This window comes from Lynx rufus, unplaced genomic scaffold, assembly GCF_022079265.1.
Source record: "Lynx rufus isolate CCGP_SWC_20201006 ecotype Redwood Valley unplaced genomic scaffold, mLynRuf1.p SCAF_1, whole genome shotgun sequence".
NCBI lineage: Eukaryota > Metazoa > Chordata > Mammalia > Carnivora > Felidae > Lynx > Lynx rufus.
Genome location: NW_025814823.1, coordinates 53,513,531 through 53,657,709, shown reverse-complemented (window position 1 = coordinate 53,657,709; position 144,179 = coordinate 53,513,531). Strand labels below are relative to the sequence as shown.

The following is a 144,179-nucleotide window of genomic DNA, read 5'->3' as shown; positions in this document are numbered from 1 at the left end:
CAAATATTCCAAAAACATATTTGAGAATAAAACTTTCCAACAAATACAGGAAGTCCTTATTAAATCACTCTTGTAACCCCAGTTTTCCAGAGAACATATCTTGGAGATAAAAATACAGTCATGGCAACAGTACCCTCCAAATCCATCCCAGTTGAGAGAATGCAACCCATTTCAAATTTCTCAACAAGAGAAAGTCCCCAAAAAGGGCCTTCTTGGCTGTAATTTGATATTTGCCATTTTCTTTCTCTTCTATTCTGTAGTGACAGCTCCTATCACTGCTGAAGCCAAAAATGGCAGCTACATCAGTGGGGTTCACAGAAGTGGTCATCACCAATGGCTGACAAGGACACTGACACACTGGTAAGACTCATCAACATCCAAGTCAAGGCTTCCTCATATTATCAGTGTTGATGTCTGTGCTCAGTCCGCCATCTCCCATTTCTGCAGAACTGTTGGCACGAGAGGTGATAAATGAAGCAATGGAGATTTATGGAAAGTGTTTATTTTAATGTTTATTGAGGCTGCTGTTGTATTCCCTTTACCCTAGAACATGTGGACTAAGTCAGAGGATAAGATGCTATATACAGAATCACCAACTGTCTCTAACTCTGGCCTGTTTTCTTTCAACCAAATGAAAGCATCTCGACTTCTCTTAGGATATTTCTTTCTCAAGAGGATTCAGAGAACTCATATACTAGATCCCCCCAAGGAACGTCCCCACCTATCCTCCAGACATGGGTGGACACATCTGAACCCCTGGCATTTCCCCATTTACATCTCCACATAGACTTATTATCTTCAACATAAATATTTCCATCTCTACCCCAAAATTACTCTTCCCCTAATCTTCCTCATCTCAGCAACTGGTACCTCTATCTACCCAGTTAATCAAGCCAAAAAATGTACAATTCATCTGTAATTCCTATTTCCCTTATCTCCTCTATAAAATCCCCAGCAAGACATATGAGCATTATCGTGCACAAATGTATCTTAAATCTGACCGTTTCGCATTTATCCTTCGCTGAGAGCTTCCTAGTTGGTCTTCCTGCTTCTGCTCTTGTCCCTGTGCTGCCCATCCCCCACATAGCCGTCACAGTGATCTTTTTAAAAGTGGTCATACCCTTCCCTGCACTGCATGAAAGAGAATCCAAATTCCTCACCATGGCCTATAAATCTTTATGTGATCTGGCCCTACCCACCTGTATTATTTATCTATTGCTGCATGACACATTACCCAAAAACTCACTGCCTTGAAACAATATTTACTACCTTTCTGTACGCCACGAATCCAAGTGTAGCTTAGCGGGGTTCTCTGCTTTGGGCTCTTACGAGCTGCGTTCAAGGTGTTAAACAAGGCTGCAGGCCATCTCAGTGCTCCACTGGGGAGGATCCTCTTCCAAGAGCATCCACATGGTTGTTCACAGAATTCCGTTTATTGTGGGCTGTTGGTTGAGGACCTCAGTTCTCTACTGATTAGAAGCCAAAGGCCACCCCTTATACCTTATCACATGGGTCTCTCTAGGGGACAGCTCAAAATTTTGCACTTTGCTTCACCAGAAGGAGTGAGTCAAAAACAGGCAGAGGAAAGGGGAGAGAAAAGAGGTCCCAGTTTTTCACAACCTAGTCCCAGAAGTGATATTCCATCACTTTTGCCATACGCTATGTGTTAGAAGTGAGTCACTAAGTCCAGCCTATACACAAGGGAAGGGGACTGCACAAGGGTGTGAATACTAGGAGGTGAGTATCCTTGGGAGCTGTCAGAAGCTGTACACCATACCTGCTCTAACCTCAACTCCCAGCCCTCTCACCTTTGTTCCTCAGACCCCAGATACACTGGCCTTCATCCTTACCTTTGAATATACGGAGCTTGACTTTACCTTAGGGCCTGGCCCTAGCTATTATCACCCTCTACCTGGGAAATGTTTTCCTTAGATCTACATGGGACTAGTTACCACAAGAGTCCATGTCTCTGCTCAGATATTCTGCCTTTTCCTGAACACACTAGCTAAAGGTATCACCATCACCACCCTCCGGTCCCTCTCTATCCCATAATCCTGTTTCATTTTGGGCTTGGGACTGAGTCACTAAAACAGTCACTCCTTTCTGACTCTTTCTAGACAACTAGAAACAAAACCAATCAAATCAAAACAAACAAACAACAACAAGCAAAAAACTTAGAGCTGGCCAAATGAATGAGCATATAGTAGAATGAGTTTCCAAAATTATAAAATATTAAATAAATTAAGAGCAGTCAGCCTTTATCTAGTCATGAAATTCATGTTGACTTCTGACGCTATCATGGGAACTTTTTGGGCCCCATGCAGCCACACAGCAAGAAGTAAGAACGTAGCAAATACATTTCAAGATGTTTTTCCCAATTAAATATCTGCACAAACTAATAAAGTTAATTTACCACTAAACTTGAATTTACCATTCATCCCCAACATACAATCAATTAAACATATATTAAAGAAAGAAAGAAAGAAAGAAAGAAAGAAAGAAAGAAAGAAAGAAAGAAAAGAAAAGAAAAGAAAGAAAATGCTTGATCCCTAGAATGCAGGTGTTGGTATATGTGTTGCAAACAGGAATAATTTCAAGTAAAACAAGTACATCTCTGAGAAACGGGCACTTTTCAAATTCAAAGCAGTGAGGAATCCAGAAAGTTTGGTTAACTGTGAGACGTTCTTTACTTCATGGCAAGTCAGAGCATGCAGAAAAGTCAGAATTATTTCATAAGATTTGCACAGTGGCTCCTTACAAATTGAAAGGACTATTTGGCCATAATCTATGTACTTCCCAAAACAACGACACAAGTGATTATAGCACATGCCCAACATTGATAAGCATGTTTTTATTACTCAGGGAGTTGGCTTCAAAAAGCTGCAGGTTTCATTTGTAGAATTTAAGACAAGATTGAAACCAGTAAATAAATATTTGTTTAGTTTGTTCTTTTTGAATATTGGCATGAGAGTGAGGCTGGTTAAGAAATGTTAATATGCTGACTGCTATGGTGTTACCTGCACTGGGTGACCCGGCATTGCTGTTGGAGTTCCAAGGCCACAACAAAGCATACTAACCCTTGGAAATACGGCCACACAATTCATTAGCAGGACTTTCCAAACAGTGTTGTGAAATGGTAAGGACTGCTTCAGTTTATGTTTCGCGGCCAGGTCTCTTGGGACAAAAAAACAGACTTGGCATTGCTAGGATTCATTTACCTGCTCAAACTTTCAGGACCAGAAACTTTATGAGAGCAAACAAACTGTCTTCCACCCCACCCCCACCCCCCACACCATATACTGGCAGTCACAAAATTGATGAGTGACTTCAGGGAACATTTGACCAAATCTAAAGACCAAAAACGAAAAAGAGAAAATTCAAATTATACTTTTTCCTATTGTCTGACGATAAATTTATTCTGAAAAAGAGAATCAAACATCTTGAGTTTAAAAACAAAAACTCGACCCCAAAAAAAAGGTGGAAGAATACACCATTTCCTTTGATAGAAAGGTAAAATATCAACTAGGATTTTTCTAAATTAGTTTATAAATGTAGTTTAATTATAATAATCATACACATGGAGCATTTTAATTAGATAAATTAAACAAAAAAATAAAAATTTAAAAATAAAACAAAAAGAACTACAAAATTTCTGAAATAATAACAGTCAATGAAGATTAGGCCTCCTTGATATCAAGTCAATTATAAAGCTACAGTTATTATAAACAATATGATCCTGTTATACGAACAGACAAATAGAGCAATGGAACGGAATCAAAATTGCAGAAATAAATGTAAAAGTGCTTAATACTTGATAAAATAATTCAAAGCAAATTCAAATTCTTCTCCATTCAAATCAATGGAAAAGAAGTGTTCAATAAAAGATGTCAGATACGACCAGGTAACAATCTAGGGAAAAGATTTTTGGGCTCCTTACTTCATAACTTCCATTAAAAAAAAAAAAATGCCAGTTCACAGTTAAACATAAAAATAAAACATTAAGGGCATTAGGAAAAAAATACTTAAAAATTTAAGTAATCTTTGAGCAGGAAAATCTTTCTAATGTTGATAAGAAGTCCAGAATTAAATTTGAAGCCATAACAATAGAACATTTCTACATGGTAGGTAGATAGATAGACAGATAGATAGACAGATATCATAAATCAAGTCAAAATGCCAAACACAAACTGAGAATAATGTTTGCAATACATGTTTACAATAGGGAATACTCTCCGATAAATGGTGTTGGGGAAACTGTGGATAGCCACATGCAAAAGAATGAAACTGGACCACTATCTTATACCGTATACAAAAATTAACTCAAAATGAATTAAAGACTTGAATATAAAATCTGAAACCATAAAATTTCTGGAAGAAAACATAGGCAGTAAGCTCCTTTGCATAGGTTTTGGCGATGGTATTCTGAATCTGACACCAAAAGCAAAACAACAAAAGCAAAAATAAACAAATGGACCAACATCAAACTAAAGAGCTTCTGCACAGCAATAGAAAGCATCAACAAAATGAAAGAGAAGATATTTGCAAATCACATATCAGATAAGAGGTTAATATCCAAAATATATAAAGAATTTATATAACTTAATAGGGAAAAAAACAATCTGATTTAAAAAATTTGGCAGATGATCTGAACAGTCTTTTTCTGAAGAAGACCCAGAGATGGCCAACAGGTACATGAAAAGATGTTTATCATCATTAAACATCAGGGAAATGCAAATCAAAACCACAGTGAGATATCACTTCACACCTGTTAGAATGACTATCATCAAAAAGATAAGAAATAACAAGTGTTGGCAAGGATGTGAAGGAAAGGGAACACTTGTGTGCTTTGGGTGGGAATGTAAATTGGTGCAGCCACTAGGAAAACTGTATAGAGAGGTCCATTAAAAAACTAAAAATAGATATACCATATGATCCAGAAATTACGCTTCTGGGCATTTATGCAAATAAACCAAAAACATTAATTCAAAAAGATATATGCATCCACATCTATTGCAGCATTATTTATAACACCCAAGATATGGAAACAACCTAAGCGTACATCAATGGATGAATGGATAACAAAATTGTGGTATATATATATATAATAAACATAATGGAATATTATTCAGCTACAAAAAAGAATGAAATCTTGCCATTTGTGACAATATGGATAGACCTTGAGAGTATCATGCTAAGTAAATTGGCCAATCAGAGAAAAACAAATACCATGCAATTTCTCTTATATGTGGAATCTAAAACAAATAAACAAAAACAAAAACAAAAAAAACAAATTCAAAGATACACAAAGCAGACTGGTGGTTGCAGGGGTAGTGTGAGAAATCAGTTAAGAGGGTATTAAAATATTTAGAAAGAAAAGAAGGAAAGAAAGAAGGAAGGAAGGAAGGAAGGAAGGAAGGAAGGAAGGAAGGAAGGAAGAAAGAAAAAGAAAGAAAGAAAGAAAGAAAGAAAGAAAGAAAGAAAGAAAGAAAGAAAGAAAAAGAAAGAAAAAGAAAAAGAGAAAGAAAAGTGGCATTCTTGGGATAGGCTGAATATTCATAACAGGTAGGGAAATAAAAACACTAAGTATGCTAATTTATTATGTGTTGTGATATAAAATGGTTTGTAGAAAATGCTTTTGAGACACCGTATCTACAGTGGTAAGGAACTCATTTTGGATCTAATCATCATTTAAATGTAATAAAGAAAAAGGAATTTGAGTCAAAGGTAAGTTATATAAAAGTAAATAAAAATTACTAAAATTGAAACAAAATTTTTAAAAACAGTATGAAACTTTACCTTATAGTAACACATCTAGAGATCTTATGGTTGTAGATGGTTAAACACAAATGTGGTTTGCTGAAATTTTATAGCTATTCTGAAAATATTGCCTTCTAAATGTAAAGAGTAAGAATTAAGATTTTAATCTGTAGTCTATTTAATAATCAGAGAGGTAATGTGTAAGCAAATTTTTTAAAAAGCCAAAACCAAACTGGGAATAATACTTGCAATTCACACTCAAAAACATCTGATTTCTTTAACACCAGGAGCTTCTAGATATCAATAAGAAAAGACCAATAAAAAGTAAGCAAAATTTAGAAACAGACAAGAGTAAATACAAATGTCTCTTAAAAATATGAAAAGGTCTTCAAATGAAGAATAATTCTAAAATGATAATTAAAACTATATTGAAATTCCATTTGTCACCCATCAGACTGGCAAAGTTCAACAAGTTTGGTGAAGTACCATAATGGCGGGTATATAATAAACCAGGAGTTATGTTGCTGCTAGTGGGTGTGCAAATGAATCCAACCTTCATGAAGCACAACTGGCAGTGTCTATCAAAAATTAAATTTGTGTGTGTGTGTGTGTGTCTGTGTGAGTTTATTTATTTATTTTTTGAGAGAGAGAGAGAGAGAGAGAGAGAGAGAGAGACAGCAAGCCAGGGAGTAGCAAAGGGAGAGAGGGAGACAGAAATCCCAAGAAGGCTCTGCACTGTGGAACTCGAACTCACCAACTGTGAGATTAGGACCTGAGCCGAAACCAGAGTTGGACGCTCAACCAACTGAGCCACCCAGGCGCCCCAGTATCTATCAAATTTAAGTGCACATACTTATGATCCAGAAATTCTACCTCTAGGAATTTATCCTATGGAAATACTTAGGCATGTGCAAAATGACATTCACATAAAGCTCTTCACTGGAGCACCGCCTATATTAGCAGGAGTTTGGAAAGTGCCATCAATTGGGCCTAAATAAGTGGCAAGTCATCTAACCATGGCAGACAACACTCTTGCTTGTCTATCCTATGATCATTCCCCAATTTTTTTTTTTTTTTTTTTTGCTATTGGGCCATATTTTCTAATCCTCTCCACAACCCGAGGAGATTAATCTTGAAGATCCTAAATCAATCGCAGTCTTTTCATTCATACAATAAAATCTCCAGACTACTCTCTCTGGAGGAAACCAAAGGCTAGAGGCTGAAAGATTTACTTTTCTTGAAATACCCCTTTGAACATGTCCTTTGTAACAAGGACATGTATGTATGGGGGAAAAAAATCATAAAATTTTTAAATAATTTATCCTCCTTTATTTATTTATTTATTTATTTATTTATTTATTTATTTTTATATGTTTATTTGAGAGAGAGAGAGAGAGAGAGAGAGAGAGAGAGAGAGAGAGAGAGAGAATCCCAAGCAGGCTCTGTGCTGTCAATGCAGAGCCTGACCGGGGCTTGACCCCATGAATCATGAGATCATGACCTAAACCGAAATCAAGAGTTGGACACTTAACTGACTGAACCACTCTAGCACCCCCATCCTCCATTTTTTAATTTAAAAACCTGAAGCCTAAAAAAAAAACTCACAGATTTTTAAAACAGTAGTAGAAATACAACCTAAGTTTACTGTACTCTAGCTGTAAAGTGAGGTGCAGCAAGGCTCAGCCTTTCTGGAAGTGAGGTTTGCTGCTATTTGTTTTAATAGCATCTCTTTTCCCCAGTGGATATACAGAATGGTTTAGAGGCTGATGACTACAAAATTCGGCAAGAAAAGCTCAAATTCTGTCTCTACTACTCCCCCTACCAGCTACATGACTTCAGGCAGATAATATACTTATTGGAACCTCAGTTGATTCATCTTCAAACAGGCTAATAATGAAACCTTAGAATTGTGAGAATTCAATTAGTTTATTTGTTTTATTTTTATTTTTTCAATTTTATTTAAATCCAAGTTAGTTAACATTTAGTGTAATAATGGTTTCAGGAGTAGAATTTAGTGATTCATCACTTACATATAACACCCAGTGCTCTCCTTAATGCCCATTCCCCACCAGCACCCCTCCAGCAATCCTGTTTGTCCTCTGCATTTAGGAGTCTCTTATGGTTTGCCTCCCTCTCTGTTTTTATCTTCTTTCTCCTTCCCTTCCCCTATGTTCATCTGTTTTGTTTCTTAAATTCCACACATGAGTGCAATCATATAATATTTATCTCCCTTAGCTCTATGCTGAGCTTTACTGAGTGCTCTAGTGGATGTTGATTATTGTAATGTGTTCACTGAAGTAAGGAGATTTCTTTTTTAATGTTTATTTTTGAGAGAGAGAGAAAGAGAGAGCACAAGCAGGGCAGAGGCAGACAGAAGGGGAGACACAGAATCCAAAGCAGGCTCCAGGCTGTGAAGCTGTCAGCAAAGAACCCGACATGGGGTTGGAACTCATGACCTGAGCCAAAGTTGGATGCTTAACCAACTGAACCACCCCAACGTTTAACCAGCTGAGCCACCCAGGCACTCCTGAATTTTTTTTAATGTATATTTATTTTTGAGAGAGACAGACAGGGTGCAAGTGGGGGAGGGACAGAGAGAGGGAGACACAGAATCCAAGCAGGTTCCAGGCTCTGAGGTGTCAGCACAGAGCCCGATGTGGGGCTCAAACCCACAAGTGGTGAGATCATGACCTGAGCTGAAGTTGGACACTTAACGGACTAAGCCACCCAGGTGCCCCCACCAGGCACCTCTGAATTAAAGAAGACTCACTGAACTTTTGGTTCCAATCAGGAATTTTTCAGCATTTCTCAAAATAATCAAAACCACCACACCAGCGGTCATGAATCTGAGGTTGGCATAACTCCTATCAAATTAGTAAAAGGTTTTTCTCCTACTTTAGCTTTGCCAGAACATTAGAATGACCTAGCAAGCTTTGGAAAGTACTGTTGCCTGGGTTCCATCTTCAGAGATTCTGGTTTCATTGTTTTGGGCTGCAGTCTGGGCAGCAAAACCTTAGAGGCATTTTTGAGGTTCTCAAGATTGAGAACCCCTGGCCTAGGCTCTTCATTAAATCATCTGCTATTAACTTAGTTGTAGCTCTTCTCATCATATTGGCAGAGGTTTTGAAGGTCTATGCATTTCCCCCATAGATCAGAAGTTTCATCAGGGCAAGAGTGATCTCTTTTTTTTCTTCTTTTTTCTATTCTTTCTTTCTTTCCTTTTTTTCTTTTTTTTTTAATGTTTTAACCTCTGCCTTCTATCTTCCCTTTAGACTTAAGAAATACCTAGCTGAATCTCAGTATTCTCTGGTGATTGATCAGCTATTAAAAATGGAAAAGTCTTACAGCAGCTGGAGGCCTCCCTCCACCAGGGTCTCCCTCCTCGGGTGGTAAACTGTGAAGAGAATCACAGTCAAGTGGGGCACGTCTGCCACACTGCTCTTGCTCCTTCTATGAGCAAATATTTTGGAGAGGGGTTCCATTCTCAGCCAAAACAGTCATGTTCCCTGTTGTTTTTCTTGTCCTCCCAATCATTTGCAACTCTGACCGGATAAAATAATGCACACAAAACCATGCCCAGAAGTAACCAACAATTTTGGTTTTGCTTGCAGACATTTAGGGAAGGAATGTGATATATTAGAAGAGCACTGGATTTGAGGTGAGGACAGGGGTTCAAGTCCTGCACTACCACTTACCACTGGGGAGTCACTTTGCACCACAGGTAGGCCTTCATTTCCTATTTCATAAGATAGGTAATGATGATATAGTATTGTTAGGATAATGAGATCATGTGGGTGAAATTCACTTTATAAAATATAAAGCATTTTTCAAATATTAATTATGGTTGTGAAAGGAATCAGGGACAACACTAAGCAACTGATTATATTGATTGTATTCAACAATTATTTAGCATCTCCCATTTACAATAAAAATATTTCCCTTAGGTCTTTCCTTGTTTGCCTAATATCAGATTCTATATCCCTGTCTAAAATTTAACTTGGTTGTTTTTATTCCTAACATTGTAACAGGACTCCAATTTGTCATCTAAACCCAAAGCAGGTGTGTCATTATTGAGTTAGTCCTTTTTCCAACAAGCTCTTCAGAAAGAGGACATGATATAAAAGGCAAAGTGAAGGAAGCTGATAGGTACCACTCATTCATCCATTCTGTAGGAGTGTGTTATTGAGAACCTTCCAGGCATCTTGAGAGCCCACCAGGGGCAAGTGCTATCTACGGTTGAAGGAATGACCAGGTCAGACACTGGTGGAGCTTCAGTCTGGCAGGGTAACGTGTGATAAATGTCTCAACTGGGAAAGATGGCAGTCATTAGCAGGGTACTCCACATAGTCAAAGGCTGTAAGAATTCACCAGCCCAAACAGAGCTGGGCAGGACTGGTGCCCAGGCATGGAGAACAGGAAGGTCTGGGCAAGAGACAGCATGGTTCGTTAGAATAACTGAAAGATGTTCAGTGTACCTGGAATGTCTGAGGGAAAGTGGTTGAGAGAAGAGCCTGGGAAGGTAAATATTAGTCATAAGCCATGGAACCCCTGTCAAGGAATTTGGAATTTATCCTAAGGGCATTGGGAAACCATTAAAAGACTTGAAAGAGGAAAATGATACAATCAGATTCCTAGGGGTTTTGTCTGTGGGTTTTGCTTGGTTGAAATGTGGAGCACGCATTTAAGAGGAGAAGGAAGGGGGAAGGGGACTGGATGTAATGCTCCTGAGGAGAGATGTTTGTGACCTGGTCTTATGTTAGGACAAAAGGAGTTGGAGAGATGGAAGGGAGCAATGTTCGTAAAACTCAAATCTGATCATGCCACTCCCATGTTTGAAACTCTTCAAACTTTCCCCATTGTTCTTAGAATAAAATTTCAAAAACTTTTAATGTGACTTATAAGGGTACTTCATGTTTTGGCCTCCTTCCCCTTGCATGCTGACCTCTCTGTTCTTTTTATGCGTTAAGTTCTTTGGACCTGAGGGCCATCCACACAACCTGCCCAGAAACTTCACACAGGCCATGACTGGTGCACTGAGCAATGAATGAAGTGGCTGATTTAAGAGATATGGAGGAAGTCAAATCAATAAGACTCAGAGGCTTATATTGAGTCCGAGGTGGTTGCAAGCTATCTGAGAGGAGATGCTAACTAGGCAATTGGAACTAAGTACTTAGCACATGCCAGATTCCATGCCAGACATTTTCACATGTATTATCTCATGTAATTAACTAAAGCCAAAGGTAAATCAAAACCATTAACTATATGACCTAATTTTAAAGTAGGCTCCACACTAATTATGGTAATCTGGACTATGAGAAGCCTATACCTATTCATCCAGGGAAATGAGCATTTTATCCTGAAGGAGTAAAAAACTGTGTAATGATTGAGTCACTTCATTTCCAAAGTATCCTTATGGCATGATTATGGGAACACTTAAAAAACAAAAACAAGTATAGATGGGCTGGTGAGTAATTTTATTCCCACAGAAGAGTTTTAGGTGCCCCTGGTCTTTTGCATGAATAATCACAGGGCCCAGTTCATTTTAAATAAACCAAGTAGAGGTACAGAAGAAATGTCCTAACACCTTCACCTCCAACAACACCCCTCAAGCCACATGACCTTCTACACCAATTTCTGTAAGGGCTTCCCCTTCCTACTTTTGGCAAGGTATTAAAGGCCAGATCTGTCAAGTATTTCTTGCACCTAGCTTATACTCACTGTGTATCTAGGTGCACCGTTAGCGTTCCAGAATACATTTCCACTGCGCCCTTCAACCCTCAGTTTCTAGGTTCCCCAGCAAAAGGACTAAGCTCTTTGTTCCATAATCGTTCAGAAACATGTTCCTCAAGGTATAATCTGTACCTAAGCACACTGGAATCAACAGAGCCGCTTTCTTAAAACATAGGCTTGGGCCCGTGCCCCCCATCTACTAAGTCAGCATTTCTCAAAATGGGGCCCCGGAGTCTGCATTTAAAAAAGAAAAATGCTGTCCAGGCACTATTAAGCAAACTAAAGTTTGAGAATGTTGAAAAACATTTTAAGTATGGTAAATAATTCTCATTACACATTTTGCTACCACAAATAGTTGCGGAATATCTCCTCACAGAAAAGTAATATACCAGAACAATACATACATTAAATAAATAAATAAATATTTGAATCCTCAAGTAAAAACAAGAGACGATTTGAACACTCCGAATTGGACTCCATGAAAGAAGGCTTTAAAAGATTTTCCCCACCTACTAGAGTAATTGATGGAGAACAGAGTTGTAAATGTTTTACACAGAAGTACTTAATACCAGATCAGTATTCACTGATTACAAAAAATAAGCTAACTGAAGGGGGTACTTTATAAATAAGATGTTTTATTGAGAGGTGAGATTTACGTTACAGAGTAATTCCTAAGAAATGAGGTTTTTGTTATTAGATTTTGTTTTCTGTTTTGTTCATTTGTTTGTTGTGTTTTGGTAAGTGCTTTTCCAAGAAGTTTCCCAAAAGGAATGGCAGAATTGACTCTGTGAATTAAACCCTCAATTATTACCAACAAACTTTTATCCAATGCCTGTATCATTACTCACAGAAAGACTGTGTGTGTGGGTTTACATATATATATATATATACACACACACACACACACACACACACACACATACACACACACACACATACACACACACACATACATACATATGTTTAATATATACACATATATACAAAATACATAGAGAAATAATAAACTCTCAACCCAAACAGGGATATTTCAGTGTGACTAAAACTCTTTTGTTTTCCAAGACAAATACTATTATTTGAAAGATACTGGATAAACGGAGGTATATGAGACTAAATCCCCACTTAATCTGTATTTTTTAAATTGGAAAAACAGAAGAAAAATCATTTCTGTGAACTTTTTCATTCACAAAGCTGCAGTCTTTTTGTTGTTGTTCAGATACCAAAAACTTAATTTTTAAATACTTTTCTTTCGCAAACTAAATAGAAAATTATATTATCCATCAATTAAACATAGGTAAGAAGTAACAGACATTGAACAGAAGAGAGATACATACTATGCATGCCAGGAAAATTAAAACTTGGATGTTGGGGAAGGGGGGTATGTGCTTGTACAAAAGAACCATTGTTTATGTGGGACAAAATCTCCCCAGTATGGAACAGAGATAAAAAGGAAGGAGTTTCTAGCAGATCAAGGTCAACTGAGATCTATGAATAACATAAATGCTATTAACCTAGTACCGAGTGAATCACGGGAGTTGAGCAGGGGACAGTTATGTGGCAGAGTGTTTTATGTCACTTTGTGTTATATAATGAGCATATGCAGCAAGATTCCTAAATACTATCCAAACTGCCATAGAAGAAGCTTTAGGGAGCTTGAGAGAACAAATCAAAGAACCAGATCTGAGGCACAGCAAGGTAATAGGGATGTTCAAACAGTGCAGCAAGTTTACATATTTGCAGGCATCCGCACAATCTCACTCTGCAGGCAGCGTGAGAAAGGATTCCTTAGTCGGACAACTAGAGGCTTATTATGTACAATATCGCCTCCCTCATTATGTTCCTAGTTTATTAGTTAGAAGAGATGCAGACGCAATACCTTCCTCTTATGACTAATTTAAAATACTGGAAGCCTCGGTGGCTCAGTCAGTTGAGTGTCTGACTTCGGCTCAGGTCATGATCTCGCAGTTCGTGAGTTCAAGCCCCGCACTGGACTCTGTGCTGACAGCTCAGAGACTGGAGCCTGCTTCGGATTCTGTGTCTCCCTCTCTCTGCCCCTTCCCTGCTCATGTTCTGTCTGTCTCTGTCTCTCAAAAATGAATAAACGTTAAAAAAAATTTTTTTAAATAAATAAAATAAAATACAAAATAAGCTGTGTCTCCTTTCTTCAGGGAACAGTAAAAAAATCACTAAGTATCATTCTTTTTTCAGCTTAATCTACCTGAAGGCTTGTGATCTCTTTCATCTAAATCTTACTGAAATATATATTTACTGAATATATTGAAATATATAGTCATAGAAAAAATACATTTTTTCTTTTTTTACATCGCAGACCCATACGTTTTGAAAGCACAATATGAGGAGTTGAAAAAAGGAAAAAACACAAAAAAGGAAAGAAAATGAGAAGGAAACAGAGGACCTGTAACTGGTAACAGTAAACTAATCCAACAGAAAATAGGAATAAAACAAAAGAAAGAGGGAAAAAAGAAAGTAAAAGTAAAGAATATAAAGGTAATTTGGAGGTGGCAGGGGGCTGGGTGGCTCGGTCGGTTAAGTGTCTGACTCTTGGTTTCAGCTCAGGTCATGATCTCACAGTCTGTGAGTTCAAGCCCCACGTTGGGCTCTGTGCTGACAGCTCAGAGCCTGGAGCCTGCTTCGGATTCTGTGTCTCCCTCTCTCTCTGTCCCTCCTCCCACCTCAAAAATAAATAAACATTTTTTTTTAAATTCAAATATAAAGAAAGGTAATATTGAGGGGGAGCGTGGGTGGCTCAGTTGGTTAAGCATCCAACTCTTGATTTTGGCTCAGATCACAATCTCATGGTTGGTGAGGCTGAGACCCATGTCAGGCTCCATGCTATCTCCTGCCTGGGATTCTTTCTCTCTCCCTCCCTCTCTGCCCCTCCCTTGCTCTTTCTCTCTCAAAATAAATTTTTTTTTTTAAAAAGGTTAATTTTTTTTAAAGTAGACTACACAGTAACATGCTTTTCACTAATGGATTGCATATCCATCAACCCACTTGAGGTATAAAACCTTACATAAAAACACTGAAAACTCATAAAAAGCAAGCACTCTACAAGATTAGCCCGTGAATGACATCTTAATTTGAATGCAGCTGGCCATATATATTGGGTTTCTACCACTTAGACCCAATTTCAACCTTATCCATCCATTTATTTAACAAGTGTTAAATGCCTTCAATTAGGCACAGAGAATACTGCAGTGAACAAGACACAGAATTACTGCCCTCACAAAGTTTCTTATTTTAAGACTGATTTGGGTGGTTATAGTGAGTTGAATAGGGTTCTCCCAAACGCCAAGCCTACTCAGGGATGCCTAGGTAGCTCAGTCAGTTAAGGCTCCAACTCTTGATTTCGGCTCAGGTCATGATCTCACAGTTTGTGGGATTGAGCCCCACATTGGGCTCTGGGCTGACAGCATGGAGACTGCTTGAGATTCTCTCTTGCCTTCTCTCTCTGCCCCTCCCCAGCTCGTGCATGCTCTCTCAAAATAAATAAACTTAAAAAAAAAAAAAATTCAAGCCTATCCAGAACCGCAGAATGTGGCAATATGGCCTTTACAGCTGTAACTAAGGATTTTGAGATTTAGGGTGGGCCCTAAATCCAGTGTTTGTTGTCCTCATAGGAGGAGTAGACACAGAGAGAAGGCAGTCATGGGAAGATGGAGGTGAGACTGCAGTGATGGAGCCACAAGCCAGGGAAGGCCAAGAACCACCAGCAGCCACCAGAAGCCAAGAGAGAGGCATGGGACGGTTCTCCCACAGAGCCTCCAGAAGGAACCAACCCGGCTGAAACCTTGATTTCAGACTTTCTGGCCTCCAAAACTATGACACAATACAGTTTTTTGTTTTATTTTTTTAATTTTTTAATATTTATTTATTTTTGAGAGAGAGACAGAGTACAAGTGGGGCAGGGGCACAGAGAGGGACACACAGAAACTGAAGCAGGCTCTGGGCTCTGCGCGGTCAGCACAGAGCCCAACGCGGGGCTCGAACTCACAAAGCGTGAGATCATGACCTGAGCCGAAGTCGAACATTTAACTGACTGAGCCACCCAGGCGCCCCAAAATTTCTTTGTTTTAAACCACCAAGTCCATGGCCATTCATTATGACGGCCCTAGGACACTAATACAGTGGTGTTAATGCAAAAATCAGCATGCAGATTACAGTCTCTCATCGCAGAGTGCCACTGAGCATGTGAGTGGCCAGGGGAAATAAAGGTACAGATGGGCGCTGGCCTTAACAATGTCCTCAATAAAAGGACCAAAGAACAGAGGTGAGTTTGCTAAAAGGTTCACAAACTATTAAGGCCTGCAGAAATTTTGATGATGTCAAGATTCATCCAATTCATTTTACAGCTGAAGAAATTGATGTGGTCTGTCTTTTCGCTTCCCTTTCTCCTCTGCCTCAAGTGAGGTGCAGATGGTCTGTCCTATCTCAGGCAGGAAGTCTCTGTCTGGCTGACACCTGGAATGATTCAGCTGGATGCCCAGAGGTGTGGAGGGGATATTTCTTGCCAGTAAGATGGTAACTATAAAATCCATTTACTTTCCAGGTATTACTACTTACTACTTACTACTTTCCAGTTATTATTACTTACTACTCTGTAAGTAACAATGGGAGAAGCAAGAAATGTGAACTTCTGTCCTATAGAAACACATTCACAATCACAAATATGAGACATGTCATATTTAAACTGTAAGTAAAGTCAAACAAGTACCTTTTTGGTCCCTGGGTTAAAACTAAAGACTCAAAACAAGGCAGAAGAAAAGGAAACTTTAGAACATTTCTATCAGTGGCATTTAAAACAAGAGCAGTCCCTGATGAACATGGGTGCAAAAATCCTCAACAAGATATTAGCCAACTGGATCCAGCGATACATTAAAAAAATTATTCACCACGACTAACTGGGATTTATACCTGGGATGCAGGACTGGTTCAATATCTGCAAAACAATTAATGTGATTCATCACATTAATGAAAGAAAGGACAAGAACCATATGATCCTCTCAATAGATGCAGAGAAAGCATTTGACAAAATACAGCATCCTTTCTTCATAAAAACCCTCAAGAAAGTAGGGATAGAAGGATCATACCTCAAGATCATAAAAGCCATATACGAAAGACCCAACGCTAATATCATCCTCAATGGGGAAAAACTGAGAGCTTTCCCCCTAAGGTCAGGAACAAGACGGGGATGTCCACTCTCAGCACTGTTATTCAACACAGTATTGGAAGTCTTAGCCTCTGCAATCAGATAACACAAAGAAATAAAAGACATCAGCCAGGAAGAGGCCAAACTTTCGCTCTTCACGGATGACATGATACTCTATATGGAAAACCCTAAAGATTCCACCAAAAAACTGTTAGAACTGATCCATGAATTAACTTGCAGGATATAAAATCAATGCACAGAAATCAGTTGCATTCTTTTACACCAGCAATGAAGCGACAGAAAGAGAAATCAAGGAATCGATCCCATTTACAGTTGCACCAAAAACCATAAAATACCTAGGAATAAATCTAACAAAAGAGGTAAAAAATCTATACACTGAAAACTATAGAAAGCTTATGAAAGAAATTGAAGAAGACACAAAAAAAATGGAAAAAGATTCCATGCTCCCAGACAGAAAGAACAAATATTGTTAAAATGTTGATACTACCCAAAGCAATCTACATATTCAATGCAATCCCTATCAAAATAACACCAGCATTCTTCACAGAGCTAGAATAAATAATCCTAAAATTTGTATGGAACCAGAAAAGACCCCAAATAGCCAAAGCAATCCTGAAAAAGAAAACCAAAGCAGTAGGCATCACAATCACAGACTTCAAGATGTATTACAAAGCTGTAATCATCAAGACAGTATGGTATTGGCACAAAAACAGACACTCAGATCAATGGAACAGAAGAGAGAACCCAGAAATGGACTCACAAATGTATGGCCAACTAATCTTTGACAAAGCAGGAAAGAATATCCAATCGAATAAAGACAGTCTCTTCAAGTCATGCTGGGAAAACTGGACAGCGACATGCAGAAGAATGAACCTGGACCACTTTCTTACACCATACACAAAAAACAACTCAAAATGGACGAAAGACCTAAAGGTAAGACGGGAAGCCATCCAAATCCTCGAGGAGAAAGCAGGCAAAAACTTCTTTGACCTTGGCCGCAGCAACTTCTTAACACATCTCCAGAGGCAAGGGAAGCAAAAGCAAAAATGAACTATTGGTACCTCATCAAAATAAAAAGCTTCTGCACAGTGAAGGAAACAATCAGCAAAACTAAAAGGCAACTGACAGAATGGGAGAAGATATTTGAAACGACATATCAGATAAAGGGTTAGTATCCAAAATCTATAAAGAACTTACCAAACTTAACACCCAAAAACCAAATAATCCAGTGAAGAAATGGGCAAAAGACATGAATAGACGCTTCTCCAAAGAAGACATCCAGATGGCCAACCGACACATGAAAAATGCTCAACATCTCTCATCACCAGGGAAATACAAATCAAAACCACAATGAGATACCACCTCACACCTGTCAGAATGAGTAACATTAACTCAGGCAACAACAGATGTTGGCAAGGAGGCAGAGAAAGGATCTCTTCTGCACTGTTGGTAGGAATGCAAGCTGGTGCAGCCACTCTGGAAAACAGTATGGAGGTTCCTCAAAAAACTAAAAATAGAACTATCCTATGACCCAGCAATTGCACTAAATACTTAACAAGGTATTTATCCAAGAGACAAAGGTGTGCTGTTTCGAAGGGACACATGCAACCCCACGTTTATAGCAGCACTATCAACAACAGCCAAAGTATGGAAAGGCCCAAATGTCCATCAATGGGTGAATGGATAAAGAAGATGTGGTATATATATACAATGCAGTATTACTTGGCAATCAAAAAGAATGAAATCTTGCTATTTGCAACTACGTGGATGGAACTAGAGGGTATTATGCCAAGCGAAATTAGTCAGCCAGAGAAAGACAAATATCATATGACTTCACTCATATGAGGGCTTTAAGACACAGAAGAGATGAACATAAGGGAAGGGAAGCAAAAATAATATAAAAACAGGGAGGGGTGCAAAACATAAGAGACTCTTAAATATGGAGAACAAACTGAGGGTTACCGGAGGGGTTGTGGGAGGGGGGATGGGCTAAATGGATAAGGGGCACTACGGAATCTACTCCTGAAATCACTGTTGCACAATATGCTAACTAATTTGGATGTTAATTTAAAAAAGAAAAATTAATTAATTAATTAATTAAAAAAACAAGGGCAGAACTTTGCTATCTGGCTTTGAGCAGACTAATTCTACTTAGAAAAACCAGACAAGGGGCAGCTGAGTGGCTCAGTCGGTTAAGCGTCTGACTTCAGCTCAGGTCATGATCTCATGGTTTGTGAATTCTAGCCCCACATTGGGTTCTATGCTGACAGCTTAGAACCCAGAGCTTGAGATTCTGTGTCTCAATCTCTCTCTGCCACTCCCCCGCTCACACTATTCTTTGTCTCTCTCTCTCTCAAAAATAAATAAAACATTAAAAAATTTTAAAACCAGACAAGCAGGACCATACACACATCCCCCACCCCCCCCACACACACACACCCACACCTATTTAATGTGTTGAAAACTATCAAAGTAGCTCCTTGAAGAGATCAAGATCCTTGAAAGAAGAAAAGTAAATCAAGAGGGTGGGCAGAAAGTGGCTGCTGAGATGCAGAGAAACTGAGCAAAACTTTTAGCAGTCTGATGGAACAGGAGAGTCAAAAATGGGAGGTCAGGACTAGCAAGAAACCCAAGATATAAGAAATCAAGATCCTGGACAGAAGGGATCCATAGGAAAATCAGCCTGATAGTCTGACCCATGTTTCCTCTGGGTAGTCATCCATTTGTCTGTGGTGCTGGCCAAGAGATAGAGAAGCTGATCCAGAAAGTGCTTGCTAAGCGGCTGAAACACTAAGCAGAGCTATTAAGAGTCTCACTGTGCTAGGAAAAATATTAATAATAATAAGAGTTCAGGGTCGCCAAAGTGGAAGTGCCCAGGCAAACTGTCCAGTTTGAGCCCTGCACAGGGCTCGGCACTGACAGTAAGGGGCCTGCTTGGGATTCTCTCTCTCTCTCTCTCTCTCTCTCTGCCCCTCCCTTTCTCTCTCTCTCAAAATAAATAAATAAACATTAAAAAACAGGGGGGGCAAACCTTAAATAGTCAAAGCCTATAAGAGGGAGACTCAGGCTCAAATTGGCTTCCCTCTAATGGATTAAGGTGATCTCCACTAACTGCCTTCCAGAAACCAAACAACAACCTCTCCAAAGAGAGTATCATCTAGACCCTCTACAATGTTTCATAAAATTTCCCTGGAAGATTATCAGGCACACCCAGATGAAGAACTACAATTAAAAAATCAAAATAGAAACAGACGCAGTTGTGATTCAGGTATCGAAATTATCAAACCAATGTTAAAACAAGGGCAGATTCCCCTCCCCCCTCCACCTCTACCACAGATCATTCACAAAGTACCACAAACTTGTAGTGCTTGAAACTAGAATGGGGCCCTGCCCAGCTAGGAATCTTGGTAACTCAGAAATGGGCTTCTCCTTGGAAGACATGTGTGTGGACAGACCTTGAATAATAGCAGGGAAATCTGACTGCCGTCCCAGAGGCTCATTCATTACCCTTAGTGATTACTCACATGAACCCAGTACCTCCCCAAATCTCCTAGAGTCTTGAATTGTTGCACAGCCTTTAAATTTCTTTTAATGATTATTTATTTTTGAGAGAGAGAGAGAGAGCACAAGCAGGAGAGGGGAAGAGAGAGAAGGAGACACAGATTCCCAAGCAGGCTCCAGGCTCTGAGCTGTCAGTGCAGAGCCTGACGCGGGGCTCAAACTCACAAACTGTGAGATCATGACCTGAGCTGACGTCAGATGCTAAACCGACTGAGTCAACCAGGCGCCCCTGAATTTTTTAAGTAAAGCTGAACTCTGTGCGAGGACAGGCGTTAGGGTAGACGGGCTTTGTGGTCAGGAGAAGAGCAGGGGGCTCAGAACATCAGCAGAGAGTTTGCTAGGAGTTGCAGTGCAGGCTGGCTGCTGACCAGGACTGTAGGACGGAAGAAAATGGAGATCCCACAAAGATTTAATTAATATTCCTTTACTTTTATTCATAAGAGGCTAGGGGTGAACATGGAAGAGGGGCTGTGAGAATTTCAGCCCCCTGCCCCTGTCTTCTCTTGTCCCCATGTTCAGTCAGTCACAAATCAAAGAATTAATAAAACTAAGACAAGCCTGGGGCAGCCGGGTGGCTCAGTTGGTTAAGCGGCCGACTTTGGCTCAGGTCACCATCTCACAGTTCATGGGTTTGAGCCCCGCGTCAGGCTCTGGGCTAACAGCTCATAGCCTGGAGCCTGCTTTGGATTCTGTGTCTCCCTCTCTCTCTGCCCCTCCCCCACTTGTGCTCTGTCTCTCTCCTCTGTCTCTCAAAAATAAACATTTAAAAAAATTAATAAAACAATTAGAAAAAAAACAAGATAAGCCTCCCCATTACCTAATTCAATTTATTTTCTTTGGTCTTTTCCCTCTCGTTTCTTCTTCCCAGATTCCCTCCATGGATACTGCATTTTATCCTCTTCTCTTAAGGTGCCCTTAAAGCTATGCACACTCCCCCCACCCTCCCCCTAAGCCCCAGCACAGGCCTGTCCCTGTGGTAACAGCTTCTGGAACCAAGACAACCAAGCAGAAAGGAAACTAAGGGGGTGCCCGGCTTTCTCCACCGGCAGCATCAAGTGTGCTCAGAAGGCAGGCAGGGGCTCTGACCCTGATCAGTGCACACACAGGAGTGAACCATTCTCTCCACTGGGCCAAGACACACGGCAGGCTTTGCTCTGGTCACATCTGTGCTCTGTCCTTGCAAGCTAAAAACAAAGGAGAGGGTTTTACCCCATCTCTCCCTTCCCATAATTACTTTTAGTGGTGAAGCAGTTAATGCGGTATTCCTCCTCTTGGCTCAGAGCTTTCATTCTTTATTGGCACCGTTTCATCCCAGGAGACAATAGCAGATTGTTTCTGGTGTTCGGAGAAGGATCTTGTTCTGGCAGGCAGGCTTCCAGTCAACAAGCTTGACATCTTCTGCAAAGAACGTGCATGTGCTGTGTTTGAACCTGACTTTCAAGTGTCTTGTATAAAGACAATCATCCTAATCACAACCTGCAACTGTGTTAGGAACTTGCACAAAACTGAAACCAAAAATGCTCCTGAGAGAGACTGAGAGAGAAGCAAAGAGAGGAAAGAGTAGGCAAGGGGTACTGAAATCCTTGGACCAAAATGCTCTGGGCTCTCTTCGTGTCACCTGATTAGAAAAAGCCCTTCTCTTCCTCATCCCTCTGACCTGGTTAGCAGCCTTAAAACAGCGATATTGGGTAATCTTAACCCACAGCAATCACCCCAGATGAGGAACTTTCCTGGCAGGAAGAGAAGAAATGGAAAGCAATGCAGGACTCCCTACCGGGATCTGTGGGTCCCTCCAGAGCCAGCAACTGCCCCCTGAGGCCTCAGATCCCCCTCCACCAGTGGCCATTCCACTGACAGCTAGGCAGAAAGCACACGTAGATAACCTTCAGGAAAGGCTGTCCCTGGGGGACAAGAAAGCTGAACTAAGAGAAACAATCATCAAGTCCTTCCTATAGTCACAGTTCATAAAGCACAAAGCATTTTGGCCTACCATGTCTCAAAACTCTATGTGAAGAAGACAGATTTTTAAGATAAGGAAACAAACTCATCGAGGCAAAGCAACTTGCCAGAGGTCACGTGGCTAACCAACAACAAAGCTAGCTATTATAAAATAAACTTTCTGGAGGAGGAATGACAAATCTGTCATGCAGAAAAATTCCAAATAATCCACTGAGACGCTCTGCTCTCAAGGAGGTGGAGCACAACTCCCCACTCCTTGAGTGTGGGCTGTGCATAGCGACTTCTTTCCAAAGAAGCTGCCATGGAACGGTGAGCATAACTTCACAATGAAGAACCTAATAAACACAACCACAGACAAGCGGTCAAGGTCAATATCAACTTATAAGTCATGTTGATAGCACGTACCCTAGATCTGATGTGATGAGAATGGAACTTAACCTCCATAGTCTTCCTCCCCAAAACCCATAACCCCAGTCTAATCATGAGAAAGACACTGGACAAATCCCACCTGAGGGGCACTCTACAAACACCTGACCAGTGTCCCTCAAAATTTTCCAGGTCATCAAAGACAAGGAAAATCTGAAAAACTATCACAGCCTATGGAAGCCTAAGGAGACACGGTTACTAAACATAATGTGGTACACCAAACGGGATGCTGGAACAGAAAAGGGACAGTAGGTGAAAACTAAGGAAACCTGAATAAATCATGGACTTGAATGAAAATGTACCAATGCTGGTGCATTAATTGTAACAGATCATACTAATGTAAAATGTTAATAATAGGGAAACCGCACTGGGTATACGGGACTGCTCTGTAGTATCTTCTCAGTTTTTCTATAGATCTAAAACTGTTCAAAAATTAAAAGTTTATTTAACTAAAATATCAGGCTCTGAGCTCCAACTCACAACTTTCTATAAGAGCACACAGTTCTACCTCTTGTTAAGCAGGCATCTTCTGGGTCTGCAATTCAATCAACATCTAGTTCCCTTGGCAAGCACTAGATTCTGAGAACGCAAGTGCCATGTCAGCTTTTGCTGGGCATTTGACCCCCTAGCACATTGCACACCACCTGGCACATAGTAGGTACTCAATAAATATTTGCGGAATGAAAGAAACCAGGTTCAAGGGTGTTTAGAACTGGTTTGTCTAAACGTATTAGATTCAAACATTCAACCCTAGGTCAGAGAAAAAGCTAAACTATTTAAGCTATCAAAATAAGAAAATAAAATCCCAGACCCTATTTCAGTTGGTAAAGTGTTAATTCCAATGGTGGTGGTAAACATGGTCATTTAAGAACAAAGCAGAAACTACAGCAAGGCTACAAATGTGATTTGGAACTCACATTGCAAAGAAGAGGAAAAGAAGAGTCCGTGAACTCTAAGCTACAAGCTGGTGTCGCATTAAAAGTCAGTGTTATCAGTGTGTACTCACAGAAATGCATTTGGAGCCCACACGTTATTCTTTCACTCCCGTGGCTTCTTGGCTTTACTCAAAATACAGTTTGAAATTCCCTACAGAAACAAGACAAAATAATAAAATGATTACAGAATAAACAATGGCCCCATGAGGAAAAGTTTAAAAATTGAGGAAGTTTAGCTAGAAAAGGGAAGAGGTGTTAAGTGACTTGATAATAATTACTTAATATATAACAAGTTTTTATAAGGAGAGAACTAACCACTTCTGTGGCTTGACAGAAAACCAGACAAGAGAGAATTGAGCTTGAATTGCCATCAGGTTTTATCATCAGAAATTTCCTCTTTTATATCCTGGATAGCTTTAAAATTAGAATGGTCAGCTATCTGGTCAACATGGCCTACTAAGAATGGTGGCCCTGATGATACCCTTGTCGATCTATGAGTCTATTATCTGACTCAGTCTTCATTCTGCACATGGATAAAATGATGATACAAGGCTTTCTTCCATCACCAACCAGACCACAGTCTTTACGTGGGCAGAAACCACTTCTGTGTTGTGCACCTCTCCCCTTATCACCAAACATTATTTCCTGGCAGTGAGTGCTCAATAAATACTCGCCAAAAAAACAAGTTAATAAGTAAATCAACCTTGAATAATGAAAACGATGACCAATTATATTCTGCATTTTTAGACTTAAGAGAACATGAAGTAGAAGAACGAGAGCAAAAGAATGTTGCTTTCATTGATCACTATTTAATCATCTAAAGAACTTAAATAGATATTCTAAAGAAAAGCCTAGGGGCGCCTGGGTGGCGCAGTCGGTTAAGCGTCCGACTTCAGCCAGGTCACGATCTCACGGTCCGTGAGTTCGAGCCCCGCGTCAGGCTCTGGGCTGATGGCTCAGAGCCTGGAGCCTGTTTCCGATTCTGTGTCTCCCTCTCTCTCTGCCCCTCCCCCGTTAATGCTCTGTCTCTCTCTGTCCCAAAAATAAATAAACGTTGAAAAAAAAAAAAATTTAAAGAAAAGCCTAGAGGGGTGCCTGAGTGGCTCAGTCAGTTAAGCGTCTGACTTCGGCTCAGGTCCTGCTCTTGCAGTTCGTGAGTTCAAGGCCCACGTCCAGCTCTGTGCTGACAATTCGGAGCCTGGAGCCTGCTTCGGATTCTTCGTGTGTGTTTGTGTGTCTCTCTCTCTTTGCCCCTCCCCCACTAGCACTCTGTCTCTCTGTCTCTCTCTCTCAAAAATAAACATTAAAAAAAAAAAAGCCTAGAGAAAGGCATTGACACAGTCCCTGACACATTACAAGCTCTGTGGCAAATGTATTTTCTAAAGATGGCCACAGTTAACATGACCCCTCCCACATGTTCTTACCAAGTGAGACTGACACACCTCCACTAGGGTCTGTTTCCTTTTCTTGAATCTAGGCATACCTTGCAACTGTTCCAAAAGTTGCAAAAATGATGCTGTGTAACTTCTGAGTCAGACAAGGCAACATATGGCTTCAGCTTCTCTCTTTTTCTCTCTTTTAGGATGCTTACCCTTGATTCTCAGCCCCCATATTGGGAAGCAGCCCAGGCCACGTGGAGAAGCCAGACATGCTCACACCAACATCAAGCACTAGACATGGGAGTGAATGCGACTTCAGATGATTCCAGTCCCCAGACTTCAAGTCATCTGCCTGTGGACCTAGTCCTCATGGAGCCCTCTTTCCTGTGCTAACCCTGAATTTCTGATTCAGCAAAACTGTAAATAGTAGCATATGATTATTAGCGTTTTAAACCACTAAATCTGGGGTTATTTATTACACAGCAATAGATGACTAATACAGGTACTTACTAAATGTTAGTTTAACTGGTTTAATTGACTTGAAGATCCCTAATTTAACTGCACAAATTTCCTGAATACCTACTCCTATGTGTCTGGCACAGAGTTAGGCCCTAGGAACATACACAGTTAAGACATGGCCCCTCTCTTCCACCAGCTTCCTGTAAGGGGATTAAACACAAAGTAAAAAGTTCATTTCAGAATAATATGATCTATCTTATACTATAATATATAATAATATATCTTACACTAGTAGATACTTCCGGGCTGAAACTGGTATCCTAAATCAGGAAGCAATTCCCCTGTCCCTGTGGGCCCCTATTTACTTGAACTGATGGGCATGCGGTCTCCAGGCTTATCCATTGAGGGTACCGACCGGAACTGTAGCTAAAGAAGGAGTCAGAAGTTATGTTTTCAGTGCACCGAAGCTCCGGAGAAGGGAAGAGATACAGAATGAGGGTTGGTATGTGTTACACAGCGCAGGCCTGATTCTGAGTCTCTCTGAGAGAGGGGTAAATTGAGAAGTATAAAGAGTTAAGTTCCTGAAAGATCTTGCAGGACCTTCAGCTCTGGCAAGACTGTGTCAGAGGCCCAGTGGTAAAGGTGCAGTCTGTAAGACTGCAAGTATGATGTGACCGCCTTAGTGATTTTTCACTCAATTAATACAAAGTCTATATTTTGTTTTGTTTTTAATGTTTGAGAGACAGCGCGCGCACAAACAGGGGAGGGGCAGAGACAGAAGGGAGAGAGAATTCCAAGCAGGCTCCACACTGTTAGCACAGAGCCCCACGCGGGGCTCCAACCCATGAACCGGGAGACCATGACCTGAGCCAAAACCAAGAGTCTGGCGCTTAACCGACCGAACCACCCAGGCGCCCTTAGGGGTTTTTTCTTTTATTGCGGCAAAAGAGACCTAACATAAAATTTACCATTTTAGCCATATTTAACTGTACAGCTCAATGGCATTGAGTACGTTCACCATAATGTGCAGTGATCAGCACCATCCATCTCCAGGGCTTTTTCATCACCCCAAACCGAAACCGTGCACCCATTAAGCAGTAACGGCCCATTCCCTCTCCCCCTGCCCCTGGTCACTCCTATTCTACTTCCTGCCTCCACCTACGACTCTTCTAGGGTGGGGGCTTCCGCGCTGAAATTTGAAACTGGCCTGGTGGAGGGAGGGGTAGGAGAGATGGAAGAAAGAGGCAGACCCCCTTCCAGGCTGCTAGGCGGCAGTTTTTAAAAAAGCAAGGGGGGCAGTTTTAAAATAAGCCTACTTACGAGGCTTGTCTTCAGCAGCCGTAAGACCAGACCGTTTATAGAGGCCTTAACGGGGTTCAGCCACGTATACCATCTAGACGGTCTAAACAACACGTTGTGCCCTCAAGGCTGTGCCCTCGAAAAGCGACCCCGCCGTGGAACTGGTGGGCGGAAGGTACATTCCACGGAGAGCGGAAGGGTGGGGAACTTCTGATTACCAATCCAGCTCTGGGTCAACCAGCGGTCACGTCCTCTGGATGACCTCCTCCTCCAACACTGCCGCCCCCGGGCCTGCACTTCCACTCTTACACGCCCCTCCCACCCCGGAAGTGTGTCCTGAGCGGTCCGCAGGGGGCGTTCTTGGCACGGGGGTGCCTCCTTTGGTAGCTAACTGGCTGCGCTGGAGGCAGACGCCACAGTAACAATTTAGTATCTGCGAGAGAAAACACAGATTAAGACCATGATTCACAAAGTGAGTACTAATTTTGTCCATTAAGAGCCTCGTGATCTGAACTCTGATTTATTAAGTCCCCTAGGCTGGGAATTGGATCCCTCAGGACATTTACTTGTGTCCTCATGTGATTTAATAAAGATGATACATTAGTATGTAGGAACACAAAATATTCTGTTTGGATAATGGCATAGGTTCCCCCTTGCCAGACATAATGTAATACTGTCCAAGTCCACCTTATTTTGGAGGACAGTTTTTCTCATTAGGAACGTTTCAGTGTTCAGGGCCACCAGGGTTGTTCAGTCCGTTAAGCATGGGACTCTTGGTTTTTGCTCAGGTCATAATCTCAGGGTTAGTGGGTTGACAGTGTGGAGCCTGCTTGCAATTTTCTCTCCTTCTCTCTTTGCCCCTCCCCTGCTCAGTCTTTCTCTCTCTCAAAATAAATAAATAAATGAAACATTTAAAAAATAATAATAAATTAAAACACGAATCGTTTTATTTAAAATGTTTAATTTATGTATGAGCAATAACATTCAGAAGGTCCCAATTGTACTATGGAGATACTTTTTTGTAGAACACAATGATTAAAAATGTTCATGCACACACCACTTAAGATGATTACCCTATGTAAGTGTCCTATAATTTGGAAAACTGTGCTCTGTAAATGAGAAGATTAAAGGCACCTGCTCAGCCTCTGCAAGCTGGCCTGCAGCTACAGCCCAGAGATGCCACCACCTGGAATCTTAACTCTGTCACCCATTGTCCCCCGAGGAAATGATCCAGCAGGAATCTCCCCTCTCCCCTCTCCTGGGGAGCTATTCTGGCTCCCTCGTCTCCCACTAGGACTTCATCATCGGCCCCTGCTTGAGTCTCTAGGCTCTTCTCCCATTACACACTACCCTTGACTTTGTGCTCACCACACAAAATTCCTTGAGTTTTGACATTTATTGTTTTCTCTTCCCTTCGTAATTACCATTGCTCAGGATCTTTTCTCTGTAATTCTTTTTCTCTACCTCCTCTCTTCACTTGAAAGAAAGAAAGAGAAAGAAAGAAAAAGGAAGGGAGGGAGGAAGGAAGGAAGGGAAAGGAAGGAAGGAAAACAGGGGCGCCTGGGTGGCTCAGTTGGTTGAGCGTATGACTTCAGCTCAGGTCATGAGCTTGCGGCTCTTGGGTTCAAGCCCCACATCAGGCTTTGTGCCGACTTTGAGCTCAGAGCAGGCTTTGAGCTCAGAGCCTGGAGCCTGCTTTGGACTCTGTGTCTCCCTCTCACTCTACCTCTCCCCCATTTGCACTCCGTCTCTCTCTCAAAAAGAAATAAACATTCGAAAAAAATTTTTAATTAAAAAAGTTAAATAAAAAAGCAAAACAACGACTTATGGACCTAACAGAAGAAAAGATTTACTCTCTTTATGATCTCCAATTTTAAATGGACACAGCATGTGGACAAGGTGTGTAATTTTGCTCAGTTTTACAACAATGCCTCATTCCCAGCTACCGCTTTTATAAAACTCTATTATAAATTTATTTATATTATTTCCATTCTTTACTCTTGCATCAAAATGCCTTGTAGATTTATAAAACTGGCCATAATGCTCTCAAGCCCAAAAGCTCAGATCTAAGTAAACTGTAAAAGAAATGTGTCAAAAATGTCTTTTTCTACAATATAAAGTCACTTTCAGTAGACATAACTTCTATCTTTATATGTAACACAAATCAAATATTTAAACCATATCTTGCTACCAAAGTTCTAACTTAAGAGATAGAAGACAATATAAATATTTAGAAAGCTTATTATACTTAATATAATGATCTTTTGGTTATCAATTAATAATTATAGAATTACTATATCTAATATAAAGCCTTTAATTTCTCCAAATTATTTAGCCAATGTAATCTCTCCTAGAAAACTTCAAATGGATGAGTCTCATTCAAGACAATATTAGACAAAAAAAAAAAAGTTAAAATCTAAATTCAAAGATGATTTTTAAAATAATGTGGCAATGTTTATAGGAAAGATACTCCTTTATAAAAACCTAAGCCTCAAGTATCTTATTAAATTCCTTCTTAAGTTTTATTTTTCCTAAGTCACAAAGAAGAACAGGAAATTTATTTTTTTTAATTTTAATGTTTGTTTCTTTTTGAGAGAGAGAGAGACATAGCATAAGCATGGGAGGGGCAGATAGAGAGAGAGGGAGACAGAATCCGAAGCAGGCTCCAGGCTCTGAGCTATCAGCACAGAGCCCGACACGGGGCTCGAACTCACAAACTGTGAGATCGTGACCTGAGCTGAAGTTGGACGCTTAACTAATTGAGCCACGCAGGCGTCCCAAGAAGAACGGGAAATTTAGTCTACCACCTCAGTTTACAAATCTAACAGAATGCCAGCAACCCTCTATTACAAGAGTAAGACCCCAGAACTTAGAGGGTCTTTCATCTCATAGACCCTGGATTCCACTGTGTCCTGGATGGTAGTTGTTGAAATAAGGCACATCTCAAATACTGGTTTTTCAGAACACACCTATAAAAATACTATTTTTTATTTTGTTCATAGTTATTCTTGAAAACTGCGAAGATAGTATTTTCTTAGGAAATAACATATTTTATGCTTTAAGTTTCTCAATCTAATGGCATCTTATATTTTTTGGTTTTTCTTACATCATTTGTTCATCTTTTGCTTGTCTCCCATCATTTCATCTCCACTGTCACCCTGTGAGGCAGCAGGGTTGTGTGGCAAGTGCTCTCTTTCCCCTTGTTCACTTCTGTCTGAGAGAGTGTTACCTCAGTCTGCATTTGGGGAGGCGGTACGCTTCAAGGAAGCTGGCTGTTCCTCCATCTTGTTAGCCTCGGCCATCATAATTATATTGCTCTTGCCAGTGAACGGGTTAGGAATGGCAAAAAGATGTGAGGGAAGGCTCTGAGGGGCTTCTGGAGAGGTTTTAAAACACACCTGGGGGGAGCCTCTCTCTTTTCCTGCCTCTGAATGTTGTAGTCACAGAGGAAGAAAGGGAGCCCATGAGAGACTATTGGGCCCAAGCCCCATGTGTTAATGGGAGTGAATTGGAGGGAGTTAAAAGGGAAAATACTTATGACCAGTGGACAATATACATAAAATAAATATATATAAAACATACATGAAAGTGTACAATAATAACAGGCTGACATAGGTCCTTAATGACTCAACCCAAACTACAGAACAATAATACACCTTAACAAAAGAGAAACTAGTGCCAAGAAAATCAAGAGATGAACTACAACCACATGTATTGTTATGGATGAATCTCAGCATTGATAAAACATCTGCAGAAGAATCCACCTAGGACGGTTGCATTTATATAATGTTCAAAACTGTGCAAAACTAAAAAACATCTCTTGGTTATAAAGTTGTAGAAAAGTTGGGGCCCCTGGGTGACTCAGTCAGTTAAGTGTCCGACTTCGGCTCAGGTCATGATCTCGTGGTTCATGGGTTCAAGCCTCAGGTTGGGCTCTGTGCTGACAGGTCGGAGCCTGGAGCCTGCTTCAGATTCTGTGTCTCCCTCTCTCTCTGCCCCTCTGCCACAAATTCTCTGTCTCTGTCTCTCTCTCTCTCTCTCTCTCTCTCTCAAAAAATGAATAAAAGTTTAAAGTTACAGAAAAGCTATAAAGAAAAGCAAGAGGATGACAAATACAAAGTTCAGGAGAATTTCCCTTGTGGTACAGGTAGAAGGCTAGGGTCCAGGAATATCCACTAGGACTTGAAGAGCCCTAGGATTATCCTATTCACAGGCCTGGTGGCAGGAGACAGGTGTTCACGTGTTCTAGTTACTATTGTTCTTTATGCATTGCAGGTTATAAATATCCCTGCATAGTATTCAATATGTAAATTCTAAAAAAAAAAAAACTATTTGCAAAATAAAGAGAATATTGCCAAGTGGCCAGTTAGGAACTTGCAAATACTGCAATATTTTTATTTAGAGAACAGAGTTCCTTTGACTCTCTGAGAAGGGTAAGGCCTCCTACTTTCATCTGAGGTTGCGTGATCAGATACTGGGTCAAGGCAACTCACAGTTAAGTGGGCTGTCAGTGCGAGGTTTCATGTTTGTCTGTATAGAAGTCAGATTGTGTTTACTCTTGTGGCTGCAGGTGTCAGAGGCTAAAATTCCTTCTACCTTCATTGTTTTTTGTCTCCCCTGTTGTCTGTGGGTTTCCCTAGACACTCCTTCTTACATAGGATCTGAGGCAGACAGTCCCTTCTGTTGCAATCCCTAGTTATTATACAGAGGCACAGGCCATTGGTAGTAACAGGTGGGGGGAGGGGAAGTATTCTATTAGTCCTGTGACCAGGTCTCAACCTTTTAGTGAGCCTGTGCCCCTGGGATGTGATCTTCAAACATGCTCCTCAACTTCAGATGAAACAGGAAGGCTAGAGGGGGCAGTAGTTGGGTGTTTTCTTCTCCCACATGGAAGGCTAGAGGGAGGTATAGTTGGGTGTTTCCCTGCTCCTAAGTCAGGGAGCCTCTGATAAATAATGTCTCCAGCAGGCAGGATTTTGTTCAAAAGAACAGAACGCTCTGGGCAGATTTCAAAGAGACCTTATCCCTTCCTGCCACCAGACGCACCAGATTTTTCTCTGATTTTCACCTTGAGAACTTGGTGGGGCACTGGGAGGTAAATCTAACAAAAGCATGGCAGACTCCTAAACTGAGCCTCCTAGAGATTTTAACTCTCTAGCTCATCTGCACTAAGCCTCCAGAAATTCATCAGTGTAAGTTTTTCTACCCTGGGACTGCCTTCTGCTCCCATTAAACTGTAATTCTCTGTGTTCACCTATCTCTTCAATACTTGAGGCAATGTCTGGCCTTGTGACCTGCATCCTCTGAGAAATCTAAGTGCAGGTCTTGATTTTCAGTTTGTTCAGCTTTTTCTTGTTATAAGGACAAGAGGGACACGCAAGCCCTTTACATGTCTGATGGGAAATGGGCAGCTCACAGTTCACTCTGCGGACTTTTAAATTTTATAAGTAAAACTGTGAGTAAGACATTCATAGTTTCTTCCCTTCGACCTAAAGAGTACACTTACAGGTCTCCAAGGGAAAAGGGAAGGGAGGCAAAATGAAAAGTCATGGTGCTGGCCGGGATGAGAGGTTTCCTCCAGTGGGCAGACTCCCTGGGACAGAGCAGGACTCCAAAGAGCAGACCTGTGCAAAAGGGTGTGTGGGCCACTTAGGGCTCTCTAAAATTCGGTGTGAATTATTTTAAATAACATTTACAGAAGCAACAGGAATAAGCCAGAAAAGAGTACTCCGGAATCTTAATTTCACTTTCAAGCAGCCCTAATATTTTCTCATCAGGAAGCACATATAAATATTCTCTAGAACAGGTTTCAAATGCTGTCAAGAACAGTTTCGCTGAAACAGAAAGACACGTTTTCGGAAATCCTCTTATCAAACAATGTAGGCAAGAAGCATTTTGAGAGACAGATTTTCCTGAATTATAAAAGCATCCAACCCACTATGAGAAGCTTAACAATTATAATACTAGATGCCCAGTGACCTAGCTTCAAAATGTATACAAACAAAAAATTGACAGAATTACAGCAGCCAAGTCACAATGGGAGCCCCCAGGCTGTTAACATTTTTGAGAGAAATACAGCACCATTTATCGGACAATGGACAAACAGCTCATTCAAATTAGTTTCACAACGTTAACATGAGATCACACTATATTTGTTTCCATAACACCATACCTTGTGAAGCTGAGTTGTCAGCGATTGCTGTGATAAAAAATAAGCAAGCATGACTTGGAAACATCAATTTAGAACAGGAAACAAGGGTGGTGGTGTCTAATCTGATTCCAAGGTTTGAGAAGTTCTGTAGTACCCAACAGGTGCATACATGCCATTGGTAAGTAATTGTGATGATCTAAGAATAAATTAGATGAACACAGAAAATTATTTTTCTCTTTAAAAAAAGACTCCAGGAACAAGGGCTAAGTTTTACAGGGTTGCCTCAACAACCTTTGTGAGCTGATTTCAGGAAGAACACTTGTTAACGTGAGATGTGTATTCAGTCAGGAAAATAGAGGCCAGCATCCCAAGCAAGACCTGATTTCACCCAGGTCATTGGAGTAGGGCCTTGTTGCCTAAATTGTTTCTAGTAAATTTATAAGTAAGTAGGATTTTAGACCCCTTTGTTTTTAAGGACTAGAAACCAATCTAGTTAAGCAAAACTGATGGAAAGATGTTTTTAGAAAAGCTGATGAAATTCAAGGATTGATGAAAAACAAGCTTTCAGGATCCACATAGGGCTGCTCTGGGAACCTCACCACATGAGTTTCCAGTGTCTCAGTTACCAAAAACTCCTAGTCTCTGTTTTTAAGTTCTGAATTTCTGGAACAGAATCTGATTGGCCCGGCCTAGGTCAGTTGTATACCTTTGGACAAATTAGCTGTGTCCATGGGACTGCAGAAACACCATAGCTGGGGGACGCGTGGGTGACTTAGTCACTGAGCCTCCAACTCTTGATTTCGGCTCAGGTCATGATCTCACGGTTTCATGGGTTCGAGCCCCAGGATGGGCTCCGTGCTGACAGGGTAGAGCCTGATTGGGATTCTCCCTGTCCCTCTGCCCCTTCTCTGCTCGTGCTCTATCTCAAAATTAATAAACTTAAAAAAAAAAAAAAGAACCATGATAGCTGGAAGAGCACCTCCATGTTCAAAGCAGAAAGCTCTTCTCAAAGAACCAGATACAGATTCAGGTTAATAGTGAAAAGGCAAAGTTCTAACCTATTGACTCCCCTGAATCAAAGTCCTCATTTAAACTTAGTTTAAATGTTACAATATTTTTTTTCCACAAAGGAAACTACTGTAACAGCGCTGACATTTATGTCATAAGAACACTGTGGAAACTGAGCAAGATCCCCTTCCAAATTCATTACATTTTGATATTTAACCTTTTACATGTGATTATTTTAAGATGCTTAATTTTATTTGGATATGTCATGTTCTGATATAAATTTTTGATGAGGTCTTTGTACTAATAACTATGTAGAGACATTGAATCTCATAGCCTGCGAGTTCAGATAGGCAAAAACATATCTATTTTTCTATAACTAAACTTATTTTCTTTCTCGAGCCCTCGTTTCACTGATGACATAAAATTAATGCTAGTCCGGCAGAATTTCCTTGGCCAATTCACAATGCCCTTCCCATCCCCTTTCTATTTCTCCAACATTGCATCAAAGATACAGAAAGATCTACAACATCCAGGCATAGGCAGCAGGTGTGCCTCGGGGCCCAGCTGTCATCTGCTCATCCTGGCATTTCCTGCTGGTCCTCATTCTCACTGGTCTCTAATGTGGGACATCTATAGTCCATAGTCCCATGGCCATAGTCCCACCTGGCCCGCAGTCTAAACTCCTTGGCAGGTCTTCTGCATCACTCATGTCCTAACTGTGGGGTTTCATATGTTCAACAGCCCTCTCTGCCTGTTTCTGTGTCCATCTTAGGGAGAAGGTAAGGCTTTTGATGCTCTCCTTGCCACTTTGCCTAGACATCATGACCCATGCTGTAATGTAGGAGAAATCTGGAACCTTGCCTGTCACCCAGTTCCCACCAAGGAAACAAGAGTTGCAGTGCACTCCTGCATGGAGTCCTTCATTCCCTCCTTTCATCCCCTAATCGTGGCTTTCCTTGCTTACTCTCTTCTTCCCCTAGAGAGATATAACTTTGTCTAGTCTTGGTAGGTGGGCTACCTGGATCTGTGTAATAGCCCTCTCTACCTTGTTTTTGTGGCATAATATTTTATATACTTCAGTTCTCCAGAGTTCTGAGTTTTGACACTGATTTTCCTACAACTCAAAAAACTTTTCCTTTCCAACTGCTATTCCTGCAATGAATGTGTTATTTGAGAACATGAAACCTAACATTCACTTTTTTTTAGTCGAGCCCCTTACTTATTAGTCCTCGCCTTGCTGTTCTAATAACCATACACCGAGAAATGTTAATATTAACCTTCCCTGCTGCCTGACTGAGGGGCACATGGTAGGGGTCACAGAGGAGACCAAAAAAAACCTGCATAGATTAATACTGTAGGCTACTATCTCATTGCACTAAAATACTTTGCAATCAGTTTTGATATTCATTTCAAAATAAGTATGACATTTAAAATGTAAGATATTTTCCTTTAACTTCCGATGAATAAGTGAAATAGAACACTTATTTTATTTTTTTTAACTTTTTTTTCAACATTTATTTATTTTTAAGAGACAGAGAAAGACAGAGCATGAGCAGGGGAGGGGCAGAGAGAGAGGGAGACCCAGAATCCGAAGCAGGCTCCAGGCTCTGAGCTGTCAGCACGGAGCCCAATGCGGGGCTCAAACTCACAAACCTCGAGATCATGACCTGAGCCAAAGTCAGACGCTCAACCTACTGAGCCACCCAGGCACCCCTGAAATAGAACATTTATTAATGAAGTATCAATGAACAATGAACCTATTCATGAAAACCCTAATGCACTTCTATTTTTAGTTTAATTTTTACATATATTGAAGGACCTTTGTTAAAGATAATGACATGAGGGGCTCATGGGTGGCTCGGTCGGTTAAGCGTCCAACTTCGGCTCAGGTCATGATCTCGCATTTCATGAGTTCAAGCCCCATATTAAGCTCTGTGCTGACAGTTCAGAGGCTGGAGCCCGCTTAGGATTCTGTGTCTCTCCCTCTCTCTGCCCCTCCCCTGCTTGTGCTGTCTCTCTGTCTGTCAAAAAAATGAATAGGGGTGCCTGGGTGGCGCAGTCGGTTAAGCGTCCGACTTCAGCCAGGTCACGATCTCGCGGTCCGTGAGTTCGAGCCCCGCGTCAGGCTCTGGGCTGATGGCTCAGAGCCTGGAGCCTGTTTCCGATTCTGTGTCTCCCTCTCTCTCTGCCCCTCCCCCGTTCATGCTCTGTCTCTCTCTGTCCCAAAAATAAACGTTGAAAAAAAAAATGAATAAATATTTTTAAAAAATTTAAAGATAATGACATGAAATTAAGACATTTCTTAGGGGCACCTGGGTGGCTCGGTTAGTTAAGCATCCAACTCGATTTTGGCTCAAGTCATGATCCCAGGGTCATGGGATCAAGCGCTAACAGCATGGAACCTACTTGGGATTCTCTCTCTCTCCCTCTGTCTCTCTGCCCCTCCCTCACTGGTGCTCCCACTCTCTCTCAAAATAAATAAACTTTAAGACATTTTTTAAATATATTACCAGTGGAATAAGTATATCCAGTGAAAACACAAAGTCCAAATTTGACCTGGCCAATCTGCCCTGCCTGTGGATATAGGTCAGAACAGCAAGGATACTGTGGGCATCAACCATGGCCTTGGCTCTTTCCACTGAAGGAGCATTTGCAGTTTGCGTTGGGAGCTGGACATTCTGATTTGTGTGGGACCTGCCCCACCCAGGCTGCCTGCAGCCAGCATCTCAATTCAGCACCTCAGTGAAGTGTAATCAGTCCCTCCACATGGTATCTTTGCCATTCTGACCTATATCCAGATTCCCTTATTCTGGTTTCCAGAGCCAGGTGACCTAAGTCAGCCCAGCATTTTAGTCCCTCGTTATAGAAAATCCTGAGGGGAAAGAAAAACGTCTACAATTTGTCAACTCGTCTCTGCTTGTGGCACTGCCACATTTTAGGGTGTATTTCACTTTTGTTCTAACTGCCATCCCTGGGCCTCTCTTACTCATTTCTTCTCACATTCTGACTGTCAAATAAGACGTTTTGTTGGAAACATAACACAGAAGGCAGCACAGAAATATTACTCAACCAACCCTGACACTCGACCATTAAGAGTCCCTGGAGCCGACCAAAGAGTGAATCAGAGTGTTCAGCCTTTCGGCCACTACTGAAAACACTAATGTCATATTCCATGCAGTTTATAGGCCATGATTTACCGTTGCTGGACAGTGACTGTATTCATTATTTTACTTTTATATTATTCAGTAATATATTACTATTATGTGATCATTACTTTATGTATTATTATATGTAAGGGTGTCATGAACATCTTTATATAAAGTATGTTTTCTTTGCTGAATACTTTCTATATGATAAGTTCCCATAAATGAGATTATTACAACTATCACAAACAGTAATTATGATAATTGTATAAAAAATAGATTTTAGGGTAAAACATTGTTAAGGAAAAAAGAGAACACAATTTGTTTGAAAAATAGTAACAACTGCATGGGGTCAAAATCAGGAAAAAAATGAGCCAAAATGAAAATTTTGTCAAGATAATGAGATTAGAAATGATTTCTGGGTGTGTAGGTGGCTCAGTCGGTTAAGCGTCTGACTCTTGATTTCGGCTCAGGTCATGATCTCACAATTGTGACATTGAGCCCCGCCACCCCGCCGTCAGGCTTGACCCTGGGTGTGGAGCCTCCTTGAGATTCTTTCTCTCCCTCTCCCTCTCTCTCTCTCTCTCTCAAAAAAAAAAAAAAAAAAAAGGAAGTGATTTCTTTTTTCTTTCAAAACTTGACAATGTTTAAATTTTGTTGAAATTTTTTTATGTTATATTTCTTTCTTTTGAGAGTGTGTGCATGTGCACACACACAAGTGGGGAGGGGCAGAAAGAGACAGAATCCCAAGCAGGCTCCGAACTCTCAATGCAGAGCCAAACGGGGGCGGGGGGGTGGGTAGGGGGTGCTCCACCTCGCAAACCATGAGATCATGACCTGAGCCGCTATCAAGAATTGGCTGCTTAACTGACTGAGACACCCAGGAGCCCCTGGAATTTTTTTGAAAAGACCACTGACATCTTCTGATTATAGGGGCACATGAGTTCTCCATTGAAAAAGTATTAATTCTTATTCTTTAAAGAATATGTGAAAAAAGAATGGCTTTTCTTTAGAGCATTATAGTCCTTCGATGACATAATCAAATTTGTACTGGTTGCATGATCTACTGGCATTTCAGTGTTTGAAAAGCAGCTGACAAACAGTAACAGCACAGAGTCTCAAAGTACCCTGTTTTAATTGTACTGCTCTTACAAACATGCACATTTGAGGGGGTGTGATTATGGCTGATCTACTAATTCAACATAACTGAATAATTTTTTCGGAATTTATTCCTCATTCAAATTCTAAATTTAATTCACATTTTGTATGTACATCCCAGAGGAAAGACAGAATACACAATAAGAAGGGAATAATACTGAGAGTTAAGTGGCTTTGCTTTGTTTGAACAGTAAATCAAATCTTTTCTCTGTTTGTAAAATTATCTTACAAGATAGCTAATAGCACTAATGCATTCTAGTTGCTTACTTTAAATCAAAATATAACAGATCTCAACCCTTTCTTCCTTTTGTTTCCAGGTATCATTATATGTCACTTTATCCTTCAACAATTAGGTAGGTTCTAGCATTTACTAAGAAGCGTTTGTTTTATGTCTAAAAACTTCCACATAGGCTAAAACAGATACCATTTTTATTCATTTATTTATTTTTTAAATTTAAATTTCAGGTAGTTCATTTTTTTCTAAATCAAAGTGCCTAACGCATTTCACCCTTTTCTAAAACCCTTTTTTTCTTTTCCAGCTTTAGCGAGACATAATTGACAAATACTGTCATACTAGCTTTAGCTGTACAACATGATTTCACATCATTTCACTCTGAAATAACAGTGCAAAAATGCTGTAAACTACCACTGTAAATGTTGGCTTTTTGTTTTCCTTTGGCCGCTAAGTGTACTCTCTGTGGTGTGTGTGTGATTCCTGCCTTGGTAAGTAAGGTTAAGTGGGGGAAATACAAGGAAAGGGAAATTATAAGAAAAAAGGCATAGACGTTCCCTATCAACTTGTGTTTGCCAATCCGGAAGGGAGGTTTGCAAATAGGGCCCTCATTAAAAGTTTATATGGTAAATTCAGGAAGGCTGAACCTGAGGAGAGCAAGACTAAAGGTTTTATAGAGAGCATTCTGGGTGGGCATCAGCAGCGGGCAGAAACCAAAGTTTACATAAACCATTTCTCTGATACTCATCTAGCCCCTCAAAAAGCATTCAGTTATTACTTACCCTTAAGTCAACACATCTGATCTTTCTCTTCCCCTTCTTCTCAGACATTAAAAGAAGGCAAACTTGGTTACACAATTAAACAGCTCATTCATCCCTCATACCCCCATTACAGATATGTGAGAGCTAAGCGTGCCAGACCTGGGGGATGGGAGTGGTACAAAATAAATTATTTAAAGAATTGGCAGTATTTTTCTTCACTTAAGAATGATGTCTTTTTCGCTTTTTGAAAAATGTTCAAAATTCATCCAGAAATCTGTGGACTGATCAGCAATGACAATATACAGGAGCAATGGAAATTTTTAAGATTTTTTAAAGCATTTTTAACTTTTACTGACATGGGCAACTAAATAGGCCATCTACTTACTTAGAAAAATATAAAATACCTCTCCAGTAAAAGCAAAACCATACTCCGCCCTCCAAGAATTTTACTAGCTTTATTTTCCAGATATTTCCAGAAAAATTCCCTAGTGTATAGATCCCATCGTACATCTTGATGCTTTGATCTTGTAACTCAAGATCCTCATGGTTCTCTGGATAATCTTGTTCCTTCCATTCTATTCTCCTTTCAAACTCTCCTCCCAAGGGCTCTATCTTTCATATATGCAGCACAGCATAAGCTCAGGGCCTAAACTCAGTTAAAAGTCTTTATCTGCTTCTACCTGTTAGCATTCTTGAAATATGTTGAAATAAACAACTGAGGACTGAAATTACTTGGATTTCTCTCCAGTCTAAGTTGTAAGATTAGGGCGCCTGGGTGGCTCAGTTGGTTGGGCATCCGACTTCAGTTCTGGTCATGATCTCACAGTCTGTGGGTTCAAGCCCCACGTCAGGCTCTGTGCTGACAGCTCAGGGCCTGGAGACTGCTTCCGATTCCGTGTCTCCCTCTCTCTCTGCCCCTCCCCTGCTCATGCTCTGTCTCACTCTGTCTCAAAAATAAATAAAAACATTAAAAAAAAATTTAAGTTACTTGTCAGATTAAATACTTTAGGGACACCTGGGTGGCTCAGTGGGTTAAGCAACTGACTTCAGCTTAGGTCATGATCTCATGGTTGGCGAGTTCAAGCCCTGCATGGGCTCTCTGCTGTCAGCACTGAGCCTACTTCAGATCCAGTCTCCCTCTCTTTCTGCCCTTCCCCTGCTCACTATCTCTCTCTCTCAAAATAAATAAACATTTCTTAAAAAAAGATTAAATACTTTAACAGTCACATGAGCATTTCTTGGCCTTTATTTCCTTGTTTAGATTTTAGTAACTGTACCATTGAAACCCTTTTTGTGATGCATGATTTTCTAATGAAACCTGGACATTTCATATTGTGTTATGAGACTCTGGATCTTCTTGAAACCTGTTTTAGCTGGCTTTCTCTGGCAGGAAGGGTGTTCCAGCTCCCCACATGGTGACACTGGGGTGGTCCTATGACCACTGGAAGACCAAAGTCCTGACTCCCGGTGGAGGGTGGAATGCCTCGTAACCACCTGGTGAGCGTTGAAGTCTGGACGCCACGCTTTGTTGGTCAAGGTTGGGGGAGACACAATTTGTTTCTGTGGTGTTGGTTGCTGTAGAGTAGCTGTGGTCCAAAAGTTTTCTGTCCTGTTAGGTTGCCCCTTCTCTGGTCCTGTGGGTAGAGAGACCACGGTTTTGCTGGGCACTTTTTGTGTCTGTGGCCTTTGGTGTTTCCAGTTGCTGGCTTCTTTGGCTCCATGTCTGGGATATACAAGACAAAGGAAAGCTCAAGGAATTCACCCCAGTGTTGTTTTCGAATCCGAAGGTCCCTAGCTGGTCTGCCTTCCTCTCTCCACCTTTTTTGGTAGATCTGTTTTATATAATGTTCAAGGTTTTTAGTTATACTCAGTGGGTGGAATAGAAAAGCATGTCCGCTCCATCTTTCTAGAAGCAGAGGTCCTCAGAAAAAATCCTTTAGCAATCTTATTTTGCCTAGAACAAAATCTGGAAAACTGTACCATTTTGACAGGAAGACAACTTTCACTCAAACTCCATTAAGTTTAAGCCCAAATCAGTTCTGACCTAAGATGAAATTTCATCCTAGGTTGGGGGATCCTCCACCTTGATCATATTTCTAGAGGTACGCAGTATACTAAAGATGCAATAATTGCCTTCTCATTTCTATGCAAGAATCCGCCCCTGCCACGGCTTCAGATGAAAGCAGCTGTGACCCTGTCCTTCCCTCCTGCCGGGTGACGCTGTGGGTGAGTACCACAGACTGACAGAATCCAGGGCGCCTGGGAGAGAGGCACATGAAAGTCCATCTCCAGAGTTTGAGGTTGGGACACAGAGAGACTTCATAAGCTAACTTCTGTTAAGTTCAAGGTCAGGTCAAGTAAAGGGCTGAGACAGGCACTTGGAGATGACTGTTACGAGTTAGGCCCAAGAAGGAAAAACTGAAGAAATCAGTCTGTAGGAAGAAAAAAATAATAACAAAGCAGACACACAGGGAGAAGAGACAAGAAACCATGGGGTTCCAGAGAAGACTTGTGTGAATGTGTTTCTGACTTGGCCCCTGCTCACTGTCCAGTGACCAGTTTCAGGTCTTTTTGCATATAAGCCACATTTCATGCCCTTAGGTTTCCTGAGTCCCAATATCCCTACATCCCTCTAATAACTTTCTCACATAGATTTCTGAGCTTTGCAACAGGAGTGTCTACTTGTGGAGTTTGGATGAGCACGGACCTCTGGTCCTGCTGCTGCAGCTCTCCGTATGGACCATGACAGGAAACATCTACCATGGCTGCTAGAGTCACTGCACAGCCTGAATTATTGGCACAACATACGTTCCCTTCCTATGTAGTTGCCTTCTTGTCTATGGCCACGCGACCCTAATGCCCTCGCTCTCATCTACATATTTACCTTCTTTCCTTCCACTCTCCCTCCTAGCTTTCCTTCTGTGTTCTTTGCCCACTTTCTCTTCTGTTCTTCAACATAATTATTGAAATTTGAGAAATATTACACAGTTTGGGAATACAAAGGACATACAACTGGCCAAGAGTTGCCAAAAGAAGTTGCCATCAAAGACGACAAGTTAAAACCAGAAATGACCATATCATGTGGTTAAAAAAACAAACAAACAAACAAAAACAAAAAGAAAACACAGCATCTTATAAAAGAAGGTCCAACAGCTATGGAAGCTCAAAGGAGATAGATACCAACTCAAATTTCCTTTTGCTAAGTCACGTTACTGCTCACACCAAGGACTGTTAGGGCATGTCTGGCATAAACAACAGACTGAAAACGGGCACTGTGTAATTTACTGACTACTGGGATTCCTAAATCCAGATGATGGTGCAGAAATCATACAACCAGGAAAATGGTTAAATTATTGGAGGGGACAATAGCTTATTTTTAAGAGGATAATTCTAATGTTTTCTGAGCTTTCTGTATACAATCCCAGTGACGTCTGTTCAATCTTACAAAAAGCAAAACCCTCTTTTTAGCACTGAATATTCCATTGTCTGATACTACAGTTTATTTATTCATTCACCTACTGAAGTACATTTTCATTACTTCCAAGTTTTAGCAATTATGAATAAAGCTTCTAGAAACATCCATGCACTGGTTTTTGTGTGTTCATAAGTTTCCAACTCCTTTAGGTAAATACCAAGGAGTGCAACTGCTGGATCCTGGAGTATGTTTAGCTTTGTGAGAAACTGCCAAACTGTCTTCCAAAGTGACTGTGTCACTTTGCATAATAACCAGCAATGAATGAGAATTTCTGTTGGTCTGCATCCTCTCCAGAATTTGGTGTTGTCCGTGTTCCAGATTTTGGCCATGTTAATAGGTTTGTAGTGGTGTTTCATAGTTATTTTCATTTGAATTTCCCTGATAACATGGGATGTGGAATACCTTTTCATATGCTTAGCTGCTATCTACGTGTATCTTCTTTGGTGAGATGTCAAGGTCTTTCGCCCTTTATTAATTTATGTATTTTTAAGCAGGCTCCACACCCAACATGAGATCAAGAGTCACACACTCTACCAACCAAGACAGCCAAGGGCCCTCTTTGGCACATTTTTTAATCAGGTTGTTTGTTTTCTTATTGTTGGATTTTAAGAGTTGTTTGTATATTTTGGATCATAGTCCTTTATCAGATGTCTCTTGCAAATATTGTATTCCACTCTGTGACTTGTCTTCTCATTCTCTTCACACTGTCTTTCACAGAGATTGAGTTTTTGGTTTTCGTGAAGTCCAGCTTATCAATTATTTCATTCATGGATTGTGCCTTTAGTGTTGCATCTGAAGAGTCATCACCATACCCAAGGCCATCTAGGTTTTCTCCTGTATTATTTTCTAAGATTTTTATAGATTTGCATTTTCCACGTAGGTCTGTCATCTATTTTGAGTTCATTTTTGTGAAAGGTGTAAGGTCTGTGTCTAGATTCATCTTTTGCATGTGGATGGCCAGTTGTTCCAGCACCATGTGTCCAAAAGACTACTTTTGCTTCATGGTATGGCCAGTGCTCCTTTGTAAGAGATCAGTTGACAGTATTTATTTAGGTCTATTTCTGGGCTATTTTGTTCCATTGATCTATTTGTCCCTTCTTTCACCAAGAAAAGACAATACTTTCTTGATTTCTGTAGCTTTGTAGTAAGTGATGAAGTCAGGTCAGGTCAGTTCTTCAACTTTGTTCTTCAATAATGTGTTGGCTATTCTGGCTCTTTTGCCTCTCCATATAAACTTTAGAATCAGGTGCTTGATATCCACCAAATAACTTGCTGGGATTTTGATTGGGATTGCATTAAATCTATAGGTCAAACTGGGAAGAACTGACATCTTGACAATACTGAGTCTTTCTATCCATGAATATAGACTATCTCTCCTTTTACTTCTTTAATTTTATTTATCACTTCTATAATTTTCTTCATATAGATCTTATACATATTTTGTTAGATTTATACCTAAGTATTTCATTTTGGGGGGGTGCTAATGTAAGTGGTACTATGTTTTTAATTTCAAATTCCACCTGTTCATTGCTGATATAAAGGAAAGCAACTGATTTTTTTTTTTAATATTAACCTTGTATCCTTTAACCTTGCTATAATTGCCTGTTGGTTCCAGGAATTTGTCTATTCATCTCAAATGTGAAGAACGACAGTTTTATTTCTTCTTTCCCAATCTGTATAGCTTTAATTTCCTTTCCTTGCATTATTACATTAGCATGGACTTTCTGTACAATTTTGAAAAGTGGTGGTGAAATGGGAAATTCTTGCTTTGTACCTGATCTTAGTGGGAAAATTTGGAGTTTCTCACCATTAAGGATGATGTTAGCGCTAGGGTTTTGGAGACAGTCTTGATCAAGTTGAGGAAGTTCCCCTCTATTCCTAGTTTACTGAGTGCTTTTATCATGAATAGATGATGAATTTTGTCTGATGTTTTTTCTGCATCTATTGATATATTTATGTGATTTTTCATTTTTAGTTTGTTGATGTAATGAATTACATTGATTTTTAAATGTTGAACCAACCTTGCATATCTGGTGATAAATCTTACTTTTTATGCACTGTCAGATTTGATTTACTAATCCGGATTTGTAATGAGGATTTTTGTGTCTATGGTCATGGGAACAACTGGTCTAGTTTACTTTTCTTGTAATGGCTTTGGTTTTGGTATTAGGGTATTGCCAGCCCCATAGAATGAGTTAGGAAGCATTCCTTCTGCTTCTGTCTTCTGAAAGAAATTGTAGAAAATTGGTATAATTTCTTAAATGTTTGGTAGAACTCACCAGTGAACCCACCTGGCTTGGTGCTTTGTATTTTAGAAGGTTATTAATTACTGATTTGATTTATTTAATAGAGATAGGCCTATTCAGATCATCTGTTTCTTCTTGGTGAATTTTGGCAAATTGTGTTTTCCAAGGAGTTGGTCCATTTCATCTAGGTTATTAAATTTGGGGGTATAGAGCTATTACTCATATTCCTTTATTATCCTTTGGGGTTTGTAATGATGATGTCCCTTTTTCATTTCTGATATTTCATTTCTAATTTGTGTCCTCTCTTTTTTTAGCCTGGCTTTATATAGGTTTATTAATTTTCTTTATCTTTTCAAAGACCTAGCTTTTGGTTTCCTTGACTCTGTCTATTGAAATTCTGTTTTCAATATCACTGATTTCTGCTCTAATTCTTTCTTCTGCTTACTTTGGATTTAATTCACTCTTTTTCTAGTTTCATAAGGTAGAAACTTGAATTATTGATTTTAGCTTTCTTCTTTTCTAATGTATGCACTGTTATAAAGTTCCCTCTATGCACTGCTTTCACCACCAATTTTGCTAAGTTGTCTTTTTTTTTTTTTTTAAGTTTATTTATCTTGAGAGAGACAGAGACAGCACGAGCTGGGGAGGGGCAGAGAGGGAAAGAGGGAGAATCCCAAGCAAGCTCCACACTGCCAGCTGTGGAGCCCAATGCATGACTCAAACTCATGAACCATGAATTCGTGACCCAAGCTGAAATAAAGTCAGTCACTTAACAAACTGAGCCACCCAGGCACCCCAATAAGTTATGTTTTCATTTTCATTTAGTTCTAAATATTTTTAAATTTCTCTTGAGATTTCTTATTTGACCCATGTGTTATTTAGAAGTGTGTTGTTTAAAATTTTCACAAATTTGGGGATTTTCCAGTTATCTTTCTGTTATTGATACTTAATTCCATTGTGATTTGAGAGCAGACATAGTGTCATTTCTATTCTTTTAAATTTATTAAGCTCTACCTTGTGGCCAAGAACGTAGTCTACTTTGGTGAATGAATAATGTGTCTTGTTAGATGTAGTCTGTAGATATCAATTATATCCAGTTCATTGATGGTGATGAGTTCAGCATATCCTTACTGATTTTGTCTGTTGGATCTGTCCAAAAATCCTCCTCTGAAAGATTTCAAATTTAAGAATTCAGATAGTCTTGCATTTGACTCATGTATATTGAAGATGGCTAATGAGACATCTAGTCAACAGCAGTCTAATGGGATGTGTATTGTGAGTTTCTGACAGTCCCAGTAAAGCACTTCTCTTTCCCACGTGGGTTATATATATGTAAGCAATACAACAAAAGAGTGGAACATGGAGAATTAAAATACTAACTTTATTGCTGATAAAACTAGATTGGAGGGTATAGTTTAGTTAAATGAATTCCAGAATTAGGCAGATGTACCCTACCCAGGTCATGTGAGACTTCCCTGAGCAGGAGCAGAACAGAGCTTGCCCTGAAGAACAGAGCACAACTGCAACCCCTGTGAGCTGCTAGCTCCCCAGAGGAAGAAGAGAAGCTGAGCAGAACATTCCTAGGTGTTTACATTTCAAATTTATCCATCAAATAAATTACTCCCCAGGGGAAGACCTAATAAAAAGGGAGGTCAGAAGTTATACTAATTACATTTCATCCACAAGGAAGAAACATCAAAAGTGGTGGAGGAACATCCCCCCATCTTCCAACAGTACATTAAATCTTAAAAACAAACAAACAAACACACACCTCTAGTTCACAAATTGTAAAATATTAGCATTATTAGAAACATTTCCCTAGAATTTGAGGTCCCAGAGATTTGCCAAATGTAGACAAATGGCTGAAGTTAATACACAGGATGGGGTTCACATTACAAGTAATTTCTCATTCAGAATTTTTAATATTTGGCCTTTACTCTTGACTTCAGACAATGACAAACTAGGTTTATGTTAGCAAAAAAATGGTAATTGAAGGAAAAGGCAGAAAAGGGAGGAAAGGCAGGAAGTAAGGGAAGTAGAAACAAAAGAGGGGAAGGGCAACCGCTGTTAACAAGTAGGTATAAACAGTACCAGACTTCTTTCTCTACATCTCCTCTGCACTGTGCTACACAGAGTTGAGAGGGAAATCAATTTCAGAATCTGGAACGTTAACAAGCAAGAGGTATGTATTTCTATAGGGCTTCATTACATATTCTTTCTTTAACTCTTTGAGAAAATAGTTTTTTTTCTGGGGAATAGTTTGGAGTGAGAAAATATGGATTTCCAGCTAACATTGAGGGGGAAGGCAAAGCAAAGCTCCAAACTGTACATAATCATTGCAAATACACTATGAGGGAAGTGTCTGCACAGACTTCCCTGGTGGGGACAGCCAATGAGTCTCAGAGTCATATCTCCTGTACTGGTCAGAGGGCAGAACTCAAGGCAGGTGAGAGTGGAGACGTTGTTTTGGGGGGCCTATTGGGGCAGCAGGGTCTCTATCTAGAAAGCTACTTGGCTCCAAAGGATCAGACTTAATTTCATTTCTGAAAATACAAACCAAAATCATAATTTGGGAGCTAGATCACTGTAAAAAGAGATTGCCTAATTCACCTGAGCCATTCTCATTGGTTGTTTTACCAAGCAATAATTTAAAAATGGCACCTGCTTCCCCTAGCAAAGTTTTGTTGACAGGAAGTGTGGATAGCACTGAATGGTCTCTGCGACAGGGGCTGAATTATGGCTACTGATATTTTCACTAAGCCTATCTGTTAGCAGTTGTTGGGAAGTTAGTTGCTCCATGGGACTCCCAGTTAGAGGAAAAAAAAGAGAATGAAGGGGTGAGCAAAGCAGATGTAAACCCGCTCCTTACACTGCCACTGTATTGAGTTGACTGACAATCAATAAACCAAGTGCAAGGAGACTGGATGGTCAGTGATCCCGTGGGCAGGCTCATGTTGGTGGCTTCTGATGACCTTGAGCTGCTCTTCTGGGAAAATGAGTGGCTTTGGGGAAATGGATGGTTACACCTATATCAGTCTGAATTGTTCTTAAATATCTGTAACAAAAACCTGAGTAACAATACCTAAGCAATTATTTTTCTTTGAGCAGAAAGTTGGAAGGTAGGCAGGTCCAGGGCTCATGCAGTGCCCCGTGATGTCAGCAAAATCAAGGCTCCTCCTTTCTTACTGCTGTCATACTTAAGTCTATCAACTGTTGCTTCAATGGCACAATAGTTGCTTCAGCTCAAGATGTCACACTTGAGCTCAAGAAAGGAAAAATTGGGAAAAAGAGAATGAGGGGTTGCCAACGTCTGTTGGTTTAGCCAGAGAATAGTGACTGCCACATCCTGGAACACAATTTTGGTCCTGAAACAAGGGGAATTAGTTTGAAACCCAGAATCATTTTGGTCTTCCCTAAACCTTCCCAGCCTGGGTATTTTGTCGACTCCGACCCCTTTCCTCCTTATAATAAACTAGTTCCAGAGAACTTCTCACCAAAAATAGACCTATCAAAAGATCACAAAGCAGGACATCTAAATGCTGCAGATATCAGATCCTGGAATAGCCCAGCTCCCAAAGGCCCTGAAGTCACATGTCATGCCTCATCTAGAGACTAAAGAACCAAGAAAATAAACCTTGGTTTCTCAGGAGAAACAAAGTACACTTGCAGGAATAAACAGTAATCTCCCCCTGAGAGTGGTCTCCTGGGATACAGAGAAAAAGGCACATTGTCTCAGACGTTGTACCTCGGATCAGCTCACCTTCATATGAAACCAGTTCTGCTGACATCATAGAAGACAGGGCCATCCTAGTTAAAAAAAAAAAAAAAAAAAAAAAAAAGTATGTGGAAAAAGTCTGTAGGATTCTGTAATAGTTAACAGTGATTGCTTCTGGAAAGGGAGAGAACATTGGAAGGTACGTGAAAAGGAGAGATCACAGTTTATTCTAATACGTCTTGTACCAGTGTAATTAGAGAAGAGGGTGCCTGTACCATCATTAACTTCTGAGGCCAGTAGTAGCTGCAGTGGCAAAGCGAGTGGTTCACAGGGTCATGTGGAGAACCTCAGGCTTGGTTTTGCAAGCGCTTCCTCTGTGCCGGGCACATCGGAGGCTAGGAAGCTACAGCAGGCATGGGCCCAGCCTCCAGAAGGAGAGATGAGGCATGAATGCAAATGACTGCCACACAGCAGAAAGCAGATTGATAATAACGGGGCTCAGATGAAGTGTCCTGAGGATTGGAAGAACGCTTATTTCCTTCTGAGGAGGACCAAGGAAGGCAGAGCATCATGGAAGACATGGCAAACTATGAAATGTTTGTAATACACGTAAACATACTTGCACATCTGTTTTCTCTAGATCTAGTTCCAGTGTCACCTCCGTAGTGAGGGGAGCCCTGGTTCTCCCAGAGGTCAGTTGTTCAGATCCATGATTTCTGTCCCTACCTCATATTAGCACATTTTTCTGTTTATAAATCTTCCTCCACTGGACCCTGAGTTAAAGGGCAGAAAGTATTTCCCGTATCCTGATGCACACACAGCTTGGCACTAGCAGCCATCCCATCCAGCCATTTTCTGAGCTGTGCTGGGTGTCGGGGAGGCAGGCAAAGTTGAATAAGATTTAGTATCTGCAACTGAGGATAAAAACACGAAAGTCAGTAATGATAATGCGGTGTCCTAAGTGCCTTGATAGAAATAATACACATGGCTATGAAAACCAAGAGGACCAGAATCAGAGTGAGATGGTGAGAGAATGGCCTTCCCAAAAGCTCTTTTTAAAGAAGGTGGAAAAATGAATAGGGTATATGGATTTCATGTGAAGGCAACAGCACCAGCCCTTCAGCATTCAAAAATATTTAGTTGACCCCAATTATGATCAGGGTAGAGTCTAGGGAGGGGACTTAACTCCCATCTAAGTATTTCCCTTCCAACGTAATAGACATTTCTGAAAATAAATTGAAGATTAAGAAACCATAATTATAAGAGAAAGCTGGTGAGTCCTAGAATTCCTAGAATCAGAAGCAACCTGCCCACAAACTATCTTCCGATCGCTTCTCAACCAGGATTTTAGCACACGGGTCCCCTGAGTTAAAGCAATATGTCACCGATTACAGGTTTCCCCCGCTATCCAAAAGTAGAGCATTCCTATGAAACCTTTTGTAAGCCAAAATGTATAAAGCAGCAATTACCACAGATTTATATGAAAGCAATTACCATTAAATTTATTACCATTAATTTTTGAGTATTCCTGGATCCAAAAAATCCTCTCTCTCAGGCTTTTCTGGTACCTTAGGAGACATCTTGCTAACAAATGCACAAAACCAACCATGATAAGTCACAGATGCTCACACACACAGTTCAGAGCTCTGGCAGCCTGATGCTGAGATACTAGGAGCCGGCCATGGGAAGCAGCTTGACGGGGCCACTCTGGCCACCTGGGGTGCGCGCTGCAAAACAAATGCTGAATGCTATTTTTGCTTTTCACCTTTCTTCATTAAAGCTAAAATCTTTGGATTTCTTTCAGTTAGCAAAAACGAGAACATAGGTTTTCACAGAAGTGAAGTGGCATACTGCAGACTTTCAAAAAGCAGGGGATACTTATAAAAAATAACATCACTACCAAAAAAAAAAAAGTAACCTCATTCCAATTCAACAGCAAAGCTTGGAGGGACTGGTTTGGGGGCCTCCACGCTTTGGCCTGGAGAGATCTGTGTGAGCTTCTTCTCTCCCCACCAGCTAGAGTGCTTTATTGCTCATCAAACAGGCAACTTCCTTCCCCTTGGCATGATTGTGTCCTTTAAAGTCAATTGTCACCTAAGAAATTTTGCTTTGATTCCACTTGCTGCAAAGAAGATACAAGGAACAAACATTAGATCAACAGGATATTATAATCACCCTTTTTGGCAGGTGCAATGCTCACACCAGGCAAGGGTCAGGCTTGTTTCAAATCCTTGAGGCATCTGCTGACACTAACAGGCAGTCTTGGTCAGGAAACACTGAGCAAAGACGTAATATTGCCCACCTTGTTCTTTTGCTTAAACCTCCCCTAATCTTCAGGTACATGTTGTGCCCCTTAACAAACGGGTGAGGAAACTGAGGCTTTGGCTAAGCAAATTGCCTCAGCTTACATGGAAGTTGATATTTGAGCTCAGGTTTTGTTAAGCTGGCTCCCAAACCCAGTCTTTGTTACATAAAGCTGCTTCTCTTAATAATCCATAGGCTCCTCAAGGATAGAGAAGGGAAGGTGCTAGTGGAAAAGTAGTTACGTTTTTTGAGGCAAAATCAACTGTCTGAAAATTAATCCAATTCTGCTCACTTTACAGGATTATGGAGAAAACAACTGCCTTCTCAGCACAAACAGTTCTATTCTGCCACAACGCTCCCACACTGCCCTGTTGATACAGCCCTGCAGAGCCTCGCCGTGTGTATAAAGGCACGAAAACCAGAAGGGCTCTCATTCAGAGAGGTCATAAAGCAAGAACTCAAGAAATGCTCATTAACTCTTTAAGATCTGTTTTATGTGCCTTTTCCCTTTCCCTGCAAGAAGTCTTCCACTGATCCTAACATTGTTAACTAATCACCTGTGTACTAGGAGCTAGCTAGAGAGAGCACACAATGGTGAAAAAGGAATCAGCAGTACTATCAGACCCAAATCCCGGAACTTCAAACTATGGGAAGGAAATGTGCTGTCCACTGGGCAGGTATATTGCACTGGACCCTCTGGAAGTTGAAGCTGGAATGTTAATTTACCCAAACTTCCAGGTGATTATAATGCACCATACGCAGCTCTAAAGAGAGGTCCTAAGAATCATTCAATCAAGAATTCACCCCTGGAGATCCCACTCGATTAGGGAAATGTTAAGACTCGTTTATCTTTTAAAAGTTCATACCTCTCAATGAACTGATGTTCTTTTCCATAATCTGCTGGCCATTTTAAAAGCTGGATTTAGGAAGTGATATTTCCCATTTATGCCATCACCAATGCTTGGTAGCAATTAAAGAGTCTTTAGGTCTTATCTCTGAATAAGATGAAAATTAAAATTGTAGAGCCCAAATCCCATACATAGATTTCATAGCCACCAAACCAAATCACCAAGCAGGAATTCAGATAGCTGATAAAGTAAGTTTGATGGGAAAGGAATGATAAATGTATTTCCACACAGGGGATTTATGTACAAGAACTGTTCTTGAATCTCTGAGTAGTTCATACTTTCCAACAAGGTTATCCGCTACTTTTCATATGCTGAGGGCAGAGGCTCTTCCAAATTTCTTTGGAGCTTTGAGTAAACTTATGTTTCTTGACTTTGCTATGCTTCTGACAAAGCTAAAAGAGGAAAGTATGCTGTAAGGATAGCCTATACCCCTTCTTGTGTCACTGAAGGTAAAATGTTGATTTTAAGTAAAACAAACACACAAGGAGTGGGAAAGTAATGAGGTGACTCATTTTGCAAGTGTGAGAGATAGGAAAGCCACCTGTAAGTTTCTGTAAACCAGGAGTGTATGACGTTCGCTTGCCATAACCTCAACTGCTAAAACAGTAATACTCTAACTACTGAATTTTTTTACAGTTTTCATGAAAATCAAGTGGGTTTTTAAAAGCTGGTAGCTCAATCTCTCAAAACCAAAATCAAAGAATGAAAGCTAAGCTGAAAACTTCAAGAAAGAAAAGTTAACGCAAACATGTGGAGTTCAAAATAAACATTTTTAAAAACTTTTATGAAGTATGGAATGAGCTTTTTGGTTTCTTTTTTTCTAAGTAACTTGAAGTTTTTTGCACTTTAGGTCTTATGTCCCAAATGAAAATACAAGCCCATAACACAGGCAGGTCTGGCCCATGGTTACCACTGATATTTTGCAAAGTAGCAATGAACATAAATTATTTCCATAAAGCTGGTTTTTTGCATTTATTAAAATTAAACTACAATCACCTCCCAACAAATTACTGTGACAAGTTAAATGTTGTTCCCCACTCTAACCTAATTCCATGCCAGGTGTTTTCATCTTAAATGACGTCTACCATATAACCATTTTGTGAGGCCAAGGTGGCAATAATATGTTGTCAATCTTAAACTGATTTTCAAAAGGATGCACAGGTTCACATTTCCACATCTATAGAACTTTATTAACAAGTAAAACACATGTCAGCATGTTTTATATATGGGCAAGGATATTCTTACAATAATTGGCACATCATCATCTAACAGTTGAACTTTATCCTGAATGAGATTTTTTAAAAGAATACACTAACATTTCATATGTCGGAGGAATTATATAACTAATAAACAATTAACATAACATTTAACAGCAGTCTTAAAATATAAAAGCTCATTGTTTACTCTTTACTATAAGCTGGAGTCATTCCAATACAATTTCTATTTAAAAAGAAAAAAGAAAGAAAAAAAAAAGATACTGTGCGTATTCTACAGGCCAGACAAATGCACTGGCTAGGAAAGGCTGTGACAACAATTAACTCCTGACCTAATACGCCAGCTCCTTCTCCCAAAGGGCAGTGGGCTTAGGCAGTCACTTCTCAGTGAAAGGTACAGCTATATAGACACTGTGTTCATATAACTTATTCTCCTTTTTAGGACACTTTTCAGAGAAGAGGCACTATTTAAGCTGAGAAAACAAATAATCACAACTGTTTCTGAGCAAGCTCAGGACATGTCACTCCAGTTAAATACAGTATCACATTCACCACTGTTATGTTTGTGCTTTGGGGGACAGAAAGGACCAGTTGAAAAAGAAATGTTAAATTAAGAAACCCTGATTTTTTTTTTCTCCAATTGGACTTTTTGGATTTCACTTTTCCTGTGACGAAAGGTTTTGCTGGGAATTAGTGATTACTGTCCTAACAGGTTAAAATTTATGAACAACCTCAAAGGCAAGGGAGGTATCTCACGGTCTCAAAAGGCTAGACATTAGTATTTTTTTTCTCTGTTAAACGGAGATTTTTATTTTAACTGAGTATAAGATCTTCTAATTTCAAATTTCTAATTCGATCCTGAACACACTGTACAGAAAAATGTATTTTTACCTTAAATTCAGTTGATTTCATAAATACATAAAAATGGATTATCCTGGCCATAACTAGCTTACTCAAATATAATCAATACAATTTAATAAACATTCACATTAACTTCCAAGCCCCGATTCATATTCATTCAAAAATTATTTAGACATCCTAACAAAGATTCCGATTTGTGAACTTCAGGACAGAGTGCAAAGGTGGTTCAGAATCCCCCAAGCACAACAGCAGCTGCTCTACCCCAGCTCACAGCAAATGAAGGGAAGTGTGCAGGATTTCACAGATCCAGAAGAGAATGTTAAGTTTTTAAAACTAATATTCTGATTCCCCTGACTAATGAGATTTAAGGCTACCATTGAATTGTACCACTTAGAAAGCATCCGGCAACATGCACACTTGAACCTTACAGATTTGAAAGGGAAAAAAAAAAAAAATCCAAACAGAAAATGAAGTTTTTGATGTTGGACCAAAAGTGACACATCCATAATCAGAAACCAAGTATAAATACCACAAGAACTAAAATACTACATTTTAATAAAGAGATGTGATAGGTGATCTAGTAATCTAAAATTACCATGTATGAAAGCTTAATTTCATTTAAAAATTACCACAAAAAAACAAGTACAGGTGTATAGGAACTTAATATGAGATAAAGAAGAGATCTAGTATTAGATCATATTTCTTATAAGTACATTCTAACTTTAATTTCCAAATCAGGCAACTAAATTAAATATTTTGTTTTCTTTACCCCATGCTACTGTTTGACCTCAAGGGGGTAACACAGGTACCTCAATCAACAATAAGAAATTCCATGCAGGGAGAATGAATGAGGAAAAACAATAGGCTCAATTAGCAAAACAAAACTGCATGTTTTATTTATCAAAGACAATGAAATAAATCAGAAAATACAGAGAAATACAAAAGAAGTTATAAAGTATAACTTATTTTTTCAGAAATGGAAAAATGTCCCTGAATACTTTTAGATGTATTTTTTAGTAGTCAGCATCAAATAATAAACGAGCAACCAATTGTGTATGTTCTATATATCCGTATTAAATGATTTTTAAGTTGAAAAGAGGATATAATTTCCATCATTTTTAATGTTGGCATTCAAAAGCAAAAATATAACTAAAAAGAAAACAGATGAGACATAAAATGATTTGCAAAATGGCAGTAGCTTATGAATGTAGATTCCAGTTGTAATAATGGTCACAGACACACATATTCTTGCAACACACACACACACACCACACCCCCATATTCCACACGTTTCCATAACTTGAAGACAGATTAGTCTGCATATCTCAATTCAAGATAGGATTTTTATAGGTTAATCCTATAATCAAAGCAAGAAGCTACTAGTACAAGTTCTTATTTGCTTCGTTTAACAAACTAAACCTCTAAAGAAAAAATTATTACAATCATAATTGAAAGATACTTTTATTGGCTTTTTAAAAGACAAATGCAAATGAGAGTATCTTATTCAGAAAATTAACTTTCAAAAACATCTTAAATGAAATAAATAGAACATCTAATACAATCTCTTCCTCCAAGAATCTCTAAGATGGCAATGCTAAAAACCAAGCTTCTCAATTAAGAGTCCCTAAAACTGGCATGTCCCTTAAAAAGAAAAAAAAAAAAAAACAGGAAGATTTTTTTTTTTTATAAAGGACATGTGGAATACCCACATTTGCTTAAAATTTGTCCTAAAACAAACTATCTTTAACACCCAAATTTTCTCTATATATTAAGTTCACTTAATTTTAAATTAAAAGATATCCAGACAGTTTCTAAAATAATGCAGAAAGTAATTTATGCATGGTTATTTACAGAAAGAATATGCTAAATAATAATGTAAATATCATGTTCACAAATCTGACAAAGCTTTTCTATAATCAGCACTGCAGGTTTCAAAAACCTATATATAACAAAGGATGTTCCATGTGTAGAGTTACTAGATGAATCTAGAAGCCAGAAACTATAAAGCATTTGACATGGTTAATAATTTCATTTTATTATACTAAATGTCAGGTCAAAAGTCAATGGCATTTACATGCTGGAAGACTGTTTTTTACTCAGCTCTTTCAATTATACCAAACACCGATTGACCAAATATGACTGGACTTTACTGATACAACTTTACGGTCTCTTTCAAGTATACGCAAATCTTTTAAATGGGCACATATGCAAATGTGCAAAACGAATGAAATATAAATATTTAAGAGAATGAACAGAATTGGCCTTTAAGCATAAACCACCCTGCCATTCAATCTTGAAGATCTATCTTTTCTTCACTAATTTGTCTTCTGCTTTTAGTAGTCTTCTATTCTATTAAAGTTGTAGGTTTACAGATGATCTGGAAATTTCAAGATATAAGAAAAGAATGTCTGGTCGATGTAGTCTAGGGACAAAGAAAGAATTAGTCTTAAAGTATATTAAAATGCAAATATCTAAATGATAGTACAAAAACCCATTTTATAGCAGTAGTACATCAAGTATATAATGCTCTTTTGGTAAAGATGACATAAAACAGCATATATCAGAATATATTTCAACATTTAAGCTTCTATAGAAAACCATCTAGAAAATATGTATATTGTAGACTCTTGAAAATGCAAACAAGATAATCACAATACACTCAATGTTATTTCTTGCAAAGACATTTTAGTGGCTAAAGAGAAAATTGACCTCTTCTAGGTAGAGGTAAAAGAACATTCTTTAAAAATGCTGGTTTATTTTTGAGAGAGAAAGGGAGAGCGCGCGTACGCACAAGCAGGAGAGGGGCAGAAAGAGGAGGAGACACAGAATCTGAAGCAGGCTCCAGGCTCCAAGCTGTCAGCACAGAGCCCGATGCAGGACTTGAACCCACGAACTGTGAGATCATGACCTGAGCCTAAGTCAGACACTTAACCAACTGAGCCACCGAGGCGCCCCGAGGTAAAAGAACATTTAAAAGTATACTTTAATATTATCCAGAAATACAACTACATTCACTCTACTCTTCAGCAGAAATAAATAAATTATATTAGATAATGTAAAACTCATGTTACAAAGTTTAAGCGCTCAAATAAAAAAACCATACAATTTATTTATAAAAAGGATATTTAGTTATAGTAACTTTGGAACATTTTGTACTTGTAGACAGATACAGAAGTTAAGTGTTTTAGCAGACATTTTGCTTATGGAGTTCAAATACTTTAAAAGTTCAAATCAATTATAGACATGAAGTATATGGTGCTTGTTTTAAAAATAGTATAGAGGGAAAAGATATTTGTAAGCCATATATTCAATAAGGAGTTAATATCCAAAATAAAGAACTTGTATAACTTAATAACTGAAAAACCAAACAATCCAATCAAAAAATAGAGGATCTGAATAGACATTTTTCCAAAGACATACAGATGGCCATCAAGCACACGAAAAAGATGCCCGACATCACTATACATCAGGGAAACGCATATGAAAATCACAATGAGATTATCACCTCACGCCTGTCAGCATGGCTATAATCAAAAAGATAAGAAACAAGTGTTAACAAGGACATGAAGAAAAGGGAAACCTTGTGAGCCGTTGGTGGGAAAGTAAATTAAGGCAACCATGCTGGAAAACAGCATGGAGCTTCTTCAAAAAATTAAAAGTAGAACTACCCTATGATCCAGCAATTCCACTTCTGGCTATCTGTGTGAAGAAAATGAAAAGAGTAATTCAAAAAGATATATGGACCCCTCTGTTAACTGTAGCATTATTTACAATAGCCTAGATATGGAAACTAAGTGCCCATCAATAGATGAATGGATAAAGAAGATGTGGGTGTGTGTGTGTGTGTGTGTGTGTGTGTGTGTAAAATGTAATACTACTCAGCCACAAAAAAGATACTACCATTTGTGACAACATGGATGGACCTTGAGGGTATTATGCTAAGTGAAATAAGTCAAAGAAAGACAAATGCTGCATGATTTCACTTATAAATGCAACCAAAAAACAAACAAACAAACAAACACAATAAAACAACATCCAGACTCATAGATACTGAGAACAGAGTGATGGCTATCAAAGGGGAAGGAGTTTTGGAGTGAGGGGGGCAAAATGAGTGAAGCGGATCAAGAGGTACAAACTTCCAGTTACAAAACAAGTAAGTCATGGGGAAGTAATTTACAGCATGGGGAATACAGTCAATACTGTATTAACTTTGTATGGTGGCAGATGATAACTAGACTTACTGTGATGACCAGTTCACAAAATATACAAATGTCAAATCACTGTATTATACACATGAAACTAATACAATACTGTATGTTACCTGTATTTCAATAAAAAAGAATCTATTATAGAAAATAGAGATACAAGGTCCCTTCAGGTGAAGATACTACTGGTTGCACACAGCCTCCCGAAACTCACTGGATAACTAGTAAGAAATCCCTGCTCGTTTCTTTATTCCCGTTTATTCAAGTTGAAGCCTTCATTATTAGTATAAACTGACACACTTCAAGTAAACAATATCAGAGCTCCTATTTTCTTCACACAACTTTTACTCTCCGATCTAGTTTGTTAAGATCAGTGCACAGAAAATTACTTTTCAATCACAAATTTGTTTCTTGTTTTCTTCAACACATGTGTGACTTTCACATTGTTTTATACAAAGTGCCCATCCCTTCTATGTAAGTGCCTTGTCCTATTTTTCCGACCTTTTAAATTTTGTGCTAATGGTTACATCCTGTGGTTAATCTTTAAAAAAGAAGTGTAAAAAGTCTGACTTAAAGTTTGCTTATTCATTATATATTTAAAAAATTGAAATTTCCAAAGAAATTCAATTTTTAAAATCTATTTTAAAAAGTTCACAACGTATTAAATTTTCATTAGTTGATTAACAGTATATCAATATATTAAATATGCTAAATTTAAGCAAACAATATGAGTGCAAACAATATGCATCTGGTGAATATGAATACATGAAGGGAACAGTTAATATGTTAAGATTTCTTACCTCTATAATAAGAAGAAATACCTTGTTCTATGAGCAGCTGCCATACTTTCAGACATGTTTCTGACTTTTAGATAATTAACAAATCCTCTGAAGAAAAGAAGCAGGCCTGAGAGGTTAAAATCACAGATACATTATGTTCTTATACAGAGGGGGTACCACAAATTTAAAATAGACAATTATAAACAAGATCCTCTCGGCTTAAAGAATTTAATCTGTAAAATTCCATTCATTCCATAACCTATTTTACATTATAATGATAATTCCATCTTAGAAAAATTTAATAAAAGTTTACTGCCTCCCAAAAATTCTTTCAATTTGTTAAGTCCAGATGTATCTAAATTAAAGCAAATCCAGCCATGAAAATCCACAATTATAAAAAATATATACATTTATTCCATTTCTTTAAATAGAAAAGCTACCTAATGCATTTAATGTGATTCAACTCACAGAAATCCCATTTTTATATGAAATTTTTTTGTTGTTTTTAAAGAAATTTCTGGGTTTTTAAGTTTATTTATTTATTTTGAGAGAGAGCAAGCAAGAGAGAGGGAGAGAGAGAGAGAGAGAGAGAGAGAGAGAGAGAATCCCAAAAAGGCTGTCATATTCACTACGGAGCCTGATGATATGGGGCTTGAATTCAAGATACATGATGAGATCATGACCTAGCTGAAGCCAGACTGACTGACTGAGCCACTCAGGCACCCCCATATAAAACTTTTCAATTAATACAACTACTAAGCAAACTTAAGACATATTTGCTAATATAAAGTATTCAAGAAGGAATATATGCGTGTAATTTGCTAACAACTGTGGGATAAAACCAAGAAGCCTGTCTAGCAATATCAAGTGCCTGTCATCTGTGAAATCTGTATTTGAAGACATGTGTGTTACATAAATAATTTTAATTATTACTTCTTATTTTCAAGTAATAATAAGACTAATTTATAATACAAATTTACATAAGAAGAATCAGGAAAGACTTATGAAGCAACCACTCTAGTGATTTCTTAAATGATTTGGGATAGATCTTACTATATCTATTTAGTATTCTCTGTAATAGGAATTTTAAATAACAGCCATTTGCTAACAGGTCTCCTTAGTAATTGAGGGAGAGCAAGCATTGCCTGTGAAATGCTTCAAAGTTTCAGATGAAAAATATTAGTTAACCACAAAAAGCATTAGCATTATTAGTAAATTCTCTGATATACTTATTACGCATAGAATTCTAAGGGAAACATTTACTAACTTCAGTAAATATTTAACTAGTAATGGGAGGGGATGCAAAACAAAAACAGAAGATATATATACATATAGCAAATATATACAAATGCAAAGTTCCAAACTAAATTCATACCCCAAATGCAAGACAGTAACCAAAGTACTAAAAAAGAGCATGGTTGTAATAGACGAAAAAGATAGAAGATACACAAATAATGACTTAAACAAGTGGTATAAATTTCAGCTAAATCTGATCACATCTGCTTCCCATATCCTAACTCCTTCCATTTGTGACTCCCACTCTGAATTCCACCTCATGCTCTTGCAGATGCTGTTCAAAGATAATGCTATTGTGATCCAAATGTAAAAGCATTATTGAATAATGTAAACCAAAATTATTTGTGAAATCCCTTCTTTTGTGTATGAAAACTGCTGTTTCTAAGACATATTTTATTCTGCTCAACCATTTTCTAAAACAAGCCAATTCATACCTAGAAACCAATCAATCATTCAGCAGCTATCATTTCTCAGTGTTCTACAATGTACTCAACATTCTTCTGAGTATATGTGAGAGCAACATTTTCATCATGGATTAAATTTTCGTATTTCGTTAAATGCTAGATAGATTATGGTTCTGATGTGGAAATGAGGTCATCCTCTGCATTCCACTCAGGCCTATAGTTGTCTTCCTAAGGTCCAATCATTAATAATATATTCAGAAGCAACTATACTCACCTAATATGCTTAAATATCTAATAGACTATATATTTTTTTCACTGTTAAATAAGTCGCTCAATAACGATCACAGAATTCAGGCAGTCAGAACACAATTAACAATGCAGAATAACTGCCTAAACCCTCGTAAGAGTCTGGCTCCCTAACAAAATCACAACAGCAGAATAATTTCACTATAATTATTAAATAAAGAATACAGGATCTTTAGTGACCTTATCTGATCGCAAGAATTTGTTTCCATAAAGATCCTAAAGATCCAATAGCAGGACTAAACAAAAACTCAATGAGAACACTGCCACCTACTGAAATGCTATTATTTTCTGGTACAATAATGTTCCTAGAGAAATGTGGGCTTTTAAACTTCAGTATATTCTTCACGCCAGTAAATAAATCTGAAATGTGGATTAAAGGCATCATGTGATTTTAAGATTAACTTATCATACATCTAAAGTGAAAATCACCAGGCAACAAAAATTGGAAATCCATAAAATTCATCAATATTAATAAAAAGACATGCCTTGTAAGAAGAAAACTCAACAGAAGTACTGGGGTCTTTAGGCATGAAGTCTTCTGCCTGGCTGATTAATGATTAATGCAGGGTATGTTTCAAAAGTATAAAGAACGTTTCAATGTTCCAAAAATAAGTAAAACGCATAGAACAACTATCCTACTCTCAACATCTCCTAGGATCGTTAAAAGAAATTATGCATGTATATTTTCCAAGATAAATGCCGAAGACATTTTTTAAAATCATTTTAGGGTGTTCAAGTTTTATATATTTAATTATCATCCAACCACTGATTTTTTAAATCGACAGGCTCTGGATTTTAAATCCAAAATCTAGAGTGCTATGTATAATTACCCAAATAGCTTAGATGATTTAAGTGCTAGGACAGGAGAACTTTACAACAGAAAAATTATTACCACCTAAGTTCCAACACAATGGGTTTACATCTTACAATTTGGGGAAATGTCAAAGTTAAACTAAATGTAAATTAAACTGAAATTTAATTAAGAATAAACTTACCAAGTACAAGAAATATCCACCAAAGCCAATATTGTCCATTGAAATATCCAGTAAAATAATCAGAAAACTATGGAGTGAACATAAATATATTAACCATATTTATGTACGTGAATTTGAAAATGAAAGATCAGCCTCAATTTCAGAATCATGTACCTCAAATAATCTCTAGCACTTAACACAAAGAGAAAAAAAAATGCCTAATACATTATGTAATACATACATAATTACTTAATACATTATGTAATATATACATAGTTACTTGAGGAGAAAAAACTCTTTAAAATCTTTTATACAATAGCTAACAAACTTATACAAAGTATTTTAGAAACAAAAATCAGTTTCAAGATGCTTGTAAGAAAGAAAGGTAAATTCTATGTATCTGAATCCAACTTTCTCATTAAAGAGTTCACATGTTGGTTCTTTCTTCATAATCTCTCAAAGCCACAACTACCATCCCAAACACACTACAGCAACCCGCTGCTTTAGATATTAACACCAAAAGCCACATTAGTTTAATCTTATCAGATGGGGATGTTCGGCTGACCTCTAAAAAGAAGAGCTTTTGACCTTCTGTACACCCCCTACTGTTAATCACTGCCAAGAATACTAGGCACATAAAGACCCCCAACTCATTAGACTCTTTTTATTTTCAAACTAGATGCTCCAGTATTCAGCTCTCAACAGTGAGCTGAGAACAGCTAAATGAACCTTGAAGTGGCATTTCAACAGTTCCTATTAGTGACCACGGTAGACAGTTTTATATGTTCTGTAAAATGAGAATATGAACAGGCAGATGGGAAGGGAGAGTTTGATGACAATGACCACGGCTATCTTTTCCTTGATTAGACTCTGGATGTCATGATTTTAATTACTGAAAAAAAATTTTGTAAAAAGTCAAACTAATTTTCTTCAGAGTTACTTCAGATAATTCTTCTCTATGACCCTTTAGCATTAAACAGTGTTGCAAATAGTTGTTTGTTGAAAGTAATATAACCTAGTCTAAAACTATTAAAAATTACGTTGTTTTATCTACTCTGTTTTCATTGGTCTCCAAACTGAATCTGATTTAACTAAAAATGATTTTATCAAATGGAGACTTGCCCTCAAGTCTGAAATTAAAAGTATCTACCTCCAACTTTTTTTGATAATTATTTCCAACTATCCGTTGGTATTTTCCACAGAAGCATTTTTAAAAATCCTATAGGTTTGGTAATAACCAAAATGCTTATAAACTGTAATAAAAATATCACTACGGAGGATGCAAATGTACTAAAGATTATCTAAATCTATTTTTAAAACCTTAAATATTTCCATAGGAAGTATTTATAATTAATAAATCAACTATAATCTAAATTCTCAGCTTAGAGTTTCAAAAATTTCAGAGATTAAAATTTTTAAAGTGCCACTATAGATGCAAATTCCAGACTCCTACATCATTAAAATAAGTACAAGGGAGAGCTAAAAAATTAGGAAAACATAGCTTGTAAAGTAGGACTGCACTATATTTTTTAATCAAGTGATTACTAATTATAAATAAAAGATTTTCATATGGGTTTTAGAGTCTATAAGAACGAAAAGAAATAAAGAAGCAAAGCAATACATTTAACTAATATTTAAATATATTGTAGAATATATTTAATAAATAATACTAACAGGCAAGAGACAACCAGAAAGAACATCATCATTCTTCACCAAAAATATTTACCAAAGTTAGTTTTTATTTACTTCTGGGTAAAAAATAGAATTACCTTCACCTTGAAATCAGAGAGACTTTGTAAAGTCCACTACGTAAAAAGGATAAACTAATAAGCTTTTGTACTCATTAATGAGTGAGCAAAAATGTTTAAAATACCAACAGTCGCAGGGCTGAGCCAAGTTGGGTTTTTTAATGAATAAATCCATCATGTTGACTGGCCAATCACAGGATGCAAAAATCAAATTTTGAAAAATAAATTAACTGACAATAGGAATTTATCTAATTTTATTTTATTAATGTAACACCAGCATTTTATTGTTTACATCCTGTCTACTTTCAAAAAGAGTTGTTAGTTTTTAACAAAACACATATGCATTTTCAAACAAATAATAAAAAGATCAAAAGCCGTAGACAGAAATAATACCAGAATTGGCTAAAGATATTTACATTAAATCTGAGGTTCATGGCAACTCAGAAACAAAAAGAAAAGCTGCAGTATGATTTATAAATTACTTATTGTCTAATAAAATAAAACAGGTTTTTAGGAGAAACCCTTTCTCTCAGCACTGAGCTCCACAGGGAATTTATTGTTTGGAGCATTAATAAAAGTCAAAATGCAGTGTCATAGAGGCAGTACAGAACCAAGAGAACATGCACTGAACTGGGACCAAGCTAGTTTCTAATTCACATACAAACTATGGGATGTGGAGCAAGTTATTAGACTTTTTTTTATTCTTAGCTTCATCGTCAATATAATGGCTGCATTGTCATGAGCATCACTGATACAGGTAGGGGGTCAAGAATTTCATGTTGGTAACGAATTCTGCTTGGAACATAGTAAGTACTCAATGAATGGCTGCCATTATTACTTTATACAAAAGATCTTTAAAAATCCTTTTCTTGTATCAATTCTCAGTATACACTAAAGGCATGACATTAACCTTAACTCAGTAGCAGTACTTTATTTTTTTTAAAGGCACATTTTATGGTTTTGGGTTTGTTTTTTTTTTTTTAGTTTAGTTTTTTTTTAGTAATCTCCACACCTATGTGAAGCTCGAACCCACGACCCTGAGATCAAGAGTCACATGCTCTTCTGACTGAGCCAGTCAGGTACCTTTCAGTAGCGCTATTATAAAGGGAAACTAAACAGTCCTGGTGATCAAACTTGACGCTAGTATATACCTTACAAAGCTTTGAGCACCTCTAGTCTTTGAATTTAAGTTCCCCACCTCATCACATTAACTGGAGTTAATTACTAGATAATCAACCCCCTCCCAACTAGGGCTACTATGGGAGAATTAGGAGCTAATACCCCTAGGGCATAGGTTGCATATAATGGACTAGACTACCTTCTTTTTTATAAATTTAGAATACACAAATTTATTAAGCTTAGGAGAACTGAAAAAACAGTCCTCAAATCATTTTGTGTTCTGTGACTAAGATGAGAAATCCTATTTGAATAACAGTAATTAGTTCTATTACTAATATAACCATAACCAATGGACATATCTAACTTCAACTCTTTTGAGGTTCTCTAGTAGTAACTTCTACATCATCTACTCCTATATCATCTCTTTATATTTGTATGGTCCATAACACCTTAACAGATTTCTGCTCATCGTGGGAATCCACTCCACAACTTTTGAAATGAAATTATAAAAAGAATCTGCCAGGGGGCTATTCTTACAATGGCTCTAGTTTTAATCATCTTAGAATCCATGCAATAAGGTCTCACCCAAGAATCAACTGATTAATAGCCAAAACGTTAATCTGGTCTGAACACAGACAAGGTCTGATAAGATTACTGAAACTCTGGGAGGCAGTAAGTTTAAAAATAAAGCAAAAACACATTAAATCCAGTTTTAATTTTTTAAATCAATTTGATAATATAGCTGCATAACAAGTGTCTGAAGCACGTAAGGGAAGCTGACATTTTACTATGTGACTGTACCGAATATTTTAGGAGCATTTGAGCACTCATTCAATTAGAAATCAATGTTTAAATAAATATGATTTGTTGAAATTATGCATTTTATCAACTGTAGAATAGCATTTAAATGTATAGGTTACTTGTAAGAAAACTTATTAAAACAATAAATAAAGGCACTCCTGATCATTCTCCTAGGCCTTACCCTAAAGAAACCAGGGAAAAGGCTTCATAAAAAGGAGCCAAAGGGGGCCTTCAAAAGGCAAAGAGCTGGGGGAAAGCTATGCTAACAACACTACTGCTGGTGGAATGGACACAGAAAATTATTATGGGACAAGCTTTGAGATGGGAGAAAGAAGAGGACTTGGCATTATCTCCCAACACACCATCTTGTAAGTGATAAGAAGTAGACAGAGGGTGAATCCCAGGAACAACAGAGAAATGAGAAGAAAGGCTGAGAAGGAACATAAAGGAAAAAAGGTGAGTTCTGATAGCCACCTCAGGGGCCTTAGTTTACTTTTGAGTTCTTAATGCTACCCGCCCCCCAAAAAGAGTGGGAAAATAACTAAATCCATGACAATTTACTAACTGATAGAAATTTTTTATGTTTTGACTGATCACAATAGTCATAGACACAGTTTACTGAGCACATTTGTGCAGCAACTGGGTGAATACTTTAATTCTATCACCTCTAAGACTCACAAAAATCTTGAAAGGCAGCTATTACCAACCCATTATGAAGAAACTAATGCTCAGAAAAATTAAAAATTTAAGGTTAGAACACTGATATAAATAAGACTCAAACTCAATTTTTTCTGTTTTCAAAGCTCTTTCCACGTAGTAAACAAGCTCTCATTTAAAATGTTCATCTCACAGAGATCACTACAATAATAAGAGGTAAGAATAAGTCTCAAAATAATTGAACTCCCAGACATAAAATGAACATTCATGAACCACAGACAGATTTTCATACATTTTAATTTTAGAGATAAGAGTAATAGACACTATCAAAACACTCACCCTAACGATAAGGATCCATTTGATCAATGAAAGTCCAAATCCACATATGGCACCATATCTTCCAGCTATGGTATTGGTGATACAGAAGGATAAACAAAACCCAAGCCAGTTGAAAATAAATGCCACTAAAAGCAAAAGAAGTAAAAAGTTCTTTTAAAGATCACACTTTGGAAACAAATTAACAAAGACGTAATATTAACACTACTTTACTGCACAATGGAAATAACACTCCCGTTTCTTTTGACTCTGTACCAATTAAGTCTTCTTTATAGACTGTAGTTTACCTTTTGCAAATGTATTAGTTATTAACTATACATTAACAAACAGGTACGCTTGGTTTCTTGTCAGTTTGGCCAAGAGGAATCAATTCCTTAAAATGTGTCACCACTAGGTTAAACTGCATTTTTAAACCAGCTAATAAACCAAGTCACAGGGTAGCTCCCTTGTGATCCCACCCTAAGCAATCAGCCAACCAAACTGGATTTTTTAAAAAGCAATATTAAAGATGAATCACATAAATTATAAAATATTTCCAGAGAAGATACTGTTCATTGCCTCTTCCTCCTACTTAACAAAACCTGTTTTTCCCTCTCCTGAAGAATCCACCTACCTACAAAGTCTTTAGGGAAGTCTGGACTCCATACTTAGCTCCAAAAGGTGAATCCTGAGTAGTCTGGGGGGGAAAAAATCACAGGAGGCCAAAACTCCCTGCCATTTTTTTTTTTTTTTTGAAATAGGATTTCTGAAAACCATTCTTCAGTTCTTAAAAACACATCAAGGAGATGGAGAATGGAATATAGGTTAAATAACGGTGGCTCTAAATTAATCACTGTTGAATCTGAGTGATAAATACATAGAAGTTCATTACATTCTTGCCTAGTTTATGAATTTCTGTGTGTGTGTGTGTGTGTGTGTGTGTGTGTGTGTGTATGTATATATACATACTGTGTTGTTTTTTTTTTTAAATACTGCTTCCCCCAGATGTCTAGTTTGGATGTGATACCTGGAACAACCGCAGGGATCTTGCTATCAGCCTGAGGATTAAACTGTAACTCCAAACGGGCTAGAGAATGAAGGAAATCCAGGAGGAGCAGAGCTATAGCACTGATACTTGCTACGGCTGGGATCTGCTTGTTCATGGATTTTCTGTTTTGTGAGATAACCTCCTAACTATTTAAAATAGTTGAATGAGGGTTTTCTATTTCTTGTAGCAGAAACCATTCTGACACAGGTCCTTGAGATATAATCAGAGTGCCCTGTGTCCAAGAGAGTAACATTATCAAATAATAACAGTAACAACAGTAAAACCGAAAATCAATTTGAACAGAACTTTGTCCTATATACTGCCCATCCTCTTACCCCAAATATCTCCACCCAACTCTCAGGGTAAACAAAGTAAATTACCTAGAGAAATGCTGACTTTTTCAGAATTCTGAAGACAGAGAGGAAACATTTTAGGATAAATTTAAATGAAATAGCTATTTCTTCAAAGCAATTTCCCTACTCCTGTAATTTCTTCCTTCCCAATGTCTTCTATAATTTCTTCTTTCTCCAAATGCTTTCCTGATCATTTATGGTAAGCTATGTTATATGGTGCAACAGTCAGGAGAATGAATTTTGAAGTAAGAGACCTGTGTTTGAGTCAAAGTGTACTCACTCACTAGATAAATGACCTTGGACTCACTGCTGACTCTGGTGAGCCACAGTTCTCTGATCTGTAGTACTACTTCACAAGGCTGATAAGGGGATTAAGTGAGATAATCAATTTAAAGAGTTTAACATGGTATAGAATCTGGCACATGGTGATCCCTAAGGAAATGTTAGCCATTATTACTACCCATACAAGATGATCTCTTTACAGAACAGGTTATATCTTTTCAAAACAAAAAACAAAAAACAAAAAAACAAAAACTCAGGTGACACTACTGGAAATAAAACTTGTTTACACTCCACATTTTCTTTTTTGTAAACCCAGATACTGATCAGTACTTCACTGTCCTCTGCATCTGTTATCCAGTGCCCCCCAGCCACACTGCTTCTTCCACTTGCTCCAGGCCCCTACCCTGCTCTACAAAGCAGGATATTTACACTTCAATTAATTAAAATGACAGGAAATTTAAAATTTAGTCCCTCAGTCACACTAGCCACATGTCAAGTGCGCAATGGTCACATCTGGCTTGTAGCTACCATATTGGACAGCAGAGATACAGAATATTTCCAGCATCATAGAATATACTATTAGACATAGCTGTTCTACATCCAATGGGTTAATATTTGTGTTATCTGTGGAGAAACCATGCAACAGCTTTATGTAATATCTTCCTGTCTATTTAAAATAAAGAATTTACATTAATAAATAGCAGTAAAGATTCCCAACCTATGTGCCATACGTGTGCTGTGACTGGCTGAGACAGTTACTCTCCTCCTCCTCAGCGGGTGGGTGAGGTCTGGGGCAGAGGACAGACTGCCAGCAGCCATGAGCAACTTATTACTTTATCCCAGTGATGCCTCAGTCTATCATTTTACAAGCATGTCACATGGTTAAAACACAGGAAGCACTGATGGGGAAAATACAAAACAGCGAAATATTCCAAAAGTGCATTTTCACCTCTGAGCATGTTTAGTTCAGGGGAAAATTCAACATTGTTTTCTTCAAAATCAGATCTACTGGTATCTAGTACACATACCACTGTACCCACACCAGAAATAAGATCCAAAAAACAAAAAAGTACCTATTGAGTCATCATGTTTTCTCTTTCTGCACTCTGCCAGCAGCAGGGATTCCTACAAGCTATGCTCGTGCAATATAACGTATTATGGACTGAACTGTGTCTCCTTAAAACCCTAACTCCCCAGTGTGACTGAATTTAGAGATAGGGCCTTTATGGAGATAATTAAGGATATAAAGGTAGAGCCCTAATCCACTAGGATTGGTGACCTTATAGGAAGAGGAAGAGCACTAAGGGAGCTCTCTCTCCACCCACATGTAGAAAAGAGACCATGTGAGACACAGCAAGACAGCCGTCCACAGCCAAGAAGAGGACCCCTCACCAGAAACCAAATTTTCCAGCACTCTGATCTTGGACTTCTAGCCTCCAGAACTGTGAGAAAATAAACTTCCACTGTTTAAGCCACCCATATGGTGGTATTAGCTCTAAGAGACTAATACATAACTTTATCTATCTGTAATTGATTTAAGCACTAGGAAAAAAACAAAGTTGGTGACTACTTGAGTGTAGACAGATTCACTTTTTAAAAAAAATTTTTGAATGTTTATTTTATTTTTGAGACAGAGAGAGCATAAGCAGGGTAGGGGCAGAGAGAGGCAAAGACAGAGGATCTATAGAGGGCTCCGTGCTGATAGTAGAAAGCCCGATGCAGGGCTTGAACTCACGAACCACAAGATCATGACCTGAGCTGAAGTGGGATGCTTAACCAACTGGGCCACCCAGGGGCCCCAACAGATTCACCTTTTATGGCCTTGGCCTATAAGATAGCAAGTAAAGCTGAACAGGTCTTAAAACACAGAAAGGGCAGAAGCATTAAATTCTGAATCCTCTATGACATGTCTGAATTGGCAAAAAAGAAAATAAATGTATGCTAAACCTTAAGTGTGTAAAATCCATAAAAGAAACATGTAGTAGAGGCAGGTGAATGTAATATGCCTAGGGAAAAAGACAGGAACACTTTTCTTTCAGCTTTACTTCATTTGTGCCATGTTTCCCTGGAAACTTAGGACAAAGCTTAAAAGGCATAGGGCACCTAGTCCCCACACAGTCAAGGCCCAACATGGAATCCAAAGAAGGAACAGACTTCCAAAACCTATATTCCTTAGAAAAAATAAAACTGGGGGGAGCAAGCAGCTACAAAGCAGGGCAATTAAGAAAAGTTGGTAAAGAATGCAAAGTGTTGCTCCAATTACACTCTCCACAGTCACGTTCACAGTGCCCTTCTTTGTATGAAAGTGAGTCAGACAGGTTAATGACATTTGAAAGAAGGCTGCCAATCAGTTTAAATCATGTAAAAGATGAATTCTCAATTAAGGATGTGGAAGGAGAACATTACTACAAACTACCTTCACCCAACAGCACTCTATAATTTATGACATTTCACATATTTTAACTTATTTGATCTTCTCATTAGCCTTTTAAGAAGGGCAAAGTCAGAATTAATTCCATTCTACAGAAGGACAAATTGAGACCTAGAACAGCAAAGTGCCACATAAACTCACAAAGCAAGTAAGAGGTATAGGTAGGATAGGCACATCCAAGCCTTTCATGTCTTCTATGCAGTGATCTCTTTCTTACATATACCTCCCATCTACAGAAAGAGGGTAGCAGAACAGCCTAGAAAGCAATATTGTACACTACAGTTATCCATTAATAAGACTTTACTTTTAAATTTTCAAAAGCCACAAGACACTTATTAATTACAAAAGGAAAAAATAGTGAAGAAAGCTAGCAGACACCACCTTAACCTGATGAGAACTGACATCACCAGTAAAAAGACATAACTGGATCACTGCCTCCTGATACGATGCACTGAGAAAGACACATCGTGTCTATGGTATTTGTGTAGCAACTGGGCGAATGCTTTAATCATATCACTTCTAAGCCTCACAAAAATCATGAAAGGCAGCTGTTACCAGCTCATTATTAAGAAACTAATGCTCAAAATTACTTAAAATTTAAAGTTAGAACACTGATATAAGTAAGACCCAAACTCGATTTTTTGTTTTCAAAGCTCTTTCCATGTAGTAACGGGCTCTCATTTAGTAAAGTTACAAAATGTTCACACCACAGAGATCACTACAGTAAGTATAAAAGGTAGGAATAAACCCTAGAAGTAAAGTTATCTAAACAGAGTCCATTCCATTTTTAAGCACTAGAGTTCAAGGTCATTTCCAGACTATCAATTATCCAATGAATACAATCTTAATTTCTAGCTTTTAACTAACAACTGACTTTCATTCCATTGTCTTAAGAAGTCTGTTAAACAAGCAAGTTAGGCATGTATGAGACATTTTGCTGTGACACTTCAAGGGATTATGAAAAGCAAAAATTATCAAGGGATACATACATTTCTTTCTCTACATTTTCTGAACATAAACATGCAATTATTTTACAAATTTATGTGTAAACTTTTTTCAGGATTACATATGGTAAGAGACTGAAAAATGGATGTTGAAACAGAATAGGCAAGAATTAAGCCACCAAAGAGTTTTAACTGAAATATTCTTACTGATATTCACCGTAGTTTGTATTCACACAACTTTTATTACCTGAAATGCTTAAGCTATAAACCATATTAAAGAAAATCTATTTCTGACAACCAATAAGTATTGGTGAGGATGTGGAAAAAAAGGAACCATCACACACTGCTGGTAGGAATGCAAACTGGTGCAGCCACTGTAGAAAACTCTATGGAAGTCCCTCAGAAAGTTAGAACTTAAGTATCCTATGATCCGGTAATCACACTACTGAGTATGTACCCAAAGAATATAAAAACACTAATTCAAAAGGATATATGCTACCCTATGTTTATTTCAGCATTATTTACAATAGCCAAATTATGAAAACAGCCCAAGTGTCTACCGATAGATGAATGAAGAAGATGTGATGTGTACACACACACACACACACACACACACACACACAGGGTAATATTATTCAGCCATTAAAAAAAAATGAAATCTCGGGGCACCTGGGTGGCTCAGTCAGTTGAATGTTCGACTTCGCCTCAGGTCATGATCTCACAGTTTATGGGTTTGAGCCCTGCATTGGGCTCTGTGACAACAGCTCAGAGCCTGAAGCCTGCTTTGGATTCTGTGTCTTCTTCACTCTCTGCCCCTCCCCTGCTTGCACTCTCTCTGTTTCTCAAAACTGAATAAACGTAAAAAAAAAACTAAAAAAAAAAAAAAAAGAAATATTGCCATTTGCAACAACAAGGATGAAGCTAGAGAGTATAATGCTAGGTGAAATAAGTCAGAGAAAGACAAATATCATATGATTACGCTCATGTGGAATTTAGGAAACAAAGGCAAGCAAACGAAAAAAAAAAGAGAGAAACAAACCAAGAAACAGACTCTTAACTATAGAGAACAAGCTGACGGTTACCAGACAGGAGGCGGTGGGGGAGGGGAATGGGTGAAATAAGTGATGGGTATTAAAGAAGATACTTATGATGAATACTGAAAATGTACAGAACTGCTGAATCACTATATTGTACACTTGAAATTATTATAACACTATGTATGTTAACTGTACTGAAATTAAAATGAAAAATTTTTAAAAATTAAAAAAAATCTATTTCTGAACCACAGATATAGAAAATAGAACAGAATCTAGACAATAGCTACTATTAGATAGTGGAAGCATGAAAAATATACCAAGTTGCAATTTGAAGAACAGCCACTAGATGGTAGTGATTACAAATAAATCTATGCTCATCAAAGCAAATAAACTCAAACACTGGCCTACAGTCTACCACAAAAAAATATATTAGGAAATGAAGTCTGAAAATAATATATATTTTTACTCTTATAATATTGGTGCAGTACTTATAGAATGGGATGCACAAAAAAATAAGGTGTAGAGGCATTAGTAAAAATGCAGTAAAAGTAGGTGATTTACACTAAATATATTAAATATATTTATATTAAATTATATACCACCACAGGCCAAATAAGGTCAACCACGTGTCTAGGTTACCAAACACAACACTGTTTAATCAAGAAAAATGTTTTCAAATCTAAAAAAAAATAAAGGTTAAAAAGATAGCAGGGTTAAGTGAAATCGAGAAATAGAGAAATAAACACTAAGCTCTGAGTCAAATAACTAGATGGTATTAAATCACATTTTTATTCCTAAGAAACAGGTCTTTATACTAAAAATAGCCCAATTAATTTAAATTCTCTTTTCCAATTAAGATTTTTAAAAGCTATAACCATTAGAGGAATTAATATTTATGCTCTTAGCAAAATATGTGGAAGACTTGATAATAAAGGCTTACTAGTTAAACTAAAACTAAGAAAAAAGCCAGTTTACTAGACTGACAGCACAAGACAGTAGTTATCTGTAGCCAAAGTGTTCCTTTCTACTATACCCAACATTGTATCTAATTACAAACTTTAACTAAAACCACAAGATTTAAATATTGCATATACATTAGCTGGCTGCGAAGCAGAACATAAGGTACTAAATTTGAAGAGAAAACGTAACCATCTTCCCACTAACCTACCATTTCTGAGTGGTTATCTACTTCTATTCTTCAGCAGGTGAAATGAAAGCAAGCAAGCAAGAAACCATTTCAAAACGGAGGATTAGTGATTTCCCAGACTCAAAAGTAACTCAAGAAGAATTTTCTATTTTTAAATTTGAATGTGATACTTTAAATAAGTAAAATATTCCTCAGTTTTATTATCAAAATAAACATTATACTTAAAATGAATGAAATATGCATTCTGTGAAAGCTTGGTCATTTAACCAGGTTGAGGGCAGAAATTCACCATATCCTAGTCTAAGAAATTTACTTACATGAATATTGGGTTTCTAAAACTTAATTTTAGCAATTAAACAATTCAAGTGTCATAATATTATGTACTGAGTATACTATATGCCAATCCCTGTATTAGGAATTTAAATAATAAGACTATAACACAGTCTTCCCTCAAAGCATAAAGCATACTTTATAAGTTCAGATATTAAACTAAGAATTCTGCAACATGTTAAAAAAAAATCTTACTTAGGTTTCTGGTCTTCTAATCACTTACCATTCCCCCAAAGAAGACATACTTGATTTCTTTTGTGTCTCAAATCACATTATTCCAGTTGCCCAAAATATTTCCTTTTCCAACCCTTCTTTCGTGCCTTATAAAGACGCTCAAATGGAAGTCCTTTGCCCCAAAAGCAGAAGTTAATAGTTTCATTCTGCCTGGTCCTACATCACTGCATGGACATGCAACATTTTTCATGCAAAAACATATTTAGCTTAAATATGCTTATATAACTCTATACAGTCAGTATCTAGCATAATGATTGCAATACACAGTTGTGTTTAATAAATTCTAGGATTTTTATGGTCTCACATGATCACATATCAGAAACAATTTATATTTTACACTAATTAGACACACTTTAACAATATTTGCCTTTCTTCACTATCTATGTTACTTTAAATACACATGTAGCCAGTATACCCAAAGAAACAATGTGGAAATGAAAAATCACTTACTGAAAAACGCCAGCATAAAAATTCCATCATTACCCACTCGGAGCTGGTCTGCATCACTAAAGTCATCTCTTGGTTGACACTCTTCCTCCTGAATCTGTAAAACATGTAACATTAGACTAGCACACTAAAAACTAATTACAACTTTATTATCTTAAATATAAAGATAAAAAATTAAATAAAATCAAATGTCCTCAATTTGTTGTATAGACAAAATGATACAGAGAATACAATATCTGGCACAAAGTAATCAAAAACATTAGCAAGAATTCATTTTTCATGGGCACCCTTAAAAAGGGTTAAACAAAAAAGATAAAAACTAAATACTGGATTAATGAAAATGATATCAAGAAAGGTGTGACTGACACTGTGCATTTGCATCCAATGGGAAAGAGGAATTTTCATGATCATTGGTGGAGTCTAAATTATATGACCTCTATGGCTGGCAACTTGGCAATATTTATCAAAAATAAAAATGTAACCTACAACTATATGGTCAATTAATCTTCAACAAAACAGGAAAGAATATCCAGTGGCAAAAAGACAGTCTCTTTAACAAATGCTGTTGGGAAAACTGGACAGCAACATGCAGAAGAATGAAACTGGACCACTTTCCTATACCATACACAACAATAATTCAAAATGGAGGAAAGACCTAAATATGAGACCCAAAATCATTAAAATCCTAGAGGAAAATCCAGGCAGTAACCTCTTTGACATTAGCCGTAGCAACTTCTTACTAGATACATCTCTCCGGAGGCAAGGGAAACAAAAGAGAAAATAAACTACCGGGACTTGATCAAAATAAAAAGCTTCTGGGGCACCTGGGTGGCTCAGTCGGTTAAGCATCTGATGTCGGCTCAGGTCATGATCTCACAGTTCATGAGTTCGAGCCCCAGGTAAGGCTCTGTGCTGACAGCTCAGAGCCTGGAGCCTGTTTCGAATTCTTTGTCTCCCTCTCTCTGCCCCTCCCCCACTCATATTCTGTCTCTCTCTCTCAAAAATAAACATTAAAAAAAATTTTTTTAAGTAAGTAAATAGGGGCGGCTAGGTGGCTCAGTCAGTTTAGCATCCCACTTTGGCTCGGGTCATGATCTCGTGGCTCATAAGTTCAAGCCCCACATCCAGCTCTGTGCTGACAGCTTGGAGCCTGAAGCCTGCTTCGGATTCTGTGTCTCCCTCTCTCTCCCCCTCTCCCCTGCTTGTGCTCTGTCTCTCTCTCAAAAATAAATAAGTAAATAAATAAATAAACAAACAGCTTCTGCACAGTGAAGGAAACAAAACTAAAAGGCAAACTATGGAATGGAGAAGATATTTGCAAATGACTTATCTAAAAAAGGATTAGTATCCAAAATGTATGAAGAACTTATAAAACTCAACACCCAAAAAATGAATAATCCAATTAAAAGGTGGGCAGAAGGCATGAATAGATTTTTTTCCAAAGAAGACATCTAGATGGCCAACAGACACAAGAAAATACTCACCATACTTCATCATCAGGGAAATGCAAATGAAAACTACAATGAGATACCACCTCACACCTGTCAGAATGGCTAAAATCAAAAACACAAGAAACAACAGGTGTTGGTGAGGATGTGGAGAAAACAGAACCCTCCTGCAGTGTTGGTGGAATGTAAACTGGTGCAGCTACTCCGGAAAACAGAATGGAGGAAGGTTCCTCAAAAAGTTAAAACAGAAATAACTCTATGACCCAGCAACTGCCCTGCTAGGTATTTACCCAAAGAATACAAATATACTACTTCAAAGGGAGACATGCACCTCAGTGTAGCATTATCTACAATACCCATATTATGAAAACAGCCCAAGTGTCTGTTGATTGATGAATGGATAAAGAAGACATGGTACATACATACAATGAAATATTACTTGGCCATAAAAAAGAATGAAACCTTGCCATTTGCAATGATGTGGATGTGATGTGGAGCTAAAGACAGTATTTTGCTAAGCGAAGTCAGTCAGTCAAAAACAAATACCACATGATTTCACATATGTGAAATTTAAGAAACAAAACAAAGGATCATAGGGAGAAAGAGAGAAACCAAGAAACAGACTTAACTATAGAGAACTGATGGTTACCAGAGGGGCAGGGGATGGGTCAAAAAGGCGATAGGGATCAAGGACTGCACTTGTTGTGATGAGCACTGGGTGTCATATGTAAGTGTTGAATCACTAAACTGTACACCTGAAACTAATATCACACTGTATGTTAACTGGAACTGAAATAAAAACTCTTAAAAAAGAAAAAAAAAATTTACCCACACACCCTTTGACCCAGCATTCCAGTTCTTGAAATACTCTGTACAAATTTACTTCTTATATTCCCACTTACAAGAAATCATGTATTAAAGATAATTTGTTGCAGCAATGTTAATAAGAACAAAAGATCAGATACAATCTAAACGCCCACCAACAGTGGACTCTTGTCAGGAGACAATTCTTGATGAGTCCTTCATGTTTCTGATTGTCTTCCAGGTGGAGGCAATGGCTGACCTTCTTCTGTACTATCTTTTCAAGGATGTTTATATTGCAGACGGCTTTGGAAGAGAGAGCGTGTCACTCCCTAGGGCAGAGATGTGGGCATGTTTAGTGACCATTAAAAATACACTGGGTTCACTAAACTCAAGGTTCCACACTGTGTGTGGAAACATTACTTGGTCCTCTTTGTGTTTCTTAGTGGGAACTGAGGCTCAGGAGACTGGTCAAGAAAATGCTAATATATTCATGGCAGTCTCACTACATACACTGCCAAAAGAAAAAGACTTTCAGAACCATGTTGCTCATTATTTGGGCCAAAAGATCCCTCAAGTACTCTGCAATCATATATCGTAGAAAATTCAGTGATTGGCAATGACTAAATACACAATAAGATTTTGTATAATTTCAAGTTAATTCAAGAAATAAGCATTAAAACCCAGTGTAAGCCCCTCCAAACCAGTCAGTATGATAGCAAGAATATAAATATTTCATATTTTTTCTAAATATCAGTCCAGATATTTTTATCACACATCATTTGTAAAAAGAAAACATATATGCAAAGATATCTTTTACGACATTAACAATGTAAAACATACACACATCAACACACGTTTCAAAATAATCTGATAACTTTACCAGAGAGGAATGACCACTAAATTACAGTAGCATAATTGATTCCATGGAATTTCACTCAACCATTAAAATAACAGAGAAACATTTATATAAAATGCTTAAAAAATAAAAGAAACTCTGTGATAATTTCAACAACATTAAACACAGCTTTATAAATCCCAAAACTGGTAAAAGACACCAATATATTTTAAAATGAAAAGCTGTAAGAGAACAAGTGTGGTATTTTCTTCTTCCTAATTTCTTTCTCTTCATTGCTAATTTTTAAAAAGTATTCAACTTAATAAACTGTAATTTATTAAATACCAAGTATGTGCCTGATAATAGTGAGGTGCTAGAAATGTAACCACAAGGTCCTCGTCCTGGAGTTGCTCACAATTTATAAAGTGTTAGTTTTTGTGTCAAAAGACAAGTTACTGACAAACTTTAAAATAAGGTACAAAAAAACAAACACTGCTCACTATTAGGTTGTAAGATAAGACTACCTGGTGAATAAGCCATGTTCTAAAAGCTTTTCCTCACAGAGAGCAAGACAAGGCTTGCTTCTTTCTTTGGAGAGTTCTACCCTACTGTGTGCAAGTTAGGGCAATAGAGGTCCCAAACTTGCTTAACATCCTTTTTAAGGACCTCTGCCATTTCCAAGGTCTCTAGAGAGACACTCCCTGAGAAAAAGAGTCCTTCTGGTTCACGGAGAGTGCATGCATGTATACAATGCATGGACAACCACATATGTGCCAGGCAACCTACAGTTGATTTTGATAGAAACTCCACACTCTATACAGATCTATGCTCCTTCTCTATGATTCTCTCCTCCAAGCACCAAAAAACCCTTATTGACTGAGCTGTATTTATGCCACGGTCTTAACAAAGACTTGCTTTCCCCCTCAGAGGGAAAAGGCATAAATAATAAATTTGAGGCTTGCTGTTTTTACTTATGTGCCCAAAGCTATTTATGTTGACATTTAACTCTGTGTGTTGGAGTACAAGAGTGGGAGCAGGCATGGAAAGTGCTGTACTGATAAAAGAAACCCATCCAGGAGAAAACACTCACCTATCAAATACACTACTTGCTGGGCTCTGGCCTGATGGCAGGAGAACGCTGTGCACAAAAACTCCTTTCTCTCCCTTTATCCCTCACCTCATTCTAGCTTTCTGTGTAAACATAAGTTTGGGTGTCTTTTCCTGAAAAAAAAATGGGATGAATCTAGGACTCTGAAATGGTACTCATCTCTAACGTCTAAAGCAAGAAAAAAGGGCAACAAACTCTAGCCCGGCTTGCAGCCATGCTGAAATGAAATAACTTCCATCTTTTACTGGACTGTAAAATAGCGCACATGCATCTTGTTGACTGTCCACTACTGAGATAGTCACTCCTTTACCAGAACAAGAAGTAGCATCCATATATATCACTGGCTCTCCTACTGAGACAGTAAGGGGAGAAGGGGCAGGTGGAATCCTTGACCATCGTTCTAAACTTCTAGTGTGGGATGTGTTAAAACGCCAAAAAATATTAAAAAGTTAGTTGACAAACATAATTTGGAGGCCTTGTAATGTTATTTCTCTGTGTTTTTTAACCTACAATGAGTTCATTCAGAGTCACTAGACTGGCTATACTAATATACACAATTGAGTAGGGGAAAAAAAGATGCTTTATGATTGTAGTTAAGGACCACAAAATCCAAATTATATAAAGAAGGAAATAAGGATATCAACAGTGAAGAGGTCAATGGGATACAGTAACTAGAGTGAGGGGGGTAAAAGTCAGCACATGAGGGAAGACAAATCAAGACTTAGGAAACATATTGGTAAAGATAAGGACTAGGATGTCCACAAACTAAGATGGAGTGTAGGAGGAAGACTGATATAGAAATAAACAGAAACAGAAATGGTGGAGAAGGTGGATTTAACTAGGAGAGTGCCGATTTCACCATAGCATGACAACACACATAAGTAGTAGTAGAGAAAATACTAAAAAACAATCTACATGCACAAACACTCTTAGAGAACTATTTCTGACATTACTGAATGTACTCAGAATTACTAGACGATATTCTCAAAAGGAAGCAATCAGATCGCCTTACTCTCTGAGCTGTTTCTGCTGCTGCAGCCGCCATGGCAGCAGCCTTGGCCTTCTCGGCTTCATCGTATGTAGGAAGGGAGGTAGCGACACTGTAGGGAGGTGGCACGGGATAAAATTCACTGTAAACTTCTGAATCTGAAGAAAGGGATTAAAAAAGGACAACCATTAAAACAAACTATTTAATAAAATTTTTACAGTCAAAAACATAATTTAATAATTTACAACAGGCTACTAAAGACTATTACTGCTATTTGTAGTCTTATTTTATAAAGCTAGGTAGTATGTAAGTTACTAATTCAATCCTATGTGTTAGTTTAGTCCCGTATCTATTATAAAGGGAAAAGACTCATAAATATCATCTAAAGGCTGTTACAAAAAACAAAAATATCAAGAATGAAATCTGAAAATCTGTGCAAGACAAGGGAGGTGAGAAAGTCATCACATATGAACATCCATTCTACCTACTGCTGTGCTCAAAGAATTTAATTTACTTGCTCATAATCTCATAGCCTAAAAGTAGAAGTATCAGGAATAATAACACTTGTATAGTACTCATTATTTAATATGCCACTTCTATAGACATTAATCCTAGCAACTCTCAAGTTCATAAAACTTAAGGAATTTGCCCAGTATTACACAACCAACAAGTGGCAGAGTCCAGGGATTTCCTAATTACCAATATTTGCTCTCATAACATGTGAGGTTCATTTTTTTTTTACATGTCAGTTTTAGCAACTGCCCAAATCTCTTCAGCAAACTCAACATTTCTCTTTCCTAAAAAAGACTGGTGATTTTTAGTTCTTTTTTACTCCTCTCCCCCTCTTCTCATTTTTTTCCATATCTACCTAGTTTTTCAGTTTCTTTTTATGAAGAATTTTTCCCTCCCCAATTTTTAGATGATTTTTAAAATATGATCTTCAGAAATATAACACAATAGCAAGGGGAGAGTGCTAATTTTACTTTTTTTTTAAGTTTATTTATCTATTTGGAGAGTGACAGAGACAGAGCAAGTTGGGAAGGGAGCAGAGAGAGAGAGAAGGAGAATCCCAAGCAGACTCCACACTGCCAGCACAGAACCTGACGCGGGGCTCGAACTCACGAACCTGTGAGATCATGACCTGAGCTGAAACCAAGAGTTGGACGCTTAAGCAAATGAGCCACCCAGGAGCCCCAAAGAGTGCTAATTTAGAAAAAAAACCTGCATCACTTATCACCAACTTCAGCAGTACAGGTAAAGCGATACATACAGGTTGATATACTGATTAGACTCATGCTAGCATCACTGCCAAGAAAATCAGACTCTCAAAGTTGTCCACACCCCAATGTCTGACATCACTTTCGTGATTTCCTCGATTATAAATACAGCATTTGCACATTTTCTATATCGGTTTATAATTTTCTCTATCAGAATTTCTTGCATTTCCACATGAAAACACATTTCACTCTAGCAATTCTTTTCCTTTTGTATTTTAATGTATACTGGTTTTAAAAGAAGTTTTTTAAATGCTATCAATAAGAGCTAAGGATATGAAGCTAGGCAATTTTTAATCCAATGACAGGTAATGCTAGTAGCAGCAGAACACTGAGTACCAACCAAAATGGTACAAGGCACATAAATCCTTAGAAATGACTTCTTATTCAGATGTAAAAACACCACACACAGTCAGGAAAATAGATTTCTTTAGTTCTGAAGCCTCGAATAGAAGCAAAATTTAAGTGAAAGCAACGGTTATAAATTTTAAGGCAGTAACATTAAAATTATAAATTTAAAAACTGGAACAATGACATACATTACCCAAAAGGATGAGATCTTTTACATTAACAACAGATATGTAATTTTTGAAAAGTTTTAACTCCCGTGAAAGGCAAAATGAAACTAACAAATGCAATGCAAACTGGGAAAAAGCACTGCTATAGTTTTAACTTTCACTGGTTAATTTTACTTATTTTTTATCTACCCTTTAAGGCAGCAGTTTTCAACCAGAAAATTTAAAGTCTGGGGAGCTCCAATCCTAGCTGCTCGTCTTAAGCTGTGTGACCTCAAGCAAATCACTTAAGCACTTTATGAAGCTCTACTTTCTCATCCATAAAACCGACTCAGCAAGGCTGTTACTTGCTGTTATATGACAGGATTTAAGAGTAGTCAAGAGGACTCTGTAAACTGTAAAGCATTATACAAATGTCAAGTATTATTATTGATGGCGCTCAGATCTATAAAACCAGTCATAAAGTGACCTACTGAAGAACATAATCTCCACAGAAAACTGGTACTGTCCATGCTTAAAATTTAACAGTAAAAGGCTGAAGAAAAACAATATTGATGTTTTTCATTAAAGAGAAGCAAACTTCTAGAATTACTCAGTTCTTGTGTTCAATTACAGTCATGAATGGCCTTTTAGTACAAGTGTAAAAATAAGAGACCAGTAGTCACACAGATTATAAGAATAACTGAATACCTAGGTAGCAAGGACAACCTGTCTTACAATGGAAATTTATCCAATCTCTAAAAATGACATGATCTGTGTGGCACCTGGGTGGCTTAGCTGGTTAAGCATCTAACTCTTAATTTTGGCTCAGGTCATGATCTCATGGTTGTGAGATCAAGTCCCATGTCAGGCTCCACACTAAGTGTGAAACCTGCTTGGGATTCTTTCTCCCTCTCTCTCTCTCTCTCTCTCTCTCTGCCCCTTCCCCACTAACACTGTTTCTCTCTCAAAATACATAAAAATTTAAAAAAAAAAAAAATGACATGCTCCATTATCAAAACTATTCTAGAGCATAGAAGAATGAGAAGCTTCTCAATTCATGCTATGTTGCTTCCATACATAATATTAATACTAAAACCACAAAGCCAGTACAAGGGTTAAAGATCCCACTAATAAAATTGCAAAACTTTTGGGAAAAAAAACATTAACAAATATAAATCCAGAATGGATTAGAATATGGTAACAATTTAGTCTATGAATGCAGAAATGAATTGGCTTAAAAAGAAATCTAGTAATAACATATTTCATTATGTCAAAAATTAAAGGAGAAAAAAACATAATTCTGTGATAAAGACCCAAAAAGATGCCTTCAAGGTTTCTGGCCTAGTGGAGCCATTTACCAAAGTGAAGACAACTGACAAGGAAAAGGTTCAGTGATGGAGGAAGAAGCTATTGACAGTTTTAAAGGTACTGAAACCTCCTTTATTCTTTCAAACTCTTCCCATCAAGAGGTGGAGACTAATTGTCTTGAATAAAGACTAACCCCAGATATTCACTTCTAACAAATCAAATGTGGCAGACGTGACACTGTGTGACTGGAGTGGTAATGCCACAACAGGTGACACAGATTCTATTTGGCTTGTTCTTGGAACTCAGCCTCCATTCAGTGAGGAAGCCCAGGCCACAAGAGGTCACGTACAGGTGTTCTGGCCAACAGTCTCAGCGGAGGCCCCAGCGGAAGCTTGCATCAGCTGCCAAATATGTAAATAAGGAAGCCTCAAGATGACTCCAGCTCCAGGTCACCAAAAGATAATAATAACATGAGATCCTGGGAGACAATTGCATAACTGAGTCTAGCCCACCCCAAAAACCATGAGAACTGATAACACTAAATGACTGCTACTTTACTCTGTTTGTTTTATGGTAGCTTGTTATACAGCCAGGCAATGGTGGCCACAAGAAAAAAACCTGTAATTTCAATCTTAGCATTGTCCATCATTGAAACACAGGCAAAGCATCAGGAAAATAACTCCTTTTCTTTCTTCAAGACTACCATCAAATAGATTTATTTTTCTTTTACCTAGACTAGAATAGCAAATTCACTGCACTATATTCTGGAAACTCGTAGAATAATGAAAAAAAAATTAGCCCAAAATAAATTTTAGCTAGCACCAATCCAGCTGTTAAATCCTATGGCCAAAGACAAATAAAACTGATATAAATCAATATAAAAACTGTCCATCAAACTGGGCACTAAACAAGCACATTGATCAAATAAACATTATATACAAATAAAAGGAGTAAGTGAGAATACCTTCGTAAGAAAATCATTTTCAGCAATTGCATAAAATTGTAAATGGAAAAAGTAAATGGTATGATCTTTTTACACACCCATATGGTCTAGATAAAATTTGTAGAAGCAGAAATGGTAACAAGATAAGGTTGGCAGAAGTTTGAGAAGTACTGATATTGATTACAGAATAAGAGATAAGAAAGATGAATACTCTAGTGAAGGGTCTTCTAATATTAAAATGTTTCTTATAATAGATTTAAAAAGTGTTTCCTAAAGAATACATAAAATACGTAGAGGTTATTTACAATCGTATACAAAAGCACATTTAAAAATTTAAATATTTATTTTTGAGAGAGTGCAAGCAGGGGAGGGGCAGAGAAAGAAGAGGATAAAGGATCCAAGCAAGCTCTGCACTGACAGCAGGGAGCTCCACGCGGGGCTCGAACTCACAAACTGTGAGATCATGACCTGAGCCAAAGTTGGACGCTCAACCAACTGAGCTACCCAGACGCCCCTAAACTTTTTTCAATTATATAATGATTAACTCCAGGAAACAACAAATGTTTGCAAGGATGTGCAGAAAAATAAACTCTCATGCACTGCTATGGGAATGCAAACTGGTGCAGCCACTGTGAAAAACAGTATGGAAGTTTAAAAAGTCAAAAATAGGGGGTGCCCAGGTGGCTCAGTCGGTTAAGAGTCTGACCTCAGCTCAGGTCATGATCTCACCATTCATGGGTTTGAGCCCTGTGTCGGGCTCTGTGCTGACAGCTCAGAGCCTGGAGCCTGCTTCCGATTCTGTGTCTCCGTCTCTCTCTGTCCCTTCCCAACTCTCACGCGTGCTCTCTCACTTTCTCTCTAAAAACTAAATAAACATTAAAAAAAATTTTTTTTAAGTCAAAAATAGAACTACCCTATGATCAAGTAATCGCACACTACTGGGTATTTACCCAAAGAACATGAAAACATTAATTTGAAAGGATATATGCGCCCCTGTATTTATTGTAGCACTATTTACAATAGCCAAATAGCCAAATTATGGAAGAAGCCCTAGTGTCCACTGGTAGATGAAAGGATACAAAAGATATGGTGTGTATGTATATAGTGGAGTATTATTCAGCTTTTTTAAAAAAGAATGAAATCTTGCCATTTGCAACAACATGGATGGAGCTAGAGAGTATAATGCTAAGTGAAATAAGTCAGGGAAACACAAATACCATATGACTTTACTCATATGTGGAATTTAAGAAACAAAACAAATGAGCAAAGGAAAGAAAACAGAGACAAACCAAAAATGAGACTATGAGACTATTAACCATAGACAACAAACAAATGGTTATTGGAAGGACATGAGTAAAGAGATGAGTGAAATAGGTGAAGGGGATTAAGAGTACACTTATCATGATGAGCACTGAAATGTACAGAACTGCTAAATTATTGTACACCTGAAACTAATAATAACACTGTATGTTAACTGTACTGGAATAAAAGTAAAGAATAAAAAATAAATTATATAATGATTAGCTTAGCATTCCTGGGAAAATACAAATTGTGGCCGGAGAAACTGAGGAGGGTATCTCTTTAGAATGACCTGAAAAGATAAGATGAACAGTAAGAAGCCAGAACCACTGTCGTATGTCCAGGAATTACTACCATATGTATGTGATAACATTATGTACACCCTTCACCTCCGTTCACACATACCACATTCCTGCTCACACTAAGCATCAATAATACCTTGTTTTACAACTATGTAAGTAAATATACACAAACACAAATATATAAAAATATGTCGTGTATATACAATGTATTTATTTCTTCCAAAAGCAATATGCTACTCTGTTGGAAATAGTAATAAGCATAAGCAAGTTTATACTTATAATTTTTTTTTAAAACAACAAGAATATGAGGCAAGTAATATATGAGTAAACATTTCACAAACTATCCTTGGGAAAACATTTTTTTAAAAAATCATAAAATCAGGAAGCCTCTTAATAGACTCGATAATTACACAAAACCATACTGGTTAAAAAAAAAAAAAAGGAGATATTAAAAATATTACTTGTCGTTTCAAATTAGAAACAATACCTGAAGTTGTAGGTACTTCCACAGTAATACTGCTATAAGGTGGAGGAGAAGAGTCAGTTTCAAGTACTGATGCAGAAGGAGCAGTCTGCGGTGTTGAGTTTGAAGTCGATGGTTGCTCTACAGCAGATGACTCTGAATTATCCTCTTCATTGTGAAGCTAAGAGAACAAGGAAAAAGAAAACAATAATGTAATTCTCATTATTATTTTTAAAAAATTTAAGCTGATTTTCAAAGACTGTTTTAGGCAAAGGATCACTTTTTAGCTAAAAACAAAGAAAAATAGCATTTAAAAAGATGAAGAAAATTTGTAAGAGACCTAAGCAGTCATTAAAAAATTGTATTTTTGGTAGTTTCTTTACAATAAAATTGAGGTTCAAATTAAGCACTTGTAAAGAAAAAAAATCATGACTAAAATACATTCAAATCCATTCAATCCTACAGTTAATTATCATCTACCATGTATTAATCGCTACAAAGAAAACAACTAATAACTAATACAACCACAATACCATTTCTATTACACTAGCATCTAGGATAACTGAAATGTAACCTGAATTAATAAAATGAAATAATAATATATAAACATTTCAAAAACGCAGAATACTCTAAGGAGGTCTTCTCAAGTACCAGAAGAATTACTTATCAAGCAAGATGAATCAATGTGTATATAAAATCTTGGAAGACGCTCTTCAACACAACAAACGGTCTGAAAGCTCAGAATTGCAAAATAATACGTTGGATCTGTATTTAACTCACTTAATCCTCACCACATATCTATGAAATAGTATTATCCCCATTTGACAGATTAAAATGGGGGAAGGGAACAACCCTGAAAGGGCTAGAGTAACTTGCTAGACATCACAACAGCCAGGACGGGTAAGGCCAGGACTCAAACCTGAGCAGCAGGGCTGCAGACTTCTTACTTCATTTACAAGTAACCTTTTAAAAAGTCTTTTAAAAACTTTAAATTTGTTAGGAGGTGATGATAACGACATACAGTCAAACTAATTCGAGGTCAACCAAAAGCATCAGTATCTAAAAAGTGACTCATCAAAAAGGTACTATAATTGATCCCTATATTTGCAAAAGAGTTCTTATTAACTATTTAAAAGAATTTTAATATAATTTATTGTCAAGTTAGCTTACAGTATATACAGTGTGCTCTTGGTTTTGGGGGTAGAATCTCAAGATTCTTCGCCTACATACAACAGGCAGTGCTCATCCCAGCAAGTGCCCTCCTCAATGCCGATCACCCATTTTCCCCTCCCCCCAATGCTCCCCCATCAACCCTCAGTTTGTTCTCTGTATTTAAGAGTCTCTTAAACCATAAGAGTCTCTTATGGTTTGCCTCCCTCCCTCTATTTGTAACTATTATTTCCCCTTCTCTTATGAAATATTTTAAGATACTTTTAAATCTATTAGAACCTTGTTTTGAAAAGAAACTACAGGTCTTCAATATTATTCAATTTTCACATCTTAATTTATTCTTGTAAAGAAATTCAATGTTAAAAATCCCCCAAATAAATTTTGTCACAGAGCAAAACTGTATAAACACAAATCTGAGTGTTGTGATGTGGTGAAATGAACATGCACTTGGAGTTTAAAAAGAGCATGCAAATTCTTGCTCTACCTTTTAGGAGCTTTGAGAAACCTCTTCTCTGTGCCTCAGTGTCTCCAAGTTTAAGTTCTAAATGCAGCCAAAATCCTCATAGGATTGTAAAATAATATTTGGAAGGCACCTAACATTAACATCTAACACACAGAAGGCATTTAATAAATACTAGTTTCCTCCTTCTTCCCCTTTAATATACTTTATTCTGTGACCTGAAATAATTGGGTGCTATCAGTCCAATAGTCACTCATATGCCTCTAAAAAAATTAAAAATATACATACGCAAAGTAAAATTTACTTCACTGCTGTTTGCATGTGTCTTGGTAAGTGATCTCACTAACACAATACTTTTGTCGAGTTCATAAATTTTAACACAACTGCCATAAACATACCTAAAATCACTTCTCAAGTTACTAAGACAGTTTTTTTTCTCCATTAACACCAAGGTTTATGTGACAGAATTCACTCACAGAAACTGAACTGTAAGGTCAAATAATCATAAAGTGAATTTTGCATGAGCTTTGTATTTACCTGCCGTTTTCCAGGCAGGCACTACACGACCACCCTCCTGACTAGCAACACTGCCTCAGAGTCACAAAGCATCTTCCATGTTTCCTAGTACAAGTTACGCAGGGAACACCTAACTTAGTCATCTTTGATCATATTTTGAAAAGCAAAAATGTTAGACAAGCAAATTAAGGCAAATAAAAGTGAAGTACAGATATATACTAACATTCACAACTAAACAATTAACAGCGACGGTGTCAAATAAGGAAACCACTGCTCCATCGCTACCATTAACAGTGCAAATGTGGGTGAACTATACTAAAGAAAACGCCTTATGACAAAACAGCTCTCCTCTGGTTCCTAAGAAACACTCCTTACCATATCAAATACATACATGTGTTCCCCAGAATGACCAACTCATTTTTAAAACCTATCAAAATGTACTCAAATAACTGCAATAAAAAGAGTTAACTACAGATATTTTTATATATGATCTCAGAAGTAGAGCTCGGAACTTGTAAAACATACCCTAAATTATTTCAAATGCCCTACAGTTCCAGTTTTATTTTTAAAAAAAATTATACAGTGAACATTTGCCATGTATCAATAGTAAAACCCAATAACTCAGTCAATAATGTCTATCCACTGTAGCAGAGAACTTCCAAAATGCAATTTTTTTATTTGATCTCTTTGGTGCCTCTGTAAATTAACCTACTTTGAGTGCCTTTTAACTAAGTCCATTCAAGGGCTCAAACCAAATCACATGTTTATCAAAGCAGACAGTGTCATTTGTGGAAATTTTTCCTTAATCATGCTGTGCAATGGTTCTATTTTACATTCTGTAAGGATTACCATAAACAGCAAAAAAAGGGGCAGGGATAAATAGAGTAGGACCTACATAAATACAATAATGAACAACGCACCTCCAAAGTTATCTTCCTAGCTTATCCTATTTATAAGTCTCCTGAAAAAAACATGGGCACAGGAAGGGGCACCTGGGTGGCTCAGTCAGTTAAGCCTCTGATCCTTGATTTCAGCTCAGGTCATGATATGGTTTGTGATACTGAGCTTCCATATAGGAGTCTTTATCTCCCTCTCTCTCTACCTGCCCCTGGCTCACTCATGTGCTCTCTCTCAAACTAAATAAATATTTTTTAAAAATAGCACATGAAAACTAAAACATGTCTTTTATATAGTGACCAGGGTGATGAAAAGTTGCACAGGGAGCCACAGTTTTTTAGCCTAAAGGATACTAGGATAACAAGAGGGCTATCTTCAACATACCTGTAGCTAATCCTTACTGATGTATGCTGAGTATTTTTAATGATAAGACAACCTTAACCATTATGATTAACTCTACCTTGCCGTCCAGCCTTCTCATGTGTAAACTACTATTTATTTTCCTTTAAGCTCTCCTATGCTATGGCACTTCACTCTATCTTAAGGTGATAAAAGATTAACGTAATAACTGTGAGCTTTGCTTCTGAGAAGCCAGAAACCTAATGAATGTTTTCTAAACATACCAAGATGAGAATGTATGGATGTACTATGAAGTGTTCAGTGAGCAGTGTTTGAAAGAGAAAAAAAAAATTGTAAGTTATTGGGGGGGGGGGGGAAGTACGTGAAGAACTAATGTATATTTTGTATACTACCATATTCTTACATTTAATTTTAGCACAAAACAAAACTGGGAAGAAGAGTTCGTAGACGCAAGGAGATAAATTTTACCTCAATAAAAAACCTTTAAAATTTTTTAATTAGATCTTTTAAATTATTAGAATGCTAGCTTTTCTGAAGGGCAGCACTTTCAGGCAGGTTTTGGATGATTCTCTGGCAAGGCTGCAGACCATATAGCTGTTTTTCCCAGAAGAGTCCTACTTTTTATATCTACTATTGCAGGGCTCCATTCAACTTAGCATTTTCTCCACCCCTTTCATTCTTAAGAAAACTGAATGGTCAATTCAATAGTCAACCTACATATAATGGGATTCTTGCCCTTTATATAATATTAATAGATGGCAAAGGCTGCTATAAGATAACATGACTCTAGCAAAAACCTATGGTAGTCTCTATCATTCTATGTTGCCTTAACACCTCAATTAAAGGAGAAAACAGATTAGAGTTGCAATAAAATCAACTGGTAGAGTCCAGCTACTCATTTTAATCACCCAAGAAGAAAATGAGCTACCTTATCTATGCCTCTAGGGATAAGGTGATAATAGCAGGAGCTACGAAATCCCTGCAGACAGCACAAGCGATCTAAACCAATAGCGTGGAACACAGGTTCCCACAAAGCACCGCTGCCTGGTATATGAAGTTAGATTTTCTACCAATAAAACTAAATTATAGCAGTCTTCCTTATATATATAAATATGCTATTAAGCAAAGTAACAGAACTGTCTTAATGTTAGGGTGTTTTTTCTTCGCTAAAACTTTCCTGTCTCTGGACATTTATCCACTAATGAGAGCTAGCTTATGATAAAGCAAAAATATAAACAATTAGGAAAGAATGTATAAGCAATGAATGAATATTAATAAAAAACTGTCAGCTGGCAAATCATGCTTAATTTTCAGCTTCTTCTCTTGAAAGTACAGAATTTTAGTTGTTTTATATTTCATAATATAAACATATTTCTGCTAGTAAAACCTTTCTTCTTAGCATGAAAGAATATCATTATTTCATAGTGCTCCACAAACGGTACCATGAGTTCTAGATGCTCCATCACCTGAACAAGGCTGCAAAACAACTATTTAAAACCAAGTGTCGGGGCACCTGGATGGCTAAACTGGGTAAGTGTCTGACTCTTGATTTCAGCTCAGGTCATGATCTCATGCTTCATGACTTTAAGTTCAAGCCCTACATTGGACTCTGCACTGACAGTGCTAAACCTGCTTAAGATTTTCTCTCTCTCTCTCTCTGACTCTCCCCTGCTCACACTCTTTCTTACAGAAAAATAAATACATAAACTTAACAACAAAAAAAAGTGTCATCAGATATTTTATCAAGGCACATCTTAGTTTTCTCTTAAACAAATAAGGGTTTTGGTTTCATTTCAAAACTGCTATTGTCTGCTTCCAACACGTCAACTGAAAAAAAGAACTGAGATCTCAGACATTAAAATAGAGTGAAACTATGAAAATAAATGTCACCACACATGAAAGAAGCCCCTAATTCAGCAATCAGAATTTCAACATTCAAGAGCTTTTAAAATCAAAACCATTTAGGCACAAGAATGAAAAACAAGATCTAGTCAATTCTAATTGCAACCATTTCCTTCCAGCAAACTACCACTTGCAAGTCTGTACTGTGCTTCATGATGCCCTGTGGGGGCTTAGGGACCCTGACAACCTCTAATTAGATTTGGGAATGTTTCCACCTTCCCGATCAGATCATAACCTTCAGAAATTTAGAAAGTATGCTTTATTCATCCTGGTATACCCTAAAACAGGTAGCTGAGTGTAGAGCTTGAGTAGGCTTCACATAAAATACAGTTGTCTAAGCCTCCCAGAGTTTTTTTACCAAAATGGGGGAGGGAGTTTAGTCAAGTAATAGATGCACTTAACATTTCAAGATCAAGAATCATACTTCATATATTTCTATGATTTCCTCGGTGCTCTACATATAGTAGACACCTGAAATATTTAGTCATTCAACTTTTGTGGGCAGTTATTATTAGTTAATAAGAAAATGTTTGTTATTAAGCCTACTAAAATTAAACCATATTTTCAGAAAAAAATCTCTGAATTACATTAAACAAGAAAATAAATTCCAACCCCACATCACCCAAGTCTTCAGAAAAACTACACTAGAGTCAGCCTTTCTTACCACAGCTAGACAAGACAACCAACAACAAAGAAAGTCACAAAAATCACATGCAGCTATCCTCTCCCATAAGCAAATCAATGAGCTGGCAAGGGTAAGGGTCACTGGATTACAGACAAACTACCTGAGAGTGTACGTACAGATAGAAGCATCAGGGACTCAGAGCACAAAGAAGTAACGAAAGTTCATACACAGGATTTTTACTCATCAAAAAATAGTTTACTATGAAAGAATATAAGTACAAAACCAAAAACAGGTCATAAAAGGGGTGATATTTTGATAAAAGTTAGTAGAAATGAAAACTCTAAGAAAACAAATTTTACTGGACATAAGAAACAAAACAGCATCACACAGAAGGAATATAAATTATTAATGAAAAAAAGAAAATATTCCTAATAATTAAAAGAGCACAAACTGTTAGGAAGGATAGTGTTGGGACTCAAACTAGTAAGAGTATAAATTCACTGAACTACCTTGAAGAGCAATTTGGCAATTCCTATGAAAGCTGAAGGTGTGTAGGATACAATCATTCTACTTCCAGATGTCAACACTAGAAAACTCACTAGGACATAAAAATACATGTACAAGATTGCTCTCAGCAGTACTACCTGTAATAGTAAGATACTGAAAACAACAGTCTGCCAGCAGGAAATGAATATTATTTCATGATTTTATAACACAATTCAACACTTTAAATTGATGAATTCGATCAATATGAATCATCATAGATAAATCTTTAAAACATTCCAGGTGAAAAAGCAAGCTGCAAAAGTATAAAACAGCAAAAAACTGTAATAAGTACATTTTCACATAAATCTAAAACCTATCTATTTTATATAGTAAAAACATCCATAGAAATCATATACATCAACTTCAAGATAGCATACAAGGAAGAAGGGGGAGGCATGAATGCAAGGCTTTAAGCATACCTTTCCTTAAAAAAAGGAAAAAAAAGTTCAAAACTTGAAACAAATATGACAAAATGCTATTATCTCCATTTGCCATTATCTCCACAGTGGATATAAAACTATCTTGTGTATTATTTTCTGTACTTTTATGTTTGAAATGTTTCATAATTTTAATATTTACATTTAAAACAAAAAGTTGAGCTGGCCAAGTTGTCTTCCATGTATATTTATAGCACCCACGACTCCTTAAAAAAAATTAATCCACAATGAAAAACAGGCAATCAGAAAATGAGTCAAATACAAAGCAAAGAGAAAAGTATTAGGAAAAGATATGGTGGTTAGCACTGAATCCTCTTAAATACAGAACTAATGCTAAACATGGAGCTAAAGTCTAAGCTGCTGGCAGAAATCAGGGGCGCCTGGGTGGCTCCGTCAGTTAAGTGTCCAACTCTTGACCTTGGCTCAGGTTATGACTGCCCAGTTCGTGGGATGGAGTCCCACTCTGGGCTCTGCACTGACAGTGCTAAGCCTGCTTGGGATTCTCTCTCTCCTCTCTCTCTGCTCCTCCCCTGCTCACGCTCTTTCTCTCTCTCATTCTCAAGATAAACAAATAAACTTAAAAAAAAAACAAAAACAAAAACAAAAATCTGGAGCGCCTAGGTGGCTCAGTTTGTTAATAGTTACGTATCCAACTCTTGATTTCAGCTCACATGATCTCATGGTTTGTGAATACTTGGGCTCTGCACTGACAGCCTGCTTGGGATTCCCTCTCCCTCTCTCTCTCTGCCCCTCCCCTGCTTGCACATGCTCCCCACCCCTCTCTCATTCTCAAAATAAATCCATAAACATTAAAAAAAAAAACTTTAACAAAAAAACCCAAAAAGCAAACATTACATAACCTGAAAAAGTAAAAATATACGTAACATAGAAATGAGGGACTGAGGAAAAAAAGAGATGAGAGAAAGTATCATTTATCTCATCTATCACAGCTGGGATTTAATCTCCAATACCTAAAATTAAAACATGCAGTTTTTTTAAATTATCCTAATTCCCTACTGGTTTTGTATTCTTTCTTAATTTTGGTGAAATCTTACATAACCAAACAGCTCTGTGTTAAACCTTTATCTAGAATTCAGCTGTTCATTTAGATTTTTTCCCCTGGTGTTGAATTCAAACAAAATCATATTTCATGTTTTCATTTTTTAAAATAGCATAAATGGCATTATCCTATTTTTATAACATTATTCCTTTCTATAAGCACAAATGAAATTATGCGCACCAAATGCTAACATAAGTTATTTCTGGTTGCTAAGGTATGGATGCCTATATTGCTTCTTTCTTTGTACTCTTACTGCCTACATTTTTAAAAATAAGTATATATAACTTTTTAGAAAAATTAAAAAGGTCATTACAAAAACACACTTTAGTCTAGTAATTCTTACTTTAAGACTACACCCAAACAAACTAATCAGAAACTTAAAACAAGACTTCTTTATAAAACTGTTCATCACAGTTTTACAGTAATGGAAAACTGGAAACAATCTATTCATCCAAATTAATATAGGAGTATCAAAAGAATGGAACCATTTAAGATGGTGTTTCTAACAGGATACTTAATGACATAAGGAAATGATCACGATATAGTATTAAAAAACTGACAAAATTGTGGATAAATTACATATTATTCTATGTTTAAATAAGAAAAAGTGTTTCAAACTGACAGGTGACAAAATGGGCAGCATGAGTGCTTGCAAGTTTTACTTTATGTTTCTTTGTTTTTTACTTTTCTATTTTCTCCAAGTTCTCTAGAACTGAGATGAAAGTAAGAAACATTCGTTTTTATTCTTAAGACACAAAGTGATATATTAAAGACATTTCCATCTATGCTTAAAGAAGTTTCTGTAAGCTAGAAAACAGACACTATAAAATTTCTCCATTACCAAATTTAAAAAAAAAATCACCACATACTCTACATACATCCAATAACCTTTTATAACCATTATCTTTACAAGAAAAGAAAGTCAGGTATATAAACTGATATGATCATCTTTATTTTCCATCAATTAGTTAATAGCACTAATACATAAAGTAATACCAATATGTACCCATTTTCGTGTGATGATTTTCTAATAAAACACACTTTAGAGGCCAAAATTACTCATAAGGGCTTTTTCTTGGTCTCTTATCCATCTATAGCAGAGTTTGCTTTATGGGGTCCCTTTGCCTTTGTTAATCACATTACATATTCATGTACATCATTTACAAAGTCATTCTGTTTGCACAGGAACACTAACTAGTCCTTAGTACTCCAGTTACAAGGATGGCACACTTACATCGTCAGCAACATGCCGCCAATATTCTGTTTTATTCAACAACTCAGCTAATAAACGACTCTGCAAACTTTCCACAAACAACTCTGTGAGAAAATGCTCAGTAAGCACCCAGTAGAGCAATAGTAAGCTACTATGGCAGTGACTGTTGTGCTGGTCAGTTTGCTTCCACTATAGCCCTATGTTTAAGTGTAAACAGTACTTCCTCAATCCAAACTAAACTCTAGAAATCAGATCTTTCACATTATCTAGATTCTGTATGGTAGGAAAGTGCAAACATGATGGGGACATATCAAAGGACATGGGAGATGAAAGAGGAAACCACTGGTCAAATCTGGGATGAGCTGAGCCTCATAATAAATGATAATAGTATCAAATTATAACCAGTAGAATAAAATAAGAATCCATTAATTCATACTAATATAAATGAATAAATAAACTGGAGGCAAGGAAATGTTTCCTTGTACAACTCTAAATAAATGTAGAAGAAATTAAAGAACTAGAAAATTACCATGACGACTACCATAGGTATAACTATTTCAGGCAATAATAACCAGTAAATTCTAAAGCCAGTTAGTGAAAGTATTGTTAGGAAAAAAATGGACATTTGTGGAGTATACTACAAAATAGCAGATGTGAATCTTTCCAAAACATTGTCATGAAAGACTTAAAAAATTAGACAACTGTTCTAGATTAAAAGAGACTAACAGAAGCACAATATTTAATAAAGAGCTACATCCTGATATTATAAAAAATATTTTCTTTTGCTATAAAAGATCTTAGGGAAAGTAGTGAACTTTGCAGATTATATTATATCAATGCTACTGATTTTGATAATTTGCACTATAAGTTTATAAGACAATGCCTTTGATTTTACAAAATATACACGGAGATATTTAGATGTAAAAGTACAGCATGTCTGCTATTTACTTTCAAAAATGCTTGGGGGGGCGGGGGGGAAACAGTGTATGTTTGTATATATACATACAATGTAACGGGAATATCACAAAGCAAATATAATAAAAAATCAACATCTGAAGAAACTGTATACACGCTATACAGGATTCTTTGGAATCTTTTTCCACACTTTTTATAAGTCTAAAATTATTTTAAAATAAAAGTTAAAAGACAAAATGCTATACAATAAGAAAATAGAACAATATGTTGTACAAAACCCAACAGATTAACTTAAACTCTATAATCTGGCTTCTAACAATTTCCATTCCAGCATTAGAAATCCTGTAAGATCATGAAAAACCTCCACATCTTCAGTCACTGTAGAAAATGGTTTCTCCACATTTAATCAAAATCCAACTTCCCCGGATGGCATTACAACCCTCAAAGGCCTCTCAAACAAATATGTCAATCCTCCCACAGCTCCCCCTTATCTGGGAACAAGAAGAAAAGGGACATTTTCTTGGATATTGCCAGATCTAGATCAAGAGGCTCTCTTAAAGTTTACACTATCTGTACAGCTTGTTAGACCCACTTACATCTTATTATTACTATTCACAAGGGTCAAAAATCATTCCCCAGTTAAGCCTTACAAGCCAGCTCTCTACCCCCAACATCCCCTTAAATCCTACTATGTTACAGGATCACTAAACCAACTTAACACCCCAGCTATAAAACAGGAAGTGATGATATTCAGAGTTGAGTTATCCAGAGACTACCTCAGTTCACCACTTTTCCTGACCTGACAGTCATCTATTCCTGCTTCTATAAAAAAGATTTCTACATGTAGTACTTGGTTCACAAACTCCTGGCATTTGCCTTTCTCACTTCCTTACTTCCACTAAGTCTATTCTTTGGGCCCTCCATTCACTGCCACTTGGTTTTACTTTCTATCCTATGCAGCCAGGATTATAAAGTGAAAAATTTACATGACACACTCAATTTTCTAGCTCCTATATCCTCTGCTACATGTACACTACTGAGATCCAATCTGGAATGAGTCTCTCTGCTATTCTCCAGGTAGAAAGAGGAAAACAAATCACACAATTGTGCCATGCAAATTTAGTTTCTCATCTCAGCAGGGCCATCAGAATAGTCCTCACCACGACAGGTGTTTCAGCTCTGTCAACCTCCTATCCTCCACTTCCGACCGTGGAGCTCAGTCAAAATCTTTGCTTCCTACTTCACAGAGGAAAACAGGTTTTCAAGTAAAAATTCCTTCAACTTCTCTCCCCTGCATCTCTAAATTTAGCATTATGGCATCCATCCTAACATATTCTTTACTCCTAAATGCCAGACAACTGCACAGAGAAGATCCTGCCTCCCAAAGGATCATTTTCTCTTTAAATTATGTCTCTCCTTCCTTTCTCCACTAATTTCTGCCTCTCTACCCACATGTATATTCTATTCATGCCATAGTTAAAAGAGAAAAACTGCCATCAGCTAAAAATAAAGTTTTTTTTTCCCCTGTGCTTTTTGAACTATTTCCATCTTGCCTTTCTTTCCTTCCTTCAGTGACAAACACCCTAGAGAGAGAGAGAGAGAGAGAGATCTATTCTTACTCTGTGCACTTCTAATTCTCATTTCCTCTCAATCCATCACCAACTGGCTTTCACTCAAAGAGCTCTTGCTAGGAACACCTACCTCCTAATTGTTAAATCCAAAAGCCTTTTTTTCAGTCCTCATTATAAGAAAATCTTTAATACATTCAACTCGATTGAGTGTACTTCTAATTGGTTTTTCTTTAGCCTCCACAGAACTATTTCCTTCTGGTTTTCCTCCTACCTCTGACTACTCATTTTGTTTCTTTTGTAGGGGTCCTTATTTTACTCTGCCAACTTTAAAAAGTCTTAGCTAAAACTGAATCAAGAGCTGTGGAGACTGCCTTGAAGACAGACTGGACTGAAGCTGGATAGTGTGTAATTGGTATGATTTAGTTTCATTTACCAAGGGCATAAGCAACTAACCCCATGTAACAATGCTGAAGTTGCTATTACAAGCATTCACCATTTAAAAAAATAGCACAGTGTACTGTCTTCTGATTTTACATTCTCTTAGATGGCTGCGTAGCTGCTAATGAATAAACTAGAAAAGAAGATAACCTGGTATCAGAAGATCTAAATTTCCTACCCCTCCTAACTGCATAATCTTCACTGGTCTTTGGGCTTCATCTTCTTTCTGTGAATCATTCATTTTCATTCAGTAGTCAGTTATCTAACATCTACTAAGTGCCTAATATGTTCTAGGTACCAGACTGGGTGCAAGAAATGGGTATAAATTCCAACCCATCAATCCCTAGAACTTCTAGCTTCTAACAACTAGGAGCTCTAGGCAAGGCCATGATACAGTATAACTAGAACTACAACAGAGAGAATAAAGGAAAATAAAAGTTTGTATCGTCTATCACAGATAAACCAGAGAGCCAAGACCAGCAAGGACCCAGGCCTGAAACATCAATTTTCCCTCAGCAAACACAGAGAAGCTACAGCAAACACAGAGAATCCTCAAGCAAAACTAAATACAGTAATAACAATCATGAGAAAAGCTGTTAATGATTCATCCAGGAAGGATAGCAAATGCCAAGATGCCACTACAGGCAAAAGTCAAAGGACTCATCCATCAGTGTTACATGCAAAAGCAAACCTTCAAAAGTTGGCTGATAAATCAAATACATAATCTCAATAACTTCACAATATCAGAAGCCAAACACACACACATTCTCTCTGTTCCTTTCAAAAAATCATGTGTTTCTACACTGACTCACACTATGTATTTTATTCCCATATAAATATTATTCTCATGCTATAGTGATCACTATATTGCCACATTTCTAAAGGCATGGTCAATACAGAAACACCATTATGCCTAGGTTTTCCACACAACTTGATGTGACTGCTGGCATTTTCTAATAAAAATTTACACACATGAATTCCATTACTGTATTGATTTGCCCTAGGAGCAAAGATGCACAAGACAAAAACGTGTTATAACTTGTGCCTCTGAAGAAACCAGAGCAAAATTACTTCCCAGAGAGAAGCTGAGTAGGTGGTTCTCTATGTTACTCAAATTCCAACTGTCAGCAAATCTCAGCACACATAATAAAACAAATTTACCAAATAGGTTTTTCGGGGGGGTGGGGGAGGGGGAAACCTGGTAATCTAAATGCTTTACTCTCTGCAAAACTGAATTTTGCTTTCAAAAGAAATCTTTAGTTAGCGTAAGTAAAACAGTAAAAGACTTGAAAGTACATATTTCATTATACAGTAATTTTGCTTTTAACTAGAGTCAATGAATAGCACTGTGTAGGCATGTATTACGTATAGACAAATGAAATAAAATACTAGCACAAACAGTTCTGAGCCCATCCCCAATCACCTGAATTGGGCTAAGAATAAGAAGCATACTGGGTTTAAACACAACAGGGTTGGAATCAACTTTTCTAGATTCAAATCTAGGCTCCAGCACTTACTAACTCTTGTGATCTACCTGGGCTTCAGTTTTATCATCTTAAACACAAAATGGTTACTCACAGGGTTTCTATAAGAATCATAAAATTAACACCTGTAAACACTTCAAATAATGCCTGACACAGTAAAACTCCAATAAGTGTTAGTTTAAAAAAACAAGACAAAGCCACTTTACATGTATCACCCACTTTTGTCTCTACGATAACCCTCTGAGTATGGCTAAGTAAAATGAGCACGGTGGAACAAGTATGAATTGAACTGACACACCTAGTTAGAAGCAGAGTCCAAGATTCAAATACAGGTTGTACTGTCTCCAAATTCAGACTCTTTCTATTTCAAAATGCCTCCAATAAAAAAAATCAGGGGTAGTAATCCATTCTGCCACAAAGTGACCTTTTTGAGTACTTCTTATGCTGATTCAAGTACGTACACACACACACACGCACACGCACACGCACACACGCACACACACCCCATCTTTGAATCCACCCATCTACTTCCCTTCAGTGCCACTCCTCTAATCCAAGCCACCACTATCTCTTACCTAAACTATTGCCATAGCTTCCTAACTAAATTGCAGACACTAACATTTGTTAATTCTTGGTTGGTTCACCAAGAAATAATACAACACTGAAGCCCACCTATGTAAGTCAAGAACACATAAACACATCTTATAAAACACAAATCTTTTTAGAAAAATATCTCCTTTAGAGGAGTACCCAACTTAAAGAAAATCTCCAACATGAAAGAAAAACAAAAATATTAAAAAGAAAGTTAACGTAGGGAGTAGAAAATAAAAAATCTCACTAATCTACAGTTGGATCTAGTTCCGGCATGGCAGTATAGGCCCCCTAAAGTCAAACCCTCCCACTGAGAGCAACTAAAAACTTGGGACAACATACAAAGCAACCCAACTGCCTGAGCACTCTGAACACTAAAGAAAATAGGGATGTAGAGGAAAGTTAAAACTTGATGAAACAACCTGCACAAAATACCAGCACCCCACCACCACCCGCCTTTTATTTCTTTTTGCAGCTTTGCTCTGAGGTAGAACCACAGTTGTGGAAAACCACTGTGGCTTGGGCTACTAAAACCCCACTAGAAATCCTATTCCTGGCCAAAAGAAGCATGGAATGCAGCCAAACCGGCCAGAAAGTACAGAAGCATCACTACCTTTGGAACCATGTAGGTGTAAGACTGACCCAAAATAGATTAGTAAAGGCCTAAAATTTAATATCATATTTGAACCACTGCACACATAGTGTGAAGCAGTACTTAAAATCTAAAGCTGAGAGGATGGCTCTTAAAACAAAACAGCTATATTCTCCAGAGGACCACAGCAAAACTCAGAAGATCCAGGATAAAATCCAAAATTACTAGAAATAAAAAATACTAGAAAATATAAAACATTCTCCAGGAAAAGGGCAATCAAGAGATGCCAATTCCAAGATGACTCAGATTATAGTTACCATGCAAGCATTTTAAAGCAGCTATTATAATTATGTTCCAGGAAGTAAAGCAAAATTACCTTGAAATCAATGAAATGACAGAGAATCTGAGCAGAAAAACAGGAAAAAAAACAGCAACAAAATTTTTGAGTGAATTTTACCTCCAAGCATCTTTTCTTAGGAACCTACCAGAAAACATGTCACAATGAAATAAAAGAATAAATCAAAATCAGAGTAAGACTTGTAATTCAAGAAACAGAATCCAACATAGCAAAGTATTACACAAAGAAGTCTCAGTATGATAGCTCTGTACTAAGCCTAGAAAACAAACAGTACAAATGGAAAAAGGAGGAAGAAGGGCTCTAGGAAGCCTATCTTCAAAGAACAAAATAATAATTATCTGATACAAAGAATACAGCTGAAGACCAAATTCTGAAAAACCACCATTGGGTATGCAAAGAATTAACTCAGATACAGAGAAAAATAAAGAAATAAAAATTAGGCAACTCTATTAAAAATATTAAAAAGTTCCACAAAATACACCACCTGACTCAGTAGCGAACAATATTTTCATGTCATAAAATGTAAACACTATTACTGATTTAAAAATTAGGTACCTTTCATATATTTAATCCTCACAATAATCTTATGAAGTAGGTCCTGCATTTGTACTGCCCTTACTTTATAGATGAGGAAGTTATAGCATAGAGAGGTTAAGTAACTGGCCCCAGGTTACAGTGCCTATAGTGAGGAGCCAAGATTTGGACACTAGAGGTGAGACTACAAAGATCAAGATCTGAAAGGGGAAAGCAGGACATGTAAGAAAATACTGTTGACCCTTTAACAACATGGGTTTGAACTGTGTGGGTCCACTTACATGCGGATTTTTTTTCAATAAATACAGTACTGTAATTGTATTTCCATTATAACTTTCTTGGGTTTTGTTTTGTTTTGTTTTGTTTTTGAGAGAGATGGAGGGAGAGAAAGAATCTTAAGGAGGCTCGCACCCAGCACGGAGCCCCATGCAGGGCTCAATCTCACAACCACGAGATCATGACCTGAGTTGAAATCAAGAGTCAGACACTCCCAACTGAGGGACCCAGGTGCCCCGAGGAAAGAAAATCTTAAGAAAATTATAATGAGGGGCGCCTGGGTGGCTCAGTCAGTTAAGCGTCTAACTCTTGATTTTAGCTCAGGTCATGATTCCAGGGTCATGGGATCAAACCCCATGTTGGGCTATGCGCAGAGCATGGAGCCTGCGTAAGATTTTCTCTCTCTCTTTCTTTCTTTCTCTCTCTCTCTCTCTCTCTCTCTCTCTCTCTTTCTCCCCCCAACTCCCTCTAGCTCTCCTTCTGCCTCTCTCTCCTTTCCCCCGTTTGTGCACTTTCTAATAAAAATAAGTAAGTTAATAAAAAAAGATTTTCTTTTCTCTAGCACACTTTATTATAAAAATACAATATATAATACATGTAACATCAAGTTATACCTACGTTGTCCAAGGATCAACTGTAGAATTAATCAATAAGTAAATGAGGGGCGCCTGGGTGGCGCAGTCAGTTAAGTGTCCGACTTCAGCCAGGTCACGATCTCGCGGTCCGGGAGTTCGAGCCCCGCGTCAGGCTCTGGGCTGATGGCTCGGAGCCTGGAGCCTGTTTCCGATTCTGTGTCTCCCTCTCTCTCTGCCCCTCCCCCGTTCATGCTCTGTCTCTCTCTGTCCCAAAAATAAACGTTGAAAAAAAAATTAAAAAAAAAAAAATAAGTAAATGAATATACATATTATATGTTAAAAATGCAGAGTTAAAGCAGCTAAAAAAGATTTTTTTTTTTTTTTTGAGGAGAAAGGCTTAGAGGACAAAGAATGGAAAAGGGGACTATTTCTCAGTATTTGATATTAATATCTACTACTGTAACATATATTATAAAATGTAATATATTTTAACTTAACTGATACGTTTGCAACTAATAAAGTAACATCTGTCCTCCCACCTTTGCTGCACAACCTGGAACAGACCCCCCTCCTTCAGTTAATCTATAAAATGAGAAGATTGAAGAAAATGATCACTAGCTAACTTCCACAATGAATGGAAACAGTTTATTCTCCTTCTTTCCATAAGTAGATCAAATAACCTAACCATGGTTCACTATCTTGCAAATACAAGCCACCAGTCAGATGAAGAATTATGTAAAAATTGCAGAATTCATCTAAACAGATTCCTCAGCACTATTCTAAAAGAAAGTACCTACCCTAATTATGGACATCAAGAATATCAACATTGTATAGGCTAGGCAAAACATCGTTGTTGGGTTTTTTGGTCGTAACTTTGGAAAACTGTTCACTTTACAAATAAAAGATAACACACCAGTAACTCATGCATACACCTGAAATCATTCAGAAAGACCTGATCTATTTCTTCAATAAGTATGCACTATGCATCTATAATGGGTTCAGAACTATGATATATACTATCACAAACAAGACAGACCTAAGCTTTACTTCCCATTGGGTTTACAAAATACATACCAAAGAACAAGAACTATGATAGGGATCCATGCACAGTATTAAAATAACACACAGAACTTGGTAGTAAAGGGTGGGAAATGCGGGAGGGAGGAAGCAGACAGTGAGAGAAGATTTTCTGGAGGAAAGCACATCTAAACAGATCTGAATAAAGAACAGAAATTAATCCTGAGGAAGGAGGGACATAAGAAAAAGGGGGGATAATATGTTCAAAAGCCAAAAAGCAAGAGAGCATGCTTCGGAGTGGTGGTTAGAGAGGAGCCGAGCAAGAGAACAAAAGTAAAAAGAGTTCAAAATATCCTTAGTGCACAGCGCAATAACAAATCAAGCAGAGGCTCATGTTGTTCTCTAAACAAAAACTCAAAAAGGGTCAAGATTTATTTCAAGGCCCTTCCTCTTTTGGGGAAATCACACAGAAGTCACCCTGATATAAATGAAAGCTCTAAGTGAGAACGATGTTCTATAAAAACTGTCACTACTGGATTTCTTCAGTCCAACATCTAAAGTCTACAAGTCCTAAGCACCTCAAAATTAGTAAAGAGGTAAAACCACCCAGTTTATTTCCTGATTTTCAAAGCCTATGCTAAACAGCACTCTCTTTATATAAGGTAACTGGTAATTCTGGAGAAACATCACAAACTAAACAACAGCACATTCCTAACTTTAAAATATTAAATTATTCAAGTTCAAACAAATCTTAAAAGTAAGCAAGTTGAAATAATCTGATAGTGAATCTTAGATCACTGCAGCATTTCCCAACTTGCATTTGGCATGTCTTTAACAAGAATTTTATCCACACCTTAATTCCAGCTATGTAATCAAACTCTGGAAGAAACCATAACAACAAGACATGAAAACACAGACACAGGATGGATTATGATCACATGCTAGGTAGGCTAGTCCAAATTACAAGGATCTTGTCAGTAAATTTACATTTAATAAACATCAGCAGAATAGAATGTATTCTATAGTTATTTAAACTTAAGTCAGGCCTATAAACATAAAATATATACAAAATTCTGAAATATTATTAATACACACATAATCAGACAATGTTTTAGAATGTAAGTCTGACATTAAGGAAAGAATAAAAAGAAAATAGTCGTTAAGTAACCAATATAAAACAGATGAGAAAACCAAAGGAGTACTCACAGCTCCATAGTTAATGAAGATACTAAGCCGGGCCACTGCAAATGGCTTCATGGGTTAATAAACAACTCTAGGGGGTGTCAATCATGTATACACAGAAAGACAAGGCAATACATGTTAAGTTGGAAGGTAACATAAACACACACCACCACCACAACAACCTTAGAGATCCCAAGTGTCAGTAACAATGAAAAACAAATATAAAAATAGAATAAAATAACATAAGCAAGGTTTTGAGTGTACGAAATTGGTCTGGAGCTAGCATCATTTGTTTATTCGTTCTCATCAAATACTTCTAAGGGCCTCCCATATACGAGGTATTGAAAGATACAGCAGTGAACTAAACAGACAAAATCCCTGTCCTTATGAAGATTACACCTGTGGTGAAAGGAGGAGGTAGGAATTAAATATGCAAAATATTTAGAGTATCAGTTGGTGATAAGTACTATGGGAAAAACTGAGAAAGTGGAATTAGGAGTACTGTAAAGAAAGTGTAGTTATTTCAAATAAGAGGGCCAAGAATGGCTTCAATGATGTGACCACTCCAACAGAATGAAGATTCTACCAGACATGAGAAACCTGTCTTTGCCATTCTCACAGCAAAATGTTATACTCTATTCCACTATCCATTCATCTCTACCCCCATTCTAGTGACAGACTAGGTAGCTGCCCGATTACAAGTAAGTGACACAAAACAACCTTACCACATTCCTAAGGGTTTGTTTTGGAGACTGGGTGAAATAAATAATTTGGCAAAAGCATCTGGCAAAGGGCCCCAAATTCAGGACTGATTGAGGTACATTCCCAAATCATTTACAACAGGGGTGGACAAATTACAGCCAGCAGGCCTAATCCAGCCCACTGCTTTTGAGCCACATCAATTTGTTTACATATTAAGAATGGATACTTTTGCACTACAACGGCAGATTGGAGAAGTTATGACAGAGACCATGTTACCCTGGAAAGCCTAAAATATTCACTACTCGGCCCTTTACAGAAAGTTTGACAACACCTGGTCTAGATCATCATCATAATCATCATCATCATCATCACCACCCCTTCATAGTAAGACCACTTTCAGGGACATCTTCATGAGCACATGACCAGTGTAGTCACACAGAATCCTGCCTCAAAAAGGCCCCATGCTTGGGGTTTAATGCTTTGTGGTCACCATCTTAAAATTCTTAATAATTTTATCTTTGAATCTGAGTTTTTTTTTAAATACGAAATTTATTGTCAAATTGGTTTCCATACAACACTCAGTGCTCATCCCAACAGATGCTCTCCTCAATGCCCATCACCCACTTTCCCCTCCCTCCCACCCCCCATCAACCCTCAGTTTATTCTTAGTTTTTAAGAGTCTCTTATGGTTTGCCTCCTTCCCTCTCTGCAACTTTTTTTTTCCCCCTTCCCCTCCCCCATGGTCTTCTGTTTTATAAGTGAACTCCAAAGGGACAACAGACCATGTGCCAGGGGCTTAGAACCTTGGTTCATAAGCAGCCCGCCTCCCAAGGAAGAATTCTCAGTCAGCTGAACTCTCTGGCTCAGCTTGATCTCCCCACCTTTGCCCCATGAGTAGAGGGGCGAAGTAGATAAGACCCCATCCCAGGCTGGTATCACCATGACACATTCACAGGCAAACCAGCAAGGTCTTCTCCTATTGCTGATTCATGTATGGAGCAAGTCCTAGCATGGAGGATGCAATCCATTGGGAGTTGTCCATCTGCTGTGGGTTGAGACAGCAGACCTACAGAAAGGGACTGCCCCAGGGCAGGACACCACATTTTCATTTGGCATTGGACCTTGCAAATTATGTAGCTAGACTTCACTGTTTTCATAAAACAAAAATTATAAACTGAAGTTGTAAGTGAAAGTTCCATTCTTCAATCAAATTCATAAAATTACTATGGTTTGTCCCATTACACTATGAGCCAACTCCCTTCATCTTGCTCTACCACAGTTTTCTTCATATTTTTTTTTTAATTTTTTTTTTTCAACGTTTATTTATTTTTGGGACAGATAGAGACAGAGCATGAACGGGGGAGGGGCAGAGAGAGAGGGAGACACAGAATCGGAAACAGGCTCCAGGCTCTGAGCCATCAGCCCAGAGCCTGACGCGGGGCTCGAACTCCCGGACCGCGAGATCGTGACCGGGCTGAAGTCGGATGCTTAACCGACTGCGCCACCCAGGCGCCCCTCTTCGTATTTCTTAAATAAATTCATTTCCACCATAGGCCACTACCACACCTGAAATACACAACAGTTCAATCAAGTCTCATCTTAACTGTCATACCTTCAGAATGGATACAGTTCTCTATTATCCTGATTCCAATCAACCAAGGGGTCAAACCAACTGGTGTGACATCTCCAAAGATGGTCACTACTAATTTATTACCACCATGTACATGCATGCCTCTCCTTCACTGAAAGATGGAGTTCATTTCCTCTCCCTTTGAATCTGGGCTGGACCTAGGACTGCTTTAACTTTTAACACACAAGAGAACTGAAATGAGTCAGTCAACAGTGTCAGCTGGGCTCCCAATCAATAGTCAGCATCAACTGCTAGCCAAGTGAGTGTTCAATCCAAATAAGCCACAAAATGGCTGCAGACCCTGCTAACATTGCATGGAGCAGAAAAACCACTCTGTTGATAAGAGCCAACCCATGGGATCCTGAAACATAATAAAATGCTTGTGTATGGAGTAGTTTGCTACAAAGTAATATAAAACTAAAACAGGGGCACCTGGGTGACTCAGTAGGTTAAGTGTCCAACTTCAGCTCAGGTCATGATCTCATAGTCCCATGGGTTCAAGCCCTGCACTGGGCTCTGTACTGACAGCTCAGAGCCTGGAGCCTGCTTCAGATTCTGTGTCTCCCTCTCTCTGCTCCTCCCCTGCTCACACTCACTCTCTCTCTCTCTCTCAAAAATAAACATTAAAAAAAAAAAACTAAAACTATATCTGAATACAAGATCTATCACAGCTGGGCCTATTATTTAACCTCTTTATGTCTCATTTTTTCTCATCTGCAAAGCGAGGATCATGACATTATTTCATAGAAGTGGTCCAAGGATTAAATGTGCTCATATGCATAAAGCACTTGGCAGAGTTCTCAGCATATTCCTGACATAATGCAAAGTCATTACTGTTCTCTTACTGCTATTTTAGTATTGATGAAATGTATTACTTATCCCACAAGCCTGTTTCATTTTCTTTAAACTACCTAGTTCTACCTCCTCAACCAAAGTATAAGCCATAGGACAAGAATTTAACTGTCTTGTTCACCAGCACTTAAAACAGAATTTGGCAAAGATACTTCATAAATTATATATTGAATAAATAAGTTAGTTATAGGACCTCTTTTTCATAATCAATAATGATATCTAACACTGTTCCCATACCTTAAGTGTAAATCTGACAAGAGATACTCAAAACATAAAATAAGCATATAAGCTACAATGTGATATTTTCATGATATAATTCCAATGCATTTACTTATTACTGCACAAATCATTTACAATTACTAGCTCATGTAATGAACAAATACGCCCTAATTAATGACTAGCATTTGATTCAACCTCCAATTAGGTGTGCTAATACAGTATACTCATTTGTATAATTTTTTAATAGAGTATTTTAAGCTTTTTAAATTCCAGTACAGTTAACTTACAGTGTTATATTAGCTTCAGATGTACAATATAGTGATTCAACAATTCTATACATTACTCAGTACTCATCATAAGTATACTCTTTAATCCCTATCAGCTATTTCACACCCCCCACCTCCCTCTAGTAACTATCAGCTTACTCTTTATAGTTAAGAATCTAATTCTTGGTTTGTCTTTTTTTTGTGTGTGTGTGTTTGTTTTGTTTCTTAAATTCCACATGAGTGAAATCATATGGTATTTGTCTTTCTCTGACTTATTTCATTTGGCATTATACTCTCTAACTCCATCCATGTTATTGCAAATAGCAATATTTCATTCTTTCTTATGGCTGATTTATATTTACATGAACACCCACACACACACACACACACACACACGCACGCACGCACGCACACATCCCACATCTTCTGTATCCATTCATCGATCGATGGACGCTTGGGCTGCTTCCATAACTTGACCACTGTAAATAATGCTGCAATAAGCATAGGGACTCATGCATCCCTCTGAAGTAGTGTTTCGTATTTTGAGGATAAACACCTAGTAGTGTGATTACTGAATTGTACGATAGTTCTATTTAAACTTTCTGAGGAATTACCATAATGTTTTCCACTGACTGCACCAGTTTGCATTCCCACCAACGGTGCACGAGGGTTCCTGTTTCTCCACGTCCTCACCAAAACTTGTTGTTTCTTGTTCATTTGCACAATTAAAAAAAAAAAAAAAAAGAGCTGCTCTAATCAAATCAGTAACCCACTTACAGTAAATATCACTACAAGCACAGAAATAGCCAAAGAAACTAATTATGCCCTCCATTCAAAAACAAATTACCTTGACAACACACAATAACGTAATACTAATCTTCAAGCTATAGAAACGTGATATAAAATACACTTGAGTGCGAATTTCCTTAATTACAGTTTTTATAAGTTTAAAACCTATTTTAAAGAGATAAAAATCAGACATTCACAGGAACCCTGATGCACCTCTGAAATACACCAGTCTAGAAAGCAGAAAGACATACAACAACGTGATTCATTATAACTATACTGTGATTCTCAACTTTTCTCTGCCTTGATGTAGATGACAGACACAAGTAACTTGCCCTACCTTTCAATTATGGTTTCGTAGTTTTCACATTCAAGAACAGCATTTTACGAGGCAAACAAATCAGAGGGGTGTGGTACAGAATGTCAGACGATAAACAAACATGTAGAACCAAGGAAGTAAAAGAGAGAATACATTATGGCTACAGAACTAATAATAAGTAGTACTGCTGGACAACCGCAGTTAGTGCATAAAAATTAAAAGGGGGAACTGCTAAGATATTGCATTGTACAGGTATGAAAAGACCCATCCATTCTGTCTGTACATTAAAAACAAAAATTTATACTTCAAAATTCCAATCAGTCAACCAGAATGGCTAAAATTAAAAAGACTGACAACACCAAAATTTTGGAAGTTGGTAGAGCAACCAAAATTTCATACATTGTTGGTAGAAGTGTAAAATAGTACAACTACTCAAAAAAGTCCGATGGTTTCTTATAAAAGTAAACATACACCTACCCTATTACTCAGTTATTCCACCCAAGACAAATGAAGACATATGTCCATAAAAAGATTTGTACAAAATTCCTACCAGCTTTATTCATAATAGCCAAAAACTGTAAACAACCCAAATGTCCATCAACAGAGCAATGGATGAACAAACTTTAGTGTATTCATTCAATTTATACAATGAAAAACTATTCCCCAATAAAAAGGATGAGTTACTGATATACACAATAACACAGATCAATCTCCAAAACTCCACAGAGAGTGAAAGAAGTTTTGCTGACTATATGCTATATGATTCTAGAATAAGCAAAACTAATTTGAAGTCAAAAAAATCAGAACAGCGATCAACTAGAGAATAGGACTCAACAGGGAAGAGTCATGAAGGAACTTTCTAGGGTAATAGTAATGTTTTCTATCAGGGGGTCAATAAACATTTTCTATAAAGGGCAGAATAATAAATACTTCAGTAGCCCTGTTTCAAATATTCAATTCTGCCATTGTAAATGAATAGACATGGCTGTTACCATAAAACTTTATTTACAAAACAGTACTTGGAACATAGTTTGCTGATCCCTGCTCTATATTTTGAAAGTGACTTGACTTACCAGGTGTATGCATTTGTCACAACTCATCCAATAAAGGACATAAGATTTATGCATTTCACTCTATGTTAATTTTAACCTCAAAGAAAGAGAACCATGAAATATCAAACTCTAGGCTAATGATAAGCATGTGGTTTGCAGTGAGGTACACTGCAAGGTATCTGCAAGTTTGAAAGCATCAAAAAATAAGAAGAAGAAGAAGATGGACTGACAGGTATACAACACAAAAGATTAACTGCTGGCAACTGTAGATCCTACAATTAGTATTTGGTATATGGGGGTTAACAGTATAATTTTTCAACATTTCTATATATGTATTTTAAAGTTCTAATATTAAATGTGGGGAACAGGTCATTCAATTAAGAGGCCACTGAAGATTTTTGAGCAGAGAAATGAAAATAAAATTTAGGTTCTACAAATAGGACTCACACAGTGCAAAAGACATTCTGAAGAATGGTTGGATGAAGGAAGAAAGTAGTAAGTAAGCTATTACAATAGTTGATGCCTTAGAAAGTATTAACATTTAAGGAGTAAGTACAAAATGAGTTACAAAGAGAAGTCAGAGAAGTAAAGAGTAGAAAGTGTCTTCCTCTCAGGAATAAGAAGGTTCCCAGGGTCAATGTAACAGAAATCAAGTAAGATGAGAACTGAAAAGTATCTATTGGATTAAGCAATGGGCAACTCTGATGATGTAAAAGTGGTGTGGTAAGAATATAAACCAAAGAATCCTGATAAATTCAAAGGAAACAAACAATTAAGGATCAAAGGAACAGAGGTGGGCCAAGAAAAGAAGGCAAAACTAGACAGCAACATAGGGTAAAAGACTGCAATATTTCCTTAACATGGAAAACAAAAGTAAATGACTACACCTAAAAATTCCCATCTATTATCTCACCCAGAACATGTACTATTTATTGGGTATGGCAGTCTGCCATGGGCCTAAGTGTCTGTGCACATTCTTGCTGAGTGTTAAAGTCTGCAAAACTTATCTATTTCCTGGTACTGAGTGGATTCTTGTAATAAGTCACCTAGGCAACAAAGAAGGTCAAGGTTACCACAGCACATAACTCTACTCCTAGGGAGAGGTTAACTAGCTTGTTTGTTGCTTGCTAAAGTGCTAGAGCCTTGGTCCTGAGTTCCTGTGCTGTGACCCACCAAGTGCATCTATCTAGACCCATCACCATAATGGGATGTGGGTGCAAGGAAAATGTACCCAAATATGTTGATGTTCATGCAGCTCGCTGTACTATGAGTAAGAATGCTATTTGTTTCTCATCTGGGAGTCTCCTGTTTTCTGCTAGTAACCATGAAACATTAACAAACTAACTTCTTAGCCTGTAAATAGGATAAAATCAAATCTTAAGACTTTTCACGGTACTTGACATGAACAAGAAAGAAGTAGTTGATATTCCTGTTGCTGTATAAAAAAAAAATACAAAAGTGGTCACAAACAAAAACTGATATATAATACTTTACAGTTTATATACCTTGTTATTCGTAATATTTACCACGTAACAATCTCTGTATTACATCTTTTACGTATATTACAACGTATAATTCTCATAATAATCCTTATGAGGTAGGTACTGATATGACAAAACTGAGGCTTCAAAATGCTAAATAAATTAACTAAGGTAAGAGCTCACAAATTGTAAGCAGCACAACCTAAATATAAGCCCAGATGACTTTAAAATGTGTTTTTTTTTTTTTAATTTTTTTTTTCAACGTTTATTTATTTTTGGGACAGAGAGAGACAGAGCATGAACGGGGGAGGGGCAGAGAGAGAGGGAGACACAGAATGGGAAACAGGCTCCAGGCTCTGAGCCATCAGCCCAGAGCCCGACGCGGGGCTCGAACTCACGGACCGCGAGATCGTGACCTGGCTGAAGTCGGACGCTTAACCGACTGCGCCACCCAGGCGCCCCAAAATGTGTTTTTTTTTTAACCATCAACAGTTAATCCCCTTCCCTGATTTATCAAGGACAACTCTAATTCTCCAAATACAAGGCCAAAGTATCTAGATCTTTACAGTATGAATACTTCATTAGGTTTACAGAAAACTAACATTTTGGAAATGTTAATATAATCTCAAAATTTTCTTTAAAAATCTGTGATCAAAATTTAGGAAAAGCTAGATTAAATATCTAAACCATTGTCTTTACTGCAGAATTTCTCATTGTTTTAATATGCAAATATTTGTTTTAACACGCTAATATATGCCATAAATCTTCTAAGACCATCTACTACATCATTCTGGAAAACAGTTTGGGAAACTACTGCTACAATCAACAGTGCCAACTTAACCTGTATACAGAACATCTCTGAAACCTTAGTAGTCAGCTTGGTATAGGTACATAATCCTTTACAATAGAAAACATCAAAGTTAGAATGTGGCCTAACAACTCCAAGCTAAAACAACTACATAGTTTAGCAACATTGCTCATTTTCTACCAAACAACACTTAATCCCGTAACCCAAGGAAACCATATAGCATATCTAGCTTTTTCTAAAATTAGAAGGGTAATAATTCAGGCTTTTTGTAGCTCTACATTATTATCCACTGCTTTACTTAACAAAATTCAGACTCCTATAACAACAGAAGGGAAGACGACATCACAGAAAAAGCTGTTTCCACATTAAACTTGTACACTGGTTAATGGTCGTGAGTCATTCTGACGGTCATCACCACTAACTTTCCAATATGGAAACCTAAATTTTAACTCTATCAATAAGAGATAAATTAACATTACAGACGATTGTACTCCTAAGCATATCTGCCTGTCTCCTACTTAGCTCTTAACATTTAACAACTGAAATTACTTATTGATCAATAATTTATTAATCATTCCAGAGTTTTCAAAAAAACTGAGTAAAGACAACTACACAGCAGTTGTGTTCATCACATAATCCAGAGCTGCAGACTTGTCCCCAAATAGTCTAATAGTCAACAACTCAGCTGCTTCTTCAGAATACCTAGATATAGTTATTCATCAGGCCATCCTCAATAAAACCCAGAGTTATACTAGACAGATGAAATAGCTATGTAATTACAAAGCAACAGGAATTAAAATCCAAATTTAAACTATGCTAAGATTCTCAAACATTTTGCCTTACAAAGAAAACAACTGATATCCTACCAGGAGTAGTATCTTTACAAGAACCAATTTTTGCCCTCTGCTCTGAAGGAATGCTTCCACCCATTCAAAGTCTATTTCAAAGTTTATGTAGGACACATCTCCAGGTGGGCGTGGGGGGGGGGCGGGGGGTGGGGGGGGGCGGGGGCGGGTATGCAATACCCATTTGTTGCAAAAGGAGTTGTAGAGAAAAAGAAAAAATATCTTAAAACTGGGTAAGTAAATTTCAATACACTGATGTTAGAAAAACATTTTTTTAGTAATAATTAAGTCAAATCTCAACTAGTCATAATTACTGAAAGCAACTGTAACAAATTATTTTAAGACACAGCTACATCAGTTAAAAATGTTTTGAGTAGTGACTTGTGTATAAGAACACAGTTGATTCTGACACACAAAACCCCAACGAGAAAGAATTCAAATAAAGCTAATGCCATTAAGGGAACAAATAGAAATAAGAAAATAAAAGGATTAGAAAAAAGACACTGGAAAGAGTACTCAATATTTTCTGCATTTTATTTTAGCTAACATCTGCAAAAAGAAGGTCTTTTTTAAAAAAACTATCCCGGGGTGCGCCTTGGTGGCTCAGTCGGTTAAGCATGCCGCTTCAGCTCAGGTCATGATCTTATGGTTTGTGGGTTCAAGCCCCGTGTCGGGCTCTGTGCTGACAGCTCAGAGCCTGGAGCCTGCTTTGGATTTTGTGTCTCCTGCTTTCTCTGCCCCTCCCCCTCCCTCCCTCCATCCCTCTCTCTCTCAAAAGTATAAACATTGAAAAGAAAAGAAAAGAAAAGAAAAGAAAAGAAAAGAAAAGAAAAAAAGAAAAATGCCTTCCACAGTGGCAGCAATATTTTCTAAACCGTTCTGAAAATAGATAAATTTTCACAAAATTCAACATAGATCATTTGAAGGTTTACAGGATGTAAACCAGATGAAATGGAAGCATCATGAGCTTGTATCTTAGACAAATGCACAACTGCATACATTGGAATTTCATCTTTCAGTAGCCTTCGTTCGTATTCGTCAAAATGCACTTATTGATAGGAATTCTCTGTTCGTAACTAAGTCTCACATTTGCAAATACATATTTGAGAGGTGAAATCTGCACTAATATATCTACATCTGCAAAATTTCACAAACAGCACTATTAATTGCACCATCAATGCTACATATTAATGCTTTCCTATTCTTCCTTAGTGAAAAGGTTTAATTACCACATGAAAGTTTATAACATGCTACCTAGCTACAACCAAACAGTCAACTATTGCTGAGCCCATTTTTTAAAGAGGGTTTAGAAATCTCCAACGACACTACCAGAATTAAGACTACAGGAAAAACTACATTAGAAAAACTGACACTGAAAATGTAGAGGGACACTTTTCACTCATTTAACATACAAAGATTTGTGTGGTTGAACTGGAAAACCCTGTATTTAGTGAAAAATAATTTTCAAACAGGATTTGCATTTTTTCTAGCAAAACCTGTTTCCTCTCCTGCCTCCCCCCCCCCCCAAGTGAGAATAGAAATAAAATCTGAATACTAACAAAATGGAACAGGACAAAATGGCAAGGTTAACTAGAGCTGAAGACACAGATCAGCACCACTATTCTCCGTAGTTACACAATTTTTCAACCCACATTTTTCACCGAATCCACATCCCACCATACATCGTGCTTACATCTCCTTCCCCCCTACCCGCTCCATTTTTGACGGCGATCCTCTTCCCAGCAGGTATGTGAACTCAGCACCATTTCCAGCAGACAATCCACTGGAAATATCTCAGAAGTGACTGGGTCAGGAAATAAGGAAATGGCCAAGAAGGTGAGAAGTAAAACAAATAGAAGTTTTAGGAAGGGGGAGGGAGAAGGGTATCTTACAGCCAAATACAGGGTGCGGGTGAGGGATGGGGAGGCAGGAGGAGCCTTGGGTTGAGAGGAAAGGGTCTCGAAGGAGTCAGAGACAAGCTCCACAAGGAAAGGTGTGAAGAAAAAAAAGAAGAATTAGGCAGTTTTTAGCCGGAGGAAGGGGACTCCCGGGTCCACGGCGGGAGGCAGCTCTGGGGTCCTGGGCAGCGCAGAAGGCCGGGGCGGGGACGCAGGAACTCACCACCTGGTAACGACCAGTCCCTGGCTGGTGATGATCCATCCTGCCCGGCTCGGGATCCGGCTTCCGAGCGGGCGAGTCCTCTCGGCTCTCGGACCCCTCGTCCACCCCCGTCGACGACGTCCTGGCCGCAGCGCCCCTTCCGCTGCTGTTTCTGCCGCCGCGGTCGCCCGGCCGGGCCGCTTCACTTCCTGTCGCTCCCGCAGCAGTCGCGGAAACCTCCGCGTCGGCCACCGCGCGGCGAAGCTCCAGAACGCCGCGCGAGCTACTGAGCATGCTCGCAGTGGTCGCGCATGCTCGTGGGGTCTTCCGGCGTCCGTTCGCGTCGCGAGCGGGGGTGGGGTTTGGCTGGGTGGAAGGAAATGGAAAAGTAAGACAAGTCCGGGGAACTGTCTAGGTTGTCTGCTTGTCGGGAGTGGGCGGTGGCAAAAGGGACGGAAAAAAAAAATCACCGTCCTTGATAGGTCTTTTCTATTGGACGGGTTTCGGCGCCGGCACAGGCGGGTACACAATCACACCACGCAGACACCGGAGTCGAGGAGGAAGGGAACGCATTCCTAGAACACCTCAGGATGGGTCATCCGTTTACCCAACACTTCCTCTTATAACTCACCGAGGCTAGGACAATGCGGGGAGATCCGTCTCTAAGACGTTCCTAAAATGCTCGTTCAAAATCATTAGTGAGGTAAAGGATATCTTTTTAAATACTGTTTTGTCCCCTTCTTGGTAGTATGAGATTTGAGAATCTAACAGGGACTCTTCAACCATACTCACGTCTCGCCAAGGAAGGAGGCCTCTAGAGCCCTAGGTTACTGGAAGGATACAAGAAAATAAGGAAGTACGATAGGACTATTTTGTCATCGTACTCACTTCAGTAATGCCAAAGGAAGTAACAGTAAGAAATCACTTGGTGTGCAACATTGTAAGACAGTCTTAGTGTCCGATTAGGCACACGTGATCTACTATGTGAGAGTATCTCCCAAAGGCCACAAAGCATGTTTTTCTACGGAGTAGAAGAGTATGATGGGACAAAGTAAAGTATCTTTTAACCTTTCTATACCCCAAAAACTATGATCTCACATAATCTGGCCCAGCGATCTCCTTTACTTTTTACTTCCTTTCTGAATTTCCAAAGGAGAGTTCTGGAATAAAAAAAAGCCACTGAGTGAGTCTGATAGGCTAGTTAAAATAGCAAAAATACAATAAAGACAAACTCACTGAGAAATAATCAGCTAAAAACATTTAAGCTTTCCTGATAGTTTTATTCAAAGCATTGACCAGTTCTTTCTATTTTTACCATCTCAACACATCTAATGGTAGAGAGTATGAATAGACTAACAATAAAAGGAGGCAATAAAATACTGAAATGTCTTTAAACTTGTTTTCTTTTAATATAAATTCATGTATTTTGGATTCGAAGACAATAAACATAGGACATTTTATTGTATTATTGTACAAGAGGTCACCTTCACAGTTTCACCCCAAATGATACCACCTTTAAATAATCAAAACAACACACAGTGTTGAAACAGACAGAAAAATGAAATTAGATTCCTACATCACTTATGGTCTGTACTGTTCCTTTAGAACTTAATTTTATATGTGCTTGTGTTTTCATTAATCATTTATATGTCCATTTGTTGTTTTTCAAATAGACTACTGCTCAGTGCAGTAGCCATTTTTTGCACCTAGCATACCCAGAACACTACTGAGAACATAATGGTGAAAAGCAAAGACCAAAAGCAGACATCCTGAATCCTGTTAAAGTAACAAATTCTTTCAATTTTACCCTCCTCCCAAGCTTTGTGAACATTTTGCTAATCTAGACAGCAGACAACAAAATTCAACAGAAGTGTTTTTTTCAGTGAAGAAAAGGAAGAGAAAAAGAGGAAAGAAGTAGAATAACAGCTAATGGATATTGAGCCTTTCCCCAGCCAGGCGTTGCATGTGTTATGTCATTTTAACCTCACAGCAACTCCATGATGTAGGCACAACTATAATCCTTGTTTAACAAGTCAGGAAACTAAGGCACCAAGAGGTTCAGAAACTTGTCCAAAGCCAAATCACTAGCAGGTGGTCACAGACTCCAGAGTCTCCACTATATTAAGCACTATGCTATAAAATACCCCTCCCCCATAGTGATGCATCACAAAGAGCCAATCTGACTTTCTTAAATCCCACCTTTTTGATCTATGTGAAATGAATGATGCTTTCTTACCATCCCAAAAAGAGCCACTCTGAGCTCCTTTTGCCCATTTCACAACTAAGCCAGTGTGACCTGTAACAGGCCATCACAAGTAGAAGCCCTGAGTTGTCCCACTGGGAGCATGAAATGGGAGAAACAATATTCTTATCATTTTAGAAGCTTTTAACAACATCTGATGTATTCAACCCCTAATGTTTTGGTGGTGACAACTCTAGTCACCTAAGGAATTGATGGTAGTGTACCACTATAAAATACTTCAGGTGGAATTTTAGAATGTTAATGCCCTTCACGAACACCTCTTATTCTGGCCTGATCAATTTTCATTTTCAAATACTCAGCCACCCAAAATTTTACCAGAGCCACATTGCAATACTGGGGCAGACATGGAGATAAACTGCCTGGATTCCCTATCAAGAAAATACTCTGTGACTAATTATAAGGAGTGTGATTAACTAACAACCTCCAGTTGTTTTGCCCGGTTTTCCTTCAGTTTTCAACCTGTGGTTGTTTTAGTTCAATCTGTGGTTGTGTGGTTGTGTGGTTTATTTCAACCACAGGTTGTTTATTTCAACCTGTGGTTGTGTTTATTTTCAGGGTGGCATCTGGCCATCAACTGGTGGTGGTACAGGTGGAGCCACTTTTGCCTGACACCCTTTTAAGAGGCAATCTTTGCTTCCGAACTCCCTGCTAACCTGGCAGAGACTTTGTTAGCTTTGTAGTATGTTGTGATGACTCTCCCTGCCCAATCCTTTTCTTTTTCACAGATGTTAACTCCCCAATAAATCTCTTGTACTCATAACTTCATATCAGCATCTGCTTCCTAGAGAACCCAAACTAAACACGTGCCAAGACATAAAGTGATAAAACATGGTCAATATCAAAATTGTATGAAGTGACAACTGTCTTTTCACATTAATTGATGCGTCATCCCCAGAATAATCCCCCCCCCCGCCCCCGTTACCCTCCATTTTTACCATTTTCTCATGTGGGCATAATGTATCTACAGTCTTCCCACCAAGAACGACTTTGAAGTTCTGTAGAGTGATGCTATCTAGTCATAGAGACCCCTTTTCCTGGGATATACTTCCCACTGGGAATCCCTCCTACCTTCCCAGAAGCAGAGCTATTCCCTTTAGAGATAAACTGATTTCTTATCATCCTCCATACCCTCCTCCTAGTTCAAACCAGATATGCTAAACTGCATGTACATGTGCCAGGATTCTTTGTTGTTATTCTCACCAGTTAAAGAGCAGTGGACAGACGTGCCCTTGCCAGCACATGGCTTTCTACACAGGCCTAAATCATAGGTAGGCAAATGCTCCAAATTTTCCTTACTTCTTGACTTCTAGTTTTTTATCACTTCCACTACAACATAGAACATACAACATAAAACTACTCCCCAAGTAGCTGCTGATGGTTAGTGTGACCATAGATCCTAATGGTTAATTGCATTTGGAATATGTATGATTTTGTATATTTATCTAGAGAATGATTAAAAAGAGGTAAAATTGCATTCTCTGTCTGAAGATTTCTAACTCTACCTAAAAAAATTCAGTAGCCATTATTTTCTGCTCACTAAATTCTGAAGTAGATTTTAGAAAATACAAGAAACTATTGTGTCATTTTGGTAAATGAAAATGAGCATAATTATTACTCCAAAGTTTTACCTCTATTACCATGTACGTGGATCTTTTAGCAGTTTGGAGGCTTGTATCTCAATTTAGCTTCACATAGTGTTCCTTATTTAACTGGTTCTGAGATTCCTGTCATCTGTTCAGCTCTATAATTTAAGAGAGGAAATCTGAGTGAGCAATTTGACAATCAGGTATCTACTTCCTGTCTCTCTCTTTATTCTCATACACTATGTTGAATATCAATATAGTAAGAATATAGGAAGAATCTAAAATACAGCTCATGTTTTTTATAAGTCAGGACTCAACCTAAGAAAAAGAACCAATAGAAGATATATATGAAGAGATTTATTGTGAGGAATTGGCTTAAACTGTTGTGAGGGCTGGCTAAACATCCAAAATCTATAGTATAGGCCACTGGAACTCTAGAATATTCTAGAAGTTGCTATCTACAGGCAGAATTTCTTCTTCCTCAGGGAAGCCTCAGTTCTGCTCTTGACCTTTCAACAAATTAAATCAAGCCCACACAGATTATAGAAGATAATCTCCTTAAAGTCAACTGATCTTGGACTTTGATCATAGTATCTAGAAGTACCTTCACAGCAACGCCTAGATTAGTGTTTGAGTTTTAATTGGAGCTATAACCTAACCAAGCTGACACAGAAAACTGACTATCCCATGTTTATTAAATACTACAAGCTGAAACTGTCTCTATAAAATAGAGAGAGAGAGAAACAGAAGAGAGAACAAAGTACAGAGAGTTAGCTTAGAGATTAAAATAAATTTCCATAATAAGTATTTCCTATCAGCTTTATTTTAAATACATACTGTTATATATATGGAGGCATCACCAGGCAACAATTAGAAAATATTTGAATTTTGATAAGCTGTCCTAACACTACTCTTATTTATCATTTTCATTTTTGTTTAGTTATGAGCAAATCAAATCAACAGCCATTTTGCCTTAGGGATTACGTATTTAAAATTGGGCTAATTCATAAATTATTAAAATGTTCTTTGCTTTACCTTGAGTACAGAAGGCTGTTCTTTGACCATTTTAAGGCAGGATTTTATGTGTTATTTGTCTCCTGTTTTCTCTGAAAGCCTGATAATCACTTTCATCATAGAAGAGCAGAACTGGCACTGAGTACATTGCCTATTATGACAGGTTTCTCTTGACTAACTACCGCCAAGATGATCATGGAAGAAGACAAATACTATGTGTGCATGTAGGGGTGTGTGTGTGTGTGTGTGTGTGTGTGTGTGTGTGTGTATAAAATACTAGGAGAGACAAATGTCTCTTATATATCAAGATTTTCGTAACATCTAAGACATTGTTTGCTCTCCTTCTGTAACAGGAACCAGGCCTCATTTGTTAAATCATCTGAAGTCAGAATGCCACTTCGCTATTAACAACATTGTACAACATTACCAATAAGGTTGCCGTATGATAAAGGTGCCTCGTTTCAGTAGTGACGATAAAGGGCATTCAATATCTGAAGGGACAAAATGATGACAGTATTTAGACAGAGTGACTTACAAGATGCTGCCTTTCCATAATTAAGAAGAAATTCATATCCATTTCCTGGTCTTAAGATTCAAATAGGGAAAAACAAACAAACAAACTTAATGGCCTTACAGAGCCTAAGTAAGTCAAGATAATGAAAAAAAAAGAGTTGTTTTATTTATGCTAGATATCATAGAAAAAATAAAATATTTATACTATTCCACTTCACCTGTCAAAAATATGTGAAGCTCCCATGAAATGTCTATAAATTCTCCTTACAAAGAATGATCACTGAGAAATCTGGCATGATTTCCCCAATAAAGACATCAAGCTCAAATCTTCTTTATCCAGTGTCTTAGTGTGTTTAGACTGCTGTAACAAAATACCAGACTGGGTGGCTTATAAACAGAAATTTATTTCTCACAGCTCTCAAGGCTGGGAGGCCAAAATCAGGATACCAGCATGGTTGGGTTCTAGTGAGGGACCCCATGCAGGTTTCATCCTGCCAGCTTCTCATTGTATCCTCACATGGCAGAAGGGGTCCTGAGGGATCTATCTAGGGACTAAAAGGACATTAATCCAATGCCTCTGGACCTAATCACCTCCTAAAGATCCACTTCCTAATACCATCAACTTCAGCATTAGATTTTCAGTATTTGAATTTGGGGAGGGGGGAGGGGAGAGATACAAACATTCAGATGATAGCATCCAGATACTGACTTTTAAAAACAAAAGCATAGGGGCTCCTGGGTGGCTCAGTCTGTTGAGTGTCCGACTTCAGTTCAGGTCATGATCTCACAGTTTGTGAGTTCAAGCCTTGCGTTGGGCTCTGTGCTGACAGCTCAGAGCCTGGAGCCTGCTTCAGATTCTGTGTCTCCCTCTCTCTCTCTGCCCCATCCCCATTCATGCTCTGTCTCTCTCTGTCTTAAAAATAAATAAAACATTTAAAAATTAAAAAAAAAAACAAAAGCATAAATGTTATGAAAAACACATGTGTACTTACAAATATAGCACATAGAATAGAAAATCAAATTTAATTCCTTCAGTTTGAACACAACAGATGATTTGGCTCACAGGTCACTGAAATTTCCTTAGAGCCCAAATGTCTGAAAAAGAGAGAAATGTGTGTTTTCATGGATTAATAAAATTTTAGCATTTCAGGGGATCTTCCTTGTCACCCATTCCAAAACCTTCATTTTGGAGATACCGAAACTAAGGCTGAGAGAGGTAAATGTGCCTTGAAGTGATTATCTGTGAGACTACCACTCCACTTCCAGCTTAGTTCAAATGTGGTAACTTATAAAACATTAAAAAATACCCCATTGACTGTTCCTACCACATCCAACAAGAAACGGCCCTCCAAAACATTACTAGTAAAAATAAATCTAGAACTCCAACACATCATGAACTCAACATGTCAACATTCCTTTTGGAAGAAATATTATAGTGAAATGTATTGCCACCAAACAGGATAAATTTTAAGATTGTTGCTAATTCTTTCAGGGGTTGCTGCTTCAGAACAAGTAAAACATCTACTTTTTTTGGTCCTTTTTGTGTGTGTTTTTTAAAAATTTTATAAACATATTAAATATTGTTTTATCTCTTGTCCTTTTTATTTATTTATTTATTCATGTATTTGTTTATTTATTTATTTGTTTACTTATTTATTTATTTTGAGGGGTAGGGGAAGGGGCAGAGAGAAAGAAAGTATCCCAAGCAGGCTCTGCACTGTCCCTGCAGAGCCCGTAATGGGGTTTGAGCTCACAAACCATGAGATCATGACCTAAGCCAAAATCAAGAGTTGACACTTAACTGACTGAGCCACCCAGGGGCCCCTCTTTTTTCTTTTATTTAAAGTTTATATATATATTTTTTAGTATAATCTATACACCCAACGTGGGGCTTGAACTCATGACCCGAAGATCAAGAGTCACATGCTCTTCCAACTGAGCCAGCCACGTGCCCCTCTTCATATATATTTTTTTTTCAAACCCTTTCGTTGAGGCCTGACTTTGAATAGATCACAGTGAGAGATCTGCTCTGCTAAGTATGAAACCCCGATGCAGAAACAGAAGCAGGTCGTCTACAAATGGTTTAGCACCAGGTTCTCCATGAAAGTCTACTTTTTAACATACAATAAATGAGCCCTCCAAAAAGATAGTCTTTGAAAATACAATAGATACCTAACATTAGTTACAACTAAAGTTACAGCTTGCATGCAAGCTTAAAAACTAAACAATCCCAATCCCATACAAGCATGCCCATTCAGATAAGGTTGGGATATAAGATGACCTAAACACATACAGTGAACAGGATGCCAGCTCTCAGTGCCGCCCCAACCCCTTGACCATGGGACTTTGCCATGATTCCTGGAAATGATATACATTGCACATACATATGATAGCTACAGGTGATCATTTACATTTAAACTAATATTAAAAACGTGGTTCTTCAGTGATACTAACCATAAATGTTTAACAGCTACTGTGTTGGACAAGGCAAATAAAGAACACTTGCATCATCACAGAAAGTTCCATTTGCCATCATTGCTCAAGCAAAGGTTCTCTTACTATTCATCTTAAATTACCCTCCTTTTTAAAAAAAAAATTTTCAATGTTTATTTTTTGAGAGAGAGATACAGAGTGTGATCAGGGAAGGGGTGGAGACAGAGGGAGACACAGAATCTGAAGCAGGCTCCAGGCTCTGAGCTGTCAGCACAGAGCCTGAGGCGGGCTTGAACCCACAAACCGTGAGATCATGACCTGAGCCGGAATCAGGTGCTTAACCAACTGAGCCACCCAGGCGCCCCACCCTCCTTCTTTTACTTCCTGAATTATCCGCCTAATTTTCTAATAGCTTTGGTCCCAACTCTGAATATCTTAACAGTGTGGCTCCTAGGCAAGTCACTTAACCTGCTGAGCTGGTTTGCTCCTCTTAAATATCAGAATACTAATGCCTTCTCTCTCTGTCTCACAGGCTGTTGTGAAGCTCAAATGAAATGTAGCCATACAAATAAAAAGTAATATTAATCCTGGAGGTTCTTTTCCTTTCTTTCATTTTCTAGTGACTGCAAGAGAAAAAAAAAGTGATGTTTAATACCTTTTATACTTAAAATGTGGAATAAATATTATAGTTTGGAGAAGATGGAGACTTGCTGAAAGAACCCAGAAGCTGGTTAGGCCTCCCAACTTGGCCATATCTTATTTTTTCTAAGCTAAGTGTCTGGGCGTATGCTCTGCAGGAGTCATCCTAAAATAAATAAAAGACTCCAATATGTGTAACCATAGAAAATATGTCATTTGTTTATCCAGAAGTATGTTTGTCAATCATTATAATTATGGTAATAATAGCTAACATTCATTAAATGCTGCCAGTCAGTTTGCTAAGTGCATCATATCTTTTACAGAAACGTATGCAATAAGTGTTATTGTTACTACCACTTTATATATCAGAAAATTGAGACCTAGAGTCTCAAGAAATTTACCAAAGGTCACCAACAACTGAGGTAAAAGGAATTTTCTGTTTGTTTTTGTTGTAATTTTCTGTTTGTTTTTGTTGTTTTTGTTTGTTTGTTTACTTTAACAACTTTTTATTGAAATGTATATACTTGGGGTGCTTGGGTAGTTCAGTCAGTTAAGTGTCCAACTTCGTCTCAGGTCATGATTTTGCAGTTTATGGGTTCGAACCCCATGTCAGGTTCTGTGCTAACAGCTCAGAGCCTGGAGCCTGCTTCGGGTTCTGTGTCTCCATCTCTCTCTCTCTGCCCCTCCCTTGCTCATGCTCAGTCTCTCTCTCTCTCAAAAATAAATAAACATTACAAAAAAAAGAAATATACATACTTGTATGCATTTCGTAAGTGTACATACAGCTCACAGATTTTACATAAACTAAAAAATCCATGCAGCCAGAACCCATATTAAGAAATGGAATAGTTCCAGAATCTCAGAAAAACCCTTGGCCTAATTCCTGTGTCTTCTCCCAGACAAACAGTAACCATAATCCTGACTTTTAACACCATATAGTAGTTTGGACTAATTTATAGTTTTGACTTTTATATACATGGAATCATAGTATATGTACTCTTCTGAGTCTGATTTTTCTGCTTAACTTTATATTTGTAAGATTTATTTACACAGTTGAGTATAGGTGTAGCTAGTTCATTTTGTTGCTGTGCAGTATTTCACTGCAAGAATATATCATATCTTAATTACCTGTTTTGCTGAATAAATGAAGCTGATTGAAATTTGGGTTGCATCTAATTTGGGGCTCATATTAGTTTCCTAGAACTGCCATAACTAAGTATCACAAACTGAGTGGCTTAAGCAACAGAAATGTATTATCTCATGTTCTAGAGGATGGACGTCTGAGATCAAGTGTCATCGGGATTGGCTTGTTTGGAGAGATGTAAGGAAGAATCTATTCCATGCCTTTCCACTAGCTTCTGGAGGATTTCTGGCAAACTTTGGTGCTCCTTGCCTTGTAGAAGCATCACCCCAATCTCTGTCTTCATCTTTACAAAGACATTCTCCTTGTGTGTGTGTCTGTATCCAAAGTCTCCCCTTCTAAAAGGTCATTAGTCAGGTTAGGGCCACACCCTACTATGACCTCACCTTAAGAACATCTGCAATGACCCTATTTCCAAATAAGGCCCCAGTTGAGACACTGGGAGTTAAGACTTCAACATGTAAGTTGGGGGTAGGGAGAGGCACAATTGAACCCATCACAAGGCTACTAGGGCCAACACTGCTAACAATATTCTTGTACATATTTCAGTAAATACATGTACTTATTTCTGCTGAGTATACTCCCACAAGTGGATATGATAGATTTTAGAGTACGTATATGTTCAGTTTGAGTAGGTACTGCCGGTTTTCCAAAATGATTATACCAACATCCCCTCCTCTCATCGATGTATGAGAATTCCAGCTGAGCCACAGCCTCACAAACATTTGGTATGGTGTCTTTTTTATTTAGACCATCATGATGGGAAGATAGTTGTGTCTCATTGTGATTTCAATTTTGACTTCTCTGATGATTAATAAAGTCGAACTCCTTTTTGATATCGTTATTAATCATGTGGAGATCATTTTGTTGATCTAGTCATTTGCTTTTTTTTCTATTTAATTACCTGCGTTTATTTGGGACTTGCAGTAACTCATTTTTTTGGAGATAATGGGTCCTTCATATATACACATATATCCCTTTTCACTCTTCTCAGAGTTAGGAAGTAGGCTTCAGGCAAGTGACAGATATAGGTAATTTGCTTCACTTTCTGCCTTCTCTTACGCACGTGTTTAAAATGCCAGGAGTAGAAGGTGAAAAGTCATATCCTAAAATAGTGACAGGAGGAATAAATTAGTGCAAAACTATCCATCAGCATTTGGTCTATTTGGATTTTTTTTTTTTTTAAGTCTGACCTTTGGTTTCAGCGAGTGAGTGTGTGCATGTCTGTCAGAGTGCCACACTGTCTATCTGCCTCGTCTTTTCAACATTCCTTTCAAAGGCTTTAGCCACTTGGCCTGCTCGCCTGTCTTTTTTACAGCTTTTTATGTATGCTCACTTCCCCTGCCTACAAGCACTGGCTACAGAGGATAGGATGTATGTGTTTGCTTTCAGTACCTAATATGGGTCCTTGCATAAAGTAGGCCCTCATTATTGACTTGTTGACTGTAATTGATTGAAGCCTCCATTTGATTGCCATGCAATAGATGCATAGTATATCCATTCATAGCAGGTTGTCTTGTTTTGTAAGAATTTTTAACACCAAAAAAAATATTCCAAGAGATAACAAAAAATGCCATACTTTGTAAATGAGGTTGAGGAAGTCTCTAGTATTTCTCCATGAAAATTTTCCTGGTTTATACTAAATGTAAATAGAACTAGGTCTGACCACTTAAATAGCATCTCACTAATGATCTCCTTCCCACTTTTTTTTTTTTAAGTTTATTTATTTATTTTGAGAGAGACAGAGACAGTGAGAGTGGAGGAGGGGCAGAAGAGAGAGGGAGACAGAGAATTCCAAGCAGGCTCCACACTGTCAGCTCTGAGGCTGATGCAGGGATTGAACCCACAAAACCATGAGGTCATGTCCTGAGCCCAAACCAAGAGTCAGATGCCTAACTGACTGACCCACTCAGGCGCCCCGCCCCACTTTCATTTATTATTACAGATAGAGTCTCATGATTCTCAACCTTGTACTGGTTCTATAATGGGCTATAACTCTACTTAAGAGTTTTCATGAGGGGGCTCCTGGGTTGCTCAGTCGGTTAAGTGTCCAACTATTGATTTCGGCTCAGGTGATGATCTCACAGTTCTGAGTTCGAGCCCTGCATTGGGCTCTGCACTGCCAGTGCAGAGACTGGGATTCCTTCTATCTCTCTGCCCATTCCTCCCCCCCACCCCCGCCAAAATGAATAAATAAGCATTTTAAAAAAATGTTTTTGAGAGAGAGACAGAGAGAGACAGAGACAGAGAGACAGAGACAGAGAGCAAAAGCTGGGGAAAGGCAGAGAGAGCAAGGGAGACACAGAATCTGAAGCAGGCTCCAGGCTCTGAGCAGTCAGCACACAGCCTGATGTAGGGCGTGAACTCACAAACATTGAGATCATGACCTGAGCTGAAGTCTGCTGCTTAACCAACTGAACCACCCAGACACCCCCACCCCCCACCAAAAAAAGGAATTAAAAAGAGTTTTCATGAGGTGCCTGGGTGGCTCAGTTGGTTAAGTGTCCAACGCCTGATCTCAGCTCAGGTCTTGATCTCAGCTCAGGTGCTGATCTCAGGGTTGTGAGTTCAAGCTCTGTGCTGTGCTCTGTACTGGTTATAAAGCCTAGTTAAAAAAAGGTGCAGTGGGGTGGGGGTGGAGGCACCTGGGTGGTTCAGTCGGTTGAGCACCCAACTCTTCATTTCAGCTCAGGTCATGATCCAGGGTCTTGGGATCCAGCCCCATGTCTGGCTTTGTGCTGAGCATGGAGCCTGCTTAAGGTTCTCTTTCCTCTGTCTCTGTCTCTGTCTCTGTCTCTGTCTCTCTCTCCCCCTCCCCCCACCCCATCCCTCTTCCCAGCTCACACTTTCTTTTTCTCTCTCTCTAAAAACAAAAAGAAGAGTTTTCCTAAGTTACTTCTTATTATACATAACATATATTTATACATATACATATAACATATAACGTAACACATAAATATACATAACATAAAATTTACCCTTCTAACTATTTTTAAGGGTACAGTCCATACTTTCACACTGTTATGCAACCACCACCATGATTCATCTCCAGAACTCTTCCATTATCCCAAAGTGAGACTCCGTACCCATGAAATTCGAATTCCCCATTCCCCTCTCCTCCTAGCTCCTAGCAACCACTACTATCTCTATGAATGTGACTATTCTAAGTACTTCATGTAGGTAGAATCATAGATTCATCCTTTTGCGTCTGGTTTATTTCACTTAGTATAATGTCCTCAGGTTTATCTACGTCATAGTATGTGTCAGAATTTCATTTTTTTTAACACTGAATTATACATTGTATGTATATACATTGTATATACATTGTATATTATATTGTATATTGTATGTATATACATTGTATGTATATACATTGTATGTATATATCACATATTGTTTATCCATTCATCCATCAGTGGACATTTGGGTTGTTTCCACTTGGGTTATTTTATTTAATTTTCACAATTGCCAGTCCTGGTAGGCCTGAATTTGAAAGTTGAGTCTGTCACTTACATAGCAACTGACTCTGGTCAAGTTGAATTTTCCCGTTGCATATTAATTTCCCCACTTGTAAAATGGAAATGAAATTACCCACCTCACTGGGGTAAGGATTTAATAAGATAACAAAATACCTAGTGTAGTGCATGTCATATAATTGCTATTAAATAAAGGTAGCTAGTAACATAATGATTCATGTTAATGGCAAACAATTCAAGAGTCTGTGCCATTCATCTCAGAAGTCCAGACTAACGTACTCAATGTATCTCCTGCATCACCTGCTTTGTGAAAAAGTCATCTCAGGTCATATACATATGGCATATGCAAAAGGTATTTTTGACTTCTAAAGCGTGCAAATCACTTGGGGAACCTGGGGGCTCAGTCAGTTAAGCATTTGGTTCAGGTCATGATCTTACTGTTTGTGAGTTTGAGGCCTGCATCCTGCCCACTGCTGTCAGCACAGAGCCTGGTTCAGATCCTCTGTCTCCCTCTCTCTCTGCCCCTCCCCCACTCTCTCTCAAAAATAAACTTTAAAAAAATAAAAGAAAATATCCAGGTCACCCAAGGAAGAAAAGAATCATTTGTGAAACATGCATTTTTTTTTTTTTACTCTATCCCCAATCTATTTGCCAACTTCAAAGAGGTTAAAATGTTAAAAGTGAACTTCAAAGAGTTCACTTGTAAGGAGTATCAGTGATTTGTCTCTTCAGGGAGAAAATGTTTCATTTTGTTTTTCTAACAAGTAAGTAGAATCATATCTTTAAGGAATATGGAATTAATAACTTATTAAAAATAAAAGCATCTTCAGACTGAACTAATTCTCAGAGTTAGCATCTGGGAAAATAAACAACCAAACTATTCAGACAAATTTTTTATGAACTTTTATAATAATATAGTTTTTTATTTTATCTGATATAAAATATTAATTTATACCATAAAGAAATTTTAAGTATGCTTTATGATTATAATAAAGTTTTATAATTAACATTTTTTTAATTTTAGAAATCTGTATATATAAAAAAATAGACAAAATATTTATTTCTGATTTCTTTTCCTGGACATAGTTTTTTTAGGGGGCTAATGGAGAGAGTAAACATAGTCAATGATACTCTATATTCAATTTTATATCCTTTTCCACTAGAACTTATAATACTTTACATACAATTTTTCCAAGGTGATGAAAATCTCTAAATTTATGAACATGTTTTTAACAACTAACTAATTATTCTTTCTTAACTCCTTTCCTGGTAACTTATTTCAAGAGACGAAACATACGAAGCAATTAAGAATGTAGACCTAAGCCAAATTTGTGTGTTCAAATCCTAGTCCCACCAGTTGCTAGCATTAACTTGAGTAAGTTATTTCTTCTCTGTGTCTCAGTTTCTTCATTGAAAAATGGGAATATAAATAGTGTACCTACCTGATAGGATTGGTATAAGAATTAAATGTGTTAACCTACAACACATTAAATACACACGAAATTATTAAGTGCATATTTGGTATGCTAAATACTGAAATCTTAAACAAGACAAAAACAATAATTAACTACTCTTAAAATCTGTAATATTGTTTATAGATTATTTATACAGCCTTCTGTTTAAATTTTAACATACTATAAAGTACTATAAATACTATAAAGTATTTTAGGTCACGTAGCAGGACTTCTAATTACCAATTTTTAATATATGGTGGGACTAAGTTTATAATTTTATTTTTCACTTGTCCAAGGGATATACATTTTCACTGAAAAACATAATTTCTCAGATATAATGAAAAGTGCTTAAAAATACAAGTGAAAATCAATAAAATTTAAATTTCCATTTCCCAGTCCCACAAGCCACTTGGTTACACCAGCCAGCTCAATAGCCATATGTGGCTAGTGGCTACAATATTGTATAGAGCTGATATAGAACATTTTAATTATTGCAGAAAGTTCTGTTGGATGGAGCTGTACTATGGCTTTAGGCAGAAAGTGGCATGTTTGGATTATGCATTAATTCATGAGTTATGTTTTTTGCCTCCATTTTATTCAATAAATTACTCAATTTTTGGTAACCAGAAATTTTTTTTATAGTATACTACAAACTTAATATTATTTCAGAACTAAACTAATCATCTATAGTAAGGATCAAATGTAAGAAAAATGATATGTGAGTGTGATACAAATGTTTTATTTCACATTTTTCTTTTCTGCATTAAGTGAAAACTTACTCCTATCATATTTAACAAATGTTATCTTCTTACTTATTTATTCATTTATCTCTCTATTATTTATTTATTTATTAAAGTTTATTTATTTATTTTGATATAGAGGGAGGGGTGGGGGGAAGGAGAGAGAGAATCCCAAGCAGGCCCCAAACTGTCAGCAAAGAGCCTGATGAGGGACTCAAACTCATGAACTGTGAGATCATAACCTGAGCTGAAATCAAGAGTCAGATGCTTAACCTATTGAGCCACCCAGGCAACCCTGTTATCTTTTTAAATACTTAATAGATCAAAACTCTGCTTAAAACAAACTTTGTATAATGAAAAATCACAATTTGCTCAGAAGTAGAGAGACGATATAATAAATCTTCCTGGGTTCATCAGGTAGTTTCAACAATTATCAATTAATAACCAATCTTTATCTATAACCTGCCTTCTCTCACCCCTGGCCTCCATTGGATTATTTTGAAAAAATTTTTTTTTTCAACGTTTTTTATTTATTTTTGGGACAGAGAGAGACAGAGCATGAACGGGGGAGGGGCAGAGAGAGAGGGAGACACAGAATCGGAAACAGGCTCCAGGCTCTGAGCCATCAGCCCAGAGCCCGACGCGGGGCTCGAACTCACGGACCGCGAGATCGTGACCTGGCTGATGTCGGACGCTTAACCGACTGCGCCACCCAGGCGCCCCTCCATTGGATTATTTTGAAGCAAACTTCAGACATTATTTCATTTTGTCTATATACATTTTAGTATGTATCTCTGAAAGATGATAAGTTTTTTTGTTGTTGTTTTTATTTTGTTTAAATTTTATTGAGATATAACTGACATCCAGCACTGCATAAGTTTAAGGTACACAGCATAATGCCTTGCCTTACATATATTGTGAAATGATTACCACAATAACTAAGAACGCTTTTTTTTAAAATATATGAAATTTATTGTCAAATTGGCTTCCATACAACACCCAGTGCTCATCCCAAAAGATGTCCTCTTCAATACCCATCACCCACCCTCCCCTCCCTTTCACCCCCGCCCCCCCATCAGCCCTCAGTTTATTCTCAGTTTTTAAGAATCTCTCACGCTTTGGCTCTCTCCCACTCTAACCTCTCTCTCTCTTTTTTTTTTTTTCCCTTCCCCTCCCCCATGGGTTCCTGTTAAGTTCCTCAGGATCCACATAAAAGTGAAAACATATGGTATCTGTCTTTCTCTGTATGGCTTATTTTACTTAGCATAACACTCTCCAGTTCCATCCACATTGCTACAAAGGGCCGTATTTCATTCTTTCTCATTGCCACGTAGTACTCCATTGTGTATATAAACCACAATTTCTTTATCCATTCATCAGTTGATGGACATTTAGGCTCTTTCCATAATTTGGCTATTGTTGACTGTTCTGCTATAAACATTGGGGTACAAGTGCCCCTATGCATCAGTACTCCTGTATCCCTTGGGAAAATTCCTAGCAGTGCTACTGCTGGGTCATAGGGTAGGTCTATTTTTAATTTTTTGAGGAACCTCCACATTGTTTTCCAGAGTGGCTGCAACAGTCTGCATTCCCACCAACAGTGCAAGAGGGTTCCCGTTTTTCACATCCACTCCAGCATCTATAGTCTCCTGATTTGCTCATTTTGGCCACTCTGACTGGCATGAGGTGATAGCTGAGTGTGGTTTTGTTTGTATTTCCCTGATGAGGAGCGACATTGAGCATCTTTTCATGTGCCTGTTGGCCATCGGGATGTCTTCTTTAGAGAAGTGTCTATTCATGTGTTCTGCCCATTTCTTCACTGGGTTATTTGTTTTTCAGGTGTGGAGTTTAGTGAGTTCTTTATAGATTTTGGATACTAGCCCTTTGTCTGATATGTCATTTGCAAATATCTTTTCCCATTCCGTTGGTTGCCTTTTAGTTTTGTTGATTGTTTCCTTTGCTGTGCAGAAGCTTTTTATCTTCATGAGGTCCCAATAGTTCATTTTTGCTTTTAATTCCCTTGTCTTTGGGGATGTGTCAAGTAAGAAATTGCTACAGCTGAGGTCAGAGAGGTCTTTCCCTGCTTTCTCCTCTAGGGTTTTGATGGTTTCCTGTCTCACATTCAGGTCCTTCATCCATTTTGAGTTTATTTTTGTGAATGGTGTGAGACAGTGGTCTAATTTCAACCTTCTGCATGTTGCTGTCCAGTTCTCCCAGCACCATTTGTTAAAGAGACTGTCTTTTTTCCATTGGATATTTTTTCCTGCTTTGTCAAAGATTAGCTGGCCATACTTTTGTGGGTCTAGTTCTGGGGTTTCTATTCTATTCCATTGGTCTATGTGTCTGTTTTTGTGCCAATACCATGCTGTCTTGATGATGACAGCTTGTAGTAGAGGCTAAAGTCTGGGATTGTGATGCCTCCTGCTTTGGTCTTCTTCTTCAAAATTACTTTGGCTATTCGGGGCCTTTTGTGATTCCATATAAATTTTAGGATTGCTTGTTCTAGTTTCGAGAAGAATGCTGGTGCAATTTTGATTGGGATTGCATTGAATGTGTAGATAGCTCTGGGTAGTATTGACATTTTGACAATATTTATTCTTCCAACCCATGAGCACGGAATGTTTTTCCATTTCTTTATATCTTCTTCAATTTCCTTCATAAGCTTTCTATAGTTTTCAGCATACAGATCTTTTACATCTTTGGTTAGATTTATTCCTAGGTATTTTATGCTTCTTGGTACAATTGTGAATGGGAACAGTTTCTTTATTTGTCTTTCTGTTGCTTCATTATTAGTGTATAAGAATGCAACTTATTTCTGTACATTGATTTTGTATCCTGCAACTTTGCTGAATTCATGTATAGAACTCTTTTTTAAAGCATAATCAAAATATCCAATATCATAGCTAAAAGCAAACTGAAAAAAAAAAAACCCTTAACAATAACTCTTAATATTATCAAATACGGAGTCATTAAACCAAAAAAAAAAAAAAAAAGCCAATTGTCTTTTCTGACTTTAACACCAAATTTCAAGGTTGTCATCAATTCAAGGTGACCGATCACTTGGTGTCAGAAGCATTAGAGATCAATATTCAGGAAATGAGCTCAGTGTGTTTTATTTATTATTTGCTAAAAACAACTAAAAAAACTCCAGAAACATACTTAAAAATAACTTTAGGCTATCCAATTATTTAAAATAGGCCAAATAAACCTAATAACAAAAACAAGTTACTGCCTCACACTCATTAAGATGGCTATTATCAAAAACAAAACAAAACAACAATAGCAAAACAGAAAATAAGTGTTGGTGAGAATGTGGGGAACATAGACTCCTTCGGCACTGTTGGTGAAAATGTAAAGTGGTGCAGCAATTGTGGGAAGCAGTATTGTCATACCATTTGATTCTTTAAAAAATCAAAAATAGAATTACTATAATCCACCAATTCCACTTCTGGGCATTCACTCTAAAGAACTGAAAGCAGATTCTTGAAGAGTTATTTGTACACCCATGTTTATAGCATCATTATTCAAAATAGCTAAAATATGGGCAACCCAAAAGTTCATGGACAGAGGGATGGATAAGCAAAATGCAGTATATACATACAATGGGATATTATTCAGCCTTAAAAAGCAAGGGAATTTTGACACATGCTACAACATGGATGAACATTGAGGACATTGTGCTAAGTGAAATAAGCCAGTCACAAAAAGACAAATACCGTAGGATTCCATTTACGTAAAGTACTTAAAGTAGTCAAAATCATAGAGACAGAAGGTAGAATGGTGGTTTCCAGGGGCTGAGGGAAGGGTGTAGTGGGGAACTATTGTTTAATGAACTAGAGTTTCATTTTTGCAGGATGAAAAGAGTTCTAGAGATGGATAGTGATGATGATTGCACAACAATATGAATGGACTTAATACCATTGAACTCTGCACTTAAAATGGTAAGATGGTGGGGCGCCTGGGTGGCGCAGTCGGTTAAGCGTCCGACTTCAGCCAGGTCACGATCTCGCGGTCCGTGAGTTCGAGCCCCGCGTCAGGCTCTGGGCTGATGGCTCGGAGCCTGGAACCTGTTTCCGATTCTGTGTCTCCCTCTCTCTCTGCCCCTCCCCCGTTCATGCTGTGTCTCTCTCTGTCCCAAAAATAAATAAACGTTGAAAATGGTAAGATGGTAAATTTTACGTTATATAGTTTACTACAACAAAACAATTGGGCAAGAACCATATGATTCTCTCAATAGATGCAGTGAAAGCATTTGACAAAATACAGTATCCTTTCTTGATAAAAACCCTCAAGAAAGTAGGGATAGAAGGATCATATAACTCGAGAACATAAAAGCCATATATGAATGAACCAATGCTAGTATCATCCTCAATGAGGAAAACCTGAGAGCTTTCCCCCTAAGGTCAGGAACAAGACAGGGATGTCCACTCTTGCCAATGTTATTCAACATTGTATTGGAAGTCTTAGCCTCTGCAATCAGACAACACAAAGAAATAAAAGGCATCCACATCGGCCAGGAGGAGGTCAAACTTCGCAGATGACATGATACTCTATATGGAAAACCCTAAAGATTCCACCAAAAACTGCTAGAACTAATTCATGAATTCAGCAAAGTTGCAGGATATAAAATCAACGCACAGAAATCGGTTGCATTCCTATACACCAATAATGAAGCAACAGAAAGAGAAAGCAAGGAATCGATCCCATTTACAGTTGCACAAAAAAACCATAAAGTACCTAGGAATAAATCTAACCAAAGAGGTTAGATTTCAAAGAGGTGAAAAACCTATTACACTGAAAACTATAGAAAGCTTATAATTATAGAAATTGAAGAAGACACAAAAAAATGGAAAAAGATTCCATGCTCCCAGATACGAAGAAAAAATATTGTTAAAATATTGATACTACCCACGGCAATCTACATATTCAATGCAATCCCTATCAAAATAACACCAGCATTCTTCACAGAGCTAGAACAAATAATCCTAAAATTTGTATGGAACCAGAAAAGACACTGAATAGCCAAAGCAATCTTGAAAAAAAAAACCAAAGGAGGAGGTATCACAATCCCGGACTTCAAGCTATATTACAAAGCTGTAATCATCAAGACAGTATGGTACTGGCACAATAACAGACACTCAGATCAATGGAACAGAACAGAGAACCCAGAAATGGACCCACAAATGTATAGCTAACTAATCTTTGCAAGGCAGGAAAGAATATCCAATGGAATAAAGACAGTCTCTTCAGCAAGCGGTGCTGGGAAACCTGGACAGCGACATGCAGAAGAATGAACATGGACCACTTTTTACACCATACCCCAAAATAAACTCAAAATGGATAAAAGACCTAAATGTAAGACAGGAAGCCACCCAAATCCTCGAGGAGAAAGCAGGAAAAAACCTCTTTGATCTTGCCCGCAGCAACTTCTTACTCAACACGTCTCTGGAGGCAAGGGAAACAAAAGCAAAAATGAACTATTGGGACCTCATCAAAATAAAAAGCTTCTGCACAGTGAAGGAAACAATCAGCAAAACTAAAAGGCAACCGACAGAATGGGAGAAGATATTTGCAAATGACATATCAGATAAAGGGTTAATATTCAAAATCTATAAAGAACTTATCAAACTCAACACCCAAAAAACAAATAATCCAGTGAAGAAATGGGCAAAAGACATGAATAGACACTTCTCCAAGGAAGACATCCAGATGGCCAACCGACACATGAAAAAATACTCATCATTCATCATCAGGGAAATACAAATCAAAATCACAATGAGATACCACCTCACACCTGTCAGAATGGCTAACATTAACAACTCAGGCAACAACAGATGTTGGCGAGGATGCGGAGAAAGAGGATCTCTTTTGCATTGTTGGTAGGAATGCAAGCTGGTGCAGCCACTCTGGAAAACAGTATGGAGGTTTCTCAAAAAACTAAAAATAGAACTACCCTATGACCCAGAAATTGCACTACTAGGCATTTATCCAAGGGATACAGGTGTGCTGTTTCGAAGGGACAAATGAACTCCAGTGTTTATAGAAGCACTATCAACAATAGCCAAAGTATGGAAAGAGCCCAAATGTCCATCAATGGATGAATGGGTAAAGAAGATGTGGGATGTATACACAATGGAGTATTACTCGGCAATCAAAAAGAATGAAATCTTGCCATTTGCAACTACGTGGATGGAACTGGAGGGTATATATGCTAAGTGAAACTAGTCAGTCAGAGAAAGACAAAAATCATATGACTTCACTCATGTGAGGACTTTAAGAGACAAAACAGATGAACATAAGGGAAGGGAAACAAAAATAATATAAAAACAGGGAGGGGGACCAAACAGAAGAGACTCATAAATGTGGAGAACAAACTGAGGTCTACTACAGGGTTTGTGGGAGGGGGGATGGGCTACATGGGTAAGGGGCACTAAGGAATCTACTCCTGAAATCGTTGCTGCACTACATGCTAACTAATTTGGATGTAAATTAAAAAAAAAATTAAATTAAAAAACATTGGGGGTGGCACCGATGGCTCAGTTGATAGAGCACATGACTCTTGATCTTAGAGTTACAAGTTCGAGCCCAATGTTGGGTGTAAAGATTACTTAAAAATAAAACCTGGAGAAAAAATTAATTCACAGACTACACTGTGCTACTTGCAACATAAGACAAACTATAGCATAAAAGGTGAAACAAGAGATATTAATAAATATTTTGAACATGTGTCTGAAAACCTAGCATAGACAAATACATGAGTGATCCCTGTACATCCTGAAGAAGAACAATATTATTCATATAGGAACTCAGTCTTGCTTGGAGATTTTATAATTTCTAACTACTGTGGAGAACATGATTAATTAGAAAAAAATGCGAAGAAAACATAAAAAGTTGATGATAAATGTTTGCGCTGAAAGGAAATAAATTGTTTCATTCAGTTACAACATCCTACTCACAGTCAGAAGTAAGAGAGATGGGGGCGCCTGGGCAGCTCAACCGGTTAAGCATCCAACTCTTGATTTCGGCTCCTGTCCTACTCTTACGGTTCATGAGTTTGAGCCCTGTGTTGGGTTTTTGTCTCTCTCTCTCTCTCTCTCAAAATAAATAAATAAGCATTAAAAAAAAAATAAGTAAGAGAGATGGGCTGTTAAATGTTTGACCTATTTAGCATAGATTCAGATACAGGGATGACTATCATCCTATCATCATCATATATATATATATATATATATATATATATATAGGATCATCAGAATTGAGGTCACTAGTTACATTTACTAGATGCATTAAGGAATGTGGTAGCCATAGTGTGATTTTATGGTAAAGAGAAAGAAAAACAAAGAAAAGACAAAGAATCAAGGGCAGAGGAAAAAAAAAGAAAACAAAACAAAGCAGCAAACATAGCTGAATATGGACTCAGTTTGATAAGGTGTATGTGTACCTCTGAGTTACATTTAATTTTTAAATTATGTGAATCTACAGTAACTATAAACTAGACTATATGAACTCTGCAATCCTTTTCCTTTCTAAGTATAATATTCTAAGTTCCAGTTGTCTTTTAAAATTTAAAAGGCATCTTAACACTTCTTCCTCAAGAAATAACTTGTTGGCTGCTTAATAATTTTTTAATTTAATCATTCAGTACTTCATCCAGACACTCTTCCCTTGACAGAGTACCTACCACAATAGCTTATGATGTTGTGGTATATAATGAGGTCACCAAAATGAATCTAATACTTTGTTTGCCATCCAGGAGCTCGCTATCAATATAGCCAAGGTACAGGAGTTAACCCTAATCCCTTCATCTTAAATGATAAGGAGTAAGGTTAAGAAGTGGGCTAAAGGTGTTCCAGGTATGAGGAGCTTTGGAGGTGCACAAGAAAAACCTAAGAAACGAGAATGCAGTGCCTAGAGAGATTGTGGTGGTTAAGGATTCTTGGGGAGAAGGGTGCTGAGTGAGTGGTTAGGAGTAGCCATATAATTAAGAACTCTATCTGGTATGCTAAGGATCTTGGATTTTATCCTGAAGACAAGGGGAAGTCAGTAAAGAACTCAGATTAGAAATGTGACAAGATAGGGGCACCTGGGTGGCCCAGTCAGTTGGGTGTCTGACTCTTGGTTTTTGCTCAGGTCATGATCTCACAGTTGTGAGATTGAGCCCCGTGTTGGGCTCTGAGCTGGGCATGGAGCCTGTTTGGGATTCTCTCTCCCACTCTCCCATTGCCCCCCACCTCTCTCTCAAAAGTGAAAATTAAAAAGTGGAAAGCAAATTAGCCTTTCTTCTTGGTTTCCTCTCTTGTTTAAGACACACTTGAATACTCAAAAGTCTTAATTCATAGAAGTGTGTGTGTGTGTGTGTGTGTGTGTGTGTGTGTGTGAGAGAGAGAGAGAGAGAGAGAGAGAGAGAAGGAAAGGGAAGAGGGAAAGGGAGGGAGAGATTTTAGTAAAGGAATAGCCATTTAAAAATACAGCACTCTTGGGGCGCCTGGGTGGCTCAGTTGGTTGAGCATCAGACTTCGGCTCAGGTCATGATCTCACAGTCTGTGAGTTCGAGCCCCGCGTCGGGCTCTGTGCTGACAGCTCAGAGCCTGGAGCCTGCTTCGGATTCTGTGTCTCCCTCTCTCTCTTCCCCTCCCCTGCTCATGCTCTGTCTCTCTCTGTCTCAAAAATAAAAAAACGTTAAAAAAATTAAAAAAAAATACAGCACTCTTACTATAATCCCTTGCTCATCTCCATCTCATTCCCCAGGTAAAATTCTTTCAACACTTACACTTTTTTTCCTGGTATTTACCTCAATTTTCCTAAATAATCTGCTTATACTGGTATGTCTTATTTAATCAATTTCAAATTTATTTATTGATATCCTATTATGGTAAATGAGGATTTACATCTCTTATACCACCAATCCCACTTCCTTATATTTGCCACCCTCCCAAGATAGTTACATCACAATTTTTGGATACATGAATATTCAGTACTTACGTTTTTATGGCTGTGTAAATATTCACACTTCAGAGTCATTTTCTTTGCTATAAAACGTTGTTCTTCCTAGCATTAATTGCCATACTTTGTCATTTCCGTTTTTTGAATCTTTACTTATTTTAGAGAGAGAGAGAGAGAGAGACAGTGCAAGCGGGAGATGAACAGAGACACAGAATCTGAAGCAGGCTCCAGGCTCTGAGCTGTCAGCACAGAACTTGACACGGGGCTTGAACTCATGAACCATGAGATCATGACCTGAGCTGAAGTCAGACATTTAACCGATTGAGCCACCCAGATATTCCTGTCATTTCTTAACATTAGGAACTGCTCCATTTCTCAATTTCTCATGAGCACTTTTTATACATCAAGTATCATTTTTCAAGTGCTGAAACATAACAAATAATCTATCAATTTTATTTTTTTCCCAGAGAGAGCCTCCCCCATCCTCCTGTTCTGATATTCATTGATGTATTATTGGGCTTGTTGCCCAGCTCTCACTTAGGGTGATCTTTCACGATTATTACTCTGGGACTTTGCTTTGCCTCCTACCTGTGTTGCATCCCTTTCTTCCTGTAGTCTCTGAAGTTTGCTATCATGTATACTCCCTCATCTGCTGGAGTATATTCTCCAGTAGTTTCCTGCAAAAGTCATACATTTGAATTCCCATGTGTCTGCAAATGTCCTCATTTACCCTCATATTTGACTGTTAACTTGTCTAGGTGAAAATCATTGTCTCACAAATAATGGAAGAATAGTTATACTGTCCTTTAGGATGCTAAATTACTGCTAGCAAGTCTGACTCTTTCATCCCTGATATTCTGAAATTCCATGACTGTATGCCTTGGTTTGGATCTTTTTCCATTTATTCTGCTGGTAATCAATGGGGTCCTTTTAATCTGAAGACTCATGACCTCAATTCCAGGAAATTTTTTTTGTTCTCTTTTTTCTGGAACTACTCTTATCTTCCTAGATCAATCCTTAGGCTCCATTACAGTTTTGAAGGTCTTTTTTTTTGTCCTTTTGTCCTATTTTTTCTGGGAGATTTTCTTAACATTATCCTTCATCTCTTCTAACAAAGATTTTGTCTATTGTATAATTTTTAAGAACTCTTCTTTACCATTTTCCACTTCATCCTGTTTTTTATTTTTATTTTTTAGGAATGCAGTATCTTGGGGGGGGTTAGGTATGCACCAGTATATTAGAATTTGGGGATTGGTTCAGAAAAGATCGTTGAAAAGTCTTTAGAGAAATATGAGGAAATAATGCATTGACCCACTTTCTAACATCATCAGGAATGATTTAGGATCTGACTTTTTACTTCTCAAAGTAGCTTCAGGACTGCCCTTGTCTAAATCAATGGAACGAAAATTTTTGAATTCATTTTTTTAAATGTTTTTATTTATATTTGGGAGAGAGAGAGAGAGAGAGCGAGAGCATGAGCAGGGGAGGGGCAGAGAGAGGGAGACACAGATTCTGAAGTAGGCTCCAGGCTCTGAGCTGTCAACGCGGGGCTCGAACACATGAACCGCGAGATCACGACCCAAGCCAAAGTTGGACGCTTAACCAACTGAGCCCCCCGGGCAGGGCGACGCGGAGGGGGGCTACAATTTTTGAATTCAGATACAGCTCAAATTGTGTGGATTAGCTTACAGCAGGCATTCGACAATATAACAGATGGAGAATGATTTCTAAGAAAAGAAGTCTATTTTCTTATTACTGAGCTCTCACAAGAACCAAAAGATCAATTTATATTTCATTTTGTCTTCTAATTTTCTGGCTATAGGATTCCTTAGGTTCAGATGTAAATCACACTGCTTTAGAAAGAGGGTTTCTGTTTTGATATGATGCACAGTAATAATTGAGGTCCACAAACTTTATCACCCAGAATGATTTCCCTCAGTTTTGTTCTTTATGACCCTCTTTCCTAACTGGGCTAAACTTACACTTTGTAGCTCTCTCAGGTGTTTGTTGCTGTTGTTAGGTCTTTCCTAAAAGCCCAACCAAGTAGCCAAAAAAAAATTTTTTTTTAAGTTTTTAAATTTATTTTGAGAGAGAGAGCCTGCGCACAAGCAGGGAAGGGGCAGAGAGGTGGGGTGGGGAGGGTGGGGAGACAAAGTTTCCCAAGCAGGCTCTGCAATGTCAGCATGGAGCCCCATGCGGGGCTCTAATCCATGAACTGTGAGATCATGATCTGAGCCAAAACCAAGAGTTGGATGCTTAACCAACTGAGCCACCTAGTCGCTCCAGCCAAAAATCTTTACACCTTATCTAGCTGTTGAATTTGCCTTGGATTTGTTCTTTTTCTCTTTCTACCCCTCCCCCCCCCAAATGATCTAACAGCATTAACTTCTCTTTATGGAGTTCTAGGACAATTTGGGTGGGCAGGGACAAACATCACAGCTTCACCCTTCCCTCCAGCTGGTTAGCCAACATTTTTATTCAGGTAGAATTTCATTATACAGACACAGATCTCAGGACTGGGTCTAGCAGTGGCTGAGCCACTTCCTGTCTCAGAAGAGACTCCCTGCCATGAATCACTGCCCTGCTGTTGCCAGGTACTTGTTTGCTCAGTAGTAACATACTCTTCCCGCACCTCCCCACACACAGAGTTCTGGGGAATTGCCCCAATCTTCAGCTCTGCTGAGGTGCTTTATGACTCATCCTCTTTCTCCTTAGGGCCATTTTAAAGGACAAACATAACTCCTATCTTTATTTATTTACTTCATTTATTTTTGGTCATTTCTCTTGTAGGCATCTCCTTACTTATTTGAACACAAGCTAAATTAAGTCTAAAATCAGTAACTTTGTTATGCATATCATTTATATAAAATCGGCTTTCTTTTCTGCTTCTCAGTTAAATATTTTCTTTCCATCGGGGGAAAAAATCCATGCAGGAGGAAGATCTTATTTTCTGTGGTACAGTCAACTGTATTTCCCACTAAATGTTATCAGTAATTGTCCAAAATAAGATACAGAACTGCAATCCTTGGCATTCTATTTGGGATCTGTTTATTCATAGCTTTGCATACAATACCTCTCCTGGAATGACAAGGATTCCCAATGCAACTAGAGTTGCAGCACCTGATCTCTGCACTATTCTGCAATGTCAATGGATTTTTTTTAAAAAATCATGATTCCGGTATATTCGTTTCTTTGTTTTATTTTATATTATAGCTTAAAAGTGTTACAGGTCAATATCCTCCACCTTTTAGAATTGATATCTTATGTTGGAGATCTTGGCATGCTTATTTGCAACTTAACCTCCCATACAGTGGAGTACCCACGTGGAGGGGCTATGAAACATGTGTCTTTGTGAATGTCCTCAACTCCTGTCACTAGCCTGGAGCCAACTGGATTAGAGAATTTTAAGCAGCCCAATTTTGTTGGAACACAAGGTGCGAAGGTGGGAATGGCAGGAGATGACGTAGGAGAGACAGTGTTAAAGAGCTTAAGTTTTGTAATTTTAGAGTTTGTCATAGGTCTGGAGAGAAAAACTGGGCATAATCTAATTTTGGGAAGTCTAAAATCTAAAATAAATCAATTTTCCTAAATTTAAGAAACTATATTTCAAAAAACTCAGAGGAACAGATTCTAAGGCTCCTATATAGCTCAAGAGGGTTTAAAACTCCAGAAATCTAAAAAAAAAAAAAAAAAGCAACTCCAGAAATCTATTTCTCATTAAATAGTTCAAATGGCATCAGTAATCACACCAATAAATACTCTAGACTATATAGTGTTATTGGTTTAGTATGAGTGAGTGAATGGGGGGATATCAAAAGAAACAATATGATTCACAGTGAATTTTTTAGTAATCTCTCATTTAAGTTATATTTTTGATTGTGATATTACTTATACACACATGCACACACACATGCACACATGCATGTACGTATGTATATGTAATGGAAATAAAAGCATGTAACTATGGGCAATGTCAGAGGGCAGTAATGTGCCTAAATAAAGTGAGATGATTTTTAAAATACCATACACAGCAAGTTGTTTCTTTCCTTTCTGCTCACTTCCCTGCATCCCCCTTCTCCTCCCTTCTTCCTTCTTTTCCTGTTATATTTCACAAAAAAAGGAAGGAAGGAAAAAAGAAAGAGATAAAGAAAAGAAAAGGAAAAGGAAAAGGAAAAGGAAAAGGAAAAGGAAAAGGAAAGGAAA

General features: G+C 37.8%; 1 protein-coding gene across 1 annotated transcript; it reads right to left on the bottom strand.

Annotated features, from left to right (window-relative positions):
• Positions 1 to 55,316: 55,316 nt before the first annotated feature.
• NDFIP2 (Nedd4 family interacting protein 2) lies at positions 55,317 to 119,695 on the bottom strand. Its single transcript, XM_047081012.1, has 9 exons — positions 119,669 to 119,695; positions 115,799 to 116,143; positions 86,023 to 86,179; positions 79,937 to 80,070; positions 74,733 to 74,826; positions 66,501 to 66,625; positions 61,858 to 61,924; positions 58,878 to 58,983; positions 55,317 to 56,294 (listed from the first exon to the last, which is right to left on the bottom strand). The coding sequence occupies exons 1-8, from the start codon at positions 119,678 to 119,680 to the stop codon at positions 58,880 to 58,882; spliced, it is 1,038 nt and encodes a 345-aa protein (XP_046936968.1). The 5' UTR covers positions 119,681 to 119,695; the 3' UTR covers positions 55,317 to 56,294; positions 58,878 to 58,879.
• Positions 119,696 to 144,179: the final 24,484 nt, after the last annotated feature.

What these genes read in the sequence shown, in the direction of transcription:
- NDFIP2 (XM_047081012.1), bottom strand. An exon ending in GGACTGGTCGTTACCAGGTG is followed by an intron (nt 86,180 to 115,798) that starts GTGAGTTCCTGC and finishes TTGTTCTCTTAG; the next exon opens with CTTCACAATGAAGAGGATAA. An exon ending in GGAAGTACCTACAACTTCAG is followed by an intron (nt 80,071 to 86,022) that starts GTATTGTTTCTA and finishes CCCTTTCTTCAG; the next exon opens with ATTCAGAAGTTTACAGTGAA.